We start from the raw sequence: 144,179 nt of genomic DNA on the forward strand, positions 1-144,179 counted from the left end.
TTACGTTTGCCACAACAGAATGCCTCTGTGCCATTCCCCACCCCACCCCAGTGACTTTTAAAATTATGATCCGTTTCATTTCTATACCACTTTATATTTTAAAGAAAATCTCTCAAAGCAGTTTTACAACACATTAAAACATCAAATAAAACAATCCAGATTAAAACAATTTGAAGCGTATATGCAGAAATCACAATGTTGGAAAACTGAAGCCAGCCCATGCTTCTCTCAATTCCTGCAGCCCTGATAACTGCTGGCACAGCTCCTCCCTGCCTCCTGTAGGGAGCAGCGAATCACAAGAGCAGGTGCCAGCAAAAATCACGATGCGGCAATATCCATGAAGCGAGCCAATGCCTCTACATAGCTCCATCCTTATTTCAGACATTGTGATATATTGGTATAGCTCAATGTTTAGCTTGTGATATATAACAATGGTGAAAACCAGATATTGCCCAGCCCTACTGGGGGGAGAAAGTGGTGTGCCTTAGGAGTTGACAGAGACAGAGAGAACGGAGTGTACCTGGGGTGTACGAGACCTCCATATCTTTCTGGTATAATTCCTCTGTGTATTCTTGCCACCTCTTCTTGATGTCTTCTGCTTCTGTTAGGTCCTTTCCACTTTTGTCCTTTATTATGGTAATCTTTGTATGAAATGTTCCTTTCATACCTCCAATTTTATTGAACAGATCTCTGGTTTTTCCCTTTCTATTGTTTTTCTCTATTTCTTTGCATTGCTCATTTAAGAAGGCCCTTTTGTCTCTGCTTGCTATTTTTTGGAAATCTGCATTCAATTTGCTGTATCTTTCACCATCTCCCTCGCATTTTGCTTGCCTTCTCTCCCCCGCTATTTGTAAGGCCTCATTGGACAGCCATTTTGTTGTTGTTGTTGTGGTTTAGTTGCCATCCTGTGCAAAAATCATTGGATCCATGATTCCATCCAAGCACCAAATCTGTAGGGTGGTTGTTTTCTTTTCTGTGCTGTCTACCAGTGGTGCTGTTTTGGGGGAACCCTGTGTCAAGAGGAACTGTTTTAATTCTGCTGAATCTGACTTTTACCTATATCCTTTGGAAAAGCAGAGTAGTGTGTGCACTTTCTGTCTGGGAGGACAGGAGAAGCATCCAGAGCAGGTGGTGCCATGGTATACACTCAAAATTCTAAATATGTCCACAGGCCTAAAATGTTGTCAATTCCTGCCCTACATCCTTGAAAATAAGTGTGGAATGATTGAACTGGATTGCATTGAAAAGTAAGAGTGTTTCTAGAACTTCAACCAGAGCTGAAGAACGTCATCAAACTATTCAGTATGCAGTACTTCTAACAAATACTTTGATTGCTAGAACTAGACCAACCATGTCAGGAACACAGAAATGAATAGCAAGGCTTGTTCACCTGAGGGTAGAGTGATATGATGAGAAAGCAATGGTTCAGATCTCTTGATAGAATTGAAAATTCATTTAATGTCTGAATAGTATTGATAGAAGTTCCCTTAATCAAGATATAATCTGGCCATTTAAACCAAGAACCACAAGCTTTATAAAAGATCCAGATGTCAATAGCTCATACTGATCCTTCACATAAAGTTTATTTGATTGGAATATCTTTAGGAAGAGAAGTATAAAATATTTTAATGTTCAGATGATTTAAGGTGGAACTGATTTTCTGATTTTACAGATATTTTGGAATGTTTCTTATACAAGAGTGTTTATTCTTGCCAGCAGTTACTGTTCTGATTCCAAATTAAATGTGTTCAGTCAAATTTAAAAGTGTGAATTTTATAAAAGCCTTTCTGTTCCTTACCTTTGGAAATTGCATCTTAACAGCACAGTAAAAATGAAATCTTTAACCAAATGTCAAAATTAGGAGGAAGATTATATGGAAAGTACATAGTGGTAGGTAGAATATGTGAACATTTCAACTGATGGCAAAATTTAGAAGAATAGTGTTCAACTTCATGAATTTGACTAGATTCCTGCAAAACAAAATGTGATTGTAATTTATTGGAGCCTTTTTCCTTTTCAGAGTACATGTGTACTAGCGAATGCAGCAGGGTAGCAAACTACCTTTGAGTTTTGCAAATGGCTCCTTTGCTGAGAATGGATTGAAGATGGTGTTTCAGTACAATACTGATTCCTGAGTTTAATGCTGAAAGAGACTGAATAACTTACTTCTGTTGCTATACAGGATTTATATATAGAATTCTTCAGTTTAGTGCACACTGGGCATACATATCCTATTTAAAAGTAATGGAAATTATAGGAATAAATGATTGGATTTATTTTAGAGTAGTCTAGCTCTGATATTTATTTGTGATGCATATACTGGTTCATTGGCATGTTTACCATCAGGGCCATCTGTTAGTATGGCACTGTGCCTCCTACTATAGTAGTATGCCAGTTTCACTAGGTACATGAGCCAGAAAGGATGAATGGTTTGGATGGAATATCCTATAAAGTAAGTCCTTAATGAATTTTGAGCTAATAAATCTACATGGTACAATCTGAGTCTCAAACTGTGGCACAATATTAGCAAATAGCATAAAATGATAGAAAATGCCTGTGATCTGATGTGTGGGTAGTATTAAGGTGTGTCTCAGATGAAGCTCTAACTGGGCAATCCTAATGTATTGAGGAACTGGGATTGTCCACATTGTGTCTCCATGTCCATGGATTAGATCAGGCTTCCTCAAACTCGGCCCTCCAGATGTTTTGAGACTACAATTCCCTCCAGAGCATATTTTAGGGAAGTGCAGGGTGCTAGAGGGGCAGAAGATAAACCAGAAGACCCATTGCAAGCTGACATCCATGGCACAAGTGGGTGGGTATCACTGGATGGCACTCATGGAGTCCACTGTGCATAGTCCTATACTACCTGTTTATCTTAGAAAAATCTGTGGCGCAAACCTGCAAGTGATGTTGCTTATGGTACAGGAACGTCACAGTCCTTTAGGTCAGAGGTTAACTGAAGAGAGGGATCTGTAGAGTTAGAAGGAGGTCCCTGAGAGTCAACTAACCTGACCCCCTACAATTCCTGGCAGGCAGCCACCCCCTGCTCAGCAGCCAACCCTTATTCAGTTGTCAAACATGGTAGCCCGCAACTGAGCCTCCATGGCCAGGGGCAGCCCGCCCACCCCAAGGAGCTCTGGGCAGAGAGGTGTTGCCAAGTCCCACCCACCCATCTGCTGGCCGCACACCATGTCTCTGCTGGGCCTGTGCTGTATCACAGCCTCTGTCTGGCTCAGCAGTTCTGCTCTGCCTCCTGTCACCATTGCCCCTTCCCTCAAAGGGGCACTACCGCTAAGCCAAGCCTCCAATTCTACGTCACTGCCAACCTACCAATCAAAAGATGGGGCCTCGAAACATATTGGTGGGTTTCAAGTGTCCACCTGGCTCCCCCCTCCATGTACCCCTATATTAGCAGCACTCATTTGCTGTTGAGGGGAGAGGGGCCAAGCAACTAACCAGTGAGAGATGGAAGCTCCTCTTCTGGATGGGAAAGGCAGAAGAGCTGTTGAAGGGGCAGTAACAGTTACTTATCCAACAAGTCTTGGGTATTGTAGTACTTAAGTGTTTATTTACAGGAGGGGTGGTGAAACTTTTTGGCTGTGCTGGCATTGTGGGACTGCCTCCTGTCAATCACATGATGTCCCCTCCTATTTTAAACTCCTGATATTGAAGATTTAAAAGAGGACCACGGAGAGACTTGTGAAGACTTTAAGACAACCCCCTTTCCTTTAAGACACCCCCGTTCTGTTTGAGCCTATGAGGGCTTAGATGGGAAAGAGGTGGGCTCTCATAAAACCCTTTGAAAAGGGGCTTAAAACACTAGAAGGTGGGCAGGGTGGAGCCTCCAGAGCAGATTTTGGGGATATGGATGGGGGTAGGGGGAAGGAGGATAGGATGGGGAAGTTCCATTGTGCAGGCCTAAATCTGGTTGTTAAACAGATCTGCTTTGAGTTCAAGCACCTTTATCATTCTCTACAGAATAATAAACAATGATTTCTGTTTCTTCGACCAACTATTTGTGTAAAAAATATTTGCATGTTTTGGAACTGTGTTTTCCTCTTCAATCACAGATTTCCAGAGTAAAGATACCACAACAATATTTTACATGCTGTTATATGCAAGTGTTGTTGGATACCTATGATTAGCTGTCACCCTGTGAATTGGTTGAGTGATTGCCAATAATAGTTTATAATAGATTATAATAACTTTTCCTCTTAGTGATGAAGAATATCTGGCATACTAATCTCTCACCTGTAATTGTAAGTTAAAGTATGTTGGTCCTCCCTACCCCCTGTACAAGAAGCTAATCCATAAAAATACATTTTCTGTATAAAAAAGTATAACTTGAATTGATGGACCTGGTTTGCAAGTTACTACTTTTTGTTTTTCTATCTTAATCAACAAAATACTATTTTATCTTTGTATGTCTTCTCTACTTTTTGTTTGCTATGTTCCCTCCCCGCTGAGGTTAATCCTGATTCTGCAGTTAAGTAAAATGGGATAGATTCAGACTTTGATCCAGCAAACATCAGGGAGGGAATAGGAATCCCTCCTTCTTTCCCTTGCATTGCCTCACACCAATATGCTATTTCAGAGGATTCGTCATTCTGTGACAGCAAGTTTTGACTGGCTTTACATTCTTTCTCAAGCATTGCATCTAAAGAAATATTTTACTTTTACCAAGAGGTAGTTGTCCAAATAAATCATTTTTTAAAAAGCTGAATCCAGACAAAGTGGAAGTACTGTTTTTTAGGGGTTCTGGTAATCCTGGAGTGGGCATCCTATATTGGATAAGGCTGCAGCAGTTCCTGAGATTGATGCCCAGGTGGTGCTAGTGGCCAAGAATGCTTTTTCCAGCTGTGTCTTATATACTAGCTGTATCTTTTCCTGGGACAGCCAGACCTCTAGTCACTTCCATATTAAATTACTATAATATGCTTTATATAATGGGCTGCCCTTGATGCCAATTTGGAAAATTCAGTTGATTCAGAATATGGTTGCCAACATGGCACATCTCACAAAAAACTTTTATCTGTTTCTCTTGCTAAAATTTGCTTCCAGGTTCAGTTTGAAGCAATGTTTTTTTTCATTTTTAAAATCTTAAATACCGGTAGTCTGGAACCAGTTACTCTCCTTGTCCAGGAGTTCTGTTGCACTTTAGAGGCCTTTCTCCAAGTATCTCTGGTGCATCACAGGTGGCAAGTGGGTATCATAGATGGGGCCTCATCTGCTGTGGCACCAAGAATTCTGAAGGGCCTCCCTAAAAAAGGCATGTCTCTCTAAATTTGCATTTCTGAAGGATTTTTAGAATGTTTAAGGGTGAGCAGTAGCTTACAGTGGTTACTGCTGCTGGTTTTGTTCTTATGGTTCTGTTTTACTGTTTGTTCTAACATTTATAGGTTGCCATCTGTATATTTTAGAAAGGTGGGATAGAAAGCCAATAAAATATATAAATAAAATGAATTTGTTAGAGCTGAATATGGTAATGTCGGAATCATGCCACAAGATGTCACTCAAACAGCTGTGGTATAAAGTGATGGCAGAAAGTGTGCTTTGAAGCTTGAAATATTTTATACACATTGTGAATATGTTTTGAAAATGTACACACTGGGGCATATCCCTAGGGTGAGGGATGGCATTAATTATATTTTAGAAGTTTAGAATCATGCTTTGTTTAATCTGTGTAGCATTGCTGCAAGCTATCAATACTTTTGCAGAAGACTACTTTTATTGCATAAATAAAATGTCATACCTTATTGGGGGTGTGGGGAAATATTTTTAGTGTAGTAAGTGTAAAAGATGTAAATAACACTGTGATTCTCCAGGTCTGTTAGTGAAGAGTCCCTGTGCTGGTTGTGACATTCTTTTGACATGCCTAACATTTAGAAAATAGTTGAACGTACAAATGTTCATTGAAATTAATTGTTTCTGTGGGTGTCATTTTTAGTAGCTTAGTTTGACAAAGGGAATGTCTGGATTTAAAGAGAAAGACCAGAAAGGCATGGGGCCTTTGGCAGTAATAACACTGCCAATATAATAACCAGAGTTTAGGCTTGAATGTGCCTCAATCGTGGGTGGAGCTTGCTGATCAGAAGGTCGGCGGTTCGAATCCCCGCTACGGGGTGAGGTCCTGTTGCTCAGTCCCTGCTCCTGTCAACCTAGCAGTTCAAAAGCACGTCAAAGTGCAAGTAGATAAATAGGGACCACTCCTGCGGGAAGGTAAATGGCGTTTCCGTGCGCTGCTCTGGTTCACCTGAAGCGGCTTAGTCATGCTGGCCACATGACCCGGAAGCTGTATGCCAGCTCCCTTGGCCAGTAAAGCGAGATGAGCACAGCAACCCCAGAGTCGAACACGACTGGACCTAATGGTCAGGGGTCCCTTTACCTTTACCTTATGCCTCAATCCTAACCATTATTCTACTGTAGCCAAGTTTTGCTAGCAAGGCTAATAAAAATCAATCAAACAAACAAACCCCACCTATTTGGCTGGGTTTCCCCAGCTGCTCTGGGTGGCTTCCAACAAAAGATTACAAATATATTAAAACATCAGACATGAAAACTTCCTAAACAGGGCTTCCTTGAGATGTCTTCTAAATGTCATATAGTTGTTTATTTCTTTGACATCTGATGGGAGGGTGATCCACAGGGCGGGCGCTACTACCAAGAAGGCCCTCTGCCTGGTTCCCTGTAGCTTTGCTTCTCGCAGTGTGGGAACCACCAGAAGGCCATCAGAACTGGATCTCAGTATCCGGGCTGAACGATGGGGGTGGAGACGCTCCTTCAGGTAGTCAGGGCCGAGGCCATTAGGGCTTTAAAGGTCAACACCAACACTTTGAATTGAGCTCGGAAACGTACTGGGAGCCAATGTAGGTCTTTCAAGACCGGTGTTATGTGGTCTCGGCGGCCGCTCCCAGTCACCAGTCTAGCTGCTGCATTCTGGATTAGTTGAGTTTCTGGGTCACCTTCAAAGGTAGTCCCACATAGAACGCATTGCAGTAGTCCAAGCGAGATATAACTAGAGCATGCACCACTCTGGCGAAACAGTCCGCGGGCAGGTAGGGTCTCAGCCTGTGTACCAGATGGAGCTGGTAGACAGCTGCCTTGGACACAGAATTGACCTGTGCCTCCATGGATAGCTGTGAGTCCAAAATGACTCCCAGGTTGCGCACCTGGTCCTTCAGGGGCACAGTTGCCCCATTCAAGACCAGGGAGTGCCACACCCCCACACACCCCGTCCCCCCAAAACAGTACTTCTGTCTTGTCATGATTCAACCTCAATCCGTTAGCCGCCATTCATCCTTCAACCGCCTCCAGGCAATCACACATGACCTTCACCGCCATCACTGGTTCTGATTTGAAAGAGAGGTAGAGCTGGGTATCATCCGCATACTGATGTACACCCAGCCTAAGCCCCCTGATGATCTCTCCCAGCGGCTTCATGTAGATGTTAAAAAGCGTGGAGGAGAGGATGGAACCCTGAGGCACCCCATAAGTGAGGGCCCAGGGGTCTGAACACTCATCCCCCACCACCACTTTCTGAACACGGCCAAGGAGGAAGGAGCGGAACCACTGTATAACAATGCTCCCAGTTCCTCTAGACGGTCTAGAAGGATGTTACGGTTGATTGTATCAAAGCCCGCTTAGAGATCCAGCAGAACTAGGAAACATCTTTCACCTTTGTCCCTAGCCCACCGGAGATCATCGACCAGCGTGACCAAGGCAGTTTCAATCCCATGATGAGGCCTGAATCCTGATTGGAAGGGATCCAAATGGTCCGCATATTCCAGGCGTGCCTGGAGTTGTTCAGCAACCACCTGCTCAATCACCCTGCCCAAGAATGGAAGATTTGAGACTGGGCGATAGTTGGACATATTGGCCAGGCCTAAATATGTTTTTTTAAGAAGCAGTTTAATGACTGCCTCTTTCAGCGGGTCTGGGAAGGCTCCCTCACAGCGGGAAGCATTCAGCACCCTGCAGAGCCCATTGCATAGCCCTTCCCGGCTCGCTTTTATTAGCCAGGATGGGCAAGGATCAAGGAGACAGCTGCTTGGTTTCACTCGTCCAAGTGAACTATAATTAGTTCAACTGTGAACTAGTGCTATGGTTAATACTGGGAAGGGAGCAGGGAGGTAGGCTACAGCCTTCTCTAGGTTTCTCCTCCTCTAGAGCAGATGTTTTGCATGCAAAAGGCCCCAGGTTTAATCTGCAGGTAGGACTTGGAAGGATTCCTGCCTGAAACCCTAGAGAGCTGCTGCCAGATAGTGTTGACATTATTGAGCTAAATGGACCAATGGTATCAAAGCTTTCACTGTTCTTATTATTTATTATATTTATATAGCCACATATCAATAAACATCCCTTGGATGGCTCTCAATAATAATTAAAACAAACAATAATGGGCGAGGGGGGGAATCCCTTCTTTGCAAAGAAGTAGCATAAAATAATTTATGACCCTTATTTAAAGTGCTGTTCCTCCCAGAGCTGGTTGACTACCATTCACTTGAGTGCACACACCAGCCACTGCCATGTCTGGGTTGCGTCTGTTTATTCAAGCTCATCCATTTCATTGCTGCATGAATCCCTCATTTAGGATGTTCATAATTTTGTCCATTTTGATAGAAAAAAGTGAGTGAGCTGAGTGTTGTCTGCATGCCAGTGAGATGAATAGGTGGCTTTTTCAGTTGACACTGAAAACATGTGCCAACCTTATCTGAGAATGGAGGGAATTCCAAAACTGGGACACTTCTAATGAGAATGTCCTCTACTGCAGTGGTTCCCAGTTAGCTAAGTACTGCAGAACCCCTGTTTTTCAAAAGCCAAACCATGGACCCCCTCCTTTTGAAAATTTAGATATCTCTATGGTAGTTTTTTGTTTTGTGAATAGTGCTTTGGACACCTTGGGTTAAATGGACCTCCAGTTCAGAACCACTGCTCTACTGCATGCATGTTTGGCTACATTCTGCAATGTTTATGTTCTAAAATTATTAATTGTTTTATGGAGAGTATCATTAATAAAGCTAGATATTGTTTGGCTTATGTGTGTGGAAAATACAAAGAGACAACAAGTAATCAAGTTGTTTTCAGTGTTCATGGCTACTTTGGAATACTTTACCTCTTTGGTTTCTGATCCTACTTTTCTTCATCCTACTTTTACGTTGCACTGGACTCCAAACTTCTACTTATCCATACCTATCTAGTCTCTCATTTCCTACACCAATTTCATCTCCAACACCTTGCATATAGCAACTTTTTAGAATTCAAATGGCTTCCAATCCAGTGTAAATTAGGTCTTCAACTATGAAGAGAACCTGTAATCTAATTTTCGTTTAGTTTGGCCCTTTCTCAGAAAGTTACTGGTAATATTTCTAAAGAGGCATCGGAAACAAGGCCGAAATCATACAATTTTGAATTGATTTTTAGAATTCAGCATAGACATTATGAGGGATCTGTTGCATGTGATTTCATTTTTACAGCTATATAAAATTTCTGGTATGTTCCATAATTCTTGTTAAGCTAAAAGCAAGCAGGCAATATAATAAGATTGTTTGTTGAAGTTGGCTGGTAAGATGTGTTTCTGTAAAAGGAAATGACCTTTTATACAGTAGGCATTTTCTTCAAGTGAAGGGAGTGGGTATCCTGTTACCTCATAAGTTTTTTCAAACCACACTGCAATCTTGATCCTGATAAGTAGGTCTGGTTACCAGTGCACTTAATTCTTTTTTCTGAGTTGGAAGAAGTGGAGCAAGACTCTTCATTGGCTAAAATGAGTAGTTCTAGTTGCAATATTAGATTTATTCTTGAAAAAGCAGCATCCCTAGAAGTTACCTTAAAACCAGATCCTAGTATAGAAGAAAGTGGGATTACTAGTACTTCTGAGCCATGTGAGGAAAACCTTGTTTTGTAAGTATTGGTAAACTTGCTGTTGCTCACCTGTCTTTTGTGATCTACTTTTCATACATTGCAGAATGACTAATAATCTATATTATACTATGAAAGTTATATTTTAACTATCTGTGACATAATGTACTGTTATTGTGCACTAAAAAAACAACTCCTTATTTAATTGAGCACGTCACCAAGAGGCTTAGATCAGCACTGAAGTGCTGTTTAGTACAAGCTAAATTAATTCCTTTATTTTGTAGGCAAGAGTTTGTTTGAAGTAGCAATTCATGTTCTGTTGCTCTAATTCTCTTAGAGAAAATTTGGTTTATGCTTTTTAAGGATAACATAGAAAATGCCACAATTTTTAATGAAGTGATAATTCCTGCATTTTTCGTACTTCTTATCTCATTGATGATGATATGCAGAAGCGAAATCAGCTCAGACATAAATGTAATAGCAAACTGGCCTCCTGAGCATGTGTAGCATTTGTTCATCTAATCTTATAATGGACTAACTGATTTGGGATAGTACCTGGAATACTTTCTAAACAGAGTAGCCAGAATCCTAAAAGATGTGACACCTTGAGCAAGTTGCAGGAAATATATTTGAGCTTTTCATATAGCAGTCCCACATGGTAAACTTCATTTAAAAGTGAGACACTTCACAGAATGTTAAGGAAATGTCAAAATTAGGGGATGAGGGAAGTTTTGTTTTGTTTTTAAACAAACTCATGCAAGTCTTTGGTCTCTAAGATAAGAATTCTATACACTTCTACTCAGGCCAGTAAGTTTATAAGATTTCAGCCTAAAAGAAGTCTTTGGATCATAGAGGGACATGGCCTTGTTTCCTCAGTGAAGAAGGGATTGGCAGTTTTAAAAAAACCTCTTCCTGCCGCCTTCTTCCCTCCTCAGTACCATCTCTTTTTTCTGTTAATGTGTGAGTGCAACAATGATTGTCTAAATGTTACATAGACTAGCATTAGAGGGTATTTTCAACTTATTTTATGTTAGTAAAAGGAGAGAAGGCTTCCCACATACAGTGGTGCCCCGCTAGACGAATGCCTCGCAAGTCGAAAAATTTGCTAGACGAAGGCATTCGTCTAGCGGAAGGCTGCCCCGCAAGACGAATTTGTCTATGGGGCTGCCTCACAAGACGAAATTTTTTCGTCTTTTTTTTTTCGTCTAGCGAAAGCGCGGCTGTCATTGCCGCTTCGCTAGACGAAAATTTTCGCAGAACGAATTATTTTCGTCTAGCGGGGCACCACTGTACTATTTCTTATGAACTTCAGCTATGATGAAGAAGAAAAAAATTACCCACAGTTGCCACATTGAGACAATTCATTGTTCTTTCTTTCACATTTTCTTTGGAAACATTGTAAAAATTAAGCCAGTCCGTGCCTTGAAACATGCTAACTTGGAGCTAGGTCTCCACCACCAGTAGACTCTTGTGTGTATTTTTAAGCCAAACTTTCATCACCATATTTGGTAAAATCAATAGCAATTACAATTCATAAAATGATTGATTGTTAGTATGAGATTTTCTTTGAAATGATTCCAATAGCTAGTCACCCCAAACATAATGTTCCTCCCATACTTAAATTCATTATCCTCAGCCTTCAGAACACATTATTTTTATTTATGCCTTCTAAGTCCCCTCCCCACCCTGATGGATATATTTATGCAACATTTTAATTTCCAACATCCTCCTTCTTTAAAAAAAACAATTAGCATTGTTGCAAAATTTGAAGTTCTGGGGCATGTTGGAACACTTTTTTGTATCCTCAGTAGGTTGTGATACAAGTGACAACTCATTATTTCTCTTCCTTTTATAGAAATGAAGATTTGAAGCAAATGTTGGAAAGCAGCAAAGATTCTGCTAAGCTGGATGCTATGAAAAGGATTGTTGGGGTATGTTAGGTTTTAATGTGCATATAATGTTGGCAGCTCTGAAAGTTGTATTTCTTCATGCATTGAATACAGATGCGCACACACAGACAAACTTAAGTTTCTCAGAGTTAGTCTGAAACTAGTTTTTTTTAAATAGCTATTGGCTTTTGTCCTTATTAACATTAATTTATTCAGGAAAACAATGAACATGTGTTTTGTGCACCTTAGTAATATCATATGTACAGTCAACAGACTATATTATTTTGAGAGCTAGAAGATTGTAGCTTCAGCACCTTGGATACGGACATAATAAGTTTGAATGTTTCCATTTCAGTGGTTATTTGAAATCTCTCCCCTCCCCCACTTTTCTGGTTACTGAGGTCAGGCTAGCATGGATCTAGTTCACAATCTGGAATCTAAAAGCTACTTGAGTATATCCAAGGTGATGTCCAACAAAATGTTACCACCACCTCTTCCACCACCCCTCCTGCTATATCAAACTCCTCTCAGAAGTCCAGAGTATCCTATGGCAGGTGGACCTAGCTGAGGGGACCCTGAGATCAAGTGCTCACTGTTTCTCTACAGAAGAGGAGGATAGGGAGAGAATCAGAACACAAGGAACAGTGTTCGAAACTCATATATGCCAGGCACCAAATGGCTCCTTGAACCAAGTTTACAGTCACCAAAACGGAATACGTATCTAGTTGCCGTTTTTGGGTAAGACAGCTCTAAAGTCTCTTTTTATATGATGGACTGTGATTGATTATCAGTTAAACACCTGGCTAGTTCAGATGACAACCTTGAGTTAGGTTAAGAACTTTGAGAAATTAAAGAAGAAAAGTCACTTGATTCAGAGACAATCCACATATATATTGGCCTATTCCTACCTCTTATTTTTTATGGTGACTGCTCCTGCTGAGGCTGCGCAGAAAAAGCATTTTGGTTCTTGAAATTCATTCAGAATGTAAAGATAAAATATAACTGATAGAATTCTGCAGGATGTGTGAAAACAATCAAGATCCAATGACCCCCAGGCATGCACCTCTAGGTGTGGAGATGTCAGGTGCCATCGTGGCACCCAGACAGCTTCACTTGGTTGCAAGTGGTTGATAGCGAGGTGTAAAGTGTGCCTGGCACCTGGCTAATTTCAAACACTGACGTGGAGGTAGAAAAATACACAGCTATGACTAGGAATCCCTTCTGAACCAAGGTAAAACACTTTTCAGTTTAGTTAAGTGCTAATCATTGCAGGGGTTCCCCCATCATAGTGTGGGTTCATGTCACAATAACTGTACATTACTCAGAAGTACTCACTGGACTGTTAACAAGGGCCCCCATAAACTTCCAGACCTCTGAGAAAAGATTGTTCCCCTCTTTGCTTATTCACTTCTACACCATTTTTAAAGAATGTGGAATAAAATGATGGGACATTAAGTGGACTAGCATCTGGGAGACAAAGGTAAAACTCAGTCATGAAATGCACTGTGTGACCTTGGGCCAGTCAGTCTAATCTACCCTCAAGGCTGTTGTGGGGATAAAATGGAGAAAAGAAGATCCATGAATACCACCTCGAGATCTTTGGAGGAAAGACAGATCTAAACATAAGGCTGATAAACAACAACAATAATAAAAAGACTGCCCTGCCTGCGTACCCCTAATTTTGAACAAGGGGGGAGTGATTTGGAATCATGAAAAAAACTTAAAGAGAAAAGCCTCTCGCATGTAACCAAGATACTCAGGGCTACAAACAATGAAAGTTTCATGCCGGTTGTCCACAAATCCAATATGCGGCTATTTGCTGTGACAGGATTGCCTGTGTGGGTAGTGCTGGCAGGGTGCAATCCATGCTCCCATACTGCATATGAGCTGTTACACATGGAGTTCTTAACTGAAACATCCCTGGCACCATCCTCCTTTTGGTAATAGTATTTTTAGTTTGTCAAAGGGTTTTATATTATTTTGTTCTCTCAAAAAACTTATGAAGTACACCACAGTGTAATTTGAGTAAAACACCAAAAAGAACTGTACTAGCCTCTTCAAGACTCACACGTTTATTAAGGCATAACCTTTTGGGGGCTCAAGTCCATTATTCTTGCTAATCCATGAATGCTTATCCAGTAAGACATTTGCTAGCCTTTAAATTGCTACTGGACTGTAGTTTTATTTCTGCTGTGGGTCATGGCTAGCTGACTAACCTTTTGATTGACAGTGTACCCAATGAGCCTGTACCCAATGAGCCTGTGGCAAAGAGGAGGAATTTTTAATTGGGTCTGCAGATCCTGTGGTGGGCTTTTCTTGTCTCGCTCTCTCTTTAAAAAATGATACAAAGAAGGCTCTTGCCAATTGGCTTACCAAGACGGAAAAATGTGTAGGTAGTATTCTACCTGATCAAAGTATCATGCAGCCCACTAGTACACCCAATTCCTCACAAACCAAAGTTGCCTCTGACAGACCTGAGCACGGCAAGGCATGATTTGGAACTACCCAGCCCCAGAATGACATGAGTATGCATCACCCTCACCAGTGAGGAACTTCCGTTTGTACATTTTAAAGTCCACAATACTGACAGCATTTTGGTTCTGTAAATCTGCTTGGCTGCTAGGCACTTTGTTTCTTCTGCCAGTTTACAGGTGCATAGGACCTCCTGGTCATAGTAATCTGGTTCTGGATTGCAATTGCTTTAAGTGTTACAGAGAGCTGATTAACTACTCTATTCTTCTTTAGGAAATACCATAAGTTTCAAAATAGAAAACTTGATTTAAACCAATAATCCAAATCTTTCCCTTTTAAGGGTGTGTATCTGGTTGAGATCTCATTGATTTAAATCAGCCCACCCTGTCATACCCTGAAAGTAGATAATGAACTGTGAGTTCATGTAAAGAAGCCAATGGAGAGATTGCTTAATGTTATAGTGAGGGATAGTACCCAGATTTATAGTATCATGGAGCTAAAGCTTCAGACTCCAGCATAGATTCTACACTCACACTATTACAGCTAGGCTGAGCAGTTGCACTGCTGTTGTAAAGGGTAGTTTGTAAAGCACTGGTTTATTATAGCCAGCATTTTACTGTGTTGTGAACTGCAACAGGTTAGCAAAGAAACTTTCCTGATCGCAAACTCTTAACCTCTCGTTCTATATAATATGCAATACTGAAGCTTTTAACATTCAGGCTATTTAAAGCTGCTAAACTGAAATGATATCTTGGTCTTTGAAAGACCCATTATGTTCTCTTGGGTTAATGAGCCATGAACAAAGGAGGATTTACACTGATCATTATGACTTAATGAGACAAAATACACTTTAAAAAGATCCTAAATACATATTTACATGGTACACTGCAGCTATTATGGTTGGCCAGTTAAATAATGTAAGATATATGGATTTCCATGATATATTTTAAAGCTAGTGATATTCCAAATATACCATCACAACAAATTGTGTGTGTTTATAAATATGCCTGAAACTTTTTTCATATGTTGTAGTATTAAACTGCTCAGCCAAATTATCTGAGACCTGTTAGTGGGGAAAGTATTAATTCCGGAAATGGTGAAGTTAGGCTGCAATCCGGTAAACATATACCTAGAAGTAATTCTGAAATCAGTGGAATTTCTGAGTAAGCATTCTTAGGATTGTCCTGTCAGTTTCTATCTTAATTTAGCTAGGTACAGTATGTATCAGAGCAAAAATTCACAGGATAGCCCCCCTTTGGAAATCCTGGAAGAGAGGCAGAGGGTGACTAATAAAGTTGAATAGAAATGCCAAGAGTGTTCTGATTTGCCTTCCTCTTGTGTTTGTTACTTTCTTGCCCAATAAATACCAAAACTTCTTGTGTTTTGTAAATCTTTCATACACATTTCAGATTGTAAAAAAAAATAGTTATGTGGCTATCTAGTAGACAACTTGTGATACTTTAAAGGACACGTTTAACTGGCTTTAAAGATGAAGATGCTTTGAAGAATTTCAGAAGTGAAATATAGTAACTTAATTCAAGTCCATGATAGCATAATCATTGACTTTATTTGAAAATAGTGTGCTATACTTTTTCTGCATTGTAGAAATAGAATTATTATAATATAATTATTTATGCATTGCAGGGGGTTGAACTAGATCAGTGTTTTTCAACCACTGTTCCGCGGCACACTAGTGTGCCGCGAGATGTTGCCTGGTGTGCCGTGGGAAAAATTGTGTTTATTTGATTCCTATTCAAGAGAATTACTTTATATATAGTCAATATAGGCACAGAGTTAATTTTTTTAACATTTTCTAATGGTGGTGTGCCTCGTGATTTTTTTCATAAAACAAGTGTGCCCTTGCCCAAAAAAGGTTGAAAAACACTGAACTTAGATAACCCTTCGGTCCCTTCCAATTCTATGATTCTATAATAAATGTTTTATTTTATATTCCAAGATGATTGCCAGAGGGAAGAATGCATCTGAATTATTTCCTGCCGTAGTGAAGAATGTAGCGAGTAAAAATATTGAGGTATGATAACAAAGCTTATACCCTTGCAATTTTATTCTTTTATAATGTAAATGTTTTCAATTCTTCCCATGCAAGTGTTTTTTATCAGAGTTCACCATTTAAGTCCAGTTAAAAATACTTGTAGATTTAACTGTATGCTGAAATAGAGGAAATCATGTACTGTATTCAGAATTTGTTTGGTACATGGTAAAGTGGTGAAATACTTGTTAAGTGAACAATGTGCTGGACAGATGTACCATTGGATCCAAGAACTATAAACAAAATAAAACAAACCTCTGGTGCTTTCTACAATTACTAGCAAAAGACTGCATAGTGTTAGAATACTTATATTTTATAGCAGGCCTCATGTTTCTACATGTTTCATTTCTTTACAGTGCTGTAAACTAACCTGTAAAATAACCTGCTGTAAAATAACCTTTCTGTGGGCAAAAACTGCACTGTTTCAGTGCATTCTGATTGGCATTTTGACTGCTGGGAGGGGGGCTGGTTGTAATTTGAGGCTTGCCAAGTGACCCTTTGGATACTTGCCAATGATGCTGTGTACTCTGCCAACATAGAACCAGGGCATGGGTCATGCTTGTTCACTCTCATTCTCTTCTATGGGTGGTGTTCCAACTTAATTCCCTTTAAAACTGGAATCATACAGAGAGCATGTGACATGGGTGGGAAGGAATTATTGCCCTCAAAACTAGGGAAAAACGTTTTGTTTTTCTAGTAAAATTCATTTTCATAAGAGCATTCTGCCCTAGTCTTGTTATATATGTCATGTCAAAAGATGCAGAAAAGTGACCTAGAAAGCAATTGGTGGTGTAGAACAGAAATAATCAAAGGTTTAGTCAATAACTCATGAAGTTTGATATACTTGTATTGATAAACTAATTAAACAGATCTGCCTGTGTCCCTCAGCTCTAATATGGCACTGTTATTATTAGTTTTAAAGGGAGGAGTGCTGTAACATTGAATGAAGGTAAATGATAAAAGAATGGTGTAGGCACGAAATCAAAGTCCTCCTGCATCTAGTCTCAGAGTGGTTTCAAGGAAAGTAGGCTTTCTCTGCACACCTGCAGTCATTCACTACAAAGGCCTCTTGTTGTCAGTGTTGATTGCTGCTTCTTCATAGTAGAACAACAAATAATTTAGTGGCTCCTAACCTTCTGTGATTCATTATCTTGCTTTTTGGCAGAGTGGGCAGAAAAATATTTCTTCATATAGTGATAATAATTATAGCACTGCTGTAGTTAAGGGGTTTTTAGAGTTTCCAATATAAACCCTTATGGTCAGTTTGTAACTCAAAACAAATTTTCTGTGCTTAGTTAAACATACACAGGCTTTGTTTAGAACTTAACTAAAGCACAATTTTTTTAAGCCTAAGCAAGACCAAACTGACTGATTTGTAGTACTTATTAAACTAGAGCTTGGAAGCCTTTAATCTGTGAATCTGTTGTCTTAGAGAAGCTACAATGACCATTCTTCATGACTGTGCCCCTTCAGAAATACACATTGCATAAAATAAGTTTGGAAGGTAAAATTCTTCCTGGACATCTGTAAGAGTGTATATTCTGAACTATATTAAATGATTCTGATTTGACTATCATGAACCTCAACAACAACAGAATGCAAGACCTGTGCTGCTTCACGTTCCCTCCCTTATTGTTGCTTTCAACAGTTTGTCTTTTGTGTCTATCTGCTTTAAGTTTATAACCATTTTTAACTATTAAGTTTTATCCCTCTCCTCTTTAAGTCTTATGTGCTTTATTTTATTTGCATGTTTGTATCTTATGCTGGTCTGCTACCATAATAAAGATTGTTTTTTACTATTATGAACTAATTTGTTTTTCAGATTAAAAAACTTGTATACGTTTACCTGATGCGCTATGCAGAGGAGCAGCAGGACCTGGCATTGCTATCAATTAGCACCTTTCAGCGTGCTCTGAAAGTGAGTAAATCTCTAGTTAGCAGTGTTTTCCTGGGAAGTTGTCTGTCATTACAAAGGTACACATAATTTTTATTGGGGAAAGCAAGAACTAACTAGCTAAGGATGAGTAGAGGAATATTTAACTCCTAGATTGTCCTAGAACCTTATGTTGATGATGCTGGCCTACTTGGTATGGCTACTGTTAATAAACAGAGACTCCATTTGGGGGATCAGCTTTGCTTAGAAAATATTCAGGTTTTGCATATTAAGTATGCATTTGTTTAGTCATGTTAGTCACACACAAGCAGAAAGTTTGTGAATTTTGTAAAGACTGCTTTCCCTCATTCCCGATTTAAAAGATAATCGGTTTATGTAGCTGAGATGAAGTTCTTCAACTCTGATGTGTCATTTACATGCCTTTCCCAATAATGGGCTCAGAACCATGGGGATGTGGAAATGAGATATTGTTACTGCAGTGGGATGTTTTAGTTTTTAAAAGGTAGAATCAGTAGCACATATTTGACTGATTCTGTTCTGATTTTGGGGCAGCTTAGAAATAATGCAGTCAGTGCCTGAACATTTTTGAGCCTTGCTTGGTACTGACATACAAGCTAAGCAATCCTTAATTTTGATGTTTTACGCTACTTCGGCTGTCGCTTCTCTTTATATCATCAGAATGTTGTCTAAAAGCATACCAGTTTTGCATCCATGTTTTATAAAGAGCCTGCCTTCATTGCTTGGTAACATGGCTTTCTTGAAAAGGGCTTCATGCCCAGATGAGAAAAGGAAAATGAAAACCTTGGCTGCTACAGACATGGCTGTCTCAGGCTTTAGAGCAGTTTTCCCGATAGTTTGGGGTTGGATTGTGGGGTGAGCTCAGGTGCTTTTAACAACTTCGGTGGTGTTAAGAGTATGGATAAATATTTCTTAAATGTAGACTTGAGTACTGCACAGGCTTGAACTGTGTATCAGTCATGTGCAAACAGCAGGGAATCTAAAGGGAAGGACAAAATGTTACGATATCTCCTAGATCTTTTAAATACAGTAACAAGCAATTTAACTGTATATCATCATAAAGCAAAATCAAGATTTTAAATTTAATTATGGGGTATCTCCCTGGGTTGATAAAGTAACATTGTTGCAATACAGTATAACATCTGATATATCTCTTGCAGTTTTCCCTCTTCCTATGGACTGCTTTGGTCCTGGGCAAATGGTTCTCTTTATCTTGTTGTTTTCATTTGGAAAACAGACAATGGTGACTTGCCTGCAGAATTATTGTTTACAATAGTAGCAATAAATGGAAGGCACTCCTTTGTTGTTGAATTATAACTAAGACTTAAAATGACATTTAAAAAATAGTATCCAGTACAAAAGAGCATATGCTTGAATTTATCTAATGACTATTGGTTTTTATTTTTATTTTAGGATCCTAATCAGTTAATCCGTGCAAGTGCTTTGAGAGTTCTGTCCAGCATCAGAGTGCCAATTATTGTTCCGATTATGATGCTTGCTATCAAAGAAGCATCAGCTGATTTATCACCTTACGTTAGAAAAAATGCCGCCCATGCAATCCAAAAGCTTTACAGGTATGTTCTCCAGCCATAAATATGGAAGATAGGTATTTAGTGCTCAGTAGAGTGTGTTATAATGAAGTTTAGCTACAGCTTTTGATAACTGCTTTCTGCTAATGGGCATAAAATGAGCAAGACAACTTTGACTAAAGGTTCTGAATTAACATAGTGAAGACCAGTCAGTGCTGTATATTTGCAGCACTTATCAAAGTTATTTCACTAGTCAGATAAACTCCTGCCATTGCTTGATTTCATTTTGCATATATTTTTTTGTTTTATTTAAAATAATTTTTAGATTGCTTTCCATCCAAAAACCTTAAAGTGTTTCACAACAGTAAATAGATCAATGAAACAACCCACTACAGCACCAAACACAGTTAAAACATAGTCTGTTGAGTAAAACAAAGAAATGAAGCCTGCAGCTTGACAGAATATTCTTAATAGAACTTTAAATGTTTTATTTCCATGGGCAGGGTTGAAAGGATGGCATGCAGGACTGCAGCCCATTCAGCAAGAAGTAGCTTGAATAAGCCTTGGTGAAATTCATAATTCCACTCTAAAAATGAGAGAATCTTAATTCTTTTTGTTCACTTTTTAGCCTTGATCCTGAGCAAAAAGAACTGTTAATTGAAGTGATAGAGAAACTGCTGAAAGACAAGAGCACTGTAAGTAATACAGATTCAGCGTCTTTGTAATGCAATCAAAACTGTTCTTTTCACCTGTAACTTTATGCTACTTTAAACTTTAATCTGAACAGGGTAGAAGTAGTATAATGACTAGACAGGCAGAAGACACAATTTGGCACTGGGGGTGGAGAAGCATGTTACCAGTGCCTTGCTTATTTCTTTTGGTTTCTATTTCAATCCTTTCTGAAAGGACTGAGGCCAAGAAGAGACATTTTAAGATCAATTCTTATGTGAATGAACCCATAAAAACTCCTCAGTCATAAGTTTTTTCTTCCTATCCTGCTGTGTAGCTATTTGAGTGTGAATGCTGGAAACCAGTTATAGAAGCAACAGCACCTTTTAAAAGATGTTCATGCTAAATGTCCAGGTAGCTACTGAGAAGGCTACTGTGTTCAGATTAAACAAAATTAAAAATTAAAAAAAATCATTCCAGTAGCACCTTAGAGAGCAACTAAGTTTGTTATTGGTATGAGCTTTCGTGTGCATGCACACTTCTTCAGATTAGTGTTCAGACTAGTTCCTTAGCAGATTTGCCCTTTACAGGCCACACATAGCACTGTGGAGTCTATAGTGAGCTAGCACAGGCCACCTTTGTTACCAGAAGTTGGGTTGCCATATTCTGTGTGAGGTATGGCTTCCAAATAACCTTCAACAGCAGTCTGGTATGGAGAGCATATTCATTGTTAATCCGTGCCCTGATTATTTACAGGTGTGAATCAGAAGAAAAATGGCATCCTCTTATAGTTTTAGGGAAAACACTCTGGCCACTGTTTCACTGTGATCCAGATTGTCATGAGAGTCCCTATGATGATCCAAGGTTGAATGGTGGGAAAGAAACAAGTTTCCATTCTATGGACTTTGTTATATTTTGGCTCCCTGGAATCTTGAATAGAAACAAAATGGTTTTCTTTCATCCTTAGCCACAAAATGTAAAAGTTGTGGACTGAGATGACAATCTCACTGCTATTTTTATAGCAGATTCTGAGTTCACTGATGTTCAAAGGGTTTTTAAGGTCTCCAGCTGTGGGTGTAAATACAGCTTTCTTTTGAAGCAAATTGAGTGCCCATGTGCCCTGTGAAGGCTAGATAGGATTATCTGTAGCAGCTGACTCTTGGGAGGTCAAATAATTTGCTTGTTAAAAATGAGCTGAAGAATTGGTGATGGCTTTGTGATGAGGTTACTGATGTGTTCTAAACTAGAATATTACCTTTGGGAAAATGAAACAAAGTAAGGTGCATTCTTTTAACATATTTAACAGATATGCTAGAAGTAATGTGTGGCGTTCAGATTACAGATGTAAGGGTAACCTAGTATTTTCCAAAGTTATTGATTCAATGTTGATAAAAGCTTTACTGCTGTGGTGGGAAAATAACTTGAGTTTGTGCAGATGCTGTATTGTGATAGATCTATTATCCAGCTATTAGAAGATAAATGACTGATCTTTACCAGCTTCCATGCTTCCAGAAAATTGAAATAAGAAGGGGAATATCATTTGGGCTGTATGATTAGGGCAGGTGGGATGGCCATTAATTTAAGAGAAGGAAATGTTGGCAGCATAGGCCAACTTGCACCATATTATCAATCAAACATTGATACACTTCTTGTGATGACCCAGCACTCTCAGGTTTTTGCAACGTTAATTAGAATTCATGACAAAATAGATGCAAGGAAACATTTTGTACCCTTCATAATTTTATAGAAAATTTATTGTTATTAGAGGAACCATTTGCTTAGTGTGATTTTTTTCATTACCAGCTTGTCAACTAGCATAGATAATCTGGAGAAAATATGAACTCCATAGATTGGGTGTCACTTTTGTTGATGGTTCATGTAGTTTACCTTGGAGCGCAGCTAATGGCTGAAGTTCATAGCAACAGCACAGAAAAACGTGGCAACCAGTGAAAGACAAATGAACCATGTTTATTGCTTTAATATAAAAAATACATAAATGGAAAGCTGTATTTGAATTTGTTGAGCTCATTGGTAGTTTTATAGGTATGATTTACTTTTTATTGCACAAAAAAACTATTTAATTTTCATCTCAGTATGTCAGTGTCACTGTAAACTGTTTTTTGTTTTGTTTTTTTACATTTTGATTGAATCATTTTGTTTTAATTCAATGTTTTTATGGGATATTGAACATTTAATAAACTAAGATCATCAGCTGTTTCCCAAATATTTAGATAGGTCCCAGCATAGCGGAAATTTGCTTTGAGGTGTGCTGTTGTCTAAAAACATGTAGAATCAAAATCAATTCAAATTATAGCTTGTATTGGAAAGAACTTATTGTTAATCATTTATGTTTAGCGCAGAACATGTTTGTAAATGCTGGCGTGGAGGATGGAGTGTAGTGTTATATGATGGAGTTGTTACAAATAAGTTAATATTCATATCTCTATCTTTTCATAAATACAGTGAACTTTTTAAAGTGGATGCTGAAGATTCTTACTCCTTGTTAAAGACCTGCCATTCTAAATGCACAAATTGATTTTGCCCCACCTCTGTGTTTATGCTGCTGAATTCAAACACCCTCTTCCAAGGTGTAGAAAGAAACAGTGCCTTAGTTTACTATTAGTAGTCTGGGAAATGTCAGCTTCTGCCTAACTGGTAATTAGCTAGCCAAAAGGCAACTTTCTGAGCTTTCTGTGTGTAGCCTTAATGTTGGGGTAATAAGAAATTTAAATTGAATATTGGGAAATGAAGAGTACCTATTCTTCATTTCACTCCCCCTTAAAACTCTTGTGGAGAAGTAGCACCTGTAGCTACAATGTTTAGCTATGTTTATGTTTAGCTAAATGATTGCAGGTTTATAGGCTGTTTGTGGGATCTTGGTGTGTGTATGTGTTTAGATACAGTGGACGCTCGGGTTGCGAACGCGATCTGTGCGGGAGGCGTGTTTGCAACCCGCGCCGCTGTGTCTGCACACGTGTGTGACGCAATTCGACGCTTCTGCACATGTGCAAAGCGCGATTCAGTGTATCTACGCATGCGCGAGCGCAGAAACCCGGAAGTAACCCGTTCCGGTACTTCCGGGTTCGGCACGTTCGTATCCTGAAAACGCGCAACCCGCAGTGAGCACAACCCGAGGTATGACTGTAATGTAAATAGGGGAAATGGACAGAAATAATTCTTTTCCATATATGCAACATTTAAGGTTTGTTAAGTGCAATATTTTTATTTTATATGAAAGCTTGCATGCTTTCACATGTAGTCAGTTAATGTTGATAATATTAATTAAAGGCAGTGTTAACTAATGTAAATAGTTGTAAAAATTGTAGAAAGAAAAAGATTGTAAATGTCAACAATGAGACATTTTCCTCCTACAAGTGATGTGATATAGAAAATAAATGTAAGTATAATGCATTTTCTTTAGTCCTTTACAAATAATCAATTCCCTTCTTTATGGAATGAGTTGTATACATGCTGGGACCAGCAGGTACCAGTACATAGCAGGGCTGGAGACAATAAATGCAACGTCACGTTCATAGTTATTGGTAATTTGTGATATCCCCACAGGACTTGGAACTTGTTTAGCATAATAGCAAGACTATATTCTGAGCTGTTTTCTTTCAGTTGTAATCGTAGGTGCATACTAATAAACCAAATGTCAACCAAAAAATAGGGGAAAACTCGTAACAAGTGAATATCATTGTATTTAATATTTTTCCAAAAGTGCCATTTCAATAAATTGTACTTCTATTTAATTGCTTACTTTAAATCATTGGGGAAATTTTAGAGGTTGAAATGCAGATCCCCAGTGCTCTGCTAGAAGGTGACATTAATTTTCTTAAAGAAAGCTGCTTCACATGCATGCTTAACCGCATACATATCAGTTGCTTCATACAGAAGCCTGATCATAGTAGCTATTTTGCATAGCATGTGGTAGAAACAAAACAAAATTTTATTAAAGCAGTTGCTGGAGGGGTGGGAAGAGATAATAGGCAATACACAGTGACAAGTGGTTATGTCATATTTGTAACTGATAGCTGACAGGGCAATGAGATGCATTATTTTCAGTACTACTTGTATTTTTGCTAACTCTTGAACAAGCAACAATTGGTAGATAAAAAATCAAAAGGTTCAAAATGGTTTTTTTAAGGCTGTCTGAAATAAAGTGGCATACTGCTTATCATTCAGTAAGGTAATCTCATTAATCTTTGAACAATCCTAGGATGTAATACAATTTTGTGACAGAGGAATGTGAGAGTGTTTGTGGCTAATATGTACCTTTTGTACTACATATTATTATAGGAGACAGATAAAGTTTGAATTTATTATGTATGTTTTAAGAGGTTGGCACAGTAAATATTAGGTTTTTGCCATCTGTGGCATACGATCTCTTGCTTTCTCTGGTATATATGGGCAATACTGTACTCTGCAAACACTAGTGTGCATATAAGTACTCATTTACGACTGAACATTTAATATATATTTTTAATATGGACAAAGACTTATGGGTCCTTCAATGATCCCACTCCAAAATTTGTTTTGATTTTAAGCATCACTGTGAGAGTTTGAGGTAGATAAACATGCACTACTCAAACCATCATAACTAACTGGCTAGTATATTTTAAATTTAAAAGCACATCATACATTAAAAGTACATTAAACAAGGCAACTAAAACCTAAACAAAACATGTTGGGTTTAAAGGAAAAGAAAAGAAAGTTTTCAGGTCCCCAATCCATGCACGTTTTACTTGGGAGGAAGCCCCATTGAACTTGGTTGGGATTTACTTCTGAGTAACAGTGGCGATTTTAATCTGAAACCTTAGGTGCAGTACAGCGCCCAGAGCTCAAAAACTGCTTGCATTTATGAAAATTCCCTATCGCAAAATGCGCCTAGAACAATGGGAGTTTCGAACACTACATGAAAGAATTGAAGAATGAAGAGCCCCCAAATATTCCATAGTACTTCCCCACAATGTATTTTACTCCTGTTACGATGTGTTGTCTTCAAGTTTCAGATTCAGTGCTGTTATTTAGAAGAGATATTAACAAGTGGACACCCCTATACCTACTACATCCATCAACTGAACTAAACCTTATCTAACTGAACAAGATAGCTGATGGGCTTGCTCTTAAGCTCATATTCATATTAAAGATACAGTAACATATATCATCATGAGCTGTGTGTGCCAAGGGGGCTGTACAATGAGAGAGTGAATAAGGCATGGAAATGGGAGTGAAGTGTGTGCAAGGGAGAGTTGAAGAAGTAAGGAGAAGGGTGGAGAGGAAAAGGAGGTGAAAGTGAAAATTGGGGTGCAAAGGGAGTTCCAAAAAAGGAGGGAATGGGGTTGAAGATGAAAGCAGGGGCATGAAAGGGTCTGAAAAGAAGGAAGGGGAGATGGCTCCATAATTGGGAGGAGGAAGATGCAGGAGGTTACCATGGGGTTGGTTTGCGTGTAATGGGGTTGCACAAAAGAAAGGAGGAGGAGATGTGGACATGGGGATGAAGGTGAAAAGTGGTGCAAAGCAGGACTGCAGAATAGAAGAGAGAAGTGGCTTCAGAAATAGGGTTCAGAATCTTAAAAGCAAGCTTAGTAGTTACATGAGGTGGGAAGGAGAAGCTCTAAGGGGTTTATGTGGGAGGAATGGCAGGGGGTGGTGAACAGAGCGAGCAGGGGCATAGACCCAGTTATATGTATATAATCTTAAATGAATAAATCACATGTCTGCTTGAAGAGTGGTCTTCTATGGCTGAGTTCCTCTGGATTGATAAGTGCTCTTCCCACCTTTCAGTGCTTTTTGCCAATGAATAAAGTCATATCAATGACTGACAATTAAGAAAGCAGATGTAGCCAATTAGATGAAGTGGCACATCCACTGTCTGGAGAACATTTCCACAAGATAGGAAATAAAATGAAATAAAGGCCTGCCCTTTCTTACAGCTTGTCGTTCAAACTTATTGTAAGTCCTTTGGAGTTACTGATTCTTTTATGCTTGATTCTTGTTCTCTAGCTTGTAGCAGGAAGTGTTGTGATGGCATTTGAAGAAGTCTGTCCAGACAGAATAGATCTGATTCACAAGAACTACAGAAAACTCTGTAATCTGTTGGTGGATGTGGAGGAATGGGGACAAGTTGTCATCATCCACATGCTGACTCGATATGCACGCATGCAGTTTGTCAGCCCTTGGAAAGAGGTAAGTAACTTTTTAAAAGTTACTTTGAATACTTCTAGCTTGTTAGGAGCAGGCTTAGTAACAAACACTTTCAGGAATAAACAAAATATAAAATCAAAAAAATCAAAAAATCCTTCCAGTAGCACCTTAGAGACCAACTAAGTTTGTTCTTGTTATGAGCTTTCGTGTGCATGCACACTTCTTCAGAAAGCTCATAACAAGAACAAACTTAGTTGGTCTCTAAGGTACTACTGGAAGGATTTTTTGTTTTTATATTTTGTTTTGACTATGGCAGACCAACACGGCTACCTACCTGTAACTTTCAGGAATGTACATCAATAGCTCACAGATGGCCAGTACAACTGATCCAACAGTTTGCTTATTAGCATCATTAATGATTTGTCACGCATCAAGACCATCAGACAATGAGTATCAAAATGAATAAACTTATCATTATTTTGTAGATTTCGGAGAGAGAGCATTTTTGTGGGGAATGAGCAGTTATCTCCTCTCCACATCAGCAAGTATGGGCTTGATTGGATCTTCTAAATTAAGTATTAGTCATTGTATTTCTGGAAATACACTTGCAATGCCACACTTTCTGACACTTTACAGTCAGGCAGATAGATTGATCTTGGAAGATTAGTGCATTCTTGTAACTTGGCTCACAAAAGTTACTAGCTTGCAGAAAAAAGTAGAAAAAAAACCATTATATTGCTGGAGAAGGACAGATCTATCTCTGTTTTGTACTAGTTGTGGACAAACAGATCCTTCTTTCCTCATGCTTAGCTATTTGAAAGGCTTCTTCTAAGCATCACATGTCCTAGCCTACATGTTGTGTGCAGACACTTGGATTGGGTTTTTCCATTGCTTAGGAATGTAATTTTATGCTGTTCAACACCATGATATTCCCCCCCTTAATGTTGGCAGAAGATAACTTTTACACACACACACACACACACACACACTGTAAGGTGTAGTCATTGTCCGCCATATTGGCAGCCACACCAATAGGCAGCCCCAGGGAGATGGGAGGCAATGTGCACTGCTTTCCCCTCTGTTAAACACATCTGCAGCAAAGCATAATGGAGCAAGGGAGGCTCTTCACACAGCAGTTTAGCAAGCCACTCTGTGAACCATCTCCCCAATTTTTTAAATGGGGAGTTGGTGAGCATGGGGAAGGCATAATTGGAGTGTGGTCATGGGGGAGGGCTGTTGGCAAGGATGTAGGTGGGGTTGGTGGGTGAAGCAGACAGTAGTGGCAGCCCCTAGTGTGTATATGATTCAATGAATGATGGAATAATGTTTAGCTTTTTGACTTGTTTCATATAGGCAAGAATAAAAGACACTTTTATCATATTGCATTTGTGCATTCATACTGTAATATTTCCTCATAATTCCCCTTGATCATTCTGGGTACTCTTTTCTGAACCTTTTCTAGTTCTACAATACTCCTTTTTTAGGTGCCGCCAGCAGAACTGTGCATGCTATTCAAAGATTACCATAGATTAGTATAATGTTATGCTATTGACAGTTTTATTTTCAATCCATTTCCTGATGAGTTCTAAAATAGATTTTTAAAAAACTGTTGCACACTTTACAGCTGTTGACATTTTTATTGTGATATTTACCACAAATCTCTTTTCTGGTCACTCATTGCCAGTTTAGAGTCCATTAGAGTATATAAGTTTCAGCCAGCATATACAAGCCATTTTCTGGAGCCTATTTCAGCTTCTCACTGGGATCAATTAATACACCCATTTTCATTTTGGGGTTGTCCTTAAAGAATGGGTTATCCAGTTAATGGAAGTAGTAGCTTCCTTTGCTGACTCGAAGGCTGTGTGTGGCTGTATTTATCAAAGCAGGTTCAGCAGTGATGAGATTGGTGCAATCCTGAAGTCTTTCTTCCCATTTGTCATTCTACTTCCTATGTACATAGTATTTCCCCCCCACAAAATTATGATATGTAGTGCAGATAGCTTCATGACCTCGATTGATCAAAGTCAGTCTAGTCAGAACAGAAAAGACAATGCTGCTTCCAGTTACATGTGAAACAAGATCTTTTTGCTGTTTAACCTGCACACTAACCTTACTGTGCATATCCAGATGTCTTTTTCTTTTCTTCTTTAGTGTACTTCTATTAACATACTTTGTAAAGGAACATTATTGTGCTTGGGGGAGATGCATAGCATTCATTCAATGATTCAGTCACCTTGCTGCATTCTGGAATTTTTTTATCATTCTGTTTTTATTTGATAACTTTGAAGGAAATAATGCAGTAGATTAGATTTTCATAATGTTCATTGGTAACTGATACGATGATTCCATCTCTTAGATTCAATAGGACTTGCAGTGAAGGAAAATAATTCATGTTTGTTGTTTCAGCCACTTTTTAAAATTTTCAGTTGTGAAGGAGTTTTAGATGAATTACCACAACAGCATTTTTGTCCATATCTTACCACAAACCTTCATAATAGTTGCAACAAATGAAGTTGTATTTTTGTTGATATTGGAAAATTTATTGTAGTTATGTCACTTTTCATTCAAATCCTTGTTTCTTTCTGTACCATTCTTGTGGGCATGGGCACATTTTTAGCTTTTGCTGTCACAAGGATGACAAGGTATTGCAGTTTTTAAGAACAGGCAATATCACTAGCTGCTCACTTATAAATGCTGCCTGATAAAGGCCCAGCACAACTGCAGTGTGTTCAGACTCATAAATGTTGTTAAGAAACTTCAAGTAGTTTACATGCTGCTTCTCCTTTAGTGTTGTATTCATTACCGCTGCACTGGTGGTAGCCCAGATTAGTACCAGTCCATATGTAATACTACAGCACAGTTAAAACTGACAAAGGAAGAGGATTGTGTTTGTAAACCTAGGAACCACTCTGTCTCTTAACCATGATTAAGAGATTGGCAGTATTATGTCTGCACAGGGGCAAGAAAGTTCAGAAACCAGATTGGTTTCTTGCTAATTTAATTGCTAAAATAGAAGAAGAACCTCTTTGAAATCAGCAGGTCTCCATGCTTTTTTCAATAGGTTCTTAAATAAACACATAACAAGGTTTCTTGTGTAGTAGAACAGATTTTTAATTTAGTTTATTTGCATCATTATAGATCAGTATTTAGACTGTTTATATGTAAATGTATGATTTGAGGAACAATTAACTGTTGACAAAGTATATTGCAGTCATATCAATTGCAGTGCATTTTCCATAATTTTTCTAACTGACATCTTTGATAAATAGTGGTTGCCAAGTCAAAACCGATTATACAGTGCACTAGGAATTCATGGTGCTGTCAGGGAGAAGACCGATTGACTTTAAATTTACATATTAATGAGAAGATTTGTTAAGGGGGTGCTTGACTATAGAAAATAACAGCATATTTATAGGGCACGACATTTTATAAATAAAGCTGATGCAGGAAAATGGAAATTAAACCTTTCAGATTAATACATTCAAGAATGTTAAAATGCATATTTGCATTTTTATTTTATGAATTTACCTTCTTTTTCAGAGCAGTGTATTTCCTCCTCCCCAAGTTAAATGTTCTGCTCTTGCAGGATTAGTAATTTTGAATTATTTTGTGTGCCTCAACAGGTAAAGGGACCGACCAATAAACATAGAGGAAGATCATAGTTTCTGGTGTGTTAATTTTGGTACAAGCCCTATTATCTTCATTCTTACAAAAGAATAAAGATTCATATCCCTATTGGGATTTTGTGATAGTACAGTAGTGCTAGTCATACTGATATAAGACTTAAAATATTTAGTGTGTAAACACTCTAGCTTTTATTTCATATAAATGAGTATCTTGAAAGCATGTCTTTCAAGATTCACCAGTTCATTAGCTGTTGATTTTAAAATGTGTGTTCCAAGCTTAATTACACAGAATCACTAGCGGTTGGTATAATTGTTGGGATAAGAATTCAGATCTTGCCTGGCAACTTTGCCTTCAGTGGGTAACAAAAAAGGTGATAAAGTAACTACATCTAGCACTGTGTGTTAAATTTTACTCATGAATTCAGTCATTGCAGTGATTGTACAGACCTCTGGCCCATTGCTGAGTATCTCCACTGAGTGAAGATACAGCTGTTAAAATCACAAGTCCCCTGTTTCCCCTGTCCTAAAGAGTCCTAAACTCAGGTTGCTGTCCTGTACCCATTTACCTGGCAGAAAGCCCCATTAGCAGAAAGAGACTTACTTCTGAAGTAGACATGTATATCATTGGACTGTAAGTTAACAATACAGTGAATTCTTAATGAGTGCCTGGCTTTGGATGCTGCACAGCAGGAAACATGCCTAAGCATCTTTGCAAAGTTTTCACATTTTGCATTTACCATTTGTGAAGAGGATTCTTTAACTTCCACCAGCACTTATTGTATAGTAGTATTTTCAGGAAATACCTTTTGCGATCCAGAACCCCCAGGTCAGGTGAGTGCGGTGGTGGGGTGGCAGTTGGAAGAGCTGGGTGAGCTGGAGCTGCTTGTTGCTGCTGCCAGTGCTGGGCCTGGTGGCATGCCAGGCCTGACTCTGCAAGGTGCAGGGTGCAATTCACCCCAGTGCCTTTCAGATTACGGCCTTCGGATGTTGCCAAGGGGCGCAGGGCCCATTGGCAGCGTTGACCCAGCTCTGCAAGGTACAGGGTGAAATCCACCCCAGCGCCTAGCCAAGTAAATAACTACTCAGACGAAAGCTGCATTGAGTTCAGTAGGCCTTACTCCCAGGTAAGGGTGTATGTTTTATCTAGGCAGACAGGGCTGCTCTGGATGACAATATCTTTTTGCACCAGGTCAGTGAGGACCACTTGTTTTTAAAATTTCCCATATATACAGAACTTATAGATTGTATCTGTAGGTTTCCCCCTCTGTATCATATAACGGGTCAAATAAGTGTTGTTTACTTTTTATAATACATGGAAGATGGATCTCCCTCGGGAGGTTCTAGACTCTCCTTCCTTGGAGGTTACTAAGCAGAGGTTGGATGGCCATCTGCCATAGATGATTTAGCAGAGTTTCCTACATTGCAGGGGGTTGCACTAGAAAAATGATTCTATGTTTTTCTGCTTCAACAATATTTCATTATGTTTCTATTATTTTGTGTAAATGTATTTTGTATAAATTATAAAAATTATAAATAAAAACGTTCTATTTACAAACAAAACATTTAAATAGCTACTTTCTACTGGTAGAACAGGAGGAGGCATGGGCATAGCCAGGATTTTTGTTAAGGAGGGCAGGCTTTTGCTAGGGGGGGGGATAGAACCTCAGATTTGTATTGATTTGTATTTATTATTACCCATGGGGGACAGTTGTCCCCCCGCTCCCCTTGGATATGCCCATGGTGGGGCACAGGAAGGAAACAAGGTTGGAAGGGGGCCACGGTCAGAAAAAGTTTGGGAAATACTGGTCTATGGTGTTTCTGTCCCTAAATAGCTAATACCAAAGAAAAAAATGTGTACAACTTAAAAGCATGTGGAATACTATAAGAATGGCCCAGAGCAGCTAATGCCTTAGTAATGCTGAGTCCTGCATTTTTACTCTTTGTAGTTAGTGTTTACCCACAGCGTATATAGCTCTCCATTTCAAAGCCAGGATGACTAAAAAGAGGCTTAGGGCACCCTTTGTTCGCATATTAGTTACACTCTTAAGTTTTAGATTCTACAGATATTTTTTGAGCTTTGAATAGAGTAACTTGGGCACAATAATTTTACATCTTTGTAGTCTTTAAGAAAATAACAGCAAACCATTACTCTCTGAATCTTTTGTCTCTGCAGTATGATGTTTGAAAACATTGAAGTTAGCATATACTTTTTATAACATGCCAAATAATCAGGCTGTTATTTTATGTGAACTCATAATGTCTCTTGATGGACTCTGGGAAATGGGTGGTTAAGCGTATATGAAAGTATGGGTCTGTTTGGGGGAATAGATTTTGTACCCTGGAAGATTCACTGATTGATCGCTAAGGTTTCGTGCTGTATTTGATTTATGGTTCTCCTATTATTCTAGTATATAGACATACTACTTATTGAGCTTTTGCTTGGTCAGCTGAATTACAGAGGCCCAGGCAGCCAATAGATGTTTTTTCTTCAGGCTCTGAGAAAGAAACAGTGTTTGCCAGGAATCTGCTGAGAAATTTGTGCTGTAGTATAAATTCAAAATATGCTAAACAAAATTTAGAAGGTGACATACCATATTTATGTTTTTGGTGCTATCTGAAAGCGAAAAGTAAAGCAATATGTATATTCGTATACGTTTTTCTCACCTTTGATAGGAGGGAATTCTGGAAGAGTATAGTGAGAAGAATTTCTATGGATCTGAAGAAGAGCAGAAAGAGAAAAATCAGGAAGTGAACAAGCCCTATTCTATGGACCCAGACCACCGATTGCTTATACGAAATACAAAGCCTTTGCTACAAAGCCGGAATGCTGCTGTAAGATTAACTTCCTTCATAAATGTCTTTGGGGTTTTTTAAAGCCAGGCTGTGTTTTTTAATTTAGCCATTGAAAATAGTCTGTACTGAGTACAATAGATATCCAAACATAACCATCGCGTAACGGGCAGGCCTACCTTGCCATGTATTCTGGCTTAGTATATTTTAAAGCTGGGGGGGGGGGTTAGACCAGGGGTAGGCAACCTAAGGCCCGGGGGCTGGATGCGGCCCAATCGCCTTCTCAATCCGGCCCACAGACGTTCCGGGAATCAGCATGTTTTTACATGAGTGGAATGTGTGTTTTTATTTTAAATGCTCCTCTGGGTTATTTGTGGGGCATAGGAATTTGTTCATTTTTTCTCAAAAATATAGTCCGGCCTACCACATGGTCTGAGGGACAGTGGACCGGCCCACGGCTGAAAAAGGTTGCTGACCCCTGGGTTAGATCTTGAAGCTAGCTTTTTTTTTCTACACTTGTATTTTCATCTGCTAAGAAAGCTGCTTTTAATTCAAAGAAAATAACGTAATACCTGATGTCTTTGAGTATGTTATTTTGCATAAGAAATTAAAACATAAGAAATTAAGAACATAAGAAATTAAAAATTTCTGTACGCAAATACGTTTATACTATGTGAAAGAAAAGCGTAATTACCAGATGAAAGGAGGTGACTTGTCGTCATTTTTTCAGGTGGTAATGGCAATTGCACAACTTTATTGGCATGTGGCACCCAAATCGGAAGCTGGGATTGTTGCTAAATCATTAGTACGTTTACTTCGTAGTAACAGGTAAATCAAGCATACTTTTCTGCTGATTTTCCCAACAGTGGTTGGTAAAAAGTTATGAAAGGGTAAACTGGTTTTCATTTGCATAACAGTAATTTGGGTATTCATTATTCATACATGGATTTGATAAATATTCACAAAATCTGAAACATGTTAATAGTATTTAATGAGCTCAATTTTATAAAGCTCACTGGAAAAGAAGTATAGTGTACTATTACATTAATAAGGTATAAATTTGGTTCAAAATCAAGATCTCACAGAAGTATACAATGGAAGTAGGTTTTAAAGATTAAGCTTCAGGATTTATGCATTCCCTCTCCTGCCACCACTCTCTCATGTTACTTACACCTATCCTGGCTTTTTAAAATGAAATGAAACCAGGTATGCTTCTGTAAATTTACTTGGACTATATGGGTTTAATCAAGGTTCTCAAAGGAGTGTACCAGATTTTATTTCCATCAGTGTTGGCAGTATTTGCAATAACTCTGAACCCATTTAGTACTTTAAACATAGAACTTTGATATTCCATTATATAACATATCTTCAGAATCATTTTGAAGTGCATTCTAAGAATTTAAATAACCTTTACTTTTGAATCTAGCTCTTTAAAAATGTTTTTAATAGAGCAGTGCTTGAGAGTTATGCATATTAATTATCTAACGTTGACTTTTAGGGAAGTACAGTACATTGTTCTCCAGAATATAGCAACGATGTCAATCCAACACAAGGTTTGACGTTTTGAATACATAACTTCAAAATTCTACATTTTAACCTCGGTATAATTACTAAATATTGTTAATTTGTGTTTTCCCTCCCCAGGGCATGTTTGTGCCTTACTTGAAGAGTTTCTACGTTAGGTCAACTGATCCAACTATGATCAAGACATTAAAGGTATGGTTTTATATTTTATATTTATATTAAATACACTAATTATTCTTAATAGGATGAATATATGTGTTGCTCAGCATTGACCTTAAGATAACACTTTTGTAATACTAAAAAAGAGCAAAATTCCAACTCATCTCTTTAGGAAATCTTATCTTGAGCAATATTATGAGGAATATACTCTGTGTTGTGAACAATTTAAACTTTAGATAACGTACTCTTGCACATGTTTAATTAGCAGGAAAACTTGGGTTGAACAGGGCTTGTTTTCTAGTAAGTATAAAAGTGCTTGCTGAGTCTCTAAAAGGAAGCCAGTTTTTTTCCAATGCAGGACCTTAGTGCAAATTATAGTAAGCAATAAGTAAAATATTTGTATTTAATTAATCTCTACTAATGTCAAAGAGGACAGAAACGTAAGTTGTTACATTTAATTTGTTTAAATAATCTACTGTATAGGAAGCAAAGAATGATGTAGCAGGGGAAAAGAGAACAACTTTGTTACGTAATTAGTTATTAGAAAGATTGGGATTACATAAATTTGTGTATATTTTATATATATACACCACTAGAAATGCAGTTGTGAAATTGTGAATTGAGCACAGTATATAGTGACTAACATATTTTGAGTCTAAAATATCTCAACTTCAGAGTGACCTTGACTCTTCAGTTCCAGGTCAGGTACCCAGTGCCACAACTGATGATGCATTGTGGAATAGGTTTCAGCTTATGCAGCCAGATGAGGTAGACAATGTGCTTGTGGCTATTCACCCAACCATAGACCTTATTGATTCCTGTCCCTATTGGTTTATTGGATCTCACAAAGGGTGTTTGACTGTTTGGGTCCAGAATGTAATTAACACTTCATAATGTGAAGGGGTGGCCCCTGTTGCCTTGAGAGAGCCACTCCTAAAGAAGTTGGTGTGAAACCAGTTGCAAAGATCTGTTTCCTAGGGAAGGCAGTGGAGAAGGTCACCTATCTAGACCTTTTTGAATCTGGTTTGAATTGGTCTTTGCTGAGAGTGGGACAAGGGGCATATGACCCTGCTTCTGCTTCTTTACCTTTCTGTGGCTTTCATTAACATTTATTATGGTGTCCTCCTGGACTGGCTCCAAGGAATGGAAATTGGGGGTACATGGCTGAGTTCACAGAGTAGCATTGTCAGCCCTCTGGCAATTGCGCTATGGGATGCCTTGGGGCACCATTTTATCCCCAATGTTATTTAATAGCTATATGAAGCTTCTGAGAGTGGTCATGGGGAGATTTGGGGCAAGATGTCATTTATATGCTGATGATACTTAGCTCTGTTTCTCCCTAACATCTGAATTGGGAGAGGCAGTGCAGACCATGAACTGTCGCCTGGATGCAGTGGTGAGATGGATGAGGGAACATACCTGAATCTTGCCAAGATGGAGGCACTATGGGTCAGTGATCCCAGTGTCTGAGGAAAAGTCCCAACGACGCAGCAGCTTAAAACTGGAGAGTGGGGCAGAGACTTACTCAGGTGTAGGGCAGGTGAATGTGGCTTGCCCACAACAACCTTTCAGGCCATATGGGGAAGTAAGGTAGGCCTAATTAGGCCAACAGGCAGGAGGTTTCCCACTCCTGAAGCGTTATATAATACAGACATAGTGTTTATTTTTCTAGCTCCTTTTTCAAACTTCAGAAAAGGCCTCTTTTACACCTGGATAAAAGCTTCAGTGAACATTGCCTTAGGCATGGGCCATGTTAGGAGTTCTTTCAGTCCATATGCATCATATGAGCTAATACATAGCTTTCAAATCAATTCCTTTAATCCTGACAACAGTTCTCTTATTAAAAATTCATGGTGATTTATTTTCCAGCCTTCAACTTGCTGAGGACTTTTTATTTTGTAATTTGGAACTGTTCACAATGTAGAAAACATTCCTTATTCTTCCAAGTTTTCCTAATCAGATTCTTTTCCTTTTAGCTTGAAATCTTAACTAACTTGGCAAATGAGGCCAACATTTCAACTCTTCTCAGAGAATTTCAGGTTTGTACATCATTCTTATTCTGTGAAATGTCACTTGAAGTGTATGCTTAAGCTGATTCCAGATTTTTGGATTCCAGATTTTTGCATTAGAAAAACAGCTTCCTTTTATTTTAAAGGTTTTGAAACTTGACTCTATCTAGTGATGCCTGCCCAATTGGGCAGTGGTTTTCCAGCTGTGTAATGGGAGTTCTTGCTTTTCTCACACCTAGAGCCCCCATGTGCACCCCAGATCTGTTATGGAGGGTCGTCCAACCCTCTGATGCATACTTTGAAAGTGCATGGGAGGTTACAGGGGTTGGGGGGGGAGTAAGGGGAAGTCTACTTGTGATCTTGCATATCACCCATAGAACACAAAATATGATTTGTATTTTGTTGTAAATCAGCTGTTACAAGTTGCAGATGGGCAAAAGCTCCCTAGATACTAGTATTCTAGAAAGGAGTTGTCTTATGTTCTGATTATATTTTTTGATTGACTCACATTGCTCTTGACCCAAGATAGGTTGTTTCAGACCATACTGGTATATCATTTGGAACATCTGTGGTGTTCCAAAGAACCCGTTTTTCTCATCTTCACATGCAGCAATTGTTTCACTATCACCTTTCTTTTGTTTGTTTGTTTGTTTGTTTGTTCTTAGTTGGATTCAGCAAGTTAAATGAATTGAAATATTTCTGAGAACTATTCATGTACCATGGTGTTCTTGCACTAAAACTAATCATTGGCTTTGAGTTGCTACCTACTACTAATATACATGGTAGTTGAATCCCTTCTGGCATTGGGTAACTAAAGATAGCCTGTTGCCCAATTTCTATATCACTCACATTCACTAATTAAAAAAACTGAAGATAACTTCCAAAGGGAAGGATAGGTTTGTTAAAGATTTAAACTGATGAGACCAATGTGTTGAAGACTGAAATTCCTATTTTCTTCAGACCTATGTGAAAAGCCAAGATAAACAATTTGCTGCAGCTACAATTCAGGCAATAGGCAGGTGTGCAACCAACATCTTGGAAGTGACTGACACATGTCTTAACGGCCTAGTGTGTTTGCTGTCTAACAGGGATGGTAAGTTAATTGTTCTATTTTGTATTTTGAGTGACTGGCAGCTTGTATTTTCTGGTAGTATTCCCAGATAGAAACGGATAAAAACAGTATAGTGTTTGTCTTAAATAACATGTTCTGAATAAACAGTGACATTGTTTATAGTTCCTGTTTGTAGCTCTTTAAAATTATTTCCTTTTTTATTATTAGCATGGGTTGCTGTCAGTATACAGTTAATACTGATATTTGAAATATTTTAAAGTACTATAATTAAAATTTGTAGAATGTTGTCTTCATCCAGAGCATTGTGATGTTTTTTCCCCAGTTGCATTAAAGTGGCTGTACTGCAGAGGGTGCTACAAGCAGGGAAATGTGGGGTTTTTATGTTTGTAAGTGGCTAAATAAAATAGCATATCAAACAGTTTAGGACTGCCACCAACAAAGTTGTCCATGCTTCATCGTTTATTTTCTTCTATATTAATATACAAAAGAGGGGAAATTCAAACAGGTATAATAGCTAAGCCAGTGCTGTGTAATTATTTCTCAAAAAACAACATTAAATCTTATAGAAGGAAAAACATAAGGAAATCAGGTCTGCTTATAATGTCACGAGGTGCCAAAATAAATCCCTGGCACCCATTTTTTTGCCTTCACCACTACTTTGCATGTTGTATGTCATCAGTATATTCACCTGGATTGATAGGTGCTTGGCTTTACTTGGAAGTCAATCCACATATTTATTTCTATGCATATAGTTAAACATTCAAATCTAGCATATAGTTCAGGCAAAGCTAAAAATTCCATTGTGAGTTTATATCAGGTGTCACTTTTCCCTTGCCATGCAGTTTCTGGAGGGGCAGATTTGAAAAGGGAGAAGAGAAAGAAGTGTTTAACCATGCCCCCACCAGCTGCTTCCCTCCTGCAATTCTATTACAACTGTTGGTGTGGAACCAAAGTTGTAGGAAAGCATCTTGGATGGGAGTTGCCACAGAAAAGCAAAGGGCAGGACTAGGATTAAGCATCTCCCCCCATTCTTTCAGGAAAACCATTGCCTCCTGATGATGCATTGCAAAGGAGCAGTGTTGGCTAGCCTTCCATACCAGAATTTTAACAAATGATTTGTTTCTCTTCCTGACCAGTAGTATTCAGGTTTGAGCAATTATTACCTGCTTAGTTTACTTCATGGAACACTGTGGCCAATGGAGTGGGTACATCTTTTGTCAGCTGACACAGGCAGGAGCAAAGCTTTGAACTGTGAGAAGTAGGCCCGGCTTCCTCAGTTTTTTTCTCCTAACCTGATACAGCAGAGCGTTCCTCCTTGGCTCTACTGACTAGCTAAGTTTATTGGTTATTAGTTTAATGATTTATTTCCTTGGCCTTATTTTTCTACTACAGTTGTACCTCGTGTTGCTTTCGTTGCAGGTTGCGAACAGCGCGGGTTATGAACGCGCCGAACCCGAAAGTACCAGAATGGGTTACATCCGGGTTTGGCGGTTTGCTCATGCGTAGACGCATCAAATGACGTCATGTGCAGAAGTGCCGAATTGCAACCCGCGCGTGCGCAGAAGTGGCGCTGCGGGTTGCGGACTGCTCATGATGCGAACGGGGCTCCGGAACGGATCCCATTCGCATCCAGAGGTACCACTGTAGTTCTTCCCTTCTATTCCTTGGGATTTCATCCCCCCACCGCCTTTCTCCTCCTCTTTTTTTTAAGGCACTTAGAACCCTTTTCTTTATTCCTTCCTTTAAGGGATTTTATTTTTGTTTGTTTTTGTGCCCTTACTTGGTTGTCTCTTTTCTGCTGTTGCAGTGCATGGTGGCTGCCCACTTTGTCTGTTGCCACCTCCTTTCGATTTCAACGCACTGCTGCAGCATTTCTTTTCCTTTTCTGAGCTTTCCTTTCAGACGTTATTATTTTTCCCCCACCACCAAATTTCTGGGATCACATTTATTTCCTTTGTTATTTGTGTAGGTGTGCAGCTGCCTTTTATTAATCTAGTGTGTCTCTGTGTGTGTTCCATGGTCCTGCTACTGCGCTCCAGGCCTGTGGTACAGCAGACGGAGAGGGGCATTTACACCATTCGCAGTATTGCCTCCTGGTCCACTTCGTTCGGTGATGGAGTGCTTGCCTGTTACTAATACAACCTCCAGAGTTAACCTCCTCCAGTTCGCTTAAGTGACATGGAGAGAGTATGTGTGGAGCTTGACAGAGTCACGCTGCCCTCCCCCATAGTCTGCAGTAGCAGCATTGGAGGTCTGAGGCTGGCTAATTCCTCCCAGCTCACCTGGGAATGGTCCACGATTCAGCATAAGGAGTTGTGTGCCCCCCTGGCTTCCACTGCTATCGATATTGTGAGAGTGTGTATCCATCTTGTCCTCCACTATGGAGCCCTCTCAAGGTGTGACTGAACCACCTCCAGAGAAAACCAAGCAAAAACTTAAAACACCTGTTACCTTCCTGTTACCTGTTACCCCCGGTTCATAGAAAACGCCCTTCCCCACACCTATTCCTCAATCTCAGGACTCCACTACAGTGCAGTCCCCATTACCTAAAAGCAGTGTTGGCCATGTGAATGCTAATCATTTGCTACCACCTGCTGGTGAAAGACATCTTAACATCAGCTTATCTGACTCTCAACCATAATTTTTTGTATTTTCCAAGAATAATGGTCAAAACCCTCAATCTACCAATCCAGCACCATTAATTGAGCAGTTGAAAGAAGCACTTATTGCTTCACTATCATCTGATCTCCAATTACAAATTCCCACCAAGCGACCGGCTGTCTTACCAAAGACAGCTTCCTCTTCCCAGCAAGTGGGAACTAATGTAGGGGAATCCTCTCCTAACCCCTTTACACTAGTGGGCAATGATGGAAATGATGGTTATGTCTCTCCATCCTCCCCTACTTCCTTATGGAAACAGAAATGGATGGTGAAAGGAGTGATGCATCAGTGCAGGATGAGCTTCTCTCTGTACGTTTGTTCCAGGAAGCCTGTGCTCCCATTCTAAAACGTAAAACTAGACATGCTTTTGGATTATCCTTTAGGCTACTCCAAAGCCAGATAGCGATGTATTCTTACTAACTGACAGTTGCACCTCTTTTAATTCCATTTTGGTGCCTTCAGTGTTAAAGGCCATTGCAAAGTCAGAACTGGATTCTCCCATGCATTCTAAGAAAAATGCCACCTTAGCAGATAAATTAAATGCCTTAGACCCAAAATTTATGGGCTGTATTAAAATTCCTTTGGGAGATAGGCCAATTTTGAATCTTTCTTTGCGCCATTTGGTTCCCTGCGAAGGAGATTCCCAACTTCATGATATCATGGATAGGAGACTTGAGTTTGCTCTATGCAAAATCCATGATGCAGCAGTCCTGTCTATGAGGGCCTACTGCACCGCATCATCTTGTGTCCAAGCCTGTATTGTGTGGCTTGAGGATCTGCTATAAAATCCACCCCAAGATTCTGCCTGACAATGCCAAACTTTCTCTAAGCTCTTGAAAGCTCAGGCCTTTATGGCAGTTTTCGCCATCTTTTGGCCTTGGGAGCGATAGTTCCAGTTCCTCCCGAGCAGTACTTCTGTGGTCTCTGCTCCACTTTTGTTGTCCAAAAGAAATGGCACCCTATTCTTGATTGAAAGTTTCTCAACCGAAGGGTGGTATACAGTAAATTCAAAATAGAGTCCATTAACTCAGTTTGAGAAGCCCTTCACACCGGTGATTTTCTCCCATCAGTCAACCTCCAAAATGCATATCTCATGAACCCAGCACACCAAAAATATCTCACATTTGTCCTAGGCAACCACCATTTTCAATTCAGGGCTCTCCCCCTTGGCTTAGCCTCGTCTCCCAGAATTTTCCCCCCCAAATAATGATCACCCTAGTAGTGCACCTCCGAGTTCAGGGAGTCTATATTTATCCATATTTGGACAATCTTCTTTGAGCACCAAACAGAAAGGAAGCTCAGCACCATCTACAACTAACCCTTCTCAGTCTGCGCAAACATGATTTCCTGATCAACGAGAAGAGGCGTTTGTCCCTGTCACAGAGAGTCATTCATCTCTGCGTTCTTTTGGACACGATAAAAGGAGAGATAGATCTATCTCCAGAAAGACAACTCAGGATCAAATCTGTAGCCTCTCTTTTGATTTCCTCAAAAGTAATGTCAGTCACTTAGCCGCAATCCTGGGTCTTTGCATGTCCGTGTCACAGATTACTCCATGAGGAAAACATCATGCCCATGACCTTCAATAGTTCCTCCTTCCCCACCAGTAGACAGTCACACACAATCTCCAGAAGCGTCTCAGGTTGACCCCTCACTTAAAACTCTCCATGCACTGGTGGACACAATCGTCCAACCTTCAAAAAGACATCCTGTTCAGAGATCCTTTCACAACTCTGATTATCACAGACGTGAGCCTCCAGTGTTTGAGAGCCCACTGCCGGAACCAATTCATCCAAGGTTTCTGGACGGATCTAGAAAAATCTCACTCCATCAACTGACTGAACTGCGGGTGGCCAGACTATCAATCATTCACTTTTCTTGGCGGTTCTGTCCACACCACATCCTGATACGGACTGACAATTCCATGGCGAAATCCCGTATCACCGGTCAAGGTGGCACTCAATCTGTCACTCTTCAGACAGAAGCCTCTTGTCTCTTCAACTGGGACAAATGCCATCTGCTCTCCCTATCAGGAGAACATTTCACTGGAAATGACAACTATCAGGCGGATTGGTTAAGCGGCAGACATCTGGACCCTGGAGAGTGGATGCTAGCCAGACAATATTCCAACATATTCAAGTTCTCTGGTGTCTGTTCCAAGTGGATCTATTTGCAAGCAAAGCAATTGCCACATTAGTATTCAAGGTTCCAGAACCCTCAAGCAGAAGCATGGGATGCCCTAATCGCCCCTTAGCCTCAAGGCCAGCTCTAAGCCTTTCCCCCTCAATCAATTATTCCTTGAGTTCTTCACAAAATCAGATGGGAAAAGGCTCAAGTGGTGCTTCTAACCCCCTTCTGACCCCAAAGACCATGGTTGTTGGAGCTTCAAACTCTGTCAGTTGCTCCACCCTTCCATCTTCCAGTATCACCCACCCTATTGCAGCAGGGACCACTTCTCCATCCGGACCCTGAATGGTTGGAACTGACTGCATGGTGTTTGAACGTCGTCACCTAGAATGTCAAGGTCTGCATGAGGCTGTTTTTTCCACAATTCTAGCCTCTGGGTATCCATCAACAAAATGTATCTACCAATCTACACAGACAGCGTTTACATCTTGGTGTTCGACTTCTAATTTACAACGACGTAGAGTTTCCGTTTCAGACATTCTCTGCTACTTACAACATGGGCTTGAGGCCAAACGCTCTTACAACATGGGCTTGAGGCCAAACACTCTTAAACACGCGTTTCAGCTATCTAATCAATCTTAAGTGCTTCAGGCCGGCAGCCCTTTTCTCAGAACATCCTGGTTAAGTGCTTTCTCAGGCCAATGCTTCCTTGCTGGATATTTGTAAAGTGGCCACTTGGTCATCTTTTAGTACTTTTTCCAAACATTACACATTGAACCAATCATCCTCAGCTGATGTGGCCTTTGGTCATACTGTCCTCCACCAAGTTCTATAGTTGGTGTTTTTGCAGAGCTGGAACCCGCCCATATTTTACTCCGCTGTGGCATGTCCCACTCAATTGGCTACGGCATTCCAGGAAGTAAATAAAACAATTGGTCTTAACTGAAGTGGAGATTTAAGACTGGAACGCCATAGACAATGGACCCCACCCTAGGCTGCTTTGTGATACGCTTCTCTGAGTTTAGTCTTTCAATTCTGTGCCCCCCCCCCCAATTCACTCCTCTAGTAGTTTCTTCCTGAGCTGGGAAGGCAGAAGTAGGCAGATAGGATTGCTTTTTGTTTCAGTGACTGTGTCAGTGCCTGGCTGCTTGGCAAATCTGAAAAACTGAGGAAGCCAGGCCTACTTCCCACAGATTTTTGCTCTTGCCTGTGTCAGCTGACAAGAGATGTACCCACTCCATTGTCTACAGCGTTCCAGTCTTAAATCTCCACTTCAGGTAGGACCAATTGTTCTTTCTCTTTCTCTGGGGGGAAAAAGATAGTGCCTAAAGGGTTATAGTCTGCAAACATATAATATAGGATAAATTTTATTACTGGTATATGATACCTTCAGTAGCTTTAAAGTGTGTTCTAAAGGTAGACAGAAAGAAATTTCAATGTTCTATTAGTAATGTCTGATGGAATGAGCTCATTTGGGTATTTGATGACTGCAGTCTACACAGCATAACCTATCTGGAAATGGAGCTGATGGGAGTTGGATTTCAGCAACATCTGGAGGGTCTATGGTTCCCCGTCCCTGAAGTAAAGAATACAAATGATAGACTTTGAGAACCTTGGGCATTATTAACTGCTGCTTGCTAGAAAGTGGTGTAAAAGCTTAGATGATTAGTAGTTAGGACGTCATGCATAAGCCATGGATTCATGGATACAAGAATGTGCCACAGCAAGACTTCTGCAAGGCAAGACATTCCCTTCCAATTTTCCTGTCCCTTCTCCCTCTGGTTCAGCTATAAGGAGGAGTTCAGAACCTCTTGCCTCTGGTTTAGATTAACTGCAGCTGTGGAGTCCAACCTGACAGGCTGTGCTTAATCTTAAATATGATTTGGTTGAAATATGGCTTGCCTGTGATAAGTAACTTAAAACCATAGGTTATAAAGCTGGCTTGTGTAAACAACAACAGTTAACATTAACTATACTTTAGTGTTCAGGCAATTCGTTAAACTGTTAATGGAAATCATAAGCAGAAGCTTCCAAACATAGCTCAGTCAGTGTGTGCAAACCCACGGTTCACTGTGGCTTGTTCTCGTCACACTTAAATGTGGTTTAGTGGAAGGAAGATTGAATAAAATGTCTTGCTTTTCCTATTAGGCTACAGTAAGAACATAGTACATTTGGTCAGGTTTGCCCTTTTCTTTTCAGCGTAATTCCTGGCTAAGAATTGGCATTAATGTGATTGATTTACTAGTTTTTATAAACATATGTTAGTTCAATCAAGCTTTGAATATTCCTTGTTCAATAAAGTACTTTGTTGCATAACATCCCTGTAAATCTTTGAACTACCACCTTTATTTAGCTCTATTATTTCAAACATCCTGAGCATCAGTATACTCTAAATGGCATGTGTGCTTTATTTCTTAGAACCAGGGAAAAGGATATTACACAATTAGATGCTAAATTGATGAAAACAATTTTCAGAACATTGTTTACCTAAATCAATATGACTTGGTTTTGAAACATATTTGCAGTTTTTCAGGCAATTACAAAGCTAAGATTATGGCTATTGCATTGTATGTTTCTCAAGATCTGTTTTATCAGAGCACATATAGCAAAGATGCAAATACTAAGAGTAGTAAAACACACATAGTTCTAGAAAATAAGATTTTAAAGATTTTGAATGCCAATCCTCTTCTCTTTATGGTTTTATTTTGCTTGACAGACATCTGTTAAAATTTGGAAAGTGATCTGCATCTGACACACACAAAATTACTGTATTGATTTTACAAAGTATCTTTTCAAAACATCTAAATACTTCAATGATTTATTTGTGTTAAATGATATTGATTTTATGTGAACATTTTCCTCTTTTAAAATTATTATTGTCTTTGTCTTTACCAGAAATAGTAGTTGCTGAAAGTGTTGTTGTAATTAAGAAACTGCTGCAGACACAGCCAGCACACCATGGCGAAATAATAAAGCGCATGGCCAAACTCTTGGACAGTATTACCGTGAGTATTTATTCCGTTCTGCCTCTTAGTTACCCAAAGTAACTAGGGAATGAAGAATTGACAGAGAAATATTGGGACGTAGTGTGTGGGTGCAAAGCGTGTCTTGACCATATTTGTGGATGTTTGTAGAGTAAAGCCTTAAATCACCATTTTTAATACAAGTAAATAATTTTAAAAATACGTGTGTGTGGGTGTGGGTGTGGGTAAATTTAAGCCAGTTTCTTATGCCATAATAGCATCACCATAGTTCAGATCTGTTTGGTTAAGTCATAGTAGCCACATTCTAGGTGGTAGTTGTAGGGTTAGAATCTGCTGGGTGTAAACTACACATTGTGTGGAAGAATCACATTAAATTTAACGCAGGAAATCTTCCTGTTTTATCAAAGCAAAGCAAGATTACCAAGTAGGATGATTCAGTTGTTTAAGACTTGAACATTAAATTCTTAGACTCTGTTTATTGTAGGAAAAATGTATACCCGAATGTATTAATTCCAGTCTTTTACCTGAGATCCTGTGGGGTCACTACCATCTCTCAGCTAAAACATGAAGTATATTGGATGTTTTATGTGATAAACTTTAGACTTGAAAAATCAAAATTATATTGTGTGTTATCCAGAGGTGTGCATCATGAAATAAGATGAGCTATTGAAGCACCACAGCTTTCAAATGGAGCTGCTTACAGAATGATTTATAAAATCTTTCTACATGTCTGTCTTGTAACTGCTCTAAAAAACCAAGGCTTCATTGTTTTTGTTTGTTTTTGCAGACAAGTTAATGGGTTCAAATGGTAGCAAAAGCTGCTTTCTGACATAAAGGTTTGAAAAGTGCACTTAACCACTTGCTCATGCTATGTGGAATAAAATATCAGGCAATGCAATTTACAATCCTGTTCAGCCTTTGAGGATAATGCAATGCAGAGCTATATAATGAATCCATTATTTCCTGTGTTCTTACAAGTTCAAGGTTCCCACTTATGCAACACTGGAAAAGACAATGAAGGCCTTGACATATCTTCTTATCTGCCTGTGAACTTCTTAATGAGGGTTGACTAACATTTGGCCACACAAGTATCGCTGAACTACAGCTCCTGTATTTCTGACCATTGGCCATGCTGGCTGGGGCTAATTGGAATCTTGAGTCCAACAACATCTGCAGGGCCACAGGTTAATCACCTTTATCTAAAATGTGATGACAGAAGGATTCCAAGATTATATGCAAACATTTACATGTTCAAGGGATTGGGCACAATGAAATCTGGAAATGTTACATGATACCAACATTATCAAAATAGTCAGATATGTTTCTCAGTTCTGTATATATCTTCTATTAAAATGATATACACGGCCATAGATCTGACAGATAGCCTTTGTTTTGCAAAATTCTTAGGAAGTGTAACTTATTAAAGTCTGTAGTCAGCCCCATTAAATTCAGTAGGACTTACTCCCAGGTAGGTGTGAATAGGATTGTAGCCTCAGTCAAGATCCATCCCTTAATGTTTACATAGTGACTATGTAGCCTAGGCCAAATGAAAATCCTCTGTCATAAAGCACCATTTTCTTGCCACATTAGGAGATATTCATATAAATATATTTGTATAAATGAATATATGAAGCTTTATGTTCTTAATGATTTCTGTACAGTCTCATATACAGTTAAAGCCTGTGAAGTACATTATCTCTGAAGCCGCCTACAGCCTAAGGAGCGTGTGCACTTGTGAGAACAGATGGATATTTGGTCATATCTGTCAGGGTTCTTATTATGTTCCTTCCCTTGACTAGAGACTTCTGTCTTTAGTATAAACTGTGGCCATGTGTAACATCTGGTACTACTGTAACATTTAAACACAAGTGGATAATAGAGATTTCTTTAGATAATTTATCATAACTGAAAACTGAAGTTACCCATATATTCTTATTTAGAAGTATCTGCCAGTTCTGCAGGCAGCTTGAACTTCTCCTATACTTGAAAATTTAATGTGCCACTCAATTACTATTCTTTAGTCCAATTTAAAATAATAGTTTGGGAGTAAGGTCTTAATGCAGCGTAACCTTTGGAACGTTAGAAATAACCCCTTTCCCACTGTATACTAATGACATCAGTCTTAACCACATTTCATTCAGCAAATGTAGTCAAGCATTTAAAACTTTTTTTGCATAATAGATGTTCAGTGCATCTTTTCACTTTGTCACTGGAGGTTTCAAAATTAAAATGCTGTTGTCATAGAATTGTACTTTATATTCTGAATTAGACTAATAATTCAGTTTTTCCATAATGCTTTGTTGGGATCTAGTTTAAGTAGAATGCATTAGGGTCTTTAGTTATGGACGTTTTCATCTGTGCAGCTGTATGAAGTATAGAATGAAATACCATAGGGTATCTGTCTGTATTGTAATGGGATGTCATGCGTATAGTAACCAAGCACATTATGTGAAGTAAAGAGGTGGTTCCTTTCTAGAACAAGAAGCTCAGGTTATTACTGGTCAAGTAGGGAACTCCATGACAAAAGACACTTTGAGAGCACAAAGTAAGTCAAGATTAGTGAACCTGTGGAAATAATAAATTGGTATCTGGTTTTCTGAATCATCTTGGGATATCCTTAGAGAAATGAAACAAAGGCTGGTGCTTATTAGGCTTTATTGGACAGGATAATTATGCCAGTAACTGTTCAAGTAGTTCATCCCTTACCTTCAAGAGGATGTTCTTTGTCAGATTTTACCAGGGGAGCTGCTGACTTTTTCTAGAGCATGTTGGACTCATTAGCCCTCCTTCCTAGCTGGGAGGGTGAAAGGAAGTTCTAATGAGATGTATAACTCAGAATGTTTTCTACTGACAATATCTCTAAGGAAGTCTTGCTTGTTGCCATTCATACATTTTTAAAAAATTATTCTTTCTTTATATACTTCTGCATTTAAAAAATCTATCACAGCAGTTTACAACAATATAAAAATATAAAACCATACACTAACGCCATAAAAAGTTGCAAGTTGAAAACAAAAATAAATTAAAAACAAACATTAGTAGTCCATTGTGGGGGATGTACTCTTAATTACCTGCATGGACATGGAGGACCCTAAAAAGTTTTCAGCAGGTGTTGACACAGAAGGCGCCTTCTGAATCTCTGTTTGCAGGGTGTTTCACAAGACTGGGCCAATCAATGATACTAAAGGCCCAATTTCTAATCTTTACATATACAATATTTCTGGTTACAGGTAGGTAGCTGTGTTGGTCTGCCATAATAAAATAAAATAAAAAATAAAAAAAAATCCTTCCAGTAGCACCTTAGAGACCAACTAAGTTTGTTCTTGGTATGAGCTTTCGTGTGCATGCACACTTCTTCAGATACGTGTGCATGCACACGAAAGCTCATACCAAGAACAAACTTAGTTGGTCTCTACGGTGCTACTGGAAGGATTTTTTTTATTTTTTATTTTGTTTTGACAATATTTCTGGTTCCTGTTGTTCAGTTCAGCAATGCAATATGACATGCACTGTCCTGGAGAATACAACAGGTCCTGCTATAGTGCCAGAGAATGTATAGGATTCCTTATTTTTTAAAAAAACCAAAACTGTTTATGGTGCTCTTGTGAGTACCAGTAGTTAATGGACTTTAAATGGCCTTTCCCTTTTATAGCTATACAGTGGTACATCGGGTTACATACCCTTCAGGTTACATACGCTTCAGGTTACAAACTCCGCTAACCCAGAAATAACGCTTCAGGTTAAGAACAGAAACCCGTGTTCTGGCGGTGCAGCGGCAGCGGGAGGCCCCATTAGCTAAAGTGGTGCTTCAGGTTAAGAACAGTTTCAGGTTAAGAACGGACTTCCGGAACGAATTAAGTACTTAACCAGAGGTACCACTGTATATAGCACTAAACAGATCCCAGTGGTTTCTCTGGTATTCCTCACTCTTTTGGAGTCTCAAGTTGAGGCTGACCTTGAAGACTGTTTAAAGGTTGTGGTTGATGCAGAATGCACCAGTGCAGAAGCAAACTGGCTTGTATCATGGCATAAATGGACTGGAGGTGGGGGGTTGCAGAATATACCGGTATCAGCATTCAGGGCTATTCTCCTGTAGCTTTAGACACAGCTCTGTGTTTCATTATAGCTTCCTAGATCAGACTCATTTATAACCCAAACAACAACACCCAAACATGCATTTGGGGACCCATTTCTTAATTATTTGCCTTAATTTGCATGGTAGTAGTGTTCTTGTTGTAACCTAGCTTGGGTCCCGGTTTCATCAGTTGAAGATTATCATCCTAGATGACTTAGGTCCCACAAACTTTAGAGAGCACATTCTATATGACACTTAAGATCACTTGATAATATACATCTGTTTTTTTCCATATCATTTTTATTGGTTTTATAACAATACAATAATGAAATCCTTCACGTTATCATTTCAACTCTTATCATTTTGGCTTTTTAAGACCTAGAGAGAATATACATCTGTTGGTCATGTTCATGTGGCAAGAGAATTCAGAAAGCATTAAAACCTTTCCATTAGAAGTAAACAGACAAAAAGTAAAATGGGCATTTATGTTTAGTCTGGTGACCAAGAGTTAATCAAGCCTTTTTTTATTTTCTTTTTTCTTTTTAAAAAATGCTGAGGTTTTTTACTTGAGAATAACTCAGGATATTAATGTAAGTTAAAATAGATCCAATGAACTAAAATAGTGGGTGAGCTACTGAACCTTTATGTGTTTTGAGTCATGCACAGGAATATATTAACTGTCCTACAACAACCAAGATTCAAAGATTCATGTAAATCAATATCTCCAAATGGTGTTGCCCTTGGGGCAAGGGGAAGATGAGATGTGGAAGACTGGAAAGGAGACCTTTTTTAGTTAGTTATTTCTTGATATATAGGTAATTTAAATTCAAGGGACCAATCCAGTTAGATCCTACTACACTGCAGCTCTTGAGCATTGGAATGCTTCATTTTAAACTTCCAAGTGTTTTAAAAGGCAGGTTACTATTTCACAGATGATTGCATGGATGTAAGATATCAATAAAAGAATATTTGTGTGCATATTACTTCTAGTTTTGTATCTCTCTATATCATGGTTAAACCAGGCATATTTGTGTTACCAGTATATTCTAACATTTGTGTACTAACTTTCTCTTGCTTGCACCCTCACTTTCTCTAATAGATGGCAAATAATTTAGTAGTAGTTACCTTATCAATCAAATAAATAAATGGTTAGGTAGATTAGGAATGTAGTAGATAGCATTTTCTTTTGGTTAACTTGAACATGACACCTCTGTTTTGAATTTGAGAAAAGTGAGCTAGAAGGAGCAGCCATAAGAAAATATGCTAGCATGCTTCAAATACATGCTACTTGGAACATAATTTTGAGGGTGAATTGACATCTATCCATCCCACAAAAATTAATAGGCCAGTTTTGTAAACAAGATCGTAAAAGGTACTAGCTTTGCTCCACCCTTAAAGAAAATACTAGCCAGCTAAGAGCTTGCAGAGGAGGGATGGAGATGTTCTTCATCCCTGTTGCTTTTCTTTGCTGCGTGCACAAGAGGGACAGAGCGCTCCATCCCTCTCCTGTCACCCTGCTCACTCACCTTCATATGATCTCTTGTAGACTGTGATAACCAGACTAGTGCTTAAATATATGATGCCCATAGATCTTGTATTTGTGGTGATTCATAACATGCACACAGATATGTAAAATATACATGATGAAGCTTTAATCATTTACTGAGAAGAATTAAAGTGAGTATCCCAAGGGTATGGCAAAGTAGCGCAAAAAGCAGTTGCCATTTCTAAAATATTACATCCATGGCATGACAACTTTGCCTCCTACTATGAACCATCCTAGTTGGCTTGTCCAGTAATAGCAATTTAATCACCATCTTGTGATCCTAGTTGAAAGGAAACCTGTAGCCCTCCAGGTATTGTTATGGATGATAGGAATTATAGTCCAAGCATTGGCCACTCTAGAAGGGGCTGATGGTAGTTGGAGCTCAACATTTCTGGATGGCAACAATGTTCAGCTGGTCGAACTAAAGTATTGCTGCCCTCCTGTTGCCATAGTCTGAGGAGTAATATGAACGTGTTACTGTAAATGAAGCATCATTGTATATTACAGTAATGCCTCTCGTTACTGTCCTTGCAAACGCTTTGGGTAATGAGCTCCACTAACCTGGAAGTAGGTGCTCCTGGAAGCGAATTTTGCCCCGGGATGCAAGCAGAAGTTGTGCGCTAGAGGTGCGTGCTTAGCCCCATTAGCAAAAGCGTGCCTCGTGTTAAGAACGGTTTCAGGATAAGAACAGACTTCTGGAACAGATTAAGTTTGTAACCAGAGGTTCCACTGTACTGTTCTACTCTTTAGCTCTTTTTGTTAGCATTGGCAGCTGAGTTGGCAACAGAGCCAAGGTTTGATAAAGGAGTAATATGAATGGTATAGGACTATTTAGGAGGCTTGTGAAGAGCAGGTGTTGGAACATATCAAACACAAAAATGTTATAGCATTGTGAAGGGAGCATGTTAACATTTCCTAATATTTAGAATCTTGTTAGTAGCATGAAGATATTTTTTATGCTGAGTGCCCAGTTACAATGTGTTTTGCATATGGGTTTGGATATGTAATGGAAAAATCCCAGGTGTGGAACTGCCCAGCCACCTGGCCCTTAGGGATAGGCCCACTGGTTTCTGCGGAGTTAAATAAAAGAAGTCCAGCCACTGGAGCAAGGACAAGACAGGGTTTATTGCGCAATAGGTTACAGTCAAACTGCACACCCAGAACAGTGTTACAAGAACTTTTAAAACTCCTATCATATCCCAGAATACAGTTTGGAAACATCATCACTACATCATCACTACCTCACAAAAGGGAAGGGTTATACATGATTTACATATAGGAAAAACAGGAAAGACAAGATTAGCATATGGGGGAAACAGAGCAATATCAGGGAGATAGCCCTGAGAAGTGTGAATGGGTGTTAAGTACTGGCAAGGATACCTTGAGCACTTATCTGGGAGAGAACAATGGGATTCTGGTTGAGGGATATTAGCCTGAAGCACCCAGAGATTACCTGCTGAGGCATTTCCCTGTGTACGTGGTCTTTCGCCTACTGGATCATGGCAGAGAGATGGGTCCCCTTAAGGGCATCACTCCATACCCCAAATGAGTTTACTCAGGAGGAGACTTTGCTTAGGTGACCCCCCCCCATAATTTCCATAACAGATACCAGAGTACAAAGTATTCACATGTCACTTATGACCTGTATGTGTAAATTATTTTTCTCATGGTGCATATAGGTACGCATAACTCATTTTTTGTGGTTTTATATGTAACCAGCAAACATATCTAAATGCATGTGCCATTCATAATTGGCATATTATTGGAGGTTACCAGACTCACCCATTGAGTCTTTAATCCAACAGTTTCTGATGAACTAGGGCAGGAACTAGACAAGAATCTACTGAGAAGCCTAACGGTAGAGTGGCAATGGTTTCCAATTCCCAGTTGTTTAACAATGGCAACAGCAAAAAGACTTCTGCTCCCAATAGCAAAATTATACTGTTAAAAACCTTGATCTGTAGTCATTCTTTTGTAAATCTGTACTTCTACATGCAGCACCCCCCAAAAAAAAAACCTACAGTAGGTAAATGGCTGTTCCCTCTGAACCACTATGTTGTGCCTGGCTCTCTGCCCCTCACCTTCCTTTGCCATGGTTTTGAACCCAGTCCAGTTCATGGCTCTCAGGAGCCTGGTAAAATAACCAAGTATTCTGCAAGCCTGAAGACTTACCCACTCCTGGGCTAGGGTCTCACTTGTGAAGTGAAGGCTTCTTAAAACTGAGTATTTGATATTAAGGTCTTGTTACTGTGCCTTACAGTAGGTCTAAATATGCATTTGATACTAATTTACCATTAGTTTGACACTGATGGTTTTATTTCAAGTATCCTAATTTTTCCAACGTGCATACCATTGAGGAAATGTATTTCATAAATGCATAAATTATTGTGTGTTTACTCATTTTTTATTTTAAGGTTCCCGTGGCTAGGGCCAGCATTCTTTGGCTTACTGGAGAATACTGTGAACGAGTTCCAAAAATAGCCCCTGATGTTCTAAGAAAACTGGCCAAGAGCTTCACTGATGAAGATGACCTTGTGAAGCTGCAGATTTTAAATCTTGGAGCAAAATTATATTTAACCAACTCAAAGCAGGTAAGAATGTGAGAAAACTAAAACACAAGTCTGTTCAGACATATTTACCAACATTAACTAAAGAGGCGTCAAGCTTTAGAGTTACAGTATTCATATCCTTTTAATAACCTTCTCCCTTTCCTTGGTTCAGAAATTCATCAGCATACCCAAGGTTAGTCATATAATAAAATGACTGAAGATGAAAAGATGAATCCTAAAACTTGTCTAAAAGGCCAAATATATTTCCAAAAGAATTACAACCTAGGAAACCTGTGTACATTTAGTGTACAACCTGTTTGATAATTCAGTGAAAAGATGCACCTTAATCCAAAGAAATACAGTTTCATACAACTTGGACATAATGCAGAACCCATAGATACTGGATTTATTCCAATATTGACTGAGCAGAAGACCACACCCTTCTCTTCACAGCATTCTCTTGTATGGGGTCTGGTGCAGGCAACTGCAGGGGGAGTGACAAATTGCCCAAGATCAGGTACAACTTTGGATTCTATCGTACAGTACAAACTAATCAAACAGAACTCCAAAACATTTTAAAATTATATGCCTCTGCCATTCAAATACTATAAATCCTTCAGTTGAAATAAGATTTGAGAATCAATGAGAAGAGCTCTGCTAGATGATGCCAAAGGTCCCATCTAGTCCAGCATCCTGTTTTTGCAGTGGCTAACCAGATACTTGTCGGAAGCCCGCAAGCAGGACATAAGCACTCTCCTCACTTGTGCTTCCCAGCAACTGGTTTTCAGAGATATACTGCCTCTGACACTGGATGTAGTAATGTTATCATGCATAGTAGCCATAAAGTCTCAATGGCAGCAGAAAAGTTCAGAATCTCAGCTTACTGTTATATACAGATATGATTGTGGTTTATAAAATAGATAGACAAGTCGACTTCAAACCGTGGATTAGTTAAATATTGCCTATAAAGCAGGATTCCTGGTTCATATGTGACACCTAAGGTGAGATTTGTTGAAAGCAAAATTAATCTCTCTCCCCTTCCCCCATTTTCAGTCATTATTTACCTTCATTGGTTCTTTCCCAAGCGCCCTTAGTTATTTTTCAGATTTATTGGATCATCCCAGTTCTAGTATTATATGAGTGTGAAAAATGCATCTATCTGCTTTCCATACTGCATCCATAATTTCATTCATCTCCAGTATGCCCCCCCCCATTTAGCTTTTTTTTCTAAACTAAACTAAATAACCCAAACTCTTTAACCTTTAATCATAGAGGAGTCGCTGCAGTCCCTTGATCATTTTGGGTTTATCTAACACCTTCAAGAACAAGGGCAAATGACCAACCCAAATAGCCTTGTTCCTTCTGCTCATCAAAATCCACCTTATCTTCAAGCAGGGAAGCAATTGTAGTTGGTGGAGGGCAAGCAATTAACAGTTTTGAGGACTGATTCTAGGCCACTCTTTTTATATCTGTTCCTTATGTTTGGGAGTTAACAGATAAACAGTGTTTCAGTGATTTGCTTCAAACCGTCAAAAACTTACTGAATTATGTCTGATCAATATTTTATGATTTTATCTGCCTTTACAACAATTTCCTGCATTATTATGTCTAGATGAATTTATTTGACCCCACCTACACCAAGTCCATAGATTACTCTAGCGAGTTTTTCGTCTAGCGAGGCATTCGTCTAGCGGGGCACCACTGTACATAATTTAATTGTATTATTTAACATTACTTTTAATGTATTAGTGGCCCTGTGGTGATAATAGCTTATAAATTTTATTGTCTAATGTTTCAATTTGTATATTAAGGAGTTTCTATAGCTTTGTGCAGATTAGGTCATGTATTGACAATACAAATGTTTTTAAGTTTTTGCATCCAATTAGTATATATTTTATTGAACGACATTGTATACATTGCAGCAGCCTTTGGCTATAAGCAATAAACTTGACTGACTGTCTGGCATTATTATACAGTATCTCCAAAATCCATAAGTTCATTGGTGTCTTCTAGGAAGAAAGGTGCATGAGACTACCGGTAAATGTCCTCTACCATCCAACATACTAGTCAATATTCTGTATGAAAAGATTTTTACAGGACTTAGAACTTCATGTTTGGCTTTTTTGATTGGGCAGTGGTGTTTCAGCAATAATAAGTCTGCCAGATTTCCTTTTCACAAACTTAATGGGTCATATCAGAGTGTAATTGAGTTTCAGTTGACATTTTGAAATCTAACCATCACCTGTGAGGCCATTTAAGAAAAGGGCTGCCCTGCCCAATTTTGAGTGTTTCCATGTTTTGATCAGCATAACAAACACTACATTTCTTCCATTTCCAGCTGATCATTTTTCTTCTTTAGTAACTTTGCTACGCCCTTCTTTAGTCAGAGAGAAGTAGGCAGAAACTGGTCCTGACAGTGTCTGGCAACAGTAGCACTAAGAATTAGAACAGAATTGATGGGTTTGATCTGCTGTTTCAGCAATTTTCTGTTGGTTTCTCAGTGCTGGAAGCCCCTGAAATTTCCAACTTGCCTTAATATTCCATAATCAGTAGCAGCCACAATCATATGCCACTGGTTTCACTTAATGCAGTTTTGTAGTCAAAATAAATCATTCAAAACAACACTGAATTGCATTTCTAATGAAACTGTATATGTTGAACTAAGGACTATTGGATATCTTCAAAGAAAGATAATTGTCCATTTTACAGTGTATACCACTTAACATTCTTCAGGCATAATTATAGAGCAACAAAATATTCAATTCTGCATCATGAGAAAATTCTTTCAAAGAGATTGTGCTTTTTCAATATAAATCTTGTTGAGAAAAGCATGCTTATATATCAGAGTTTAATTCTGTGAATTTGAAGGATGAATCTTTTTATAAACTTAAATAACACTTGCATATTTTACTTTTAAGTGATAGTGTTTTGATCTTTGTATCTATTGCATTTTTGTATACATTTATACAAAATGTATTCAGTGGACTATTTGTATAATGTTTCCAATTTTCTCTTGTGCAGTTATTAAGGTTAACATGCATTGGGTAATCTTAATAATTAATATTCATACACATCAAATTAGAGAGTCTGGTTATGCTATAAAAAGCTATGATAATATAACCGGCTTTTACGTATATAAATAAATGACCAATATTACCAGAAGCTTTAAGCTGTGAGGGGGGAAAGGGAAGAAGTCTTTTATCCTGGTTTTTAGAGGGCATCAGCAGCTTGCTTTTATGAAAAAGTAACAGCTAAATGCACTGCAAATAATTTGCAGTAATCCAGTTCAGTGATTCATGTGTCTGCTTTAATGGGTCATAATTCAGAGTAAAGTAACTGAGTGCAGTCAGAGTGCAGACACTGCTTATGCCAGGGACAGTATCTCTTCATAAAACACACCTCAGCAGAAGCAGTTTGCCAGCCTCCTAATACCCTCTGATGTTTTGATGTCCTGCATATTTTTCCGATTAAGTTTTGAGTGCCATGTTTTTAGTTGTATTTCCACATTCATTATTCTCACGTAGGCCCTTCAGCGGGTTTGCCATATATGATTATTTTTTTAATGATGCCTTTCTTTCCACTTCAGCAGTTTAATAATCTAGCACATGGCTGCTTCTCAGTACTCAGCATTCACCTCCCCAATACAGAAAAGGACATGTGCGTTGGCTTCAAAATTCCATTTACTGCTTTAGAAATGCATATTCCCTATGGAACAACATTTGTTTGACATAACCATTCATTTTTATTACCTCTTTAAATATGTTTATCCAGAGTTATCAATAATCATAAATAACTTGTATTCTCTTCTTGCCCTGTTTTTCACAGACAAAATTGCTTACCCAGTACATATTAAATCTCGGCAAGTATGATCAAAGCTACGACATCAGAGACCGTACAAGATTTATTAGGCAGCTCATTGTTCCAAATGAGAAGAGTGGAGCTTTAAGCAAATACGCCAAAAAAATATTTCTGGCACAGAAGCCTGCCCCAGTGCTTGAGTCTCCTTTTAAAGGTTTGTCAGTCAAATTTTCTACCAAATCTTACTTGCAGATCTGTATTCTTAAGTTACCAAAACAAGTTTTGCTAAATAGTCTGCTTACAATATGTAAACGAGCAATGTAATTTTAGCTTCACAATTTTTTAAGGGAGAGTGGTCAACACTAAATTCTTTCTTAGTCTGACATTTAATGATATCTGGTAATCAAAAATAATTTGAAAACTTAATTTGTAATGCCTATATTTTACCTTTTCTGAATTATAAAATCTGCTATATTTGTACTAATCATAGTCAGTGTAGAAAGGTCTTTGGCCATTCACAAAACTTTGAACTTCTAGAGTGGCTTTTTATTTATTTATTGAGAAGCATCAAACTAAGTTACTTCCAGATTAAGTTTTTGTTTGGTATATTAGGATTACTGGTATTTTTGGCTCCTAAGCCATTTTATAGACTAAACTGCTGTGAGTTACACCCTCCATTGCTCCCTGTTCTATTTAAAATAATCCTGTGGCCCCGGTTAGTAATTTTATTATGTACACTATCTGTTTTCTAAAAAAAATCATACTTTGGTATTTTAATCCTGCTTTAAACTCTGAAAGCAGCACTCCTTGCAAAGAAAAAACTATTAAAATTCTGGATGTGTTTGTGCCAAGACATGTATATGGATTATTTAACTGTGCTGTCATTCTTAATATTCACAGTAAAGTAATTTTTAGAGAAGCTACATTTCAGAGCAACACCTCTAAACACACTGACTGATTAGCTTTTTTATTGACCATTATGGGTGAGATTATTGTAATCTATGGACTGGAATCAGTTTTTTGACCTATGAAGAGCTTCCTAGTTTATATTTATTCCATGACATTTGAGGTAATGTAACGCCAATTACCTTTAGTCCTGATTAAGATTGCTCTTTGTGATATAGAGCTCATGTCAGTATATTTTTCACCTCTTTCCCTCCCCCACCCCCCAACAGATAGGGAGCACTTCCAGCTTGGTACTTTGTCTCATACTCTGAACATGAAAGCCAATGGCTATCTGGAGTTGTCTAATTGGCCAGAGGTTGCACCTGACCCTTCAGTGAGAAATGTAGAAGTAATTGAGCCGGTATGTTGACTTTTCAAAATAATATTGTTGTTTTGGGAGCTTGGAATTACGCAAGTGTGTTTAGGAACAGGGGGGTTACTTTACTTACCAAGACTTCCAATTGGGTTTCAATAAACTTATTGTAAAATGTCCTTTCAGCTGCTGTTGACTACTTTGAAACCCTTCATATTCTGCTGCTGTATCTTCTTTGTATACATTTTCTTTCCGTCACTCTGTTTCCAGCTTTGCTTGCTGGTATATGAGTACTTTCAGTAATTAATTCAGCCATCCAAGTTTAATCTGAATATCATGTGGTTTACTAGGATTTGCAAACATCAAGAGATTTAATATCTTTTCTTGGATAACGCAAACTGCTAATGCATATTTGCCTTTCAACACCACCAAAATGCTCACAATTGGTCTAAAATAGGTAGCTGAGTTGGAGCTATTGCTTAGAGATGGCTGCTCACAGCACATCTTGATGATTGAAGAGAAGTTGTGCAACTTGGTGGATTGAGTCTAGGTAGATACTGAACCTTTTAGCAGGTTTTCTTATTTTTATTTTTATTTATTTTTTGCAAAGTAAAGATAGATGTGTTTACAGTTAACACAAATAACTTGTGTTGATGAGATAAAATTGTATTGTGTTTTTAATATTTTTTGTTGTAAGCCACATTGATTATCCTAACTTTTTGTTAGAAATGTTTGTTTGGGAGTGCAATTCCCCTTATTTATATGTTACCGGTAGATTATATCTTGCTTCTGTGTGTGTGTATGCACTCTTGTGTGACTGGTCAGAAAAGAGAGTGTTCATGGTTGTAAATAGAATTTATCACAAATTTTTAACTATGTGTTCTTCTTTAAAAAATAACATGAATAGGCAAAAGAATGGACTTCAATATTAGGGAAGGAAAAGAAAAAGAAACACACTGATGAAAGATTCTACTCTGAATCAGAAGAGGAGGAAGAGGAGGAGGAAAGTGATGATTCTTCTAGCAGCAGTGACAGTGGTATGTGTGGATAAAGAAAGATCACAGTTCAGAACTATGAAATACAGGCTGTATTCCCAGTATGTCCCAGTATTTAAACCCATTTATTTGTGTTGCATGTAAATGATTTTATCTTTTGAGTAAGAAAAATTGTTGCACTGTGATCAATAGACCTGTGCATACTTATAGTCATATACTGTAATGTGGTGTCTATGTTAGAGTACAAAGCGAAACTTGTTTATTCAGACGAAAATAAAATGGACTTCAGAGCCTTACTCCCATGTGTGTAGATTCACACCAGTGCTCATACCTATTCCCGTATCTTGGTGCATTGACTCTTTTAAAATACTCAGAATTTTTTTTATTTTAAAATACAAAGTAATAAAAATAAACTAGTTAAAACCAATAGTTTAAATACAACAAACAACATTTTAAAACCACATTAAAATGCTGATTGCCCTGGTAGCAGCGCAGTTGTCAAAGTTGTCTGTATGCACCTTGTCTTCTAAAGAGGAAGGTCTTAGCCTGCTGGTGGAAATATTACAAGTAGGGAGCTAGCTGAGAGGATATTCAACAATCTGGCATCAGTCACAGGAAAAGGCTGTTAATGTAGTAGGGTCTTCATTCAATCCATACGTGTGACCTGTTGGAGGGTATGCTAAATAGCAATATGCCAGAAGTGTGTGTCATATTGAGCTTCAGTAAAAATGGGAAGTTAACATTTATTTAGAAGTCAGTAGGAATATTAAGATACGATTTTAGGATTTCAGTTCTGTGTATGGGTGGATATGGTTATCTGTCTGTGATATGGGAGAGTTTGCTACTTTTCTAGGGCTACATAACTTTCATTAATTCTTACTGAGTCCCCTATGTACTAGCTGATCAGTAAATCATGTTGGCATAGGATATTACTTTCTTAAAGTGAATTATATATAAAAGTAATACATTCTGCAGTCTTTTTTTCTAAATCTTTGCAAGAATCCAAAATTGGAGACCATATATAAAATATGTGGTGAAAGGATTTTAAAATCTGTAATGCTATGCAAGCCTTTCCATGACTCTTCATCTTGGCCATGTTGGCAATCCAAGCCATCACATCCATCAATTGAATCTTAAGAAATTGCTCAAGTACAGGTATAAATAATATAGGCACATGTGCATATAGACATAGAAATTACATGTTTTTGAATCAAGTTGACATACTCTCCTGAACACTGAGGGCACAAGAGGAAAAAAACGTTAGGGATTATTAAGGCTTATAACTAGAATCAATGGACTGAAACTGGGAAAGTGTACCTTTAAGTTAGATATTAGAAACACTTTCCAGCCGATTAGAAAACAAATAACTTGTTTAAATTCCTGATTAAATTGTCATCACTAGATGTGTGTTCAAGAATAGATTAAATACTTAAATGTTGAAGATGATGCTACATTAGAACAGAGGAATGAAGGTGGAGGACATGGGAGGTCATGTCTAATTTCCTTCCTCTTCCCCACCCTCTTGGGGTATGATAGCCACAAGCAAGATTATTGAGTGCTTGCATTTTTTGAATAAATTGTTGTAGAAATATAAAAGCAACATTTTATAGCAGCCAGCCTTCACAGAAAAGTACATGGATTGTGCCAGGGTTCTTAAACACCAAGTAACTTAAATAGTTTTATTAAGTTATTTACTTGAATTGCTTACAAATGAAAGGCTTTTCATTTTGCATTTTAGAGAGTGGATCTGATAGTGAACAAGAAAAAAAGGAAGGGGAAGAAGACAGCAGTGAGCAAAGTAGTGAGAGCTCCTCTGCTGAAGATGATGGTAACAGGAAACCCAAATCCAAAACTGGTGTCTCAAAAAAAGGGACTGCAGTTTTAAAGAGGTATGTAGGGTTTTTTTTTGTTGTTATGACAGGTAGCAAATTGGAATGTTGATGCTACAGTGTCTGAGGAAAGAACACATTAATGTTTTTCATAATGATATTATCTTTGGAAAGATGCTATCCATTGTCATCTTTTCCATTATATATGTTATATGTAAATTTAGCAGCTTGGGTTTTTTAATGTAACTTTTGTTGAATATTTAGGTGGTGATCTGATTGTATTAACATAACCTTGGGAGGCTGAACAGTTATCATGCCACTTTATGAAACACTTAATTACCTTATACAGCGATTTTGCTGAGGGCTAAAATTAAATCCTTCTATATCTTGCCATTATGCAACTAAGGCAATTGATTTTTCCCTAAATAATGTTATATTAAAAGGATTATGATCCAGATATTGGAGGCAAGGGCCGTGAAGGGAGATGGTCAGAAGCTGCTTAAGTGTTAGGGCTTTTTAAGATTGCCTATTACTAACAGAGTTTAACATGTATTAAAATATCATTAAAATTTTAAGTAATTGGGGCTAATACCTTGGATTGTCTGAATCTGTTTCTTCCACTTCTGTCAGCAAGTGGCCTCTGCAGACATGATCGCCCTTTTACTCTGTAGCCTGCTGCCAGCTCACTTGATGAGTTTGCAGCTCAGCTCAGTCGTGGCTGACAGCGCTGATTGGGGCACAGTACGCACTCTGCTCCTTTTATTACAGACAGTAATTAAAGCAGCTCGCCCTGCCACTTCCATAACAAACACAGCATAATGCCCTAATTATGACTTTATTAATTTAAGTCAGGATTTAATGATTTTAAAAGTGATTTATATTGTTTTTCCTGTTCAGAACAAATGAAATCTGTAGGTTAAATTAATACAGGCTTTTCATCATTGCAAAGTTAAAAAGCTAGTTACTAGTAAAAAAAAATCATTAGATTAACATCTGAAACTCTTAAGCAGTAAGGTAAACAATGATTTCCTATCAAAACTGAGTAATGAAATAAGTTTGCCCTGAAAAATAATATCTTCAAATTAGAAATTTGTATGTATTGAAAATAGTTTTCTTTTACTAAAGGAATATTGGGTTTATATTGAATTATTTCTGGAATGAATGCTGCCATTTAAGTCTCAGGAACTAAAGAGGTAAATAGAGATATAATATGAGGAAGAATTGCAGACAGACGGTTGCATTTGCAGTTAGAGCAATGCAAGTTGGAAAATGAGAACGGATTTGCATTTTTCTCAGATTGCTAATTTTGTATTAATACTCTGCTGTGAGGCTGTTTCTTTCCCCATTTAAACATTTTTCCTAGAAATAATAGCATAGAGCCAATGCTTACTTTAACAAATATCTTAGCAAACGTATCCAGATTTATGGCTAAATCCTCCCCTTCCTTAATAATCAAACATCATTGTTTTAATTATATGATACAGAACTTTTTGCTCAGTTTTAATGATTGGTTCATGTATCATGCTTCTGAAATCATGCCATGTAATTTAGTTTAGCCATTCCCAATCTTGGGACCCCAGATGTTGTTGGACTACATCATCCACTGGCCTTGCTGGCTAGGGATGGTGGAAGTTGTAGTGCTACAATATCCGAGGAGCCCAGGTTGGGGAAGATTGATTTAGGTGCGTGGGACCTGTAAAAGGTTTAGTGGGTTGTAAAAAGCAACTCTCTGCATAGTCCATGGCACATGCTTATAGGCCCTGGTTCAAGCATCATGAACAAATCATGGTTTAGCCACCAGGAATGTTGTGCTCCTTGTCTCCTTGTGAGCACTGATTCTCTGTTCCACATCATGGCTTGTGGTGATGTATGAATTAGACAAATTATGGTTACTGTTAACATAGCTTGTCTCCAAGCCAGAGCTGAAAACCAACTTTAAACCATCTCTACTAGGTATGGCTATTGTGCTTCAGAATATGGCAAAGGAAACTGGTATATACAAATTGGAGTATACAATCCCGTAGCACTCTCCAATAATAGACTTCTGGTTTCTTTGCTCATTCTTACAAAGAGAGGAGCCAGGAGGCTTTGTGTAACACCCAGAGGCTCGTAAAGGTAAAGGGACCCCTGACCCTTAGGTCCAGTTGCGGACGACTCTGAGGTTGCGGCGCTCATCTCGCTTTATTGGCTCATCTCGGATCATGTGGCCAGTGTGACTAAGCTGCTTCTGGTGAACCAGAGCAGCGCAAGGAAACACCGTTTACCTTCCTAACAGAGTGGTCCCTATTTATCTACTTGCACGTTGATGTGCTTTCGAACTGCTAGGTTGGCAGGAGCAGGGACTGAGCAACGGGAGCTCACCCCGTTGCGGGGATTCGAACCGCTGACCTTCTGATCAGCAAGCCCTAGGCTCTGTGGTTTAACCCACAGCGCCACCCGCGTCCCTATCCAGAGGCTCATAGCCGTTAACTAATTTCATATACGGTCAACACTACATAGCCTTTTGAAAGAGCTGTAGATAGGTTAATAATAATGCTGTTGTTGATGATAATAATATAATATAATATAACATTAGCTCATTTTACAGATTTTATAACTTTCTCTTGAGTTTCTTATGCATGTATATTATATTTAGTGACTTTGATGGCACAGAAGAGAATAAAGTGGAATCTCAGACAGCTCTAGCTTCTTCAAATTCAGAATCTAGTTCGGTTGAGGAAAGTTCTTCAGACTCCAGCTCAGAATCTGACTCTGAAAGTAGTTTGGAGACTCGGAAAACAGTGCATACTTCACTTCCTCCCAAGGTACACCTTGAATGTTATATAATTGTTCATACGTAGAGTTATTGAAGGTGCATTTTCATTGCCTTTATGATGTGTAGAAGCAGGACATATCAGGAAATGTGTAGATTTGTATTCTTTTGTTTTTTATTGGAGGTCCTTTGCAAAAACATTTATTGCAAGTTAATGAAAATTAATATGCTGTTACTTTGCAATTCTAGAAGGAGGAGACTTTTTATAGGTGATTATTAACCACTGCACAATACACTAATGGAATGTCTCAGTTTCTGTTATATAAAATATATGTTGTAAAGCACAAGAAATTATAGAAGTCTTTTTCACTGGAGATGAACAAATGCAAAGTGATAAAAATTCTGATTATAATATTCAGTCAGTGATGTTTTGTTGAGCTTACATATCTGTATAAACTTTTATCTGAAAATTTACAGTCCAGGGTTTAGATTCCCATCATTCTCAGAGGTTTATGTTTGGTAGCCACATTGAAAGTAAAGGATATAATCTAGTAAAAATGAATAGTAGATAGTTCCACAGTGGTATATATTGTAATATTAGCCTCTTTTAAGTATAAACGCTTAATCACTGTGTTTACTCTTACTTTCACCAACATAATTTGGCCTTAATTTGCAAACTTGTGCAGCAGTCCTTGTAGTTTTTGGCAGCAGTAGAGTGGCCGGACTACATAGAGAGAATGAAGGCCTCCATTAGATTTTTCTTCTTCTTACCATCAAGTGGTATATAAATTTTATGAAATAAATTATATTTAGACATTTATGGTGGTGAGTTAAATAGCCTAGGGTTTGTATGGTTAGAACTATTGATGATGATGATGATGATGATGATAGTCACACAGATTGTAATTTCTCATGCCCAGTTAATAGAAGTCTCATTTTCACACCCTTGTAGACATTTTTTGATACAAGATTCAATAAATGTAGTCGTAGGTTGCCACTGGTGACTGGAAAACACTTCTTGATGACAGCCTGCCCAACTGAAACACTTTCCCCCCTGAAACACAGTTCCTTCAGAATTTTCCAAAGGTTATTTATTCATTCACCTTTTCAAACACTTGTAAGCAGTAAGAATAAGCCTTGCTGCCAGGTATGAAGTGAAAAGCTTAACTCTCTGCTGAGGCAGACACAAGAAATGATGGACTAAGGGCAATAAAAATGTGTGGGTCTATGGCAAATGCATATATATATATATAGAAGGAGAACTACAGGTGGCAGTGAAAATTGTGTTGCTGAAGCATATCTAAAGTACATAAAGGGGCCCACAAAAACCATAGTATGGAAGGTTGTGGTATGTTTAATTGCTGCCAGATGATAAGTACTGCAACCATGCTTATAAAAGCTTAACCGTGACTGACTTTCAAATACTGAAGGTCGTATTTTATGACCAGTTAAAAACAAGATACCTGTTGTCATGGTTGGTGAGAACAAACTGCATAAAGGCACCTTTGCCTCCCAACATGAAAGTTTTGCTTCAGTACTTGATAGTAGTGGCAAATTTGTGTTTTGATCTCACATTTCTATGCAGTAATTGCAGTGAGAAGAGTGGCACAAACAGCTATGTCTGTCAACAATTATATTTAATAGGCAAACTGCCTTTAATAGTGTCAAATAGTTGGTCATTCAGATGAAGTATTATCTGCTCTTGATGGGCAACAATTATCCACTAGCCCTGTAGGAACCCACAGGGTTTCATCTTGTCTACTATGCTCTTTAGCATCTATATGAAACCACCTGGAGAGGTCATTGGGGTAGTTGGAGTGAGGCGTCATCAATAGGCAGGTGACTCCCAGTTCTTTCACTTTATCAAATGAATCAGTCCAGGCTGTGCACTCTGTGAACCAATGCATGGACACCATGATGTCCAGTGGAATGCTGATTCCCATGTTCAGGAATTGGGTAGATAGCTCTTATGGATGTAGTTGCACTTCCTTCGAAAGAACAGGCCTGCTATGGAATTGGATAGATGGCCTTATCCCTAGCGGCACAAGCTGCTTCAGCAGCAAAGAACAGCTTTTCTGGTTCACCATCTACAGCTGTTCCTGGACAGGGATAGTCTGCCCACTGCCAGCCATATGATGTTAACTTCCTGATATGATTACTGTAATATGCTCTATGTGTGGCTGTCCTTGAGAATGGTCTGGAAGCTACAGCCTATGCAAAATGTGGCAGCTATATTACTGAGTGCTACAGTTCCAGAGGGTCATACAATCCTGAGAAAGTTGCACTGGCTGCTAATCTGCTACAGAGACAAATGACTTAGAAACCTGTAAGCAACTTAAAATATTTTAAATAAATAAAATACTAATGTATAATAACCATGAACAGTCTTCCTTTTTGGCTAAATGCCTAATCACGATACAGTTACAGGTAGGTAGCTGTGTTGGTCTGCCATAGTCAAAACAAAATAAAAAATAAAAAAATTCCTTCCAGTAGCACCTTAGAGACCAACTAAGTTTGTTCTTGGTATGAGCTTTCGTGTGCATGCAGTTATGCTGTAACAGTTATGCTATAACTTTGAGGAAATAGTAATTTTATAAAGGTGTAGCTTCTTAAATTTTTAGAGCAGAGTGTAACTGAGTTACATTCCAAGCCCACGTGAGAGTAAATTCCATTGAAATCAGTGAGGTTTCCTTGTAGGTAAAGTAAGTGTATAATTGGAATAAGGAAGTTTTCAGTTTGGGCTTGCACTCTTTCATGGATCATTACATTCTTTCTTTACCTGCATAATTGCTGTTTTCTAAACCTTGCAGATGAAATATACTCAGATTAACATGGTTTAAAAACATTGCTAGATACAGTGTTGTGCCACTTCAAAATAAATTTCCATGAGTCAGGGTGTTAATCCCACAACTCTACATTCTGAGATCAACTGAAGGGGAATAACAGTCCTCTGAACTTCCATTAAATCTAACAAACAGTCATTGATTTCAACATCTAGATATATCTAGGATCTCTTAGTCCAGCTGTGACTTTCCAGATAAGTATCATTAATGTGGGCTTCCAAAGAAATTTCTGTCCCAAAATACAACATCATTCCTGGTGGTTGGCCGTGCTTGCTGGGGCTGATGGAACTTGGGATACAGTAACATCTGGAAGGCCACAAGTTCCCCACCATCGTTATACACATACCCTTGTGGAAGCAAGTCCCATTAAACTCAGTGGAACTTGTGAGGATTACACTATTGTTGACATAATAGCTGTCAAGACAAGTAATAGTTTAAGGATTGTAGTAGCTTAGTAACTTGGGAATCTACCATATTAAAATACTTAATTGTATATGGAATGTTTAAACGATGCCCTCTGCTATGTCAGTTAGTAAACTTCTTTTTGTGAAATAGACTGGAGTTCTTTGGTATAAATATAACTCTAAAGATACTCGCTTGGGGAAATCAGAATTAACTTTCATTTTAATGATTGCGAGAGAATCTGTGTGCATTGAAGCCACCAAACTACATTGCTGCTTTAAATTTTGACTATTTCTTTATTTTCTCCATTTGAAACGAAAATTTGAAAGGAATCTCTTTTTTCCATAAAGGACCCTTCTGTTTAGGTATATACTTTATATATTATAAAATATACTTAAGATGTATTTAATAATGAATGCAAATGTCCTTTGAAGAGAGATAAAATTATGAAACATTTAATGATATATAAAAACGGTGTCAAGATAGACCTATAATAAAAATGTTAAGATGAAGACATATTAGTCTAATACATGGCTTCTGGTTTGTTTTTTTACAAAACAAATGTAAAATGTCTCCTAACAATGAGCATAGTTCCATATCTCAAGTGCATTATGCACTTAGAAATACAACTTTCAAACTGTTGTTGTGCGTAACTAAAACACAGCTAGTGATCCTGCTCAGAAATAGCGGGGTATTCAGATACATAATCACATACTGTTAAAAATCAGATACAGATTTTAGTATGATGCGTGAGTAAATAAGAGCCTATGTAGTGTGATTTTAAAATCAGTTACTGTTGGCCTCTTATACAAGCATAATACAGTCACTCAGCTGTTAAAAACCTGATCTACTATTTAAAAAATATATAAAAACAAATTGTCTATCTTTCTGCCTGATCTCTTTTCAACTGCTAACACAATGGAAACAGTAGGTGATCAGTCAGTGCATTTGGATTGTCAATGATGGTTTTGTATAAATATTGGAAGGGCAAGAAACAGAATTCACACAGTAAAATATGATTTCATCTGCCTCTTCTCTGCAGTTCCATGGCTCATGCTGCGGTGTGAAATTCTCATTTTACACACTTTGCAGGCGGAGCACATGAATTATGCATTGAGCAAGAGAAATCTCCTGCTTCAAGTCGTATATGCATTTACCCAGGTTCTATCTCTATTATCAAGATGAATTGCAAATGGAGAAATGTTTGATGGGATATGGCTTAACTTCTTTGTTTAGCATTCAGCTCTGGATTGCATTATTTTCTTTAAGAAGGAAATAAGTTTATTTTTGTGTGGATTGTAATTTTAAGTAAAGAACACAAAAAAATTAAGTGGTTTCAATTAAACTATTGGTAAATATTAAACATAACTCTGAGTGAGCATGTGTTGTGTTCATTTTCTTACATTTAAACTTCTTGTGACCATGGGCAAGTCCAGAACATTGTAACCACTGTTGCCATTTGTTGAAAGGAAAACAGTGACATATCTGATTTGATGAGTGTGCCATTTTGTATTAGAGAGACCAGGTGAGTATGCTGGGAGTTGCTGATCTGATTCCACTGTGTTCACCTATATGCTTGGTATAGCACCATCATAGGCTGCAGGGATGAGGGGAGAGTTGCTGTGGTCCATGGCACTTCCATATCCAGTGCCAGGAAACTTGGATCTGACTGTGAGGGCATGCACCTGGTGTTGGTCAGTAAACTGTGGTTGCTGCTTCTGTACCGTCCACCTTACTGCCCAGCAGCTTCTCTCACCAAGCTGGCAGAGGTGATATTGGGTGTGGTGTCAGAGGAAACCATAACAGTAGTTCTGGATGATTTCAATATCTATGCTGAGGCTGCCTCTAGTGTTCTGGCTCAGGACTTCATGGCCTTAATGATGACCATGGAGGTATCTCCCAAGTTGTCACTGATCTGTCACACAGGGCACAGCATACCCTCCATTTGATTTTTGCTCAAGGTGGAGGAAGAGATGGTATGGAGATAGGGGGAGTAGATCTCATCCCATTGTCATGGTCTGATCACTTCCTGGTGAAGTTCTTACAGCTCCAATCCTCCACTGGAAGGGTGATGGAAAGATTAAGATGCTGTGGAGAAGCTTATCAGGGGTTGCAGAAGGGAAAGAATAAGGTGAGCTGTGCAAGCCGCTCACATTAGGTACAACCCATACAGATTGAATGAAGTCATAATTAACTATGGCTTCGGTGTTGACTGTCCTAAGACTGAGACAATGTACATATTCCAGCTAAAATGAGTCCCACTGAAACCAGTTTGAACAACTTGAGTAGCTGTAATGAAATCCCATGAACATAAGAACATAAGAATAGCCTGCTGGATTAGGTCAAAGGCTTATCTAGTCCAGCATTCTGTTATCACATTGGCCAATCAGATGCTGTGGGAAATCTGGGAGCAGAACATGAAATCAAGAGCGTTCTTTCCTCTTGTAGTTTCCAGCAACTGGCATTTGGAAGCATTACTGCCTCCAACTGTGGAGGTATTTTTTGTGGGACTTAATCACAACTAAATATGAGCCTGTATATTGAATAATGTGAACTTGCCTGAGACTGACAAATTTTCATTTGGGGAATAGAGGTCCAGAACTTAGGTCTGGTTGTAGTATCCAGCCATTATTTGTGCTGCCTTCCCCACAAATCCGGCTTCTTGCACATATAGATAGAGGAAAAGCAGAGTTTGTCTGTCTATCTCTCTTTTACAAACTTTATTGAAAAGTTTAAAAATGATTACCAAGCAAAAGTGTTGTCTTCCAAGAGAAATACATGTACAGATGTTAAGTCTTGTATGCAGTCGTCCACATGGAATCAAAACAAACTTGGAAAATCTTTTATATTACAAATTCAGCTCACATCCACAGGGTACACTTCAATCTAAATCGCTAAGTAATTTCTCCATAGTGTCTTCTGTGACTGAGACGGAAGGAAGATTACTGTACTATTGTTAATAAACGCTATAAATCAAGACCATATGGAGTCAAGCCATCTTTCTTTTTTTCCCTCTTAACACCCTCCAATGGTGAATTAAGTGTTCATAAGTGCTGTATTCCACACATACTGCGTCCAAGTTATTGTGGTGGGAGCTCTATGGCAGGGGTCAGCAACCTTTTTCAGCCATGGGTCGGTTCACCTTCCCTCAGACCATGTGGTGAGCCGGACTATATTTTGAAGAAAAAAATAAACGAATTCCTATGCCCCACAAATAACCCAGAGATGCACTTTAAATAAAAGCGCACATTCTGCTCATGTAAAAACACCATGCAGGCCCCTCAAATAACCCAGAGATGCATTTTAAATAAAAAGACACATTCTACTCATGTAAAAACACACTGATTCCCGGACCGTCCGCAGGCTGGATTGAGAAGGCGATTGGGCCGCATCCGGTCCACGGGCCTTAGGTTGCCTACCCCTGCTTTGTGGTCTAAATCCCTACTGCATACCATTTTGACTAAACTGCAAGAAACCTTTTTAAAAGTCATTATGAGATGGTACTGGACACCCCTGCACCCTTCCAGAGCTAGCTATTTTCTCTTAACCTTATGTTGGACAGGATGTAAGCTTAAAAGCATGTTCCTCCACATGTGATAGGAGTGCCTGTTGACTAAAAGTTTTTGTGGACTTGAATTTTTTTCACTGTCTTCTGCCATTATGGAACAACATCTTGTACCCGATCCCATGTTAGCCCTGCTGTCAATGGAAAACAATATCAATCCAAATGTAAAGCATAAAAGAGTTGATCTTCTTTCTTAAGACAGCAGGGAGACAAATAATTGCATCCATTTGGAGACTTTGTCTCTTGTATTCCTCCAGTATTCTGCATCCACCCACCTACCCACCCAAAGTTCTTTGCAGTGTGTAGGGAAGTTGGACAAAGAGTATTCTTATTTCATGCTGAGTTTGTGCAGATAGTCTCCAGGAAGATATTCATGGTTGCCAGAGGTGAGCTGTTGATGGCATTTGTTGAATCCTGTTAAATTAAGCTCATGCTCCAAATCATATGCAGTGGGATTCTTTCACCATGCTTTGCATGTGTGCTCTAGATACTCAGTGAGAAAAGTGTCCTACTAATCAATATGTTTGTGGACTCAAATGGATGATACAGTTGTCTGGAAAATTATGCCAAAATTCATAGTAATTTTTGACCAGGAACTTTATTCCCAGGCTGTGGTGTATAGGCATGGTTCTTTCTTTATACTTCTCCCTTCTTACACCTGCTTGTATAATTATTTATTTAAGTTTCAATTATAGATGCAATAATATATAAACTCTGTTAATTTTATTTTCCCAAAGAGATGAATTTATCAGGTCCCTTGCTGCTCTGAAAATGTTTTGACGATCTGGATCTAATGAGATCTCAGTTCTCTTGAGGACTAAAGATCTCTGGGTTTTATCCCTAGTCTTGTGTGGCAGCAGCCCTCAGCTGATTAGGTCACATGTCCAAAGAGAAAAGAAGTAGTGAGACCATTTGTGGTTGTTGAGGAAAGTCTGAAGTTACTGCAAACTCAAGGGCCATAGGGATACAGAAAATAAAAGACTGCTAATTGATAATGTGAAAAAATAGATCAAAGCCACCACAATTTTTTTTAAAAAAACAAAAATTAAAAGAAAAATAGAGTAATAGCACAGCTAATTGCTTAGAACAGGACATTGACCTGCCGTTGAAGCAGAGCTGTATTGGTGTTGCAAGAACACTGGGAGATAACATCAAAGAAATGGTATTGGAAAGGCATGCAGGATTCTTTTATCCGAATTCCTATTCTGCAAATATTAAAAAGGTTGAGCCCAATTACATTCTTTCCTGGATAAGTCTCTGCAGTGTTCTTACACATTTTTTAAAAGTATTAAACATTCATATACTTTTGGCAGAAAGAAGAGAAAGCTTCACAAGAGAAGAGAGCGCCTACTAAGCAAGATGTGCCACTCTTGGATTTGGATGACTGTAAGTACTCCAGATGTTTGCCCTTTTATGTCCATGAAAATTAAATCATTTTACTTTCAAATGATATTTTTATGTCCATGAAAGTTAAAGCATTTGACTTAGATCCTAACTAAATCTTCCCTTGTGGGAGTGTCCCATGAATAGAGTTCTGCCAATGGGATGCTCCCACCAGCAGAAGAAAGGCAGCATTTTTTTTACACACACTCCTTTCTCCTGCAACCTCTTCGCCCCTCCAAACTGTTGGTGGAGGATTGGGGAAAGCAGTTATTTCCACTTACAGAAGCAATCCATCATTTTGCGGGGGGCTAGTTAGGATCCAAGTCATTGTATTTAAATTTCAAAAGGCCTGAAATAATACTGTCTGTCTCATATAAAGATATAATGGAATATTTATATGTACTCTATGCATTTGTCATTGTATAAGAGCATAACACACTTTAAAAAAAAACCTGAATAGCCTACTTGAACAATGCATGCTCTTTAAACTGATTCTTTCTGAACAATTTAGCTTTAAATGTGGGGGGTCTCTCTTGTCTCTTAAGATTTAAGGCTTATGTTTTCAGCCTATATCAAATGCATTTCTTAGCGCATTGTAATACTGTTACACTATTTTATTTTTAAATAAGTACCTTTTATAAATGAATAGCTTTCCATAGCAAGGTAGCAGTGAGACGCATGGTATCTGGAAATCATACTGAGGTCTCATTCAGAAAGATTGTATTTTCAAAGGTTGTAAATCTCTGTGTGTTAGTAATACAAGAATATTTAACAGCCTCAAGCACAGAAATTTGGAAAGCATAAAAGCTAGAGATGAATGTGGTTTTGTTTTTCCATGGGATGGATACAGAGATTCGCATGCTAAATAGAGCTAGCAAATTGTGACACACACTCTCCCCAGCCCCACTATGTTCCACCAAGGATTGGGGGACCTTGCTAAATGGGAGACTCTGGCTCAGGGCAGAGGAGGAAGGGGCATCTTCCAGGAGTGGCATTGCCACTGAGGTGGCTGCCATGGGGATCAAGGGACTGAGATACCAGCTTCTGCTATCCCTATTATGTGCTCTTAGCTCTTAATCCACCCCGTGTGTTTAGAAAATATCAGAGACTCTTACTTCTGTGTCTGAATTCTCAGAATAAACAAGGTTCATTTAAAAAAAGAAGCTTTCATCTTTATATAACAACAAAGCATAGAATCTAGCATTCTAAGAATAAGCAAGTAATCTACTAACATTAATTTCCATATAGTTTACCTTTAGTTTGGAACATGGTGTGTGGTGGTTGGGGAGGTGTATACACGCCTTCCCGTACACAGTAACTTAAGACATATGTTGACGTACAATCCCATAAACCATGTTGGCTGCCATGTGTAGGTTTATCTTGTGAACACTCCCTGTGCTCCTCCTGGGGCTGGAAAGGGGCTAGTTTAACCTCAGGTTTGTTAGTAAAATTGAATTACTCTGACATTAAACCTGTCTAACAGGTGTGTCACCAACATGAAAAGTTTGGAAAGCTCTGCCATAATTTTTAAAAATTAAATATTTTTATTAAAATGCATAGGATAAAGTATGTGTCTAGTTACTCAATCATTAAAGTTTAAGATGCCAGAAAACCATACTCTTGCCAGTTTAATTTACTTAAATATAACTATCCTTCTCAACTGCTTATTTTCTGCAGTCAGTCCTGTATCAACTACCACATCACTCCACAAGCCAAGTATTCTTACTCCTACTTTAGCTGCTGACTTAGAAGGTCTAAGTTTATCAAGTTCTTCAGTCATTGATGTAAGTTATATTTTTCATTTACTAACTTATTTTTCTCATTCATTTTCTGTTTTAAGGTGAACTTGTATCTTGATCTATAATGGACTTGCAGACCATTCAATAATACTTCATTCCATTTTTAAATATAGATCAGGGGTGGGGAGCCTTTGGCCCACCAGGGGTTCCATTTTTGCTTGTGAGCCCCTTTTCCCAAACCATGCCCACCCAGGCGATATCAGGTGTGGGATGGGTACTGGCATGGCTTCAGTGCTTAAAGTGAGCTGCTGATTGTTCCTTGGCTGGAGTAAGGAACACCTTCACCATTGATCAGCTGATGGCCAGTGAGGGTGTGCCTTCTTCCAGGAGAGGAAAGTGATTTCCATTTTGCAAACAACCCCCGCACCTCTTGTTTTCAAAGAACAGCATGTGGCTGTTTGCAAAAGGACTTTCAAACAGTCCTCTGCTGCGATTTAAAGTCTCAACAATTGGGACTTCAAAGCACACTGTCACCTGATGCCATATTGTTATCCAGTGATTGACAGGTCCGAGGAGCTGCTCACCTTACTAGTTTGGCCTGCCAGGGGTTGGGGAGTTAAAGGCTTGATCCATTGGCAGAAAAGGTTCCCCGCCCCAATGTAGCTTCATGATGAAACTAAGGAAGAATATGTTGCAGAGGATTTAAAATGGTGGCAATATAATCAGAATAGCTTTTGTTAATCACCATTCTAGCTTTTGGCATGGGAAAAGCTTTCTTATTTGCATTTTAACTGCTTACAAATTCTGGACAAATGTTACAATCTTCTAAACTAGTAACATAGAAACTTGTTTTTCTTTCTAAATATATTTTTGAACTTGTTTATCTTGAGACCTACTATATTAAAACAAATCTAACTTAGTATTTTTCTGATTGCCTATGTTAGCACTTATGCAACGGCTTAGCATTCTTCTGCAGTATCTGTATAGGTGTTTATACATACCTTGAATCAACTAAAATGACTATACTCAGTTTCCTGGACAATGAAATAGAGAATGACCAGATCCAAAGTCCTGGAGGGCTCATGACAGGTAGACAAAAATGGAGGAGGTGGTTCCCCTTCCCTTAATCCAATTCTCCCCTTATACTAGCTTCTTCGGATACGAGCCCCTTAAAAGGCCACTTAGTCCTCTACCAGATGCTTCTCTGTCAAAATTTCTGGAATATGCGTCATCTCTTTCCTGCTGTGAGAATTTAGGGACAATTTAACAAATAGCTCCCATCTTTCTGACTGTTTAGAATTATACCACATACCTTTTCAGAACCAGACTGCATGGGATTGGGAAGGGCATGGTAGTAAAATCTCTGTTAAGAAAATAAACTATTGGCCTCTTGCTCTCTGTCTTGTAGGATGCTCAAATTAACAGATGGTTCAAGCAAATTTGGTAAGGTTCTTACTATGAAAATATAAAATTACTCCAGGAATAAAACATAAAATGGACTCCAAGAAAGGACTTGAAATTTTTGCTGGTGATTTAGTGTGTCATCTAAACCCAGGCTCATGATTTAATTGTCCAGACTAACCATGACCTGTAACTAAGATTTGTTTTCATTAATCTGGAAGTGGTAAGCCATGAGTCTAGGTTGGATAACACTCTAAGCCATTAGTTGTCAACTGGTGCACTGTGGCACCCTGGGAAGACTTGAGGAACTTTCGTTCATGAGAGCCCTGGGTGGGGGGGCATCCTTTCATTAACTTGCAGCCCATATCTTCTTGCATTATCTTTCTTTCTTTCCTTCCTTCCGAGGAACATTCAGGGGAGCTGGCAGCTTTAACTTGCAGCCCATTATCTTCCTGTATACCTCTCTCTCTACCCCAGTGACCATCCTTCCTTGAGCCCATCCAGTGGAATGGGACTGGGGCCGAACAGGGCAGGGGCGGAACGAGAGTATCCCCACTTAAACATGTCATGTAATGGAACCCCATTGTAAGTGGCTCCCACAGGGGAGCCGCAGAACCAATGTGTTTGGTCAAGGGAGCCAACTGCAAAAAGGACCAGAGATGAGCAAAGCAACTGTCAGCTTCAATCCAGGAGTCCACACGCTCGGGACAGTAACTCACTTCATATGGTTTTAAAAATGAACCTTTGAAATTACTCATATGCGAGAGTCTTTACCAAAGCTAAGAAGCAGAGTACAATTGTTACACTGGTCTAAAGTGCTACAATAAAAATAGGTGAGAAAGCAACTTGTCTGGAAGCAACCAAGGCCATTGAGAATACATTATTTGTCTAATGGTATGTATTAATCTTACTTAACTTGAGGTTTGTGTGCTGGATATTTTGGCCATGTACATTAAGGTAGTTTTACCCATGCAAGTCCATAGTATTGACCTGCCGCACCAATGTAATATATCTTGTTGTTTATACCATATGTGATAGGGACTTTAATAGGTGTACCTGGAGCAGAAGCTAAAGGCCAATCAGTATAGTAGATAAAAGGTCTTCCACTGGAGCCTGCATATTGCACATTGTATTCCTGTAGTCACAGAGAATATATGCCCATTACTCCCAGTTCCCAATGGGAATTATGTAATGCCATCTCAGAATCATTTTTAAAAGCGTTAGATGTTTATGCTCATGCTAAATAGAAAGGATCATAAGCAACCTTCTAATGCTTGCCTGTATAGCAAGGGAGCTGACCGGACTACTTTAGAAGTATTAACGTAGTATAACTGGAACAGAAAGAGGCCCTTTAGGAGTGACTTTTCAAGAAGAAACAAGTTGTAATGGTAGGAGGAGGGGACGTGAAAAGATTGGGCTGATCATAGTTAAGAAGCCTTACCATAGTTTGCCTGTTGTACATCTGGAAGCTCAACTCATGTCTGCTTTTAGTTTCTCATTGCTTAGCACTCAACTTCCTAAATTCACTCCTTCCTCCCTGCTACCATCTTCCACCTTAAACCACAAATCCAAACACATGCTGTGGACTACCTGAATGAAGCTAGTGGTCCATAGGTCACAGTTTGGGAACCACTTACTTTGACTATATCAGGCAGTTGAAATCATTTACAGGCAGTGACCATTGTGCATGGGGGTTCCATTCCCAGCCCCTGCACATCCTCTAATATGTCGGGGGAGAGTACATAAGCCTTCACCATCCCTGTTCTTCCCTTTTCTGGGTCCAAAAGGATGCCCCTAAAATGGTTGCCGCCTATATGTAATAGGATACAACTTTTGCACAGTCATATCTTGGTTTTTGAACAGCTTAGTTCTCGAACATTTTGGTTCTCGGATGCCGCAAACCCAGAAGTGACTGTTCCTATTTGCGAACTATTTTTGGAAGCTGAATGTCCAATGGGGCTTCCAATTGGCAGCAGGAGCTTCCTGCAGTCAATCAGAAGCCACACTTTGGTTTCCGAACGTTTTGGAAGTTGAACAGACTTCTGGAACGGATTCCGTTTGACTTCCAAGGTATACGGCTGTACTTAGGCTTTCCCTAAATGCATAGCTGTTCATTGAAAAATTGTGGCAGCTGTGTCTTTAAATAGGTAATGATGTAGGACAATTGCAAATATATATCTGTTGTTGTCATATTTATTTATTCATACCCTGGTTTTCTTTATAAAAGAAAAACAGGGCTTAATTTTTTATTTTAAAAAATGCATAAAAGACAATATAGAAGGCAATAAACAGTTCAAATTACTAAGATCCTTCTAATATATTAAAATAAAGAGCAGGTAAGACAATTCAAAGTAAAAATAGGAAACAAAACTTATCCCAGGTTAAATCTCAATGAAATAAAAGGTTTCAGCAGGTGACCTTAAGCTTATTAGGCCACCAAACTGCAGGAGGCAGTGGAGGATAGGGGTGCCTGGCGTGCTCTGGTCCATGGGTCACGAAGAGTCGGACACAACTGAACGACCTGAACAACAACAACAACAACAACAACAACAAGGAAATTTTGTCCATTGTATGATATTTCCCACCTAGTCATTTTGATACATTGGCATCCTATTTAAAAATTTTACAATTCCAAAATACAGATGCGCTTTCAGTTGCAGAGGATTATATTACTGCCTTCAGCTGTACTTGAGGGTCGATTTCAAAAAATTCCACTTGAAAAATGCTAATGTCCATGTGGAGATGGCAGTATTGAATCAGTAGCTCATGTGCTTCTAGCTTGCACTCTTTATAAAAAGATTTGAGGAGTGAGGTTATTATGCCTCTACTACTATCCATACCAGGTCGCTCAACCATTGCTACTGTGTCCTTTCTTCTAGCAGATCAAGATAACCAGATGACAGCAAAACTGCAGAATTTTAAGCAGGGGCAATTAGAATAGATCTATTATATGATGTTGATGTAAATCTCCAAATGTATTTTGTATGGTTAAATTTTTACCTCTTATCTTCAGTATATTGTATTATATTTTATTGCTATGACTAGTGGCTGATGCAAATAAAGATTCTTCTTACAAGGCAGCAGGCCTATGAAAACTCTAGGAAGGAAATAGAAATGTGTGTTCTGCAGAAATTAGTTGCTGAGTCACCACTGGATCTGAGCATGATTACTCCTAGCTAGTTGGCAAGAAGTAAGTCTCCTATTTAGTAGAAAGACCCCTCTTCAGGTAGAGTAACAGATTCAAGTGTTTTGGTTTAACACACCAGCCTCTCTAGGGGCAGTTGATCTAGAATAGTACCTTCTGAATATCTGTTAAAGAAAATCACTAAATGAGGGAGAAGAATGGGGTAATTCTACAAAATACTCGTAGGAAATGGACAATTACATTAAGAATACTTTTCACTTGCAACCCCATTTGACAATCTCTAACGCAACACTAATCATTATTTTAATCTCCATAGCAAAACATGCAGAAACTAATTGCTTAAGGTTCATAATAATTTTAAAACTTTTACTCATTTAATACAACTGGCACCCTTCAAGCTTCATCTCCATGAGACTGCAGACCAAATGTTTTTCCAAATGTGAGCAGTGAAACATGGTTGAAAAAGAAACTGCCCAAGAGTAGCATTGTATTTCTTGTTATTGAAATATTGTATATATGAAAACACTATTACGGAAATAAGTTATTCCTCTCAACATTTCTTGCTAAAGATTTAATGCTGAAAGTAAGAACTCTGTATACAAGAAGCATAAACCTATAAAAAAATAAAATAGTATCACTGCTTTGTCTTCCTTCCTTCAAATATCTTAGTTTATTCATGTTTATAACTGCCCTATTTAAATTCATTGAAGATTTCATGTATAATATGTAAATGATACACATACATAGCTTTAACCATGCCTGATAGTGGTTGTGGATAGTTTTTGTTAGGCAATCACAAATCTAACATATTGTCAATAAACCAGTCACTTTAAAATTTCAATCACATCTTTCTAAGGTAACATTTACCTCCTCACATCTTTAGCAGCTATCAGACATGACATGGGACATATTCATTGACCCTAAAAATTTTCATCAGAATCATCCACTGAAAGGGGGCTGCCCCCAGCCAGACAAAAGGCTCATTTCAATTTTAACGGCCGTAATAAAGGTTAATTCACTGAGTCAGGATTAACGAGGAAAGTACAAATGATAGGCAAGCAGCTGCCTTTATAATACAAGATTAGAACAATGCAATTACAATAAGAATTAGAAAAAATCAACTTCCTGAAAGGTCTGTAATGAATGGACTGCATTTCTCTGCTGCTAATTGTGCTACTTAAACACGAGGATGGTACAGCCATCATTTTATTGTAATATCTCTTTATCAACAATGTCTAACAAGATAGTATACTAAATACCGCAATCACAATTGATATATTGAGAAATACTATGATCACTGGCAACACTTAAAAAGGGCTATGATTGCCATTATGCCACAGTGGGTTTCTTAAACTAAGGTACACCACACTTAATTCTTTCATTAAATCTTACATTAGTGAATTGCTTTCTTCTACCTACTTATTTTATTATTATTTATTAAATTTGAAAACCACCCTTTATCCATAGATGTTATAGTTGTAAAACTTAAGGTGGAAATAGTAAAAGGGATGTAAATGAGGATTCAAGAATCTTTGTACTTGAGCTTTTTGTTTGTGTGCATAGTAGTAGTGATTTTATTACTATAATAAATGAAGGTAGCATAGCTAATTTCTATATCAGTTTTGTATATAGGGTGCAAGATAAGCATGGTAGTGATTAATTAAAGACGAGAGAAGTATCATGTTAAAAGGAATGGTAGTGTTATCAGATATTGTGGAAAAGATCCTGATTTTGTGGGGGAGGGGGGACAAAAATAGCTCAAGGTATTCTGGGAAGAACACTATCTTTTTAAAAGTGCCGTTTGCAACTGACATCTTAAAATTGGTGACATATATGTTACATTTTGTTTTTGTCAGGTGTCATAGGATTCAGAAAAGTTGAAAGCGTTTGTGCTTATAGATGCAAAGAAAATAATTGTACATCATAATAGAAGATGTGGAAAATTACCCCTTAAACTCAGGCTCCATGGAAAGAATTTGCATTTTGTCGATCGTTGTTGAGGTGCTTTAGGATAATAAATCTGTATGCTGGGATACATTGGAGTATTGATGCTTTAAAACCCTAATAATCCAGTAGCATCGTCCCAGGAAAATATATAGTGCTGTTTGAAGATTATGTAGCCCATGATATGAAAAGCCATGAGCTCAATGCTGCTATTGCTGTGGAAATGGATTGTAAACATAATATAGATTTGCTTGATAAAATTATTATTTTGCTAAGCAGATGACAGCTGGCAAATCTGTCTCATGTATGCTGTAAGTCACAAAAATGTAGGTGTTATCACTGATATTTAGATCAACCCAAGTATTGTTGGCTCAAAAACTGGGCCAACATGCTGTTTCTTACAATATTTTGACATTAAAGCTCCAAGAAATGGTATTTAAGCTGCTTTTGGTATGGGCAGTTGATAACTTTTCATTCATAATTAGCTCATAGAGAACCGAGAGACATTGCAGGGAAATTGAACTGTCAGTGGGTAGAAACAAGCATTTGACCTCATCACATTGAGTGGGGCCCATCATAATTTGTTCATTTGGTGCCCATCAGCCCAGCCTCATCTCTCATACGGCACCTCGCTGACCTTCCCTCTCCAATTCCACTCAGTTCAGCTTTAATTATGACTCTGCAGACCCGAAGAAATATTGCAGCTTGCTCTCAAAAACCCTGAACTGCCACTCACCAAAAGATGGTTTTTAACAGGTAATAAATGCCCAGAGGAAATGGTTCTGTGTCCCACACAGAGCACAGCAGCTCCTTTGGAGATTTCCTGCCTCTCAAGTGTCCTAATACTTACTGGATTTTTTTTTAAAGAAAAAACAGAAAGATCATTTTATGCTTGTTACCAGATTCACTGTACAAAAACAGTATAAGCATTATTAAAAGCTTGTGTGTGTGTGTGTGTTTCTGTTACACACAGAAGAAAATAGTTATTTTGAAAAAAGAAGCTTTAAGAAGCTGGTTAATGATACAAGTATTAGAACTGAAAGTTTTAACTACTTAATCAGTAAATAATCAACTGCAGCTTTAATCACTAATTAAAATTGCCCTCCTATTTAATCGTTGGGCATAAGTTTGAAGGGTAAGTCACAAAATATATACTAGGCCCCTAGTGAGAAATTTAGGGATGGATTTTATTTTCAGTTTTGTATTGAAATTAAGCAGATTATTTTACATTCATATGTGAAACCAATGTGCCCCTGTCTTCATAAGAATGAAGATGGAGGAAAATGTCATTTGGATCTTCCAGGCAATACATTTAGATATTCCTCCATACTGCTGTGAGATTTGAACTTGTTGATTTTGAAACCATTTTCACTCTAGCAAGTTAAAGTAAAAGGGAAAGTTATATTATTCCAGTTCTATTGATGAAAAATATTAATGACCAATCTTTCAAAACAGTAAGAGGGACTTATAATTTTATGAACAAAAAAAACCACATCCTGCGGTCTCCTTTGCTATCTTTGAAAAGGCCCTTATTTATGTTTTAATGCAATTAATTTAAAAATAAAGCCAGATGATAAAAAATTAATTGTTTGACAACCCTAGAATTAACGACACCACAATTTAGGATTAACAGTTTGTTGGCGGCTTTTTTTTTTTTTTAGTGTAGCTAAGCGACAGAGGTGTAACTTAATCCCAATTTAAATAACAGCAAATTAAATTTCATACACAGTAATTCCACTAGTAGTGGCAGGTAAACTGCATCTCTACTAAAAGATTTCATAACACTGAATCATTCAAAACTATTCAGTGTCAGAAATCTTTTAGTAGAGATGCAGTTTACCTGCCACTACCAGTTGTTTTCCAGATGGATTTGTACAATAATCTTTGAGAGAGAGATTTGAGAACACTAGACGAAAAAGTCTGAAAATCTCATTTTGGCTCTAAAAACATGTCCCTAAAGACACTCTGGCAAATAAAAGTATTCAAACTACAGTGTATCCTTGTAGTGAATGTGTCAGCAGGATTTTCAGGTCATTTGACAAAAAGGATACAGGTGCAGTAGATAGCAGTGAAGGTGACTGCTAGTTTCATCAATCACTTTGCCTTTCTTTAAGTTGATACATAATGGATCCCTTCAATCAGCTTCTTGTTCTTTGTCACTTGTTTAGGAAAGAAAAGGGTAGAATGTCTGGGCTTTAAAGTCAAGGTTACAAACCTTATTTACACATGATAGGAAGATGTCAGTATGAGCAGGGGCCCTTCATAAAATGTTGAGTTTTGCCAATGTGTGATAATATGCAGTTTGAAGCTTCCTTCATACAGACCTTGAGTAGTGATGGTGCTTGTCAAAGCAGTGAGTTCAAACAGGAGCTTGGAATTAAGATGTTCAGTGACAAAGTCGAAACACATCCCAGAAATGTTGATAATGCACTTTATTATCTGAGGACATAATTAGTGATATTCAGTGACAAACTTTGTTTAGTAAATGGAAAGAAATAGAACTATTTAGGCAGTGCTTTCCTGGTGCTTTCATAATTTCATATACAAAATATTATGCAAATCAACCCTCTGTCCTCCCTGAAAAAAGCAAAACTCTACAGTGCCCTGTCTTTTCTTCCACAGCAAACTGACTGCACCCTTACCTTTCTCTGAAAGTGTAAGATATGTGCCATTAAGTCATTGTGGTTTGTGAGTGTTTATAAAAGAAGTTTAAGAAACTTCCTTGCCACACTTTTCGTGACATTTTGGGTAGTCCAACTGTGGATTTTGGAGTTGAGGCTTTGCGGGTAGGGGGTGTTGGACCAACATGGCAGTGTAGCACATGCTGTGCCAGATGAGTAAATTGATTTGGAAATACAGCCCATAATGTGTTGATTTTGAATTCCCTACCTAAAATGTATAAATATTCCTAAAGCTTTCATAACTTATACAACATGTGTTCATAAAATGCTTGAACGGTTGTTGTGTTGGGATTTTTATCTATCCTATGCTGCTACAGCAGGATAGTTGTGATGTTATGTTTGGTATAAATCACATGAGACTGTGAGAAAGGAAATTGGTCTTACCTCTTCCGTCTGAGTATGTTTATTGTGTTTTAGTTTCACTTTTAGCAGTGTCGCAGTTCTGTACTGGTGTTCATAGAACATAGACGTGCTTATGGAGTCTCTGTATATAAGACTGTAAATAAAGTAGCTTAGACCTACAGATGAGTCTTTCTTCTTGCTGAGAAATGCCAGAAGACATTGTGTGCTTTTCATGAGAGAAAAGTCACAAACTGCCAGCACTCTGGACTGAGGGAGGATGCCAGCCAGAGAGGGGCAGGGAGATGTTCCAGAGTACTGGGGTTTTGCAGTCCGGCCCCAGTGAGCGTTTTTCCAAACATGTTGAACAAAACATGTTTTACATTAGGGTTGTTTTTTGTAAAATCAGTAAACAAATCAGGATAATTACCTTTTTTCCTTAACTCCTCTGGGGTTGTCTATATATGCCATCCCATTTGTCTTGCAACATATTACATCCTCAGCAAGTGTCCAGAAAAATCCTGAAAAGGGAGTTAGGCATCGACATGTATGATTGGTACCAAGAGATTCTGTTCTACCAAAAATTAAGAGCCTCTTGCTAGTGCAAGGACTTTTCCCTTGAGCATGTGAGCTTCAGTTGGAGGGAATTTGTAAGGGTGGTGGGCATAGTGCAGGCCTCTCTGAACGTTTTTCATGGTCTGTTTTTGTCTTGGGGGCATCACTATTGCAGCACAGGCTTCTATTCCCAATTATTGGTTGGCATTCTGAGGGCCACTTATTCATCCACACAGATCAGCTTCTCCTTAGGCTGAAGAGTGCAGTCCTAACAATTTTGGGTACTTTCTAGTAATAGCTTACATGGAACATGAAAGCTATCCCAACATGATTGAGATCTTACATTCCCGATTATGCCTTCAAAGGAAAGCCCAGAAAATAGCAACTTCATATAAAATAGACAGTTGCAATACACTTGCATTTCCTGTCCCACATGCATCTCTGCCATATGTGAAATCACTCTTTGGAAATGCACTTTCCCTTGTCAGAAACAAATGAACCCCCCCCAAAGCAAAAATAGACAAAAATGGCACAGAAGATGCTGGTCTCTGTTTATGGTCTCCACATTTCTTAGCAGAGAATTAGGAATGTCTGGCAAGCTGGGAGGCAGGGCGGCAGAGGGATCAGTTCAAATAAGTACATGCAAGTCCTGTATTACAAGTGCTTGCTATGCAAGAATTCACTTATCTGAACACAATGATTTAATACCCAAACCTTCATATATGCACCACAGGTTCCGTGGTTTGAGAATGCATTCAATTCCTCCCCCCCCCCCCGTGACTCAATGGAAGTTACTGGCTCGTTATACAAATGGAGATCATTGACTAATTATGCAAATGGTCGCTTAACAAATGATTTCCAGAAAACCCATGGTGTTTATAAAGCGAGACCTGCACATAGTAGAATGTATGTAGGAATTCACATGCTTTGCCCCCTGCTGTCCTTTCAAGCGAAATTCTGTTTGCTCTAGCCTTCAAAAGAAAGGCTTTGGTTTTGTGCTGTTTGTTATGGTTTATTTTCACCCAATTATTCACATTAAGTTTTTTTTGAGTCCTGAATAGCTAAGTGTTGCCACTCATCTGGTGCTCCCTGCTCCACTACTCTCCCTCATTTCACTTTCTCCTGTTCTTCTATGTGATAAAGCAGTTGCAACTACCACTCTTTTGCAGAAAAAGCACTCTGTATCAATAAATACTTCATTTTTGGACAGTTCACTAGTCTTATTTTGCAGACTACAACAAATATTGCTGCATGATATGTGTAATGGCACCTGTAAATACAGTATGTAGTGTATAGGGAGAGTTATCAGACACTCACAGAAACCTGAGGTTGGGGTGAAGGTGTGTTATGATGTTAAGGACATGACCAGGTTCCTTTAGAGGTCAAATACTTTTTCATTGCATGGTCAGAGCTACAAGCATCCTTGTTATATATTCTCCATACAAATCTGCCTGATAAGATTTTATTTTGAGGACCTGCTCTTTCTGCCCCAACCTTTGGAGGGGTACTTCACAGCTACTAGGGTGGAACCTTCTTTGTAGTGACAGCTCTGCTTTGGGATGCTTTTTCCAGAACAATTTGGCAGGTCCCCATAATCTTTGCATTTAGGTGTCTGGCTGAAACTTTTGGAAGACTTCAGCATAATTTAATTTCTATACTGCTTTTACTTTCAACAAGGTAAAAAATGGAGCACTTTTTAAAAAGTTATTTGCAAGTGGACAACTTTGCAAGTTAATGACTGGTTCAGCAAAGTACTTAAGCATATTTTTAAAACTAGAGCATATATCTAGTCTCTGTGAAGTCAACTGTTTCGAAGGGAATCTGTGGCATATGACAGACCTTAATATTCATGAGGAGTACTCATATTTCAAAGCACTCTAATGGCACAAGCCACATTCGCATTACTGCACCTCACATTTCCAGGGCACTTGGAGGATTTGGCTTTATGAAGTATGTCAATGTAAAGCTTCCAGCTACATCTTGTAAAAACCAGTCATAACGTTTCAGAGAAATGTGGTGAATCATATTTTGCTCTTGTACTTGAAATGCGGTATTTTAAAAACTACATGCACTGTATTAACAAAATAATTTAATTACTGAGGCATGAAAATAAATTATAGGAATTCTCTGTCATGAAGATCTGGATTCTGCCCTTTTCCCAAGGGATCCTGGAGGGCAGTCACCCTGGGCTTTTTTTTCAGATTCTGAGAATTCATTGGCCTCAAATGATAAGGAAGAGAGAGAGCTGTTTGCAGAAGAGTTGAAAGCACCACCCCTGAAGTGTAGGCTTCTTCAGTCATAATTTTTCCCTGCTGCAGTGGCCAAAGCAAGGAGAGTCCTGGAATTCCCTGAGGAACAACCAATGGAAACTGAGCAAAAGCTACAGCGGCAACCAAAGGAGCCAAATCTGCCTTTCTGGATGGACAACCATGTCTGCTACCCTGCCTTTCCCAGATTCATTCCAAAAGCTGCGGAACACTGAGCAGACAACACTGGAAAAACATAAACCATCATGCAAGCTGGTGAATAGACACTACCTCTTCCCAACTAATATTATGGGCCAATTTGCTAGCCTAATTGTGGGTGTGCCAGTAGCAACTTTATCTTCAACTGCGATTATCCTGTCTGAAAGCAAAGGACCGAGGAATGCTTGTGACATGTGAGTAGAGGCAATGCCACTTGGATTTTGAGGCAGAAGCAGTTGCCTTCAGAGCATCAGCAACCATATCAGTTATGGCTAGAATAAGCATCCTGTGGGCCAATGATCTCACCTCCGGGGGGATGTACCCAAACACATCGTGGATGGCCTAAAGAAGCTCTCCACTGTGCCAACCTTCCAAGCAAACATGGGCAGGGATCTCATGCAGTTCAACGCAAGAGCAGTGACAGTGAGCATCTTGGCAAGATGTAATATCTGGCTCTGCAACTGGGATGTAGATGCAGGGTCCCAAGGGCACCTGGCCCATTCCCCATTCATTGGCGGAAAGCTTTATGGGTACCCGCTCAAAAAAGTCCTTTTTGAGATATGGGATAAACAAAAGATGCTTCCTGTCAAGGACGAACACAAAGATAAACAACAGCAGTCCTTTGGTCTGCGACAACAATATAATAGACCACACTCTTCAACAGGCTACAGATCCAGATGAGATTGCACTGAAAGATCCAGTGGTTCCACAATGCCTCATCAATGTCCCAATCCCAATCCTCGAATTGGGGGGAGATGCAGTGTGGGGATCAATGGAAATCAAAGATCCTCTCCTTGTGTAAGAATGGAAATGTCTCTGCTTGTGCAGGACATGTATTGGATTCAGGCTGTTGCTTTTAGATACTGTATTTATTTTTGTTGTTTAGTCGTGTCCGTCTCTTCCTAACCCCATGGACCAGAGCACGCCAGGCACTCCTGTTTCCACTGCCTCCCACAGTTTGGTCACACTCATGTTGGTAGCTTTGAGAACACTGTCCAACCATCTTGTCCTCTGTCGTCCCCTTCCCCTTGTGCCCTCCATCTTTCCCAACGTCAGGGTCTTTTCCAGGGAGTCTTCTCTTCTCATGAGGTGGCCAAAGTATTGGAGCCTCAGCTTCAGAATCTGTCCTTCCAGTGAGCACTCAGGGCTGATTTCCTTAAGAATGGATAGGTTTGATCTTCTTGCAGTCCATGGGACTCTCAAGAGTCTCCTCCAGCACCATAATTCAAAAGCATCAATTCTTCGGCGATCAGCCTTCTTTATGGTCCAGCTCTCACTTTCATACTTCACTACTGGGAAAACCATAGCTTTAACTATACGGACCTTTGTTGGCAAGGTGGTGTCTCTGCTTTTAAATATGCTTTATGTGTTTTAGAACATTCAGTACTTTTATTTGCTTACAATTTGTAATAGTTAATGGACGAAAACAGTTACTGTTAATATTTTTCCATTTGATTTTCTTCCATATGACAACTTTTCCCTTAATGCCACAAGCTTTTCTTTCGTTAAACTCTAAATTAATCCGATGCCCCTTCCCTTCTCCTCTTAAATTTCAGAGTTACTGGAGCATACCCACATAGTGTATATATATGTAGGAGGAAATAGCTCATAGCTTATTAGGTCATTTTTGGATTATGTCTTGGATAGAAGGACCATTGAAAAGTTACTTCCAAAAACAGATTAAATTACTCAGTCCCTCACTGTTAACGAAACATAATTTTAAAGATTACTTTGATTGTAGACGATAGACATTAATTGAACAAAACGTACATTTTATCCAGACAAGTGTCTTTTGTTTTATGTGTTGAATTTGATCAATAGAAGCTTCTGACCACAGTGGTGTTGAATTGGAAAACATGTCGGTCAAAATTAGAAAGAGAACAAGTGGGAGACAGTAATAGCTACATTTTAGCAGAAAGGATACATTTAGAGCAGTATGGATACCAAGATTGGGCAATCTGCATTAACCTCAAAAAGATTTGTATAGAAGCATGAATTTCTAAAATATCAGTTGTATTTATTTAAATCATGAATTGTGTTTAAAATGGAATTGATGCAAAAGTGCATTTTAGATTTGCAAAAGGAGTGAGAAATTTCACTATCAGCGTAATAAACTTGGTGTCTAACAACAGAAATACTTATGGAGAACCTAGTTTAATTACATATTTATCACTTCAGTGGTTAACTGGTTACACCTTCCATAGAAAATATGTTTCTTACAACTTGTGTTTTACCACACCCAAATGCTGCTGATACCAGCCTTCTGTTTTTGCAGTCTCGGGTAGAAATAGGAGGTTTATCAGGCTCTTAGTGGACTGTCATAGGTGGTTGGTGGAATGCTTTGCATTTGGTGGGCCCTAGGTTGTGCAGGGCTCTTTTTGCATTTATACTATAATATTGCATGATTCTTGCAGCCAAAAAGGCAACTTATGGGACTATTTCCGGACATTGAAACACACAAACAGGTCCCTGGATTGGACTGCTGAGTTACACATTTTGAAAAAGCATCTCGGAAAACAGTGACTTGAAATTTTGTGTATTTCTTCTTCAAGAAATATTCAGCAGTGGCGTTAAAAGTTTTACAGTTTTAATGTTAAAGCCACCCCCCCCCAACCAGGAAGCAGACATGCCATGTCATAAAATAACTATTAGTGATTAGTTTGTATCATATAAATCTAACTTGAGTTGATAATATGGTCCATTACCAGCTAACTGCACAGAGTATTTTTCATTTTACACTCTTCAGTTACTTTTTAGTGAAGTGTTGAAAATATGAAGCTTTTCTCCTTTCTAAAATTGCACGCTGTCTGTCTGTTATTAGGGAGATAACAGCTCTTATAAATGTTTCAGTAAGCACTAAGTAGACAGTTATGTGCACTCTCATTCCATGCTTATTTGCTTACTGTAATAAACTGATAAAATATGTGTGGTTTGTCTTCCTGTATCTATATGCACACAGATTTCCTTTAGAAATAATGTTGTGTCTGCAGAATTGATTGGTTATTTTCATAAAACATCTAAAAGTACATAGATGGCTTTCTTAAATGTATGCCAATATGATTTGTAATGGTTTATCATACAGTTCCTAAATGCATGTTAACTCTTTAGGGGAGGCTTCATTTAAACATATTTACAACATTTGTATTCAATCAGCCTACATAAAACAATTCCACCCAGTCTTGATGCTATTTCGAGTTTCTTCAGTTGTATAGCTCATGCTCCAGTAATGATTTTTTATTATTTCATTCAGACAAGTGACGGGTTAAAATACTTTTTGACCTGTGTACTTACATATAATGTCTAGCTTGGGAGAGGGTGAGCAGCAAAAAGAAATCTACCTGTTCGGTGCAAATGTCTCTATTTGTTTTTTGGTAAGATTTCTTATCCGCCCTTCACCATAAGGCAGCAGGGCAGATTACAACAATATAATATGCAATTATAAAAGAAAATGGTTCCAGCCAAAACAGAACAGTAAAAATTCAGCAAAAGAGATTGGTACCAAATGTTCATGCTCTGACTCAAGCTGTGGTCATAAACAGCAATATGAAACAAGGTTCTACAGGTTGAATGGGTTTCTTCTTCTTCCCCGCCTTCCACCATATGTAATATTGTTTATATGTACATGAGTGAAGCCACTGCCCTGCTGAGGAATGCTTGTTCCTATGTGCAGCTGAAGATCCCTGAAAAATTATCGTACATATATGTATGCATAAAGATTATTTTAGCTAGATTAAAAATCAGATGATTAATGATCTGATGTTAAATTGATTAAATGTAGCCTCGGTACACTAAAGATTAATACATTTAATTTAAATGTGCATATTGCAAAAATCTTGACGTAGGTAGCTTTTTTGACACCGTGAGACAAATTGTACAATTTGTCAATTAGAAAAACTTAGATTTAAACAGATAAAAAAATTCTTCTCGGTTTTAAAAACTGCTTACCACCTTCTGCCTTATCTATGCTCCACAATGCTCTATTTTCTGCACAGCACTAAGCATAGAAATTTTCACAGAGCAATCTAATCTACCATCAGTGGAAAATTTGACTGGATCAGGGTCAAAAGGGGTCGAGGTGTATTTGCAGTACTCCAAGAAAGTTGTACAAGTAGAATATCTGTTGGAAGGTATTCAGAGTGGCACCATTTGCAAGTAACAAAACCATTCAACCTTCATTGAAAACTTCCTTCCGTGCGTAAATAATTGAAATGAAGCATATTCCATAATGTAAAGTACATGGTAAGAGGGTCTAACTGACCCCTCAGTTCTTTAAATCTAGAACAATTTTTGTGCAATTAACATTGTGTATATTATGTAACAACAAATCTTACAGACCTTGCAAACATAGCTTAATGCTACTCAAGCAGTCTGTGCACCTTTTTGTTGCAATTTCCTTTTGTTTCTGTGACTGCAGAGATGACACTCGATCCTTTTCCTGTTAGCAGTGGCAAGTTGTACCAGTTCTGTGGCTGCCTCTCTTGATATCCTAGACAAGTTGGTTGTGTTTCTAGACTCAACCAAGAGTAAGATCTACTGCAAACCTAGGTCATTCTATACAAACCAGGACATTTTATACAAGATCTCAAAGTAGCTGTCTTATTAAAAAGGAATTTCAGAAATAGACTGGAAAGAGAAGTTGCTGAATTGCAACTCATTACCAAACGTAAAACCATGGAGAGACCTGGTCTGAATAGAGATATTGGATTCTTATCTCATTATACATGACAAAGCTATTTTTAACCTTCTCACCCCTTGCTTTTTCCTGTAAAACCAATTGCAGTCGTTAACAGTCAACAGGTTACCACACCTATCAGCCAATCACCCATTCCCACCACCCTTCTGAGTCATACCCCTCCCCACCCTCTCACTATATATAAGGGTCTGGTGACTTCTGTTTCAGTGTATCTGAAGAAGTGTGCATGCACACGAAAGCTCATACCAAGAACAAACTTAGTTGGTGTCTAAGGTGCTACTGGAAGGATTTTTATTTTTTTACTGTGGCAGACCAACCTGTAACTAGGTCTACTAGGGAGAGATGTCTGGAGATGTTCTCTCTGTTAAGGGATGTGCATCATACAATGAATGTACACATTTAAGGAAGCAGTTGCTACATTTGAAAACTAATAATGGTCATGATATTTATTTTTACTATAACAATGAAATGAATGGTCTCTGGTTTGGAATTCTGATCTGAAATTGCTGCATTATGAATGGGTGGAGAATTATTGTCCTTTTCTTTGGTATATATCTTATAAATTTAAAATCTTTAGAATCTAAAAATACTCCCGTTAACACTTATTGTTTTGTAGATAAGGAACTCTGGGGGGAGGGGGAGGATTTCTGGTTTGTTGTTTTCATTATGTGAAAGACAGTAAAAAAAAAAAAAAAAAAGCTAATGCTCTGGTGATATACAACTGATTGCATACGTTAGTTATGAGCACACAAAGCTGGCTTGTACTATACTGCAGAATTGGTCCATCTGTTCCAGTATCATCTACTATGACCAGCAGTAGTTTTTCAAGGTCTTGGGCAGAGGATCTTTTTGAACCTACTACATGAGTTCCCTTTAACTGGAGATACCAAGAATTTAAACTTAGACTTTATGCATACAAAGAATACCAGTGAGCTCATCCCCATTCCTTCCTTTCTGTTTCCCTCTGTAGATTTTAATGTTATCAAATTCCAATTTTCCCCACATGTTGCTTTGATTATTTCCTTACAGGTTTTCGCCCATGCAAGAACTTGATAGTCTGTATTTACTAACTTTTAATTTTTCCCATGTAATAGGTCAGTGTTCCAGCCTTTGTGCCAACAAGAACTCATGAACTCCTGCACCGAATGAGTGGGAAAGGATTAGCAGCTCATTATCACTTCTCAAGACAGCCATGCATTTACAATGATCAGATGGTATCTGTCCAAGTGACGTTGGCTAACACCACTGACCAGAAGATAGAAAACATCCACTTAGGCGAAAAAAAGCTGCCTACTGGCATGAAAGTGCATGTGTTTAACCCAATAGGTAATGGTTCTATAATTTTGAAACTATGCAATATATTTTTTCTAGCCTCTGTAGCATCTTAACTTTTAAAGACTTAGATGCATTAAAAAACAAACAAACCTCGAACCTTTGATTCCAGGAGCAGGTAGATCTTTTAACTGTCAACTGTTTTCTGTGGTTCAGTTAGGTGAACCGTCATAGTTCTTTAATGACTTGCAATCCAGTGCATAGTAATGTCCACAGTTCTATTGATATCTGTGGTACTTCTTTGATTAGCCTGCAGATAGGTGGTGAGGAAGGTTTTTTAGTTTAAACATATATTCCATATTCTCAGTCCAAAGTCCTGAAACGGGGTAGCATCTCAATTAAACAGCAGGAATAGAGCAATGTTAAGATTTTTAAATGCAATTTAATTAATTGCAAAAACTAAAAAAGAGTGTAAAATTTATTGATACATATATTAATAACACTGGAATATTAATATTGCTAGTAAAGTTAGCAATATAGGGCTGTGTTCAGTGTAGTGCTAAGCAAAATGTTCTGTCAGTACAAGGATTTCCCTTTACACAACACAACACTCCCAACGCCTCCCCCAAAATCTATTCTGGGGTTCCCCCCAACCCCAGAGTGATTATGGGACCACATAGGAGAAGAGAGGGGGAAATCTCATTGCACTAGTTCAGAGGAACACGTACACATTTCTTGCCCTTGGATGTTAATAAAGAACTTGAATAGGGCTATATTTAATGATGCATACACATAAAATAGAGGTGTTTCCTGTAATAGTACAGGAAATCCCAAGTATTAACGTAGGTTAATAATTGTGAAGGCCAGATCTGTTAAGATGATTCATAATAATACACCAGAGCAATGGGGGAGGGAACAACTCATAATTATTAGTCTTCACTGGGGTTGGACTAGATGACCCTCAGGATCCCTTCCAACTCTATGATTCTAAGGACACCTATAATCATATTGTAGCATTTTTCATGATTTTCAGTTGGTGCTCTTGCCATGAGCAGAAGGGCTTTTAGTGTAGTGAGAAATGCCCACTCATGGGAGTGGAGAGGAATTGGGTTTCAGGAATTCTCACCAGCACTTTGAATTGGTCTTGGGATCTAATACAAAGCCAGTGCAGTAGAGCCAGAAAAGGAGCAATACACTTTCTACACACTACTACTATAAATTTGCTATTGCTGAGTCGCAACTGAAACTTTTGAACCATCTTCAGATAAAGCACCCCATAGAAAGCATTGTAGTAGCAAGTAAATGAGATGAAAAATGGATGATAGCATATCAGTATCATGGCAAGACATGGGCATATGGACATAAAAGTTGCAAAATAACTCCCCTCTTCAAAAAGAAGAAAAGGAGAATACGTGAATTCATAGAATTGTAGAGTTGGAACAGACCACAAGGGTAATTTAGTTCAGTTCCCTGCAATGCAGGAATCTTTTGCTCAACATGAGGCTCGAACCCAGAATTGTCTGCACATATTGCCATGCCTTATATTGACTGTTCATTATTCCCCACAATGCTTATGAGGAGACTGATTAATCTGCAATCCTAATCACACTTGTGGAAAGTCTATTGAATTTAGTGAGACTTACTTCAGGGCAAGCATGTACACAATTGTGCCCTTAAATATATGAATCAGACCTAAGAAGCAGGAATGGAGTAAAGCCAGTTTAATTAAAAAGCAGTGCATTCATACATACCCAGAATATGTAGTCTATAGGTTGTAAGTGAAATGAGCATCATAGAGTAATATGACGAATAATCTTTAGTTCTGTGAAGAGCTTTCAGTGAAATATACAGTGAAGTAAGAAATTATATTGGTGGTTAGAATCTGGATTCAGCAAAAATATAAAAAACAGGACAAGTAAGCATCGTGGAAAATAGTGTGATTCAAGGAATCAGGTTTAAAAGTAAGATAACATATTTTGTGATCAAAATAATCAGTATAGTAATGCGTGTCTGTGTTTTAGCTAAACAAATTTTGGATAGCACTTTTCTAGAATCACGTTCTGTGATGTTTCATGTTAAACTAATCTTACCCATTAGTTAAGATTTAAATGTTTGTGTATTTTAATGCAATAACAATAATATATTATTGCATGTGATATATTGTACACATATTCTGACATTGTAAATAAAGGCTACTATAGTTTTCCAGTAAATTCATGGAACAAAGGTGTTCTCTTCACTGATCCTTTTAACTTCTTCTGACAAATAAGCAAATTGTTCTTAAATCTCAAAGTTAAATACATCAGTTGAATCTGGTATTTTCTGTAAATTGGAATAATTGTTTGATAAGATTTCTTGTTCTTAACTTATTATAGCAGAGAATTTTCAAATAACAGCCTACCAAGGTTATCTCAATATCTCCAGTGTCATTTCTGACACTGATAAATATGTATCTACATGCAGCTCACTGAAGAGAACCCCAAAGGGTCAGTTAACAGTCCCTGCTATCTAATTATTTTCTTCATCATTCCAATGACTAACACTTAATCAAAAGCCAAGCAAATATTTGTTCTAAAATTTTGCAAAGTCAGTAAATGTTTAAGGAATACGTTAAAGTAAGCAGAACCTAATACAAGTTTTCAAAAGCCTTGTTAGGCTGATTTATCTAACTTTTTCAATGATTTGCTTTATGTTCTACTCAACAGAATTTCTTGAACCTGGGGAATCTATGACAGTCTCAGTAGGGATTGACTTTTGTGATTCTACCCAGGCTGCCAATTTCCAGTTGTGGTAAGTTACGCTGCAGTGGCTTTTCAAAAATAGATCATTAATGTGTAGTGGAAATGAATGGAAGAAAATACAATTTTTTTTGTCCTGTTGTGCTGTTTGAATATTAACGCATTATGCTAAGGCAGGTTTTATTTAAGCCTCTGAAGGTTGATCAGTATGCTTAATACAGAAATGGAAAAGTTCTATTTTTGTTTTTATAGAAACACAATAGAAATTTAATAAATAATATTATACTGATGAAACTGCTCTCCAAATAACTACATAATGCACAATTTAATTAATACATTGCTTTCTTGCTGCTAGTATATTTAGATTGGCAACAGTGTCTTAGCTTGTCAGTATCCAGGGGCTGAAATCAGCAGCCTTAAAGAACCACGGTTACTGAAAAGCCCACCACCCCAGACATCCCACCCATTTAGACAAATCAAGTTCAGGAAGCGTTTCTGCTTACCACAGAAAATGGCTTACAAAATAATGAGCACCTCCATTATATCAGACTAGTCACATGTAAAAGTATCTGCTTGCTGTCCTCTGGAAAGCTCAGTACTTAACATCTGCATGCCTGTGTTTTGGTATCATTTCTAGTGTGAACAAGAAAAGGATCTCTGTATTGAGGGGGTTTCCACTGAGTACTGTGGATGAACAGGCAGCTTTATTTTATGTGTAACGAAGAAACAAGGCTTGTTCCTTGACACCAGCATCACAAGCTTTGGCAATAGGTTTCCCATGACTTCTCCTCATTATAATGTCCATTTAAGCTGTGTACTTTCTGTCATATTCTTGAATAGCTCCAGCTGTCCACACATGGAGTAAAGTAGGTAGGCTCCAACATGTGGGGTTGGCAGGGGAGGGGAACCTGCTCCAGAACAATAGGGTCATTGGGAACAGGGGACAGTTTTAGCCTTTCCCCCAATAATGTCCCAGAGTTGTACCCCTTTAACATTCATTTGCACAAGTGAATGGTTACCCTTTCCCCATAAGAATGAATGATGAAATGTCCTCTTTGAGGACATAATTTAATTGAAGGCAAGACTTGCACTTTACCCTGCCCTTGTTCACCAAGGTTTGTCCTACAGTTACAGATTGTGGTTGAGGAGAGTTTGGAGGGCTCACTAAGCCAAACCATTGGGCAGTGCAGATTTGAGCTTCTCTCCAGGAGCCAACATGTTTGTGCAATTCCAGCAAGCAATAGTTTGGCTTACTGTGACATGCAAATCAGGCCAAAGTGAAACCCAGCCCCTGCTAACAAGACCCTTATGAAAGTATGCAGAGCATATGGATGTGTTGCACCAGGAGGGTCCCGGAAATCTATCTGGGCTCCTTCCACTCCCAGATGTTGTGATATGTATATTTGGTTCTTCAGTTATATATTTAAGTGTGTGAAAGAAGGGCTGCTTTCTTTTCTCCCCTGCCCCCAATCCTAAAAGTATGAATGCAAGGTAATCTAAGGTAAACAAATTCTTAAACCATGGTTTGTCTAATATTGTGGATCAGAAAATAATGTAATGAGGTTATGTTTTGTGGTAGGAGAGAGCATTTAGTTATAAGAGTCTTCCATTTGAAGCCTGAAGTAGTATAGTCCAGGCACAGATTTACCAATTTGGTAGGCCTGTGACATCCTATCTCCGCTGGCTTACTTTTGTATTCAGCAGTGCCACTCACGTTCTGGAGGCAGCCAGATACACCAGGTCTCCCCCTACAAGATAGTGTATGAGTCTCAATTAGTTTGTAGACTTAGAGTCATATGTGTTTGCTTAACATTCATTATACCATTAAATTCTTTGCTGGTGTGATTCCCTGCTTAGCCTTCCATAAGATCATCAACAGTTCTTTACTATAATTTCAGCAGGCTAGTTAACCTGATATTTGCTGGTGCTTCAACAAATAAACCATAGTCAGAGGGCAAACATATATTCCTAGCTAAGGAAATCTGGGAAGTAAACATGCTGAAGTTCATATAGATGTAATTTCACTGTTCTGTTCCACAAATTGATATTAGCTTCATACTTCCTTGCATGTGGAATTTTATGGTATTTTTTTTTAAAATCCAGTAGTTCCTTTATCATGTTTTAGATTATTCAAAAAGTATTAAAATTATCTGAAGCATTTTTATGAGTGATATAATAAGTGGCATTATAGTATGTTGATCTTGTACTGAATATTGCATAGAATGTTTTGTAAATGTTCTTTTTTTATAAAGTATGTGCACTTTTGAGTGCCCCTCTCAGCAACTAATAGTTCAGTTCCAGACTTAAGCCACTGAAGGCTTGAGATTCTTTGCAGTGATAAATATAAGCAATGTAGCATAACACATTGATTTTATGCAGATCATCACCTTTATGTTTTGGGAGGTCTGCTGTATTAGTGATATATAAAAACTGATTACTTTCTCCAACATTGCCTAGTAATTGTTTATTATTTTCCTATTAGACAAACAAGAAAGATCGATATTCCTCAACACCGGTCTATGAGTAACGTCACTGTAAATAGATTTGCCTCAGACACCAGTGGTGTATTCATTTTAATGATTTGGACAATGTGAACCCAATGACACAGCTCAAGCTAAACACCAAGTTTAGAGTTGAAATAAGAAACCAAATAGTTGCTTTTCCACTGCTCAATTAAAGGTTCTTTTAAAACACAAAGTTAAAATGAATGCTAAAAGGAGGTTGGATTTTAAACTTTTAGCTAGGTGAATATTTTAAGGAGTACCAAATAACACATATTTTTCTCCCACAATTTCTAAATGGGATGTACAAATGAGGCCAGTTCGTCACCAGCAGGCGAAAGGACTCTAAGGAGGTTGGGACTGTATCCTTAAACTTCTAGGAATACAGCCTCCAACAGCACCAACCCACCTCAGCCTCTCAGCCAGAATCCAGCTGGTAAGGTGGTCCTCAAACAACAGTCAGTGCACCCAAATTTACATGGCAAGGCACTAGGTTTTCTTCCGGTCAGTTCCACTTTGTCTAGTTCCCCACATCAGAAAAGCTGGAGCTCAGATTACAGCTGTTGATTCAGACTGGGAGCTTATATAGAAACTGCAGGCTTCGTCCCCTCCTGGCTCTGAGCCAGGTGGCCCTGGTCTAAGTAGGTGCTTCCATCCATTTCCTTTTCACTAGGTATTCTGCAGTGGCTCTAAAGCTTCTGTCTGGCTCACCATCTCTTCTACTGCTGTAGTCCTGAGAAAAGGTGGGTGGGTGGGTCCGAGAGCACTCCAGGCAGCTGGAGTGTGAGACTTCAGTCCTAGGGCACGGATATTTTCATGGTCACTGGATATGTGGAGAGCCAGTGGAGGGTCCTGCTCCCCTTGCTCCTCTGAGGAGAACTCGGGTTCAAGTTTGGGGCATGGCTGAATCTTGACACTTCTACAGAGGGTTTCTGACATACTTTCATTGCCCCTGTGACATTCAAGACTGAAGTGCAAATTCTCAATAAAAACCTCTTCATTCCAAATCCATTATAGCAGCCATTGCATTGTGCTGCCCTTCGATGCCAGTTTCCTGTATTCTCTGTGTGATTGGCAAAGATGACAATCCACACCAATTCCCCTGCAAAAATAATGTTACCTTTTTCTCTTCACTTCTAATAGAACATAGTTACCTATGTAAACTAAGCTTACACTTCTATTAAAAACCAGTTTATATATTATTTGTTTTAAATATGTTAAACCCGCAGAATAATAAAAGTATGTGTGGTGTTCGCTGTATTGTTATGAAAAGGTTCACCCCCATAAACCATTCTGTTTATATTATTTCCTTTACATTGTTCCAAAGGAGTACTTTGTCTTACATCAAATGTAATTGATCCTGAAGCAATGTAATCACAATTACTCACTTTCTTAATTAGCCTGCCCAAAATCAAAAATGGAAACCGATCGGCACTGGTTTAAATCAATAGCTGTGTAGTAAGGCTTGTGTGGGAAGGCAGATAGTGGTAATGGGTAGATCAATTGGTTTGATGCCAATCATTGACGGTGATTTGCATAGCAAAATTTGCTATTCTTGTAATGTACTCGAGCAGCGATTCACTAAAAGCAAATTATATAAAGGAAAGGTAAAAATTGGTAATAAACATCTAGGAGTTTTAAAATAGTTCCTTATATAGATGATGCAAAACTCTAATAAAGAATTAAAAGCTCCTGGAAGAACTCGTTGGTAAGCAACTATTTTATTAAGCAAAGCTTTCCACGAAATACATCTAATTAAAGATAGTAAAGAGAGAATCCTTAACTTGAAGATTGGACCTAACACTTACTTAGCATGCTTAGAAAGATGTTCACCTTACACATGACCAATACCACACCCTTTATTTTCTTGAAGTATTCCATGTTTTATTTCAGATCTACAAAACCACTGCATATTTCTCTGTATGAAGGTGGTAACAATATGATTTTTGGCCTTCAAAAAGAACACACAATCCTACCTTTTTTGGCTTAGAAACAGATTGATGCTTGGTGTGGTAAAAGTGGCAGTGGCAGTGAAAAATGAGCAGGGAGCTAAGCGGAGGGTGTTTTTCCTTCATCTCCCTCCTGCTCTCTGGCGGCTTAAAGTGGTTGTGCACAATTACCAAGCAACTAGCGCAGGTGGTAGCAACCGTGTTACGAGAGCTTTGTTACACACACTTTACCTCAGGGCACAGTGGGTGCCGGTGAAGGATCTGCCTGGCCACTTCTAAACTTCAGGCCTTACCCCATGTCTCACAGAGGTCTGGAAGGAAGAGGAAGGCACTCCAGCACCAGTGCTTTTTTTCTAGAAAAAGGGTACTGCGTACTGCTAGAAAAAAGGCATTGGTTCTGGGGCACAGTAATTTAGGGTATATAGAAGTTTTAACCACTTTATCATAATTGGAACACAGATGTAGCCATTCTGTGTGCTGTGGAATGACGTCATCAGAGGTGAAAACAGAATGAACATCCTAGGTATGGATTCTGCTGAAAATTTAAAATTTTGGTGGCTGGTTTTTGGGGCGGGTGAAGACTGGTCCATTATATAAATTGTTCCTTATTTCTTCACTGATAAGACAAGTGTTTTATCTTACTAAACCATTCATTTACCTTTCTGTTTTCTTACAGTACAAAAGATGATCAGTTCAGTATTAATATTCAACCCCCTGTCGGAGAACTACTTTTACCAGTTACTATGTCAGAAAAGACTTTAAGAGAGAACGAGGTAGGTGGGAAAATTAAAATAAGATGATGTTCTGGACCTTTTGCAAATGCAGTAAAAATCATTGTTCTAAATGAGAACATCTTTTTCTGGTCTAACCCTAAGATTTCAGTTGACTGCCCTCCTAAGTAACACTCATTTCATATTGTACTTGTCAGGAAACCCCCCTCACCCCAGCAGGTAGCATTCCAGGTCCGTTGCAGTACAGGGAACCACCGCCCTCTCTCTGCAGTTCGTCATCCTCCTCCTCTGGAGGAGGAGACCACTCCTCCAGTGGGGAGGGGGTGATGGGAAGCAGGGAGTCAGGGCAGGGGCTGTGTCAGGATCACAGAGCCTCAGCACCAAGCAGGAAGCTGGGAACAGGGACCTTTTCCCGCGCTCCGATCTCGCAGGGAGGAAAGACGTGGAAGGGGGAGGCGGGGGTTCAGAATCCCGCGCCTTCTGTGCTGGACCAAGAACCGGAAACGGTCATTCCCGGACTCTGCTGAGGGATGAGATGAACATTTTATTTTAGCTCCACTGTAAATATTTCACAATAAAGAACTTAGTTGTTAGAAGTTTGGCTTCTCGCTGATTACTCATGAGCAACCACTGACGATCTTACAGTACTGCTAGTAAGAAACTGTGATATATATATATATATATACACACACACACACACACACACACATACACACATATATATAAGTCATGATGAGGCCATAACCACTGTGTGAGTTTGTGGGTATTTTGCTTATCTAGGTGATTCTTTGGAGTATATATGTACCATTTTAATGGCTATTTTACCGTATAGTGTATTTTTTTTAAAATTCAGGAATCCTTGTTATGTGAAGCAATAAATATATCTATTAACCAAACTATGGCTTCCTATGCACTTAGACATTTCATATTAGTCCTAGTGATTGGGATACTGGTGTAACCTACTCAGAAAAACAATTCCAGCACATTTTAATAGTTTTCTTTATATTTCCAGTCCTCTTTCTAAAGCTTTTACTTGTATATAGCTAGTATACTTTGTCCCTACTCCATTAAAATTCATTAGTGTGACCTACTTCTTACAGCATTATTTAGCATTAATCTCTTCAGTTTCAAAAGAAGCATGGCATAGCTACTTAGTTGGCACCCACATTTTTTGTCGCACTTTTAAAAATATAGGATGGAGCAATTCTGTGTTTACCAGGAGTGTGGCTGAGCTGCATAGGATGCAGCAGAAAACCTAACCCACTGTGAGAAGTCTCCATAGTGCAAGGCCAAAAAGCTCTGTGCCCTTCCTTGATAGTGGTGGGCAGTGAGGGCCAAAATGAGTTGTATAGGAGAAGACAATGAATGTGCATATCCTAACCTCCATCTCCACCCCGCCCCTGCACATCCACACAGGCCACAAAGCTGCACTGTTGGCGTAGTTACGTGGCTCTGTTTGTTAGGTGTTCCCCCACCCACTCCCTGGCCACAGCTAGCCAGCAGGGCTTTGGATTTCGCTGTTGCTCCATCATGGACTATGTACTTACACACAAACGCATAACAGAGTTTCTCTGCCTGTCTCGTAACTCGCAGGCTTTTTGTGTGGCATCACAACAAATACATATGAAGGACTTTCCTGTACTACAAATTCTTTTTGCAAAAAGTTTTATTTGGTATTGTGTTTAAAGAAGCCAAATAGAAAAGTGCTTTTTGGTTTATTTATAAGCTCACCTGAACAGTCTCTGAACTGTTTGGGATGGGTGGGATACCTTTAGATTCCATTGTGTATTCTCATATTGGAATTTGCATTAATTAGTCCTTAACTGTTCTGGAAAGTTTAAAAAAAAAATCCTTGTATATTATTACAGCAGCCCAAAACACCTGAATATGATATATATTTAATATATATGTTTAATAAGCAGTTTTGTGTGTCTTCTCTGTTTCTTTCATCTAGAATAATGATAGCTTTCACAACTATTTGATTTCCTTTTTTCCCGTGTAGTTGTGTCCTATGATAAAAAGTAAGGCCAGTTATTTTCTCCCTTAACTAGTTCCTAACTATTTGCTGTTCTTACTCTTTGCTGGCTAAAGCCTACTTTGCACGTGCGCAGCAAACCAAGGTGAGTGAGTGACTTGAGGCTTTGTCATATTTTGTGATCTACTTTTCTCCCCTTCTCTTAAACTGTTATCTAGGAGTGCAATTTTAAGTAAAACTGGATATTGCACTCTGTCTCTCCCTTTCTCATTCTTGTTGTATGCTTGCTTGCTTGTATTTTGATTGAGTTTGTATGCTTAGCTGTGACTGAGAGCTCCCCCCTCCTGACTGGCCATTCAGAACCATGAGTGCATAGAAGAAGTGCACTTTGAGAATAGCTGTGGTCCTCTGTGGAGTTGTTGCCAAAATTCCTTTTTCTTCTGCCATTTTACTTCTGTGGTTGTTGATTATTTGTCTGAATAAATCTGGCAGCTGTTTGCTATGTTTAATAGAGCAGAAAGGCTACTCTGAATAAAGCTATTTGAAAATTTGTTTATATGAAGTATTTGTAAATCCATGAAGGTCTCTTGGCATTTCAGTATTGCTCTTTCTGTCTTCCTGAATTCATTCTTTGATGCAGGACTGATGCTGGCAAATTTACCGTAGGTTTAAAAAGCTTTTTCTTTAGTATCATCTTAGTTAAATGTTTCAACCGTTTTAGAAAATTCATGATAATAGAAGTCTCAATTCTCAGCTTTATGTATTTTCTAAGCAAGATTAAATAACAGTTTACAGAGTATTTTGAGGAAAAAATTTAAGAGTTACTAAATATTAACTTAATATCTAAGCCAACAGAATTTCCTCTTAATTTTCACTAGTCAAGTCAAACATAAAATTCAGGTCAGCTTGGAAAGTTACCAAGAGCAATTGTCTCATGTCAGTCAAACTTGCAGTGTAAATCTAAGCAGGTCTACTTAGAAGTAAGTCCTGTTGAATTCATTGGGGCTTATTCTGAGGTAAATGGGGTTAAGATTGTAGCCTTAATCTCATTCAATAGTACTATTATTGTCCAGAGTTTCTTTCCTTTGTGAAATGCCGCAAACCTTCACATCTAGAAATACTTTTTTAAAAAGCGGGGGTGTAGGGTGTGAAATGAGGATTTTAAAAAGTAGAAATAGAGTCACTTTTTAAATATTAGGAACTAAAAGCATGCTTTGAGACTTCGATTTCTGAAAATCAATGATAAAAGGTATAGAATTTTTACTGTTCCAAGAAAATTATTATGATGTGTTTACTGTGTTTCTTCTAATAGAGCTGGGCAAAGGCAGCAGGGGAACAAACTGCTGCATATTCATGCCTGCAGCGCTAAAAGATGGAAAGCTGCATTTATGTGCATGCTGTGCATGATATGCTAAGCCTTGCCATTCTGTTTCAGTAGGATCTCAATTCTGAACTGGAAAAACCACTTTTGTGTAATTCATTGCCAAACCACCTAGCATAGTTCAGAAACAGCAACTGGGGTTATTTGATTTTTCTGCTTCAACTCAGTGTACCAAACTGTTATTATCACACACATTTCCTTATTTTTTTCCCTAGGCTTAAATATCGAGCAATACATATCAATACATCTGTTAACAGTATGCTGTTTCTGTCTCTGTAAAAGCCTGCCATCTTACTATTTTGTTTTCTTTAAAGTATGGCAGAACATTAACTGAGAGGAGTGGATGAACCCATTGTAGCAGAAACCAACTTCTATACATTCCCAAAGCAGATTTTGAGGGCATATAGGGGGCTGCAGTCTAAACCACTGAGCCTAGAGCTTGCCAATCAGAAGGTCAGCGGTTTGAATACCCGCGACAGGGTGAGCTCCCGTTGTCGCATCCCTGCTCCTGTCCACCTAGCAGTTCGAAAGCACGTCAGAGTGCAGGTAGATAAATAGGTACCACTCTGGTGGGAAGGTAACGGCGTTTCATGCGCTGTTCTGGTTCGCCAGAAGCGGCTTAGTCATGATGGCCACATGACCTGGAAGCTGTCTGCGGACAAATGCTAGTTCCCTCAGCCTAATAGAGCGAGATCATGAGCACCACAACCCCAGAGTCGTCCGCGACTGGACCTAACAGTCAGGGGTACCTTTCTTTACCTTTACTCTAGGGAGCTGCAGGAAGAAGGAGAGGAAAGGAAAGGAAAGGAGGTCGTTAGCCGCTTTGAGACTCCTTAAGGGGAGTGAAAGGCGGGATATCAAGTCCAACCTCTTCTTCATTGCACAAGTGGAAATCTGCTCCACTCCATGTGGACAGCAGTGGACTTCACCTAATATTTCTGAAAGATAAACATTTCATAAAAGTACTATAGTAATTTAAAATGTCAGCTCATTCTGCTTTACTTCAGCTTTGAATATTGATAGGTTTCTGAAATCTTAAGTTTTCCAATAATTTCCTCTTCTAGATTTTTTTAAAGACTACAATTTTAGTAAGTTAAACAGGCAACTTTAAGTATACCACATAGACTTTAATTCGGAAAAGCCATGTCTTTTAAAAAATAATCTCTCAAATTGTTTACTTGATTTTATCAAGATTTATGTTTGCCAAATTTTCTGTCCTCCCAACAAGCAAGGTGCTAATTCTTTAAATGGTCAGACATTCACAATTTCTGGCCCTTAACTACCACAAGCAATCATATTTGATGCCCCTTAATTAGAGCACCCTTTTTTTTCTTTTCAGGTTCTTTTCCACCTCAGCAATCGAGACAATACATTTGCTTACCATGCTAAGTGTTCTTTTGCATGTAAATTAATCTTGATTCAGTTTACACTGTCATGCTGAGTGGTACAAATTGCCTATAACAATAAAACAGCATGAGTTAAAAATAAAAGGGGGGGGTGGTAAGGCAGATTGAATGTGTGCTTTACTTGATAGGATGTTACTTTGCTTTATGCCAATACATTAGTCAACGATAATGAATCTTCTGTTCTGAAAAGCATGGTTTAGTTGATTTTTTTAATTTTACTTCAATGGAGCAGTACCTTGTCTTTATAGAACAAGTTAGACAAACCATTAATGACAAGAGTGTTAAGGTTAAATATGAAGCAATGCATTCACTTCTCTGAGTGCTATCCATCTTTCCATTTACAGGAGCTTGACAAAAGTACTGGCTTTGTACAACATTTCCTTTAATTACATGCTGCGGGAATCAGGCTTTTAACATAAACATAGTTGCATTCATTTATTCAACATTTGCTCTTCAATAGAGCTTAATGGAGAAGGTTTAAATCCTTAATGAGTACACACATCTCTCAGCAGTGTTATGTCAGTCCTGTGCTTGCTTAAAAGCAGCCTCAAGACTGCTTATGTACTTTTTTCATGCATTTTCCTAATGTAAAATTTAAACCATCTGCAGTACCATGTACTGTTCCCGGCAAAAGTTGATACATTTTAAAAAAAAAACCTACATAATATTCATGGTTAAGTGAAATGTAGTTTAAAATAAACCTTGAGTAGGCTGTTTTCTTCATTTACTTTAGAATTACAAAAACCAGTTAAGCACCATAGCAGTCTTACAAAGAAGCATGTTCTGTTTCTAGTGCAAAAATATTACTTGTTTATTATCTATCTGTCAGGACACATCTTCCTGACCTTTGGGGTAATGCTTATTCTGATCCTTCAGGGCATGTATGTGTCAGCTCCTTGCCTGTCTAGCCCTGTGGCACTCTAACTTACTTGGCAGGAGCTCTGTAAGGCAATGTCCTACTACACCAGTGGTATAGCATGGGCAGAAAAACAATAAAAAAAATAGTGTGCCCTGCCTCTCACACAGAAAATCTCCCAGCATTTGCATGGGTGGACCGAGCAGAAGGTTTAGGCAATGGCCAGTTGCTTGTGAGTTGAACAATGGGCTGGCTCCCTTTGAAGGTGGTTCAGAAACCACCTAATGCAGAACCTAGCAACCATACCATTGAGTAGAATTAGGCACTGTGCTCATGTAACACTAGTTCTTTGCTGACTACACTGCCTGGCAATTCGTTTCTGAGCCCAGTTCAATGTTCTAGTTTGCTTGTAGAGCCAGGAACCAATTAATTAATTAAATTTACCTTATGGTAAATTTACCTGGAAACACTGATATCTTTTATCTCAAGGATCTCCTTGAAGATAAGAAAAATGATATAATCCTGACCATGGGAAAAATTTCTCTTGGAGCTAGTAAGAATTAGAAATCAACATGTCTTTGATAAAACACAATGCCTGCCTAGTAATGTATTTTCTGTATTTTTGCTGTACTTTGCTTTCAAAATAGTTTTGTGGGTCTTTGGACGATAATAAAGAATGTGAGTGAGTATAAAGGCTTGTACAGCTCAGAACCCCAATACTTCAAGGACTGTCTTTCCTCCAAATGAACTTACTGGACCTTGATGTTAACATTTCATAATTATTATTATTATTAATAATAATAATAATAAACCTTTATTGCCACCTTTGTGCAGTGAAATTAAACGAGCCCCCCCCCCCAATACACTCAGTCTTGTTCGCACTTTGTGTGCTTGTTGGAAGTCAGTTGCACCACTATTTTTTTTTTCCATTCAGCAGTCCAACAACCCATAGATAAAAACTGTTCTTTAACCTGTTGGCGTGGCTCACTATACTTCTGTATCTCCTGCCTGAAGGTAGGAGATTAAAGAAGTGCTGGCTGGGGTGTGAGTCGTCCCTGAGAATTTTCCTCGCTTTCCTGAGGCAGCGGTCTCCTGCGATGTCATCTAGTGAACTCAGGGGACAGCCCATGATATCATGTGCTGTGTTCATCACCCTTTATAAGCAATTCCTGTCCGTGGCTGTCAAACCAGCATACCACACTGTCATACAGTATGAAAGGACACTTTCTATTGTGGACCGGTAGAAAGAGATCATCAATTTTTGTTTGACATTATTCTTATGCAAGACCGAGTCTCTGTTGGGCCTTCCTAACCCCCTGGGTTGTATTGATTTTCCAAGTGTATATGTAGTGTCTATGCACACACACATACACACACAAAATCATTCAGTTATACTGCATAAGCCTTTAGATTTTGGAATTATATGAAAATGCTTTACTACATCTTCATGAATATGCAGTTAGTTGACTAGGTATTTATCATATATTCCCATAAGGTACTCAGAAATCCTTATTAAGACAAACCTTAAACATTTAGCACTAGGTACAGGTATATGTATTATTGGGCTAATATGTCAGTGTTGCTTTAAATTTTCTTTATGATATTAACTACATGAATCCATGGTTTTTATGTTTTTATGTTTTACTGTTTCAGGAAGGTTGACTGGTATGAATGAAACATCCACTACAGTCACTGTTGCACCACAAAATTCCACTCGTCTTGTAATATTGCAGAAGGTGGTAAGCGTAGCAAACCTTGGTGTGGTTCCTTCTGGTGAAGATAACATTCACAGGTAATCAAAATGTGGAGGTTTATTGTAAGACTTGGATAATGTAATTCCAGTTTGCCTTCTTGTATATAAATGGATTGACATTTGGGGATAGCCAGGGAAAACAAATTTACATCCAAAGTCAGGTTTCAAAGCAGAAGCTTTGTCTATAGCACACATGAGTGACTGCTAGGAGCATGGATTGGTTTATTTCAATTTCTTAATCACAGGAACTTTGCTACATATTCCATTTAACTCCAGCAGTCTACCTATAAATATTGTTCCATTTGTCTGTGTCTACATGGCTTTTCCACCTTCTCCTAAATTACTTTTGTCTGTACAAGTGGGAGATGTACTGTTTGACAAATCTGAGGAGATGGAAGCTAAGAGGGTAGATTTGGTACCTCTGTGACCATCCACTTCAAGAAATAACCTCAAATACCTGTGCTTCTTAGGAGTTACAGGAAGGCTGACCAGTTTTGAGTCAAGTATATCAATTCCATTTTTCTTCTCAGAGTGATGTGTGTCATTCTTCCCCTAGCAATAACAGTTATCCCAGTGCTACTGAATTATTATGTTGCCTAGCAGCAAACAGGGCCTTTGCATGTGCTGAGGAAAGAAGCATGTGAGAAGGGTTTTCTGATGTGGAAGTTACAGGGAGAAAAAGGCCAATTGTTACTCTACCTACTTCTACACCTTTGAATTTCCTGGTGGCACTTCTGCATATGCAAAGAGGTACATGACTTGTACATGGTAAGAAATTAGTACTGGTGAATGTGCAGAGCAGAATAAGGATAAAATATAGAACAACTGTGGTCCTAACTGGAGACCATGATAGGCATGAAAACTAAAAGCCAGCAATTAAAGTATACAAGAGAAAAAACAAGCACAAGAGTTGTTTGGATGTATAACTGGGTGACAATGAAAGGAAGAATGCTACATACTACTTTCTAAGGGCTTTCCCAATTAACCTGAAGTGGGTGACAGGCCCAAAGACTCCTCTAATTATGCAACATTGCTGTGTACTGCCTCAGCAACCACAACTATGATGGTGGTAGTTATTATTATTATTATTTTTAATGTTAATTTTCTAGGCAAAGGCCATCCAACATGGCTTATAGCAATATAAACTACAAGTATGAAAAAAATCAGTTATGACTTTTAAAAAAGAAACAAGAATAAAACAGATTCGCAAGGCTGACTACTTCCAGCAACATAGTGTCCAACAAGCAGGACAAAACAAGACTTAGGCAAGGGAAATCCAAACAAATGAGTCTTTGAGCTTTTTTAAAAAAAGAACCTGCATGTAGCCCCCTTACTACAGCACTACTGGGAAGGTGTTCTAAAGGTGTTCTGAAGGTGTGGGAAGGTGTTCTAAAGGTGTGTTCTAAAGGTGTGCAGTAACTGGTTCTACAAGTGGTCATATGTACAATTACACAGTCTACCTTAGGAAAGTGTGCTGGCCCCTGCCATTGATCTTTGCAGTACTATGGGGTTTCCCTGACTGAGGGCAGGGTCTCAAGGTTCTTCTGAGCTCTAGAAGTTCCTAAATAATGTGCAATGCAGGCACAAATCCTCAATGTGACTGACTGCACAGATGACCACTGAAAGAACCACAGTTATAGGTAAGCAACCCACTCTTGACTGGGCATATTGGGGCAGGTTTGCTTCTCGGTGTCTTCAGCCCTGAGGGAGAAAGTGATTCTCATCTCTCTAGGAACTTCAGTCAGATGGGAAGAGGAAAGGAAGGCCAGGCTAGGCGAGGAGCTGGATCTTCTCAAGGGAAAGTTAGACTTGGGCGCAGGAGCAGCTCCTGACTGCGATTCCTCCTCAGGCCCTCTCTGATTCATGTCAGGCTCCAGCACGTTTCCCAGCTTCGAGGACTAGTTATCAGAGAGAGTGAGAAAGGAGTTCATCTGCAGGGTGTGCTGAACTCAGAGTGTCACCCCTGAAGCTTAGACATTAAGGCCCTTCTGATGAGGGAAGAAGTGCTGCCGCAGAAAAGGCCCCTCCTGCTTGCGACTTCTTTGCATAAGGAAACCCTGTGAGATGCTTTGGAGGAGTTGGAAGAAACAGCAGTTCCACTAAGTTTGTAAGCCACAGTTCATTTGAATGAAAATCAATCATAGAATCAATCAATCAATCAATGATCCCATGAATACCAAGGCCATTGCTGGAGAGTCAAATTTCTATGAACATCTGACAGATCTGTGGTGTTGTGTGAAAGCTACTCCTGCTCCAGTATGTGATTGTGGGAGTAATGCTACGGAAATAGCAGGGTACAGAAAAGAAAACCCGTCCAGGGTTGGCACATAAAATTATAGAGCAGTAGGGACACAAAGGCTATAAATAACAACCCGTTGCAAAATAGCACCGCCCCCTCTATGTAAATCAGCTCACATAATTTAGATTATAGGAAAGTGGTAGTCGGGATTTTGCGTACCAAAAAGAAAGTGACTCAAGTTACATGCTGCATGAAATGCAAACAACCCAGCAGTGCTACCAAATAATATTACTGGGTGGTTGGGAATATTTTTTGCCCCAAGTTGTAATTTTAGCTATTTGTACAGATCTGAGCAAAACCTGTACTGATACTCTAGGGGAGAGATCCATAAGATAAGGGAAACCTGACTGCTGGGGTACTAGAATTAAAATGAGAAGACTCTTCTTAAATGTGTCCTATGCTATTTTATACTCCAACTGAGTTATTGGTCTTCTATGAACAGTTGTGAGAACAATTCCATAATATTAATAATGTTTATAATTTAAAAACACCTAGTTTTCCAACCTAGAATGTGTTAATGGTCTGTTTGTAGCCATTAGCTCTTATACCAACTTCTTTTAAACTCGGGTAGGTAGCCGTGTTGGTCTGACGCAGTCAAAATATTTAAAAAAGTAGTCCAGTAGCACCTTAGAGACCAACTACGGTAAGTTTGTTTTAAACTGTAACTGTTTCCACTCCTGGTTTTTTAACTGTTGAGTTGATCAAGCCAAAATACATCCATAAAGCAGTGAGACCTTTCCCATTATGGCACTCAACTTTCAAATTACCTAAACATGGTATTAATTATTCTTATCTGCCTTATAATTGACTACTGAAGTTAGTAATGACCTTCAAACAGTTTCCCCCAGATAGTTAATGACCATCCAGTTTAAACCCATGGCCTATCACTCCTCCAGTAATTAATAAAGCACCAGGCCATTTTTTGCACTACTCCTTAAGGAAATGTCCTGTACATTTTCCCAACTTAGGTAGAAAACCAGAAGAATAAAAATAGGGAAGCAACTGATTTGTTTTAATGGAAATCATGGCCAATGTTGCGATAAAGTATTTTCCCCTCCCTCTATTTTTTAATGGAGTGGGGGGGGGGGGAATATATGCCCATAAGTATCATGATCATTATGCCTCTTTATTATGCTTCTATCTAGAAGTCTTTTTTGCTAAATATCAGATTGTTATATTTGCAGAACACTACTTACTTAAGGGTCTTTTAAACTCCAATATCAATTAAATACAAATAGAGATAGATAGATTAGATAGATAGATAGATAGATAGATAGATAGATAGATAGATAGATGCTATGCTATTTGGAAGCTTGATGGTTAACTCTTTGGATGTTGGTAAGTGAATGAGAATAGGTTGTACTACCATCCTGTTTGCCGTCCACTAGAGGACAGCACTGCTTCTGTATCTGAAATTATAAAGTACAAAATAAGTTGATCACTTTCTTTCTAGCAATGTAAAAAAGCTATTTGTGGTTTAATTCTTTAAACATAATGCATTTCATGTTTGCAAACAGGTGTTATGTTTTAAGTTTAAACCACTATTAATTATTTGAAAAACTATTTTCCCCCTAAAACACCATATTCAGTTTTGCAAACTGAGTTTTATAGCTGCTTCTGCTAGATGAAAAGTAAACAATTCTAATTTCTTTTTAATTTATTTTCCTTTTAAAGCTATATATACTGAAAAATTAGAGAAGCCAAACCTTTTTAATAGGAAGAATTGATCACAATAGCATAAATGATGTATTAAGAAAAGATTTCTTTATTGTCATTGTACAAGTACAATGAAATTGGATGCCAACCTATACAAACAACTTGGGGGGGGGACAGTTTCAGCTGCACATACGTACATACCCATCAAAACTCTCCAAGGTCAAATTATCTAGTTACAGCATTTAAGATGGTTATGGCTTTTGGATAGAAACTGTTTTTTAATCTAGTTGTTCTTGATTTGATTGTTCTATATCTCTTCCCTGAAGGCAGTGGTGCAAAAAGACTATATCCAGGATGAGATGGATCTTTTAAAATATTTTTAACTTTTTTAAGGCAATGGAAACTGTATAGTTCCTCCAAAGATGGGAGGGAATGACTGATAATAACTTGGTCTTTTTCTGGAGCACCTTCTTCTCCATTACTTTACACATGGAAAACCAAGCACAAATACAATATGTAAGAATGCTCTCTATGCAGCTACGGTAAAAGGGCACCAGCAATTTCTCACTTAGATTGTTTTTTAAAAAAAAAAATTCTGAGAAAATAAGTTCTCTGCTGGGCTTTCTTTACCAGAGCAGTGGTATTTGCACTCCAAGTTATACCCTGTTTGATAGTCACTCCCCAAAACTTCAATTCAGCCACTCTCTCCACCCAATCCCCGCCGATATACAGGGACTGAATATCCACTCCCCTCCCCCCTGTAGTTCACTACCAGTTCCTTGGTCTTGGCAGTATTTAGAGCCAGATTATTTTCTTTACACCAAACACAGAGCCACTCCACCTCATCCCGATAGGCGAATTCATTTCCTCCTGAGATGAGCCCCACCACCATATTAACAAGCAAAATGAATCGTTTTGGGGGTTTTTTAAATACAAACTGAATTGTATTTTCAATGTACTTAGGTAATATTATAATAAAATAATAGAAATATTGCCATCAGGCTGGAGGTGTGTGTTTGCTCAGATTATACATGTAGCTCTTGCTCATCAATGGAAGGAGCCACTCTGTATATAGAGATTTAGATGTATCCACATCATTTCCTGTTATTGATGAGGGGGGTCAGAATAACCTGTCTTGGGATAACTATATTTTTAGGCTAAAACAGAACTGTATGATATGTTGTCAGACATAATATTCCCCAATCTAAATTTGTCAAGGTGACATGGAAGTGGAATGCTTGTAGAGAAAATTCAGTAGGATCAAGGTGTTTTAACTACTCCCACCAATTCTCTCCTGTAGCAACACCCCCATGGAGATTAAAGGAGGGAATCTATTGGTGAAAGAAGAGTTGAACTGCAAATATCCTCCAGTCGATGTACATTTATATTACAAGAGAAATGTGGGTCTAGAAACCATGTTTCACTTTTAAAATATACAGTAGTTGCCTCCTAACAGTAACTTTGTTAATGCCCCATATATTTTTATGTCATAGATGACATGTAATTGGATCACTTTGAGAATCACATAGGATCACTTTGGGTGGTGCTCAGTTCTACTCCTACTCATAATAGATCCATTGAAGTTAATGGATACAGCTGTTTTACTCTGAGTAAGATTTGGCTGAAAATAACGCTTTCTTTTGGTTTGCATGATATCCATTGAAGGGAAGTGGCAGCTATAGGGTAATGATGTTATCAATTATTTTTATATCTCTGCCCTAATACCGTACAACATTACATGTTCTAACCTTTCATTCTGGTATTTGGGATTAGAAGACTAATTCACAGGAAATTTCTTAAATACATTCATTGTGCAACTTCATTACACATTTGTCAACTTTGGGCTAATTATTTTTATACAGCTAGGGCTGGGCATTGCATCTTGTGATCGTCTTTCTTACTAATAGGATTCTGTCTGCTTCAGCGGGCAGTAATTGAAGGCTTCATGTACAAGGTAGGGGGAGAAAAGTTTTAGCATGAATGGGCCATTGTAACAGCTTCTGGTGACTAGCAAATCTGAAAAGAGAAGAAAATGAACTAAGAAGAATTATAGACCATTCTTTAAAAAATAGAGAAAGTGTGCAATATTGGTAGAAACAAGTGTTAATGAAACTTTTATATGCAAACATTTTGTATGTTGTTTGAAGGCTCAAGTCCCCCCCCCAAAAAAAAATACATTTTAATTAGTACTGGACTTTTATTACAACGTGTTCTAGAAATCTGAAACTTTGCAAGTCTTATCTGCACTGTAAAAACATGGAAAGCACTAAGAATAGTTGCAATGGCTTAATTTTTTCGGGGTGGTGGTGGTGTGATCAATATCTTAATAGACCAGCGTAGCAAACATGGTGCTTTCCAGACGTTGTTAGATTACACCTCACATAAGCTCAATCAACAACAGGCAGCCACCTCATTGGCTACTCCTCTACTAGACACTGCTTTGTGACATGAATCGGGGTGGGGAGGGGAGGATGACTGTATCTATGCTTATGGATAATATTTTTTCTTCTTTATCTGAAATCTTTAAAACAATTCTATTTCAGACTTTATGTCAAAATTTTATTGCAATTAAAATACTATCAAATTATCATATTTCTTAGAGTAGAACAAAAACCCAGTATATAGATCTGTAGAGATAAATAACATAACTGTACAGCTGCATATGACAAAGGAGGAAAGCATAGATAAAAGAATTTGCTTTCTATGTTCCATACTGATTTTGTATAATCATTCAGAAGAGAGAATGAATGCTGCTTCTTACATGGTTTTATAACATCATTCCTATTATGCTTGCATTCATTGTCATACTAGGGAATAAACAACTTGCATTTTACTCAAAAACAAGGACAGCTGTGCCAGCCCGCAAGAAAAAGAAAAGCTACATTAGAGCAGTACCATTATTTGATCCTCACCTGGTTTAGCCAGCCAGAGAAAGCCATTTCCCAGAGTGTGGCTGCTGTCACATGCTGACAGCTTCTTGGAGCCACAGGTGAATGCTGAGTGCAGGGTGGAGACCAAAGGTGGACAAACTACTGCAGAAGAAGCAGGACATGCCCCCCACCAGAAATACTACCCCTCTACTAACACCTCATACACTATATACGACCAAGCACAGTTAGCCAGGTTTAGACATAACACTGCCCTATGGTTAGCTAAAAACAGAAGTGAAAGTTTCCAATCTTCTCCTTTTGGCCACACTTGGGGGTAGGGGTAGGCTTGTTCACATAGTCCTAGACCATATTTCAGCTTTATGTCCAAATGAAGCTACCATGTGCCTTAGCGAGGAAATTATTTAACTATATTTTCATGTTTGTTATGTCACCTAATTAGACCACTGTGAGGCCATTGTATTCTTAAAGCAATTACATTTTGTGTTTTGTGTCTGTTCTGCACTATTTTCCACTGTAGGAACTCCATGTACTCTGGGGGAAATGAAGCAGTAGGTGCTGCTGTGTTGACAGATAATATTTATATGTTTATGATGACTAGACACTTACTGTACAAAGATTCACTTTCGTTGATGACAGAACATGGCTTTTACAGTATTGTCATAGTATATGTATTATCTCAGTTGTAATTCAGCTGCTTCATTATATTAAATCTTTCATGAGTTAATACAAACTTTCATGATTTACTGACATTTTAACTTGTCACAGAAACAGGCTCAACACTCAAAGATGCCTACTGTCTCCAAGAAACATATTTTTATTAAGGGACATAGGAAATTCCACCTCAAACTACATGTGATTCCAGCAGTTTCTTTAGACTTGAGTCTCTCCTAATCACATATAAAGTGGTAAATGAAGCCTTGAATAATATTGCAAAACTGGAGAAGAAGGGTTGGAGCAGGGGTGGTGAACCTTCCTTCCTAGTTAACTTCTGGCAGTCCATCCTTCCTGTCTCTTTTCCCCTCAGCCAAGCTGTAATACCTGAACACTGGTTGGATGAAAAGTGCCTATGAGGAAGAGGCTCTGGATAGGTAACTGAACAGGCATTGAGAGGGTTCAGCTCCCCTTATTACACCTGCTAAAAGCTGGACTCTTGCACCACCGCAATTCCATTTTTGTATGTGATCAAACCAGGCCAGGAATTAAACAAATCAGTTTCCTATTGCCTAGCATAGTTTCAGCCATCATAAGACCACGTGTGTCCTTGAGTACTGTGTTCTGTCCTTGCCATATATCTACTGTGCAAGTTGCTTAGATATTAGTAAAGAGGTGTTTACTTTCCACCGTCCATAATCATTTGCAGCCAAACTTGCCTTCCATTTTAAATAGATTTTTTAAAACAGTTAAGTGTCATGTGAGATTCTACTAGTCATCTGATATCAGTAAGTGCTCCCAACATTAGTTCCCCTTAGACACAAAAGCTACATTAATCCATGCTACACTGGAAGTTAGAACTTTAAGATAGCCTTCACTGACTCATTAGTTGACAACAGTATCTTCTTTTTAAAAAGGCATTCTGAAGTATTCATTTCAAATAAATTTTCCTTATCTAATTGCTTTAAACGACACACAAAGGCACCCAGCCAGAATTGACCCTCATTGTGCCTTTGGGCTATGTTTGCTTTTATAATAACATTGACTTTATATCACTTGCAGTTTAGGCTAGAACAGGAGTAAAATGAGCCTTGGGGCTAGGAAGCCCCAGCTCTGGAGCTTTAATTGTGTGAATTCAGGCATAATCTGTTTCTCTGTAGTCCCAAGACACAAGTGTTAAATAAATAAAGAGACTAATAAGACTATTGTTTACATAATTATCACCCTTTCCAAATTGATGGGAGAAACATAGATTTTAACATCATGGTAAAGATACTAAATGGGATTGCTGGTATTTCTTTGAAATCTTTTCATTGGATAGGGATTTATTTTCTTATTGGATATAAAGAGTGGAAATTGTGTATCTAATCTGAATAAAAGAAATATATTGACCTGTAAGAAGTGTGACATTTAAGGATGACTTATGTTTCCTAAATTAGTGTAATGTGTTACAAGATTTTGAGCTTGATATGCTTAATTTTTTAAAAAAGGAATTACTTTTCATTTAAAGAGAATCTGCTTCCTGCTGAAGAGGCTAATATTTTAATTAAGTCTAGAGTGAAGCTTTTTGAGTATCTGCTGATAAACTCCCTCTTTTATGTTGATGGTAATTAAACAGATCCCTAAGGAGCCCAGGAGGCGCTGTGCAAGGCCCATGCTAATTGTCAGACATGAGACACTGACCAGTTGGTTTGCTCTTGAATAGCTGATGGCGTGCTGTCAGCAGTTTTATTTTTATGTATTGTGAGCCGTTGTCAGGGCTAACTGGGTCCTATTGTGGCTGAAGATGTTGCGCAAATTGAGGCAGATGGCTCTGATTCAGACACGTGTCATTCAGAAAGGGGAGAGGGAATTGGCCCTGCAAAGTGGGGTCACAGAGGGTCACAGACCTGCTCTACACTTGTTAGTGTTTTCAAAAGCCCATGTGCAGCAACTTTGTTGTTCTCTGGGTGGTTCTTCTTTTTTGAAAGGGGGGGTGGGTAGTATGCTTTGTGGAACATGGAAGGATGGGCTGTTGCCTTCCCTTCCCTTTCTGTCTCTAGGGTCTCACTGTGCATGCAGAATGAATTAACTGGATTGACAGAAGTTCACTGTGCCTAAAATGGCTTTTCAGTCAATTGCAGTGCTTAAGATACTAGTTTTGCTTTTAATTCCATGTAATGAGTAGGTTCTTCATGTTTTGGAATTCAGTATTGGAAGATTAGATCTCAGGTTTGCTTTCATTATATAAAGTGTATTAATTTTCAGATAAATAAAAATGGAAAGATTTGTTACATTGGAAGTCCTGTCCCCACGTGTGAGGTTATGTGCTGAGAGAAAGACTTTTCCTATTGAGCTATGTGTTGTTAACTTTGGTTAGCTGTCTAATTTTAAATGTATTTTAATAGGATTACTGTATTTTGAGTAATTCAACACTTGTGTTGCCTAATAATCTGTTTGCTCTCAGCCGAAGTTCAAGTTGTTGGTATATAAAAATTAGGGATTGTGTAAATCTGACTGCCTTCTAAAGCCTGCTTTAAGCTTTCTTAATTTTCTATTTCTGTTATGAAGTTGTATTTGTATTGTGCTATGGTGTGTTCATGACTTGGGGATTTTGTTACAAAAATTTCTGGTGATATATAACTTCACTGAATTAGGAAAACGTCACTTGTGGGGTTTTTTGTTTTGTACAAAAGATAATCACAGATTTTGTTTCCATCCTCTAGATTTGCAGCTAAAACGGTGCATAGTGGGTCACTGCTGCTAGTCACAGTGGAGATGGAAGAAGGGTCTACAGCACAGCTCCTCATAAACACTGAGAAAACCGTGATTGGCTCTGTTCTGCTGCGGGAGCTGAAGCCTGTCCTGTCCCAGGGGTAACTTGCTTACATCTGGACTTCAGAATCTGGCACACAACAAAAGTGCCTGGCATCCACTACTGCTGCCTTTCATTTATAATAATAGCCTTTCCATCTGGCAGTGGGGGAAGAATACACTCTTGACATTCTTGTCTCCTGTTTTAGAATGCTATAGTGTGCATCTATCACACACAAGCAAGTGCTTCACATCTTTTCCCCTTGCTTTCTAACCAAAGAAACATGTATTTTACTGTCAGCTAAATTCATAAATGTTATTTACAAGGTGTTTTTCCTAGCCTCATACTCTTTTCTGCTTTCCTCATTTTCATGTTTTTTTTTCCTCTCATGAAAACAATAAAAGACTGAGGAATAAGTACTGGGGGAAATCGGCTTAATCAGAACACTAAAATAAAATTCAAGGAAATCAATATGGAAAACTACTTCATGCACCTTCACAGTGTTGATTGTACTGGAGTGTTTGAGAGAGATAAAATTTTGCAGTTTTTATATCCCAGAGACTATCTGCTTCTGTACTTGAGCATATATTTGTATCTAATCGTTTTCACGGCTGCCATAATTTTCTAAAAATTGAGATTCTAATAAAGTCAAGTTATGATAAATTTGTTTTCTTCTGAGAGCTATTAAAAACAAAATTTCTATTACAACTTGATTATTACTTGAGAACTTCAGTGTTGAAATTCTACTTTTTAGAAAGCCTTAAAAATTGCAATGAGTTTCATTAGTCACCTTATTACAGACTTAATTCTAGATTTACATCATAGGTTATGGGTTTGGGAAATGTATCTATTCTGTCCAGTGTAACATGTAAGTGATCACACCACCTTTCTTCTGCATTATCATTTGGTTATGCACCAGGTTCTCTATACTAGAGAAGAAATTAGGATTCTGTGGCACTTTAGGGACAGACTGGTCTACTGTAGTCAATTTATTGTATCTTCCATGGTCAATAACCTACTCATCCAATACATAAAGTAGACTAGAGAGGAAGTAGGTTTGTGCTCATGTGAGTTTAAAAACTGCTTAGAGAGAGAATTTGTTTTGTATCTAAAGGTCACAGAGCTCACTGATCACTGGAACACTAAACAACACATATACTGTATAGTCAAAGGAGACCACGTAAGTTTTATTAAGAGAAAGTCACTAATATTCAAATATGCAAATACTATTAAATTATTTAAAAATCCCAGTTATGCAGCTCCTGTTCCAACAAGCTGTCCATGGTTCAGAACTGGTTTCTATATACTGGTTTCCTTTTTAATAGGTCTCCATTTTACTACTCTGGAACTACCCCCTTTGGCCAATGTAAGTTGTTCAAGGTCAGTTGATAAATGAAGTTATATGACAATCATGAGAATGTATCCTTGATATCATGTCTGATTTAATTGGGCTCTGTAATGGTCTTGCAAAAGCACATAAATCTATTTATATACCATAAAGTCTGTTGACTTATACTAGTGAGTAACTGTTTCAGTGTCTCATTTAAGGCCAGATCTAGACAACATTTTTTCATATTAACTGCAGATTATTTAAGATGCAATTTGTATATAAGCTAGAGGCATAGAGGTAAACATAGTGGTGAAGTGGGCATGGTACTGCATTCAACCGATTTTTATAAATACAGTCATTGGCTTCATACAGGTTATGTGGCAAAGTAGTCACTCCGTTATAGCACAGAACAAAGAATTACTGTAACTTCTACCCTGCAGATAGCACCCACTCACTATATTCTGAAAATCCAACCTCAGTGCCAACCAACTATCTGGAGATCACTAAGCTTCCCTAAAAGAGGAGGTGGTTAGCTAAGACACTGCAAGTATTCATGTATATGTTTTATGTTGGGTTTAAAAAATGCAAAAAGAGGAGGAGGAGGAGGAGGAGGAGGGGAGAGATGTTCAAAGAAAATGAAAAGATGCCTAGAGAAAATATAAAATTTATAATTTTGACCCAATTGGAATTACAAATATATGAATGGAAAAGAGTCACAGAGACCATGATAGTAGTATCTCTTCTTGAGTTTAGTTAGATAGAAAGCCATTGGGATCACACATGATGCTTTAGGAAGACCCACATCAAATTGAAAAATGTGGTTGCTTAGCAATGCCCATTCACTCTATGGTCCTCCTAGAGAGCTTCATTTATTTGCCAAGGGTTTTGACCTAACAGGTAAAATATGTAAAGTTTTTTACTCCATCTCTGGAAATTCCTAGCTATTATGCAAGCCCAATTTACCACAATATAGGAAAGTCCTGTAAGTAAGTTTCAATTTTAATTCTGTGATAGTGCGTCACAGTAATGCCTAAAAGTTCTGGTTTTGCTGAAGCTCATTTTTATTACTCCCCTAAATATGTTTTTCAGTTTTCAAATATGAAGAAGATTGTATTCATTGCTACATAAATCACTAATTTTTTAAGAGGTAGAAAATATTAGCAAAGGAATAATACGAATGTGGTTGAATGAGTAAAATGAATACATTTTAGATACTCTCTCATTAAAGGAAAAGTATAGAAAAGGGTATCTTTAAAAGTTCATTATCATATGCAGCTGAATGAGGTGTATGCTGTGAGTAGTTTGCTGACCTGATTGCAATCCAATGTAAATTCAAAATACAATAATAATTTCTGTGAAGCACACATTATATTTCACTCAAAAGTACTGTATGCATTCAAATAGAACACCCTGAGGTAACATAAAATAGTTGCATCTATTATTAATCCTAATTTTTGGGAGAACTAAATTTGAATTCCCAAATCTATTACCTGCCATAGTTAGATGGGAGAAAGACTCAGATTAATCAATTTGGATAATGTGTTTTAATTAGGGCAAATGTTTTCTGTTTTAAAAATGTGAATGTAAATGTTGATATTTTAAAACATGCTTGGCTACACTTTAATTCTTTATTGTGGTTGGTTTATTGGATAAGCAGCACAATTAAAAATACTATTTTAAATTTCATAGTACTGTTTCATAAGCAAAACAAGATTGGTCCCTGCCCACAGACAGCTTAAAATCAGGAGCTGCAGAAACTGGCTGAATGTCCTTAAGACTAAAAAGTCTGCAAGCTATATGAATCTCACCTGATCCCAAACAAAACTATCTGTGTTCCTGCAGAAGGAATTGGTACAGAATTTGGAAATATGATTGGCCTAGCTAATAAAAATATTAGGGCCAACAGACTTGGAATTCTATATGGTGCTGCTGTTTTAGAGTTTGAAATTGAGTTTTAGAAGACAGAACAGGAGCAACTGCAGTGATGAGTCTAGTATAGCCAAGTTCTTGACTAAGAGTAAGATAATGTAGAAGTACCGGTATGTGGTGATTACTTGGAGATCTTGGGACTATATGCACCAGTTGCCCAACAGCACAAATTCTGGGCACAAAGAAAGGTGTGGCTACCACCAGGCTATAGCTTCCCCTAATGCTTGCTATCTGGCCTGCCACTTTCAATCACAGGGTGAAACATTTTCTATACAACTTGAACATGCTTTCCCTGAGGTATTTCAAGCTAAGTGAAGCCCAAAGAAGCCTTTTTTACCTTGTGCTTGACGCTTGTGCAAAGCCAAGAGCAGCAGTGGTTTGAGGGCCTTCCAACTTCCAGCTTAGAATTGCCTAAAAGGTGCTTAAAAGAACATACAGAACAGTTAATATAGTTTCTCTACACTTGTTTATTTTCTCACACAAGAATCCAAGAATAAGCCACAAATATCTGCACCCTCCCTTAGAATCATAGACTCATATTAAATTGCCAACCAAGTACACCACATAATTCCATATATTCTAGAAGATGAAACTAAACAATGGGTCCACTTGGAGAGAGACACCATCGAAGGCACCCCACAACAGCATACCTGTTTTTCCAAAACAAACTAAAATCCCCACAACATTAAACAGCTTCATGCAGTCCATGCTTAAAGCATGGAACAGAAAAGCAGGCAAACTGTCCCCAGCCCCACTAACACCCCTGGCTCACCACCCACTATTCCAACACACAGCAAAAAACCTCCAGATAAAAACCTGGCAAGCCAAAAGCCTACACCGTCTAAAAGATTTCTACATAAACAACAAACCCATACTGACACAAGAAATACAAGACAAACTTGGGGACACCCAGAAACCCTGGCTAACACCTTCTTAAACGATCCAGCAGTACCTCCACATGTGGTGGGAATGCTCCAAAATCCAACCCTTTTGGACAGCAGTCCTACAAGAGATATGCAAAATAACTAAACAGGTACAGTGGTAACTCGGGTTAAGAACTTAATTCGACCTGGAGATCCGTTCTTAACCTGAAACTGTTCTTAACCTGAGGTATCACTTTAGCTAATGGGGCCTCCTCCTGCCGCTGCACCCCCACTGCGCGATTTCTGTTCTCATCCTGAAGCAAAGTTCTTAACCCTAGGTACTATTTCTGAATTAGCGGAGTGTGTAACCTGAGGTACCACTGTATTAGGAGCCAGACACTGGAAAGACTTGTTAGGAGTAAGCATGGACCACTGGTACCAAATTGTATGGGAAACAGCTTTACTAGAAAAGCTAACCAATGGACTGAAACTAATACGGAAACAAATAGAAGAGGATGCCTTCACTCCAGTATGGCTCCCCTTTATCACATACACAGCCCAACAAGTCAACAACAAGAACCCACCGACAGCATATGAATCAATATGGCTTACCTGACCCAACAAGCCCTCCCCACCTCCTCACAAATACAAACAAACCAAACTACAGCCAACCACAACCAATCAACCACACCCTGGGCTCCCCCAATCCCTCTCACTACCAAGGAAATGTAATAAGCGAATAGAAAGAACCTATCCAGTTGATGCTGAACAAAATCCCACATGTAAAAAAGTAAGTTGCACCCCCCTATTTCTTTTTCTTCCCTGCCCTTATATTAATATAGTTTCATAAGCTTTTTGAATGTGGAGGCCCCCTTCTGAACTTTCTGTACCATGCACTCCCATTCCACGCCCAACCAGAGCATCAATACTCTGTTCCATAGTTCAGAGTGTAAACATTTTCATGTATAGCCTGCTGCTTTATACAAAGTACTGTGAATTTGGAGGTACTAAAGCATTGGTAGAAAATGTATATCTCTGGTCCCTTTCTAAAACAACAAAGAGCTATCATTAGAATACAGCAGCAGCAAGTCTTCTTGAGTTTCCTAAATTGGAAACAAGCTATCGCCACAAATGCAATGTAGATCAGTGAGATTCTCAGCCCTACGGCATTCTAGCCACTATAAGGCTTCAGGAAAGAAGGAGGCAGTCACACTCTTGAAGTACCACATGCCTTGATTTATTACTTGTTATATTTACACCTCACTTTTCTATTTTAAAAATGGCCAAGTCAACAATAAAATCTACAATAAAAATAACTAAAAAACAGGTAAACCACAAGAAAATCAGATAAGAGCAGACAAAAACAGCAGCTAGTTCAAAAACTAGTTTACAAATGCATATTAAAATGCAGAGCAGCAGAACAAAGCAAGTCAGCCCAGCGGGCCAAACGTTTAAATAAAAAGGCTTTGCCTGTGTGTGAAAGGCTGTCAACAAGAGGGCTAGATGAAGCTTTCTCATAAACAGCTCCAAAGATTAGGTTTGGCCACTGAGAAGGCCCTTCCTCAAGCACATTTCAGATGATACAGAAAGAAAGGCTAATGGATGAGAATTGGGGAGATTATTGAAAGCTGAGCCCATGCACATGCAGTCAGGCTGTCAAAAGGCAACCAGGAAAAGGCAATCCATTATTTTTGGAAACTTCAGTTACTCTCCTTTGGAAAGGTATGGAGACATTGAATCTGTTCTTTGTGTTGTTTCATCCAACTGTTGACTGCCCTACCTTTAAACCCCCTCTGGTATTTTGCTGGAGTCTTTCTGAAAGCGCCAAAGCTTCCTCAGCTAGTCCAGCCCTGAAATCTTCCCTTTTTAGCACCTCATTGCTTTTTCAGAAGCCCAGCTCCACCAGCTGCTGGACTGTTTCCTCTCCATACATTGTGTTTGTTTTAGGAAACAGAAGCACTTCTCTATTGTATAGTAAAATGTCCACTGAAAAACTAGGTTTAAGGCACCAGAATCTTGGCAGCTCATCATCATGATGTTTGATGTTGAAGAGCTTGAACTGGAGTTACTAGAATTTAAGACCTTTGCTTCATTTTGAAGAAAGAGTTGATTGATATGCTGAATGATTAAAAAGTGTCTTACTAGATCAGCCTACTCCAAACTGGTGCCCTCCAAATGCCTCAGACGTGGTCAATGGCCTCAGATGTGGTCAATGGCTGGGACTAATCAGAGTTGCAGTGTAAGACATCTGGAGGGCACCAGGTTGAGGAAGAGAGCTGGATAAGCAAGCACAGCTTGTACTGTGCTTCCATATACCTCAAAATACCAGAGGTGATCTCCAAAATTCATTTATACAGCAATTCTATGAAACCTTGCCAACAATCCTCTTTGGATGTATGCACTGGCAAGGAAATGGATTATCCTATAAATTATTATGAACTCTACCTGAGCCCATTATTTCGTTAACAAGGTTTCTATAGGTAATTAACTTCCCTGTTAGTAAAGAACCTTGTTACCATTTGAGTAATAAGCTAATGTTTATTAAATATTTAATTGGCCAGTAATAGGTTATTTTCTCTGGCCAATTTTATCACAACTGGGTAGGGTCTGTTATTATCACTTGGCCCTGAGTCTTAGGAATAGTGAAAACAATAAAAACACTGTTTCTATGGAGACTTCTATAGTCCTCGGTATGGAGCTATGCTGGAAGGATGCACTTGAAATTTCATTTTGCTGTGCCATCCAGGCAATGTTATTACAGTGGCCCAAAGTTTCATGGGATAATCAAGGACTTCATGATGTGGCAGAGGGATAGTGATCCAACAGGAACACAAAGTGGAAGAGCATCCATTTCTGGCAAGGATACCAGAAATAGCTTTAATAACAGTTTGGAGGCTGTAGTGGAGTCAAACTGAATAATCACTTGCCATATACTGGGAAAGTAACGGGGTGGGGGAAGTGACGTGACATAAAGGATGTAAAACAGGTAATGTATCTGACATTACTGGTGACTGGTGGACAAGGGAGGGAGTTACAGTCTTCAAGGACAGGGGTAGTAAAGAGGAAGGATAGGGACTTCCGGTTGGACGCCATTCTGCTCGGTCGGGAGAAACCTCGGCTCCGAGGTTTCTCCGTCGCTGCAGGGGAGGGGGGAGTCGAAACTACGCCTCGACCCCCCAAGAAACTCCAGGTAGAGTGTCCTGGAGCCATGGGATCCGGCTGGTCCCCCGGAGCGCCTCCCTTGCTCTCCGGTAAGCCCTAGTAAGAGCTGCTGTGACGGGCGAGGTTGAGGCGCGGGGGCTGTGGATCGACCGCTATCCTCGCAGCGAAAAGTAGCGGCTGATGACAGAGAGAGCGTCCAATTCTTCCAAGATTCAGCTAATTTGGACTTGTAAATATTGATTTTTTTTAAAGGAAAAAAAGCGACCGTAAAATTTGGCTGCCTTGGGAACTTTAAAAACGGAAGTCGGTTCCCGGAGCGTTGAAACAGTGTAATTTTCAATTCCGAAGCTATTGACTAACTTTGTGACAAGGAAATTTCTGAAGCCTTTAAGATACTATTACCCTCTCTTTGAGGAAACTTTGGATGGCTGCTTGTGCAGCGAAGAAACATGTTTGGACTGCATAAGCTTTATAGACTTTAAGGATGCCTAAAAGGAAATGGTTGAAGGACTTTCAAACAAAGGTCTTGGAACTTTTGCACAATTTAACAGTGGGAGTAAACCAGCTAAATCAGCTAACGGGGACAGTGGTACCTTTGGACTTGGCTTTGCAGGAAAATGGATTTATGACTTTTTGTGAAAGCTACGAGGATATAACTACAGAAGAGGAGAAGATCCAGGATAAAATTCAGGGTCTCAACCCGCGAAAACGAAAGAGAAAAGTTAGAAGGGTCAAAAAAAAAGAAGCAAGAAAGGGAAGGCTGCAGTAAAGAAGAGAGCTTAATCGAAGGCAGTACAGAGTCTAGACAGTGTTGAAAAAGTCTCAAGGACATATGAGATAAGAAAGGAGCAGAAGCCAGTTTTCCAGGATTGTGGGGTTTTGGAATTTGAAAGGGTGGGCGTGGGTTGAAAAATGAATGTGTTTATGGAAATTCTCTTTGTGTCATGGTATAGACATATGGATTGGTAATGGATAATGGTTAATGAATAAGAATTCAATTTTAGGGAGTATAGGAGGGAAGGGGGGAAGAGTTAAATAAAATTAATTTTAATTGGGTTGTTGTAATGAAATTTGGAATTAGGCAATGGAGGTTCAGGAATATAGTGAATGCAGAGGATAGGTTAAAATGATAAATAAGATGCATAAGATGAATAATTATTTAGTAAAAGAATTTAATTAAGGAAAATGTGAGAAGGAGGAAAAGTAATATGGGGATTAATTGGCAATAACTGTGAATTAGGGTCAATTTGGAAATCAATGGGGGGAAATCGGGGAAGTCTGTAAAGGTAAAGATGATATGTGCAAAGTAAGTGGTTAAATTGGGAGAGAATTGTTGATCACCCCAGTGAGAGGGGAGTTTGTTCTGTATGCTCCCCTTTGTGAGAGAAAGGGGAGTTTGGAAAAATTTAATCATGTACAGTGGTGCCCCGCTAGATGAAAATAATTCGTTCTGTGAGTATTTTCGTCTAGTGGTTTTTTCGTCTAGCGAAGCACCAATGCAAACCGCGGTTTTCGCTAGACGAAAAAAAAAATTCGCCTTGCGAGGCAGCCCCATTGACAAATTTGTCTTGCGGGGCAGCCTTCCGCTAGACGAATACCTTCGTCTAGCGAGTTTTTCGTCTAGCGAGGCATTCGTCTAGCGGGGCACCACTGTATTGTAATTTGGATTTAATTGGAAAAACTCTTAATAAATATTATTTTAAAAAATAAAGAGGAAGGATAGATTTAGGGAAGGACTAAGCAACCTTTATGTACTGCCCGATATGAGGTTTTAACAAAAGCAGAAAGCTGTGAACTTCTGGAGACCTTTTTTTTAAAGCACTGAAAATGTATATCTGGAAAGAGTATCTTTCGTCAACCAACAAATCACTACATTTTGAACATACCCAGAAGTGTGGAATGATGATTTGCTGGTGTGCATTTTTCACTCTTAAGTACAGGAATGGCAAACCTCCAAACGTTGCTAGATTCCAACACCCATCATCCCTGACCAGTGGACATGCTGGCTGAGGCTGACAAAAGGATCAGCTGGAACATCACAGATGCCTCATCCCTGCTCTAGTTCAACCACCTGCTGGCATGATTCTGGAAAAACACTTGACCATGTTGCTGATTAATTTTTGCATTTCCGGTCCAGAGCCCTAAGATAGTGTAAAGAAGTGCTTGCAAGAAACTGGAAAGGTGAAGAGATCCCGACAGTGGAAGAATGGCAGATAAAATTAATGGACTTTATGGAACTCGCCGAACTGACCGCGAGAATCCGAGACCAGAGAGAGGAGAAGGTGTCTCAGGAATGGAAGAACTTTAAAGATTATCTAAATAAATGTGTAAAATTGAATATTTAAGCAGAACTTGATAGAAAAATGGCTTTAGCAAACTGATGTTATATAAAAATGTGTTTAAGTAATATTGTTATGAAAGATTGAAATTTGTAAGAATTTTAGGATGTGTAGATTAGACATTGAAATTTCTTTGATTAATTATCTTAAGGATTTTAAGAATTATGGATAATGCTTAAGGGGAAAAGATACAAAGTTACCAAAGTATATTTGTGAGGAATGCAGTCGGGTTGGCGGGGGAGGTCAAGGATAGAAGAAGATTGAAACTAGAATATAAGGATAGATTTATATTTTTGTTTATTTTAGGTAGGTATATGTATTTCTTTTGTTAATGTGATTTTTGTTTGATTTGTGTATTATGTTTTGTTATGTGTATTGTGTTTGTTTGTTTGCACCTTATATTGAAAATAATAAAAAATCTTATAAAAAAATAGTGTAAAGAAGTACTTTGTGTTGAAGTATCTGAGATATTTGTGTTTGAGTATTTGAGACAATCACCTTGTTCTCAAAATATTTAAAACATGAAATCTCAATTAGATGTTTTGAAATCAAAATTGTTGTTACTCTGAAAAGGAAAATAACCATGCACCTTGGTTCACTACTTACAGCTTGCAATTTTGGAAGCTGATAGACAATTTCTGAATAATCTGTGGGCTAATGTGACCAAAAACCTCTTTTCAGCTTGTACTTGTTATCTGCATAAGTACTTCTTTAGCCTGATTAATCTTTTTTAATCAATTCATATAACCAATTAAATATTGCAGCCCTAATGATTAGCTATAACACACTGATGCAAGGATGTATACATAGTTTAAAATGCATTGGCTGGTACGTAGAGCTGAACAATCCTAACTCGGAGCAAATGACTGGATTAGCTACCGTGTTTCTCCTAAAATAAGACACCGTCTTATATTTTTTTTTGCTCAAAAAAACACAGTATGGCTTATTTTCAGGGGATGTCTTATTTTAACCGTGTCGCATCGGTACGCTGCATAGCCACGCCTCCCCAGGCTGTTTTAATGGGAGGTACCACGTCACTATGGCTTATTTTTGGGGTATGGCTTATTTTTGGGGAACGGCTTATATTTCGCAAATGCATAGAAATCCTGCTATGGCTTATTTTATGGCTATGTCTTATTTTAGGAGAAACAGGGTAATTGAGCATCAGTTTGTGATGCTCAATCTCCTCATCCAGCCTTAATTACCTAAGATGAGATGCATCACAATCCTCTTCTGAGAAACCAGCTGAGACATACTGATGCTAAAAACATTATATTAACTTAAATATGGATTCCATATTGCAAGTTAGTTAATCATACAATTTTATAGTTGGAAAGGATCCCAAGGGTCATCTAGTCCAACCCCCTGCAATGCAGGAATCTCAACTAAAGCATCTATGACAGATGGCCATCCAATCTCTGCTTAAATACTTCGAAGGAACCAAAGTCCACAACCTCCCAAGGGAGTCCATTCAACTTTCTAACAGCTCTTACTGTCAGAAAGTTATTCCTGATGTTTAGTCGGAATCTCCTTTCTTGTAACTTGAAGTCATTGGTTCGAGTTCTACCCTCAAGAGCAGGAGAAAACAAGTTTACTGTATCTTCCATGTGACAGCCCTTGAGATACCTGAAGATAACTATCACATCTCCTCTCTGTCTCCTTTTTTCCAGAATAAACATACCCAGCTCTTTCAACCGTTCCTCATAAGCCTTGGTTTCCAGACCTCTGATCATCTTGGTTGCCCTCCTCTGCACACGTTCCAGCTTGTTAACATCATTCCTAAACTGTGGTGCCCAGAATTGGACACAGTTTGGCCCTTGCTCTGGAAAAGTGGAGTATGCGAGCCTTTAGCCTCTCATTCTCAAAACAGTGGTGTGTGCCATAAGATGATGTGGTGGCTTCTAGTACAGCTTTCCTGGGTCAGAAATTCATATATATTGCGAAACCCTACTATGGTGTAAGTCCCATCAAGTTCTGCTTTTCAACTGTTGTCTACTAAAAACACCCTATTGCCATGCTTGTCCGTATACTGCTTGTTTGTTTGTTTGTTAAGAGAAAGTTAGTTGGCAGCTTAACTTTGGGTAATTGAAAGTCATTCTGATTTCTGCAGTATGGTATAATTGCCTTAAAAGTGTTATTTGGTGATTATGATTCTGGAGTGAATTGTGTTCTTTGGGTTCTTGCACCGTTCCTCCATCAGGGACTTGGTTTCAGTGGTGTGCAGCTGCTGGAGCTGATTTACAGTGCTGCGGCTGTGGCTGGTCATAAATAAATCCTCTTATATAGTTGTTATGAACACCTGTTAGATCATCTGTCAGCAAAGCGCTGTTCACATTTATCATGGTGCAGTAGTTATTTTACTTCAATCCATTTCCAACTGACTCGGCCTCCATCACTGGATTACTATTACCACACCATAATCGCTCGTTTCCACTCCATGTTACAACTTGCAGATAAAAGATTTCACTACTTGGCCAAATTTCATAAATAAAGGAGCAGTTCAGTGCAGTAAAAGTTTATTTTTGTCATCATTTGTCACCCCATTATTCTATAAATCAAATGGAATAGCACTATTGCTAGCTCAGGCGTTGCTGTCAGCTCTACGTGTGGAAATGGTCCGTTTCTTCTTTTTAGATGAGATGACATGTCTTTCAGACTTAACCGGCTTATGGCTTTGTTTCACCCATTTTATTTTATTGCCCCTTCAGAAAATCCCTTGGAGACGGCAAGAAACTAAAGAAGTAAAGCAGAATTGGAAAACACAGTAAAACATCCTGCTCTCAGTGTGTTATGTACATTTCCCACCTTTGCAATTGCTCATTTACAAACTTGGCCACAAAAATAATGGCTCTGGATATAAAATAGCCCCTAGGCTTTTAACAACAGTGTTTTAGATCACGCCTCAAGAAATGGATGGACAAAAAGCAAGCCTATCTTCGATTCTAACTCACATGCACACACCATTAAATAAAGTAAGACTGGTAGAAATACACCACCACCACCCAAAAAAGAAGCCACGTGTATTATTATTATTTTAAAAAAGCTCAAGTTAACAATTCATGCACCCAATGAAGTAGATTCCAGTCCACAAAACCTTATGCCATAATAGATTTGTTTATCTTGTTCACCTTTAAGGTGCCACAAGACTGTTGTTTTTCAATGCAAAAGACTGACACGGCTACCACTCTGGAAACGATAATAAAGAACTGAAATTGTGTTGCATGTCTTATCTGAAAATGTCAGATATATGATGAAAGAAACATCCTATAGCTCCTTTGTTTAAATGGTATTGTCTATTTTACAAAACTTTATTTAACTTGAAATGTTGCTACTTTGTGCTGCTCTTAGCCTTTCGAAAAGCCTGGAATTTACAGTATAGAAAGATTGTGAACTAGATTCCAGGGAGAATCTTGAAGAAAGTAAATGTCCCTTTAGGTTGTTTTTTTTTTTTAAGGCAATGGAAGAAAATAATAAAGGAGCAGGCTAATAGAAAAAGGTTTATAGTGATATTATACTTCCAAGTTGGTTCTAATTCAAGTTACATTCTTCATAGTCATTATGTAGCTCATAAATTCAATAAAGTGTTTTACTATTACTATAAAAATGACAGGAGGGGGGTTTTATGTTGTAAGTTTCGTTAGTTGCTCTTCCTGTTTTATGTGGAAGTTCTATGCCCATTATGTCATTAAAGTCTCTGGAGTCTGAAGGGCTCAGGCCTCTCCATTACTTATCAGTGGCATGGGGCAGCATGTGGGGCAAATGTTTACACTTCTGCTATAGGTAGTTGTCACCATCATTTATGAATAAGCCTCTCCCCGTTCTGTGGATAAATATATTGTCTGTGTTGGGTATATAATATGAGCAGGTGTCTCATTTTTTCACACATGAAGTGATGATGGCCTTTTGAATTTAGCCAGGACCCCAACTGAGGAATCTTAAGATCAGTTGTCATCTCTGAATGAGTTAAAACCCCACAAGTATTACAGTGATGCTGTGTGTCTGCATGAAAGACAGAGTATATATAAATATATTCAGTCTGTAATATCCCTGGAAAGATGATATATACGCATTCACAAAATCCACAAGTTGTCTGGTCCAAAAAACCTTGAAGGCTGCAATAGGTTAAATCCACCTTCATCTCTTGAGTGGCTGCTGCAGGAATTGAAAGTACCAAAACAGCACACTTAGTCCCAAAATGTTTAGTTGTCTGCACACATACATAATGTTGTACGTATGTCTACAAGTGAAAACATTACATCCGAATGGATCATTCACCTTAGTCACAGTTAATCCTCTCAACATTTTTCAAGAAATGTTACTTTAGCTCATGAGTTCACACCGGAGTAAGTTGCTTGGATGAACCACAAGCAAAATATATTGAAGAGCCCATTCCTGGACAATCAATGTTGTACCAGTAGAACTTAGTGTACATCCATATTGTTTATTCCACCTTCTGATAGTCTGGATCTTATCTCTGTGTTATCTCTGAAGTACTGTTTAGTTTCTAAAATAAGATTTATTACAAGTCCAGGTGTCGCCAAATCTTGATACTGTGGCAGTGATTGGTAACTGAAGTTAGTTATAGACACCCAACAGTGAAGGAAGGAAAGGACATTCTGCACATGCCCTTTAACTGTAATTTCAGATGTACCACAGCTGAGCCCTACTACTGAAAATATGTTCCAAGATCCAAGATCAAAATATTAATTAATGCTGACTTAAATTAAACTCTGCCTCTGAATATTAGGGTAAGTAGTCTTGTAAAACAATAAACTGGGAATACCCAGAAATGTGCCTTTTCCTTTCTTACCTTCCTGAAGATACGGTAAGTGTCAGAAATTGGAACACCTCCCTGACTGATTGTATTGATTGCTGAAGCTATTGAGTTTAGAAATGTCACCAAAGGTAATCCACTTCAATAATTTGTACCGTGGCACAATCTGTCACATGTAAACAGAAAAGTAGCCCTCTCAGTAACATGAAGTCACAAATAAGTCTAGTAGTGTCAGTATTGAGAATTTTTTGAGCTGTGGAGGGTAGATTAAAGTAGAGGAAGGAATTAGTGTTGTTTCTTACTACTTTGGTTGTATTCATTGCTTGCGGTGTGCAGGATGAAGCAAGGCAATATATATGCCCTTAAGCCTGGGCTTTTTCCAGATGTTTGCATTGTGCACAAATAACCCAAGTGAAAATACACCAGTGCTAATTCTCTGGCCAGAATGCATCAGGGCCTTAATCTAAAGCTTCCCATCCATCCAGCTGTCTGGCATTTGCTATTATAGGGCACCCAGAGAGAAATGAGGCTATGGCTTTATAGCTGCACCCTGGGTGACAACTTGATTTTCTGCTTTCACCATCAGCAGCAGCCGCCCAACATGATGGGGCTGTTAATTTGTGCATTTCATGGTGTCTGACAGGGGGGCCAGAAGAGGAGGGTTACGGGAGAAGGGAATGGAGCATGTCCCAGCCTCGGAAGCACCTGTCTGCATTGATGGCACAGAGCACTTCTTATTAGCGTGCAGGTCTCTAAATGCAGCCCTGGGATGACAGCCTGGCATTCCCAGCACCCACACAGTGTGACAGGCGCCGGCAGCCGGTCCCATTGTTTGCCCTTGATGAGCATGTCATTAATGGAAATGGAAGAAAGTGAGGGCCACATCAGTATTCAAATAGCCTCCATTCTCTCTGCCATTCATCTTGCCTGGCTGGGACAGGCTGCTGCAGATTTCCTTCAGTGGCTCCACTTGCACATTTTTACAGATTTATCCCTTGCATGGGAGGGGAGAAACTCTGTGTGTGCAGTTCGGTCTGGTTGTCCTATGCACCCCTCCAGACACCCTCAAACACTGAGAACCTATTTTCTGTACCTAAAAACAAAGTGGGAGCACGATCTCTTGCTCTCCTCCACCATTGTGAATTATTATAGTTTAATTAGAGAATACTTGGTGGCCTATTCATTTGTCTAGGGGTGGCTGGTTTCTCTCCCTTGCCCTAGCCAAGATCCACAAGAACTTCAGGATCACTTTCTGAAGCTGCATCTCCTTCCCCAGCAGCTCCCTCCCAAAAGCCTGCATCAACACTGTCCTTCCAACACTGATGGGTACAATTAATTGGCAACAGGAATCAAGATGGACTTAGTTAGCTGCTGTTGTACTCAGCTCAGCTCAGTTTTGCAGACTATGCCCCACTGTGTTGATCAGGCTTGTTTTTAGTAACATATCCTTGAATACGGAAACTGCAGTTGCCCAGAGATCATATAGAATATCTGGTTCTGAGGGTTTTAAGAGATATGAGGTAGGAGTTTTCTGCCTACACAGACTTGTGCACCTTGAAATGTCAGTGTGCATACATGTGAGAATGTTTGGTTGGAATAGTTATTTACAAATGTTTAGATTAGACAGTGTGACATGAACCTGCCCCAAAACCCAACCTTTGATCTCTTTGAATATATTCAGTAGTTGGGGGGCTCAAGTGGGGATAGTGTTGCTGCACCAAGGAACTATTTTTGGGCTTCCCATAGGCAGCTGGTTGGCCACTGCAAGAACAGGTTGCTGGGCTAGATTGGCCAGCAGGGATCTTCTTATGCTGTTAGTGGTTTTACTATTATTGTTAGCCACCCTAAAGGTACTGTGGGCAGGGGCAGATGAGTGGGATATAATCTTAAAATAAAATAAAATAACAAAGTATTAAAATAATGTTACATTATTTCCTCCTTTCAGTTTGGAAAAAATATGTGTGTGTTCAAGATGAGAGTGGGGCTTGCCTTGAAAACTGTCTGCAAGTTTGCAGCTAGTGCAGAATGTGAATGCTGGAGTGCTGAACTATGTATCAAACTAGAGACAAAAATACTAATTCTCCAGGATCTGCACTGGCTGTCTATATGCTACTATGCCCTATTCAAAATCTTAATGCTGGCATAGGAAATCGCTCAACTGCAGGGGTCTCAGATACTTACAGGAGAACCTCTCCTTTTATCTGTCTGCCCAGCCTTTGCAATCTGCAGGGGACATCCTTCTTGCCATCCTGCCAATGGGTATGACCAGTCAGGCACTGACTCAATATGGGAACTGCGGTGCTGTCACAAAGAAGGCCCCCTCTTTGGAGGTATGTCAATCAGTCTCATTACTGAGTCCTTGTCAACTCAAGATGCACCTATTCACCAAGGCCTTTTTTGGTGATAAGGATGTTGGTGGTTGGGTCATCTGTATGTTCATATTATTAGTTTAATGGTTAATTATTTTTATTTTCTGAACTGTTAAAGCAGAAGTAACCAACATGGTGCCATCTGTAGATTATTGGACTACAGCTCCCATCACCCCTGATAACAAGCCATGCTGGCTGGGGCAAATGGGAGTTGGAGTGGCTACCACTGTATGTTGGCTATCCCTGTATTAAAGGTTTTCAACTTTTCTTAACCTGATCCAGATTCTGCCGAGTACTCCAGAGCTCTGATTCTTGTTGTCTGCTGTGTGTGACTAGTCTAGTATTGGAAAGAATAAAAAGTAAAAAGCAAGAGGCAAAACTGTTGTGCCTATTTATGCAGCAAGCCTCACTGCCTATACAGTACTTCTAAAAGAAGGGGAAGGAGATCTATTCACCCAGCTCTCCCATTCATTCATATTGTTTAAGGCTTACTGTGCACAATCTTTCATTTCTCCATTAATTAATGGTGAAAATAGATATAGCCAGAAAAATGGCCAACATAAGCAGTGCATTAATTTATTTTTAATAAATAGGGAATGCCTCATCGGGGGAAATGCAAAAGCTTGAAGTATCTCTTCATGCTCTGGTTTCTATTCTTAATCTGCCTACATGGTCGTTCGCTATTCTCCCTTTCTCTTTAAGGCTCCCGCAATCAATTTATTATGACATTTAACAAAATATTTTAGATAAGGGCAGGGAGGAGGGAGTACTTTGGAGAAGGTATTCAGGTTGAACAGCCAGAAAGGAAAGGAAGGAGAAACAGTCAGAACAAACACCAGTCTAATTGATTTTGTTTATAACATAAAATTAGCTGGAGCCAAAGAGCAGGAAAAGGCACTCACCTCTCTATTCTAAGCATTTGTGGCCTACGCTAAATGGAAAGAGGTAAAATCAGCTCTTCTGAAGGCCCAGGGCATTACTGGAACATAAAAATAATTAGTTGCAGAGAAACAAAACTGCGTGAATTGTGTAAAGTGTTTTGCTGGGATTCCAGGAATGGCTGTTCTAATGAGGCCCCACACTTCACATTACGCCCCTGATTTCTAAAAGCAGGTCTTCCCCTATTAAACCCAAACAAAACAAACAAACCACTTTTAATGTGGTATTTCATTTACATTCAGTGCTTTGTTCTCAAGCACCTAGGTTCCAATAAGTGCATGTAATGTTAGTAAACTGCAACAATTCAGACCCCCACCCCCACCCCGCAGCCCGCATAAAGACACCAAAGAGGATAAAGAGAGGAATTGCAAGTTACAAAGCAATTGTCCCAGTGGTTTTGAACCTAAACTAAATAAGCAGGATGTAGGAGATAATTTGCATTTGTAGGGTAGAATCAGTGGAGGAGAAAGGCTAAGCAGCCTTGCTCCCTGTTTTCCTACATACATTCCCCCCCAGCATTAATGGTACCTTTGCCAACAGGGTTTGTCTGAGGAGCGTGCATTCAAATTTGGGTTTCTTTCCTATGGCAGCATCTGCCCTTCTTCCATTATGCAGCCTGCACCATTAGAAGTTATTCTAATTAACAATACACTGCTTCCATTATCCTTGAAATGATTTCCCGTAATTTTAAAAATGAGTTTGTGACAACATTACGTCAAATGTCGGGTGGTTTCAACTTTTCTCTTCAAGAATCTGATTTCAGCTTGATTTCAGACTTTAAAGAACAAAAGGGCCCTGCTGGATCAGACAGAAGCCCTTCTCCTTGGAGAGCACCATGGACTCCAGATACAGGAGGCATTTGAAGCTTCAAAAACAAAGAAAATGATGCATCACCAGCAACAAGCTGCCCCTTTCCTGTTTGCAAATCAGCTGTGTTATATTTAGGCTCTGTGAATAAAAGGAGGCTAATCTATAACCCCTACACACATAGTTGGATTCTACTTCTCAAATGATCGATGAGTTGTAATCCGGTAAAATCCAGAGGGCCACAGGTTGGCTATCCCTGCTTTAAGAATAACCCAAACCCTCACACACCCATACACCCCTTCCTTCTTTGCCCTTGGAGTAAGAGAAACCATGGTGCATGACTGCATGAAGAGCTCTACCAGAGAGCTGTATAAAACCTTATTAATAAATTCGTCAAGTTACCAACATCTGAATTCCATAGTCAAGCTTCAACAGACAACATACTTCTTTTTCTAAAAAGACTGACATTTCAGATGCAGTGCTGAGCTTCTGCAGCTGAAAGAGCCTGCAGGGCAAGTGGCACGTGGTTGCGTGAGAGAGTATGAGACCTGCCAAGTACAAAATATATTGCTATTAATGAAAATGTTTCCTCAATAGAGAGGTTATTATGGGGGGGGGGGACTATAATCCTGTCAGTATCATGTAAAAACATGTTTTCAATAATCAATGTATTGGTTCCAGTTCAGATTGAAATTACTGACATTGACTCCTACATAGTGATGTCAGATGAGAATATTCTCTGCCAGAAAATTCTCTGGAGGATATTCTATACAAACTGTAAATTCTGTGTCGTCTACACAGCTGCTTTAAATGTACACACCTCATTAATCAAGAATATTCTCGAGGATATTCTCTAAAAGATTATTCTTGAGAATTTAACATCACTACTTTGACTAAATGAAGATGTGCTCCCAAGTTCTACTCTGAGGGGGATATTTCAACAGCAGAAAGGATAATATGCTGCTTTTGAGAATCTCCTCAGTTTCAAAAGTGGTTTGCCAAACAGTATGAAGACAGTGGGAGAAAGAACTCAAGCCCCAAAAGCTCTGGATAGCCAGGGCTACTTAACTGGCACTTTGTATTGTAGCCCTTTTTGTAGGTGGAACATACCCTGAGCAAGTCTTGATGCCAAGGAAAACAATTATTGAAAGTACTCAGGAGTACATCTAAATTGATATCAATCAGATTATTTTTCTCAACACAGTATCTCCCCCCCCCCGCCTTTTTTTCTTTCTGCAGTGAGAGAATGAAAGACATGCAACTGTTTCCATGACAGAAATCACACTTTCATTCCTATTTGCCAGGGCCATGAATGGAATAAAGATTCTATTACTTGAAAGCAATGAAAATATGTATTATTTTCCTGCATCCATCATTTATGCCACAGAACAGATCCAGAGCAAAAACTCCTGTTTAAATCTCTATCTCTTCTGTCAAAACAGGCATCTTTTGAATACAGGTATGCCTTTAATGTCATTGTGCACCACATAAAGTTGCATTTTCATTGACTTGAGGGAGTGCTAAGATTAATAGCTGCCAAAATCAGGATGCCATTATGATATTTTGTATTCTAATGGGAAAGGAAAGCAGTATTTGCTTTATGTTCTATAGCTGCAGTATCAAATGTGCAGGAAACAATCTAGTGCATTACTGTACTCTGAAATAAATTGAAGCCATTTCCAGACAATTAAAAACAATAATCTTGATTTTATTTTTAGTGCTATGCTATTACCAGCCCTAAGGTAATACCAGTGGTGTGAGACTTCAGAAAGTATTAAATCATTGTGAAATGTAGCCTTTTTTAAAACTAAAAGATATAAATAACAACAACAAATACTTAGCAACTGTATAACAAAAAACTTTCTGCTTTCCTGCTTAGTCTTTTAGCCTCTGTGAAGTTTCATATTTAAGCAACACCAAAACTTACCATATTTTAAAAATGCATGTGGGGAATAAAATGAAAAGTTCACCAGATCATCCTCTCAGGATATAAAACATTTTAACATTTAAAGGGATTTTAAGTGGTGCTGTGGGATTTCCTTGCTCTCTCAAATGATATCAGTGACAGCATCCAGAAAGGGATGCATGGCATGCACTATTGGAACAAGTGCACTTAGTCGTTTTTTTATTGTGTTTTTTATTAAAGATTTTCTTGATTTACAAAAATATGTGCAATGTCTCCCTCTCATATTTTTTTCCATGCAACATTTTTACAAATCAGTTTCAGTTGTGACATTAGGAAGAAAAGAGGGGAAGAGGTGGACGGGGGGGGGGGAGATGAGTGGGGGTGAGGTTGGGTAACGATGTTTCTATTTTACTTAATATATGTAGGGTTTGGTGTCAGCGTTGCTTGCCTTGTGCAGGTTCTCTTTTGTTCGCTTGTGTTCCTTTGGTGGTGAGAGGTTGGGGTTGGCCTAGGGTGTGGTTGTTCATTTGTGGTTGGCTGTGGTGGTCTTCGTTTTCATGTGTGAGTGGGGTGGGTGGGTGTTTTGGATCAGGCTAGCCATGTTGATTTGTATGCTGTTGGTGGATTTTTGTCATTGTCTTGTTGGGTTGTGTGTGTCAGTTTCAGCTTATTAATTTTTCTAGTAAGGCTGTTTCCCATACTATTTGGTACCATTGGTCCATGCTTACTCCTGACAGATCTCTCCAGTGTCTGGTTATGATGTTTCTGGCTGCTGAAAGTAGGTGGGTTATGAGTTCTTTGTGAAGTGCACTTAGTTGTGAGGAAGAAATTTCACGTCACCAACAGTAAAAATAAAAGGCCATGTTGACTGTAGAGATTGTGGGCAAGGTGTCAATAGAACAACTACTTTTCCTGTCACATGGTAAGGACTATGGTCAGAGCAGCAAGCAGGGTGGGACAGGGATTCCTGGGTGGAGGAGCCTAAAATCGTGCACCCGGGGTTCCAGCCACCCTGCCCCCTCCCGCTACACCCCTGCATACACATCTATTCGGTTCATTAAAATACACATAATGCCTGTTGCTAAGCCAGCTCAGCCAAATGCTGCACCAGCTGGGGTCCTAGGGTAGTGGGCCATGATGGAAACAGTGGGGCTCTTGGGCCTACTGTCAGTGAGAAGGTGGATGTATACACTGGTTAACCCAACCAGGCACTTTGATGAGGAGCTCCACATCAACCTCCATACCAGGATGTCCATTCCCACTCAACAAAGTCCAAGACAAGCCTGCCCCTCCAGACACTGGTGGAGGAAGGGGGTGTGGTCCGCCCCAGGTGTCATCCCTGAGGGGGGTGACCTACCCCCGCCCCCCTGGGGTGCCGGAGCAGCTAGCTCCGCCTCTGCCTCCAGAGCGGCGATCCTGCTGATGTGTGCTTGTATTTCTCACTCTTCTACTTGGAGGCAATATAGGTGATATATAGATGTATTGCTTTGTGGTGAGGAACTAAAGCAGCTCTGGTATGTTTCCAGACTGTCATCTCTTGATTATTGAGCTGGTATTTAGGAATGCAATAGGCATGTTTCCCAGCCCCCATAAACATAAGTGTCTTCCATGAAAAATACTGAGTCTTCTCATCCTTTCCAGAATAACCTATAATTTAACAACCACTACGAGCTGAAAATTGGTTTTTGTCCCAACAACAATTCTGGAGGGTACCCTGCTGTTACAGGTCATTCTCCACCCACAAACACATTTTTAATCCATATAGATTATTATAGTTATATCCTGTCTTTCTATGATTACAAACCAACAGTGGATGAAACCTATTCTACAGCTGAATTTTCCAGTTTTAATTTGGACACCCAAGTTCCTAGCTTTAGGGGCCAGAGATGAGATACAATAGAAAAATGCACAGTCAGGATTAAAATGTATTAAAGCCCTATGCTTAAAATTGAACCCAATGAAAGCAACTAGAAGCTGAACTAAACAGGCCTTTCACTGAAAATGTGGACTTTTTGGGGGGGGGGGTCTACCCTTTTTTCCAACAAGAGGGTTCTATATTCCCTTCACAGAGATTCCTGAGAAGGTAGCAGCATATAAGCAGGGAAACCTCCCTTCTCTTTGAGGAAAATAGAATGGGGTAGTAAGGTAGTGGGGAGAGAGAAACAGAGAGATCAGAAGGAGTAAGATGAACATGTAACCTGGCCCCTAGGGATTCTCCCTGCTTCCCTCTTCACTTAAACTCTATGTCCAAATGTTTAAAACTTACAAAAGAATTTTGGCAATGCAGCCCAAAAGAAAGTGGTAGGGCAGCAAAAAGAAAGTGTCCCCATGTGCCCCACTGCCCCTACTTGATGTATGGATGGAATCTTCAAAGGAACCCATGATTCCATAACTGCAGCAGGTTAAGATCTTGAAATTTGCTGATGACACAAGTTATTGGGCTTATCCGGGAGGATGATGAATCTGTGTATAGGCGGGAAGTAGACCATCTTGTTTCGTGGTGCACCAGAAATAATTTGGTGCTAATATGCCCAAAAAACAATGGAAATGGTAATTGATTTTAGAAGGCACTCTTCCGTCCTGCCGCCACTTTCCATCCTTGGCAACATGGTTGTAGTAGTAGAGTCCTTTAAGGTCCTGGGCTCCATAATTTCTCAAAACTTAAATTGGTCAGGCAACATCAATCGTATTATTAAAATGTTCATCAGAGGTTGTATTTCCTGCGTCAACTAAGAAATTTAAATTGCCCCAGGAAGTGTTGATCCAATTTTACAGAGGCTCATTGAAACTGTTTTCTGTAACTCTATTACTGCTTGGTACGGCACAGCCTCCAAGATGGACAAGAAAAGGCTCCAAAGGGCAGTAAGAATTGCAGAAAGGGTAATTGGTGCTAGCTTGCCTTCAATAGAGACACTCTATGCTACTCGAGTTAGGAAGAGAGCAGAGGGAATTGTCGCAGATCCTTTGCATCCCGGTCATCATCTGTTTGACTTACTTCCATCTGGACGTTGCTACAGGACTTTATACACAAAAACGGCCAGGCACAGGAAAGTTTTTTCCTTTGTGCCATTAAATTGTTAAATTCATAGTTGTGTAGTGGAAGGGGAGGCCAGTTCTGGGTGGGGTTTCTTTGCTGTGTCATTGTATTGTGAGTGGGACAGTGTTTGTATAAGGTATGTTTACTCTGCAATGTGGCCAAAGCAAAATTCCAAGTATGTTGGAAAATGTACTTGGCCAATAAATTATTCCTATTCCTATTCCTTAGTGTTTTGAAACTATGGTTGTGTACACATCACCAGCTTAAAACACTGATTGGTCCTATGTAGGCCCAGCCTTAATGCAAAATGTTAGCTTTTCTAATGCATTGTATGCCTAGCCTTGGCAACTGGGGGCAGCAAGAGAGGAGAGATAGCTCTTGACAGACAACCAACTATGTTAATAGTAAAAACCTGCTTCTGACTAGAGTTGCTACAAGAAGAGATAAATATCCCTTTGTTGGCAGCAGAACAGCTGTGATTTAGCCCATCTCCTCACCCAACAAGCAAGCAAATGAACTATTTTGAATTAATTGCTCCAAGATAGTGTGCTATTCTGCAAAACATATCCTGGTTCCTGCCAGTTTAACAATCAGGGTGGCGATTCAGAACGCTATTATTGCAGCAGAATATATTTAGGTTTTATGACAAGGAGTTAGGGTCAAGATGAAAACTTTTCAGATTTACATTTTTATCCTGCACTGACCTTTTAGCTCCAATTCCTTAATTGAGCAAGGCATGCTAAAGAAAGTGATTATTATGGAGGCGGGCACATCCCCAGGGTGTTATGAGGTACCAGGCACAAGTTAAACCTATCTCAAGACAACCATGTTCTCTAGAGTTGCTTATTGCTATTATAAAAATCTTATATGGTGAAAAATTGTATTTTTATGCTGGAAGAAGATGAAGATGACAGTTAGACTTTGAACGGTAGTTTCCGTTTGAGCTTTGTGCCCACAGAGATTGTAAAACATCTAAGACTGGGGCGGCCACTTGATTGGCTTCTTAGGATTCTAAAGGGGTAGATTAATCTCTGTGAAATTCATAGTTGGAACATTCTGCCATTAACTGGCACTTTCCAGTTATCAAGGTACTTTATGAAACTGAAAAAGTCCTATTACAGTTGCTAAATAGGCAACTTTGGGGGGTGTGGTTCTCATGAAACCATCACATTCTCTAGGGTAGCTACTCTTGACTGTGCTTTGGTGCTAGTTAAAGACACAATGCAGCCTCCTTGTCAAATAACCCTATGCCACATTGAATCATATTCCTAAAAAGGATTGCAGGTTTTATGGTGCTGGCACCTAGAACTCTGGTTGTGTTTGGAAAGACTTCAGCACCTTCCAAGTATTTGCTAAGGACAGTGCAACATGTTGCTAATGGTACCTCCATCTGAATTCTCCACCACCACATTGGTACCTAATATTTTGAAAACCTATTTCCATGATTCCAATCTGGTGCTGTGAAGCACCAATCAGGAGCTTTGACACTTCTAACGGAGCTGTTCTGAAGGATGTATCTATCAATAGCTTTTGGCTGTACACAATGCCCAAAACTTGCATCTGAATAACTTAAAGCAAAGAGAGTTCCAGGGTATCTTTAATATATACATGATGCTCTTTTACATATGCACATTATGCTGTCCCTTACACTTGTGGCCCTCCTGAGTCAGGGCCAATGGCTGGGGTGATGCAAAGTCCAACAACACCTAGAGGGCCACAGGTTCCCCATCCCTGGTTTAATCAGGCATTTGTTTTCAGCTTCAGTCTACATGATCAGTGCATGACCTTGGCAACAACTAGGACCCCAAAATGGGCTTTCCCACCATGTCTGCCATACCACAGACTGCAGCAGAGAGTATTAGAGAAAGAGAATGCATTTCCTTTTTACTAAACTTCTAGCTAATACTACACAATGTTTGTGTAGCCTGTGTCTAGTTAACTCTTCCCCTAAGAACAGAGCCATTTTGTTTGTTTCCTCCTCCCAACTTGTGGAGACTATATCTCTGCTATTTTCTCTGTCTCATCTGCACTCATCCTGTAAATAATTCCTGCATGAATAAACCTTTGAACTCCAGAAAACTGTAAGTGATTCTTCCAATCTAATTCACCCTAGCTGCAAGGTCTGCCAACAATGAGTGCTTTCAGTTATATCTCAGCATTTCCAGTCCCTGCTAGTGGAGGTGGTTGACTGTGTGAACTTGCATTGTGGGTTGTTGCTCCCTTCTCTTAAATTCCTACCCTTCCTAACTTCTGAAAACTAAGGCCCACTGTAAGCATGTATGCAGGTATTTTTTTACCCGTGTTGCTCAGCCTATTATTATTTCTGAGATATAGCAGACTCTTGCATAAAACAAGTGCCTGGGACCCACAAACAACCCACTGAGGAGTGCCTTGCCAACAAAAGTAGGGGGTACAATGATAGACGATACCCAG

General features: G+C 38.8%; 1 protein-coding gene and 1 long non-coding RNA gene across 5 annotated transcripts; both read left to right on the forward strand.

Moving 5' to 3' along the window:
• Nucleotides 1–11,716: 11,716 nt before the first annotated feature.
• Nucleotides 11,717–118,351, forward strand: AP3B1 (adaptor related protein complex 3 subunit beta 1). Of its 4 annotated transcripts, XM_033164570.1 has the most exons (27): nt 11,717–11,792; nt 16,180–16,254; nt 18,095–18,190; nt 19,598–19,758; nt 20,342–20,408; nt 26,389–26,571; nt 32,829–32,987; nt 33,676–33,773; nt 34,444–34,498; nt 34,590–34,661; nt 36,605–36,667; nt 37,598–37,730; nt 45,393–45,502; nt 53,517–53,693; nt 57,477–57,663; nt 58,625–58,755; nt 59,615–59,744; nt 61,441–61,591; nt 64,167–64,335; nt 72,407–72,479; nt 74,154–74,260; nt 92,533–92,764; nt 95,416–95,500; nt 100,575–100,671; nt 102,721–102,749; nt 107,901–108,039; nt 118,203–118,339. In XM_033164570.1, the coding sequence occupies exons 1-26, from the start codon at nt 11,736–11,738 to the stop codon at nt 107,920–107,922; spliced, it is 2,919 nt and encodes a 972-aa protein (XP_033020461.1). In that variant the 5' UTR covers nt 11,717–11,735; the 3' UTR covers nt 107,923–108,039; nt 118,203–118,339. The 4 variants fall into 4 exon arrangements, with proteins under 4 accessions (XP_033020461.1, XP_033020463.1, XP_033020464.1 ...); XM_033164572.1 differs by lacking the exons at nt 102,721–102,749; nt 107,901–108,039 and having other exon boundaries at nt 118,203–118,351; XM_033164573.1 differs by lacking the exons at nt 102,721–102,749; nt 118,203–118,339 and having other exon boundaries at nt 107,901–108,037.
• LOC117055182 lies at nt 78,687–81,562 on the forward strand. The gene is made up of 2 exons (XR_004427584.1): nt 78,687–78,806; nt 80,618–81,562. It is a non-coding gene; the product is annotated as an uncharacterized LOC117055182 (long non-coding RNA).
• Nucleotides 118,352–144,179: the final 25,828 nt, after the last annotated feature.

The sequence above is a fragment of the Lacerta agilis genome, chromosome 11, assembly GCF_009819535.1.
Source record: "Lacerta agilis isolate rLacAgi1 chromosome 11, rLacAgi1.pri, whole genome shotgun sequence".
NCBI classification, from domain to species: Eukaryota; Metazoa; Chordata; class Lepidosauria; order Squamata; family Lacertidae; genus Lacerta; species Lacerta agilis.

Bases quoted from the DNA above. Each gene is read 5' to 3' on its own strand.
- AP3B1 (XM_033164570.1), top strand. From the start codon at position 11,736: ATGTTGGAAAGCAGCAAAGATTCTGCTAAGCTGGATGCTATGAAAAGG. The intron at 34,499-34,589 runs GTTTGACGTTTT...TTCCCTCCCCAG, and splicing joins CGATGTCAATCCAACACAAG to GGCATGTTTGTGCCTTACTT. The intron at 57,664-58,624 runs GTTTGTCAGTCA...ACCCCCCAACAG, and splicing joins GCTTGAGTCTCCTTTTAAAG to ATAGGGAGCACTTCCAGCTT.